This window comes from Plecotus auritus, assembly GCF_963455305.1.
Source record: "Plecotus auritus genome assembly, chromosome: 4".
NCBI lineage: Eukaryota > Metazoa > Chordata > Mammalia > Chiroptera > Vespertilionidae > Plecotus > Plecotus auritus.
Window position 1 is genome coordinate 154,329,768 of NC_137775.1, and position 144,179 is coordinate 154,473,946.

General features: G+C 38.4%; 1 protein-coding gene across 1 annotated transcript; it reads left to right on the top strand.

Annotated features, from left to right (window-relative positions):
• Window positions 1-12,630: 12,630 nt before the first annotated feature.
• GNAI1 (G protein subunit alpha i1) lies at window positions 12,631-94,245 on the top strand. The gene is made up of 8 exons (XM_080665763.1): window positions 12,631-13,078; window positions 66,031-66,073; window positions 66,171-66,312; window positions 77,997-78,154; window positions 81,124-81,252; window positions 85,450-85,579; window positions 86,674-86,827; window positions 92,212-94,245. Exons 1-8 carry the CDS (start codon window positions 12,961-12,963, stop codon window positions 92,400-92,402), a joined length of 1,065 nt encoding a protein of 354 aa, XP_080521889.1. The 5' UTR covers window positions 12,631-12,960; the 3' UTR covers window positions 92,403-94,245.
• The last annotated feature ends 49,934 nt before the right edge of the window (window positions 94,246-144,179 follow it).

Consider the following 144,179-nt stretch of genomic DNA (forward strand, 5'->3'; position numbering starts at 1 on the left):
TTTTAGAGAATAATTAAAGTAATAAGAATAATGGAAAGCAAAAGCAATATTATTGTGTGTAAAGTAATTGGATGGAGAGTCAGTCACAGTAATGGAAAGACGAGTTTTCAATAACAATGGGAGCAGCGATGAACAGAAGTGGCTAAAAATCAGGGACATCACCAAGTCTAAAGACATTTGTTCCAAGTAATCTGATCCAACTTCCACACATAATGTTGTAAAGGAAGAATGTTTCCAGGATAATAAACAAGAGATCTAATGTTACATACTTTCTGTTTATTAAGGGAGAAAGTAAATAACATTAGATTATAAAGATTATATCACCAACTAAATATTTTTTAAAAGTTGTATTTAGGGCGGTTCTAATTTTCTGAGAAAATATATTATATGATGATTTCACTTCTCTGAGAACACTTTATAATTTTATAAATGAAATTCTGCTATTTAAAAAAGAATACAAGGTCGAGGGTATAAGGGCTCCAAGCTCTGGCCTATATCTGTCATTTTGCCTGTCTCTGAGAAGATGCCCTGAGTACACCGTCAGAAGACAAGGAGTCTATATAGTCAGGTAACCAGGCCCAGCCCTCCTGAGAAAATGCGTGTCATCTCTGTTCGGATATTTATCCATCTAGGCCAGCCCCAGGGATTTGCAAAGGAATGTGAGATGAATTTGTTCCTGGAACAGTTCAAGGAGGCCTTTACCCTCTGTGCTACAACCTGTTAGATCTGCTCCAGATGACCAGGATCTATAACAACGTTGTCTCCAGAAAATTCCCAATACACCCAAGATTAGGTGAAATGAACAGAGTAAGACTACCTGGCTTTTCCAAATGTTTTGGGTACATTATATGCTCACTGTTTCAGTATTGTGCGAATTACACATGCCAGTGTTCTCAGGCCTCTGTTAAGTTCCTAGACAAAGAATCAAGTTTATTATGGAGGAAATTACAAATACATAAGAGGAAATATTTTATGGTATTATATAGAAACAAAACATAAATACCATATATAGTATTGCTAGAAAAAAGCCTTTTAAAATTTGAGTCAGTTGTGCTACTTTACAAATAAAATCGTATGACTTTCTTTTTTTTATTTTTATTTATTTTATTTATTTTTTCTTTTTTATTGTTTAAAGTATTACAAATAGTAGTAAATATGTCTCCTTTTTTATTATTTCCCAATTGACCTTCCCCCAGCTTCCCCTACCCCCGGGCACATGCCCTCACCCCTTAGTTAAGAGCAATCCAGTTGAGTCCTTTCCCTTTGCTTGTTCATTTCATCACCATGGGTTTTGCCTTCTTTGTTCCACATTGAAGTTTTATTGCAATTTCAAACAATTTAAGTGGATAATAAGTAGATCTAAGCATTGTTAAATTTCTAACAGTTACACCATTTATACATAGATGTTGGAAATTCAGTTAGAAGCCACTTCTCCCTACTTCATTTCTGTAGAAGCATATAAGCAGCTCTAGAAGCTCTGTGTCTCTTTCTGGCTCTTCCAGTTCCTGGATATTTTACTGAGGTTATGTCAATTAATCTCTCTGAAAGTCAATTTCCTCATATGTGATATGGGAACAATAAATCTTATACCACCTACATCACAGGGTTGTCGTGAGAATCAAATTAACTAAACCATAAATACATTTTGAAAACAAAAATATATTTCTGAAAACCTAGAAAAATTTTAATAGTAAAAATAATAACAAGCCCTCATTATGTAAATATTTCTTTTATTAGCAGTAGAAATCAACTCCAAGTAGCTTAAGGGGTTGGGGGGGTGCAAAAAGTGAAGAAAGGATTGCATTATAAGAATATAAAAATATCTCCTGGTATCTTAAACCAGAAGCCTATCAAGTTCTTAGAAAAGGCTACAACCAGTAATTCTCCTCTATTTTTTCCATTTGTTCTCTGTTTGTCTGAAGCATTTAAAAAAACATCTAGAGATCAATTTCTTCTGCTTCTTAAATGAAAATGTAGCTACCCCATGGATCTAGAGCATATATTGTACAGATCCAGCCACTTAAAGACACTAATCTCTCTTTCATTTCCAACTACTAATCCACAGGGAATCTAGTTATGTTGAATTATGTGCCTCCCCATAGTCTTGTATTGTGATGAATGATCAAGGATAAGATCAACAAAAAGGCTGTTTGGTGAATACTGCTATTCTCAATAGATTGGAAAGAGATACCATTTTTTCCTCCCAAGAAAAGGGATTGTTGAATATAACATCCCTTGAATATCCATTACTCGCCTCAACTTTCCAAAGCACTTTCACACATGAATAACAAAAAATAAAAAAATAAAGTTTTATCTTAACAAGTAGAAACAGAATGTCTCTGAGGGATGGAACTGCTGTAATTGAGGGGGGGAAACACCTTGGCAAGCTGTTTGAAAGAGAAGTGAGATCTTGAGGCTGTGGGGGCCACAAACAAGAGAGTGCTTAAGGGTGCTCTGATTCAAGACATGAAAGGCATTGGATTTTGCTCCTAAGAGAATTGGAGAGGAAAAAGAAATAAAGGAGACTGGAAGGCAGAGACCAAGAAGTGCTGTGCATCGTAACTGCATGGAGCAAAGAACTGGTAAAAATCTCCCTGGTGGTAGGGTACCCCCAAAGCCCTCTTCCCCCTCAGAAAAACAAAAACAAAAACAAAACAAAAACAACAACATAAAACTTTAAGAAGAAAAATAAAATAACAATGTGTGATTTTTAGTTGTTTCTGAGTAATTTGGGTTATAAGTCCACTCTGTGGACATTGCAAGTGAGAGAGAGAGAGAGTAAATTGAGTATGTCTGGACTGATTCAGCACAGAACAAAGGAATTGTGTATGAAAACAGTAGCAGAGGCAGAGCATACTCCACCCAGGATTTCAAGGGCAGGGAGGCAGCTGCTGACGCAGCTATAAATGCATTATTTTCTGTGAGCCGCCCAACAGCTCGTCATGTATTTAAAACAGATATCATTACTGTTTGACAGATGAGGAAAGTGAAGACAATAATCTACCCAAGGTCTTACAGCAAATTAGTCTCAGAGCAGAATGAAAGCCTATATGTCTCCTCCCTCCTGGGCTCACGTTACTGCATCAAATTTACTTTATTTCCTTCAACTGTTAACAATAACAGAACAGTGGTAACATAGCTTGTGGCAAGAATCAAAACATTTCTGTTAATAAAATGCCTTTACTGAAACCATTAAGATTACAATTTATTCATGTATCTATTCATTTGCTATAGACAGGGGTGGGCAAAAGTAAGCTTACAGTTGTTCATGTGGAAAAATAATCCTACCTAATAAAAGAGAAACATGCAAATTGACCATACCTCCACAATGCCCACAAGCCATGCTCACCAGCCAATCAGGATTGAGTATGCAAATTAACCCAACAAATATGGTGGCAGCCACAGAGCTGGAGCCAGCCGGAGGCTTGGGTTGCCCCTGGCAATGGAGGAAGCAAGCTTCCCGCCCACCCTGGCCAGCCCTGGCCTCCACTCAAGGCTACAAAGTTTCAATTACAGAAGATAAATAAATCCCAACAAAAATGGCTGTGGCCACGGAGCAAGCAGGAGTCTTGGCTCCGCTCAAGGCTACAAAGTTTCAATTGTAGAAGATAAATAAATCACAGATACCAGGGCTTCTGCTTGTGTCTCCAGGGGCCGTGACCAGCCTGCAAACCACCACAGGCCCCTCTCCCAGGCCACCCTACGCCCCAAGGGAACCCCCACCCTGATCCAGGACACCTTTCAGTGCAAACCAGCTGGCCCCCACCTGTGCACCAGGCCTCTATCCTATCTAATAAAAGAGTAATATGCAGATTGACCATCACTCCAACACACAAGATGGCTGCCCCCTTGTGGTCAAAGATGGCTGCCCCCATGTGGACACAAGATGGCCACCACAAGATGGCCAGCAGGGGAGGGCAGTTGGGAGGGACCAGGCCTGCAAGGGAGGGTAGTTGTGGGCAATCAAGCCTGCAGGGGAGGGCAGTTAGGGGTGACCAGGCTGGCAGAGGAGGGAAATTGGGGGCAACCGGGACTGCAGGGGAGAGCAGTTGGGGGTGACCAGGCCTGAAGGGGAGGGCAGTTAGGGGAAATCAGGCTGGCAGGGGAGCAGTTAGGCATCAATCAGGCTGTCAGGGGAGTGGTTAGGGGGTGATCAGGCTGGCAGGAAGAAGTGGTTAGGGGCAATCAGGAAGGCAGGCAGGCGAGCAGTTGGGAGCCAGCAGTCCTGGATTGTGAGAGGGATGTCCGACTGCCCGTTCAGGCCTAAATGGGCAGTCGGACATCCCTCGAGGGGTCCCAGATTGCAGAGGGTGCAGGCTGAGGGACACACACCCCCGTGCATGAATTTCGTGCCCTGGGCCTCTAGTAAATAAATAATAATACAAGAATAAACTTTGTGTTTTGCATACTCACAACTATAAACCTACTTTTGCCCACCTTTGTAGTAGTTGAATTTCTACATTGTGACCAATGGTATGATAGGTAACAGCCCTTTGCTAATGAGTAAGAATAGTTTCATCAAAGTAAGTCTTAAAATTGTGAGAGGAAAAGACTAAATTGTAATGGAGGACCATGCAGTTCACAGTGTTCTTGGTTTTTTTTCTTGTACTCTTTGAAATTGCAATGTCACACAAGTCTGGTCTGGTTTCAGCAGTGGAACTGAGTAGTTAATCTAGAACTAACCACATCAACCCTCAGACACTGGTGGGAATGTAATGCTGCAGCCTCTTTTGAAAACAGCCTCTTTTCCTCCAAAAAGTTATACATAGAGTTACCATTGGACCCAGCAATTGTATTCCTAGGTGTATGCCCAACCAAGATAAATAAAAACAGGTATTCATAAAAATACTTGCATATGAATGCTCATATCAGCACTATTCACATAGTCCCAAAGTGCAAACAATCCAAATGTCACCAACTGATTAATGGAAAGACAAAGTTTGACATACACATACAATGGAATAATATTATTCAGCAATTTAAGAAGTACTGATATAGGCTACAACATGGATGAAACTTGAAAACATGAAGTTAAATTAAAGAAGGCAGACACAAAAGGCCATATATTGTATTTTCCCATTTATATGAAATGTCTAGAAAAGGCAAGTCCATAAAGACAGAAAGTAGATTAGTAGTCACCAAAGGCTGGGGTGAGTGGGGAATTGGGAATGACTGCTCAGGGGTATGAGGTTTCTTTTTTGGAGTGATAAAAATGTCTAGGAATTGGTGGTGATGGTTGTACAATCTTGCATTAAAAAGCACTGAAGTGTACACTTTAAAAGGGTGAATTTTATATGTGAATTATATCCCCGTTTAAAACAACCTACCCACATTATACTTATACTTGTGCATAAATTCAGAACAATGAAATCACTATCAAAATGAACACTGACCCCACTGCAATCACAGTTCTTCCATTGCTACATTTTCCCTTTCAGCGTTTTCCTGGGCTATCCAAAATGTCCTTGAGTCAGCCACTTTATGATATGAAGGAGTCTCAATAATCTTACAGAAGCTGGACTGTTCAGCTACTTTTCTCAGAATAAACTTTCTGTTGTTGCTGAAAAAACAATTGTTAATGGCTCTACTTCGTAGTATAGATCAATTGTCCATCTCTGCTTTGAGAAATGTTAGAAGATAAAGGCAAAGCCTTGATAATTATTTTAAATTTTCCTTTCCAGGACCAAGAAATGCTTGGAAAGTGTCCTGCCAATCGAAGCGCTCTTTCTCATCCAGGAGTTCCCACAGACCTGTTTAGAAAGAGACAGGAGTGCTTTGGGAATCAAAGCTCTTCTCTGCCAGTAGCTATGCATCCTCACATCCCAAGTAGAGCCTGATAAAAGGATGAGGATGAACTTGTGGCTGAAGTGTGAGTGTTAAGCAACACCTCTCAGTGAGCACATATTAAAAAATGGTGGGCCAACATGCTCAGGCTTGCTGGCGAAAACAGTGTGCCTGCCTTAGGCAGGCCTTGAGCCCATTTACCCACCCTGGTGCAGCAAATGGTAGAGAGAAACTCTGCAGGGGCCCTGCCTGCAGCTGCCCATCCCACCAAGATTAGAAGTAGGATACGCAAGGAGATCATGGGCTCAGGAGCCTGCCTTGAAGAGGAAATCAATGTACTGGAACGCATTTCGTGTTTAGGTCTCTGGCCTATGAATTATTTAATGTATTTCTCTGTGTATTAGGGGGAGAGTACCAATAAGCTTGGAATAAGGGGGCAGGGACAGGCCAGGCACAAGGAAGGGTGACCAAAAATCCTCTGCCAGTGCATACATTTTGCCCCAGTCACTTTCCTCATAGGACATTAAGGATCTGATCTGCAGCATTTGACTCTCCATTTTGTGTGCTGCTGTGGTTGGGTATGTGGAAATCCAGATCATTTCATGTCTTAAAGCTCCTCAAATGTGACTTTTTTCCCCCCATTTGCTAACCTTGAACTCTTACAAAGAGTTCTTAAGAACTAATATAAAACATATGTTGTCCCTTTTAGCCCCTAATCCATACAAAGCCTAATAAAGTCTTGATAGTCAACACATGCTTGCTAAATTCATTACTATCATTCTTCAGAATACTATTGCCAATAACTGTAATTAACACAGGAAAGCACTCAGTGCTTCTCTGAGTCCCTCTGGCCTGGCTGCCAACCCAGTCCTGGATCAATCAATCCTGCTGTTGCAGATCCTGCTGAGCTGAACAAGAGACACAAATGTCAGTTTCACAGCTTAAACAGAGAGCTACAGTGAAAGAAAACCAGCTGAGCCAGCAGGAAGCACACACTGAGGGGGAGGTGTCAAGATAGCTATTTTTTAATCCAATATAGTAGAAGAAAACAAAACAAAAAAGAAAACACATAGACACTAATAAAGCCAGGTAGCTCTTTCCTTGAGAAACTAGCCTACGCTCGAGGCTTGGCCCAAGGTCTGCTTGATCATTTATTCGAACAGCATTTCTGAAATTTTGGTAGCCTAACAAAAATGGGAGAGGAAAAGAAAGGTATGCTCTCATTCTTTGGCTTATTCTCCAAAAGAAAAGTAGGAAGTTTGAGAACCATGAAAAGATAAGGCAGATAGAAGTCACAAAAATATATTATGAGCACACAATACACCAGGCACTGGGTTATGCATAATGTTATTTAATTATCACCACCCTTCTGCTGATATATCCAATTTTCAGGAATAAACTGAAGCTTGCACATTCCAATTTAGAATAAATTTTGATTACCATAGCATGACCTGCATAGCTCTATGGGATCTAGCTCCTGACTACCTTGCAGCCCTCATCTCTCTCATCTCCTACTGTTACCGGAGAAAATTCGGGGTCCTCTTCCCCACTGGGTACTGCTGGGGGTGGAGTTCTTACGACATCCCGCGAAAAATAATTTTCTGAGCCTCACATGGGAGAACCAGTGATTTTTATTTGTGTGGAATTAAATATCTGTGTTTGTATTGTCTCATTTCCCTTAGTCCAGCCACAGACGTGTAACTGGGGTTTCTGTAAAGCTAGAAGCAAAGCTGGTATCCAGAAATTGCTTTCCATGCAGGAGACAGGTCTAGTACAGCATCAGGGGAGTTGCAGTCCATTAGTCCAAGGACACCTGAGAGCAAATGGTTTATACTTCTCCTCCCTAACCAGAAATTACTTGGGTTAAATCACCCTAGTCAGGGAGATAGAGAACATAGACCCAATGAATGCTCTTTGTGCCAGCTAAACCCAAGGATGAATGAAGTCAGGGGAACAAATAACAAAAACCTGATTAGAGCCAGACAGACCCAAGATAAAAGTGACAGTAATGCAGACCAAAGAATAATCCTAAACTCCCCTATGCACTCATTATGGTTCATTAGCATATTAAAAACATGCTTGGAAAGCTGATAAATATTCTGCTGAAACCCTTCCCTAAGATTCTCACCCATAGGAGAGAAATAAAACCCTCAAGACAAAGACCTGGTGTGGGCGCCCTGTAGAACACACTGGTGCCCCATTCTCAGGCATGAACTTTTTACTTCCTTTCTCCCAAACTCTAAAGGTCCCAGGAGATTTGCAACAGGGGGAGCACACTATTATATTCCTCAATGCCCCCTGGCCTCATCCACAATGACTTCAAGAACTACCTGCTTCAGCAGGAAATTAAGCCTCTCAAAAATGTTCTCCAAATGTTTCTGAGAGTCCATCAACATGGCATCACATTCACAGGCGCTCACAAACCAGTCTGTTGGTGAAGTCACTGTTGGTTGAAGTCATATCCTCCATGTTTTTCTACTTCTTTTCCAGTTCCCTTTTGTCATGGTCACAGTCTATGAAGCTACTTCAAGGAGCCTATTGCCAATGGCTCAATGCCCATCAGGAAGATACAGATGTCCATACCCAAAGTTCTGTCTCTGGATGCGTTCAGTCCATCAGTGCTTTGGTGCTGAGTGGTGGTACGTTCCATGCAGGGACGATGGCCTCTACATTATCTCTGTCCCACTCAAAGAGTGCTGCACACTCAGAGTGCTGCTTGTCTTATAAAGTCTCTTAGTGATAATTCAATGGATTTTGGGTTTTCAATCTTTTTCCAGAATCTCACAAAATGGTTTTGGTTTGGGCTCTTATATCTATAAATATAGAATGGTACAGATGCCACGCGAGGTGCTCTATTCTCCTAATTATTCCTAGCCTCTCCCCAAACCAAACCCTCTCCTTCTTATTTAGAAAGCAAAAACCTCAATGTAGACCATGGAGAGGTATCCATATACCTGCCACATCTGCCTCCAACTTATCCAGCCCAATATACACACTATCCTTCTGATACCATGTGTGTGTGTGTGTGTGTGTGTGTGTGTGTGTGTGTGGTTGTCCCGATTTTATCTTCTTCCTTGGTTCCTCCTGATTGCCACACTAATCTATCAACACACTAAGCCAACAAATCTCAGATACACTCTCCTTCTCACTTGTGCTTGTTTGCTTGTTTGTCTGATGAAGGACAAGTAGGGATACATTTGAAGGCCAGAGGAATTTCTGAATTTTAACCTCAGTTCTGACACTAATCCCATTGACTTCTGAATAATATAGAATCTCAAGATTGAAGGGGATTCTAAAAGTTCATCTATCTCTGGATTTTCCCCCAATATGTGATCATCCAGTCTAGATTTTTATATCTGAGCCAAGAATGAATGCATTTCTGAGATTCCCCATTCTCTTTGGGGGGAGTTGTACATCATTTTTCCTCACAGCAAGGTAAAATTTGTTCCCACTAGGTTTCTTCCAATATTTCTGAATCTGCCACCTTGAATCCAGACAGAAACTGTATATTCCCTCTGATTTATATCTCTTCAGTCACTTGGAAATAGCTATCATGTCACTTTGTATCTTCTCTTATTCCTATATTAAATAACCCCAAATGTTCAGTTATTCCTTATGACACTGGAGTTACTTTAAGACTTAGATACTCTCAGCTGAATGTGTCCCAATTTATCTTTTAACATATGTCCCTAACTCTCTGACTTACTGTTACCGGACAGGGACTGGGGTCCAAGTGATTTTACGAGTATGTTTATTAACGCTGGGGACAGTGAAACAAAAGAAGGACTTTTTTGGGTAGAAGAAGCATCAGGAGAGAGCCTGGGCGATGCTCCCTAGAAACATTATAGGAAAAAAGTGAGCCAAGGTGGGGCGGCTGTTACCTCGCTGGAAAGTCACAGTGAAAGAAGTGAGCTAAGGTGGGGCTGCCGTTGAAAGTCAGAGAAAGAAGAGGCCTTAGAGACAGGATCAGAGGGTAAGCCCAGGAGGAGCTGCTGCTGCCCGCTGCTCCCCTGGTTGTAAGTCTCCTGGGGACTCTTAGAGTTTAGGAGGAAGTAAAAAGTTCACATCTGAGAAGGGATATGAGTATGCTCTAAAAGCAAATCCACAATGATATCTTTTGTCCTGAGGGTTTTCTCTCTCTTCTGGGGGCGAAAATCTTAGGGAAGGTTTTCAGCAGAATATTCATACATTTTAAATATGCTGATGCATCAAAATGAGCATATAGGAGAGTTTGGGATTATTGTGTTACTGTTTTATTTTTATCTTGGGGCTGTCTGGCCCTAATCAGGTTTTTGTTATTTGTTCCCCTAACAAAAGGATGAGTGACTTCACGCATCCTTGGGTTTAGCTGAAACAAATGGTATTAATTGTGTCTCTGTTCTCTATCTCCCAAACCAATGTGATTTAAGCTCTATCTTCTCTGGTTAGGGGTGGGGATATAAACCATTTGCTCTCAAGTGTCCTTGGTTAGGGAAGATAAGGTCCGGCGATTCACTAGCTGTCTGTAAGTTGTTCAAATTGTTTGGCCTTGTTTAATTATCTTGTTTCAGTTTCCCCATGCCACTTGCCTGGGAATTCTCCTAACTTCTTACTATCCTGCCTCATTATGATGCTCAGTATTATTGAGCATTAAAAGGAAATTAAATACTGATACATGTGCACATGAATGAACCTTGAAAACATATGCTAAGTGAAAGAAGCCAGTCACAAAAGACCACATACTATAGAATGTCTAGAATGAGCATGTCTACACAGACACAAAGTAGATTAGTGGTTGCCTAGAACTCAGGGGGTGAGGGGTTGGAAAGATTGAGGGATAATGGCTATGAGGTATGGGTTTTCTTTTGGGGATGATGAAAATGTTCTAGAATTGATTGTCATGATGGTTACACCTCTCTGTAAATATAGTAAAAGCGATTGAATTGTACACTTTAAAGAAATAAATTATATGATATGTGAATTTTATCTCAATATAGTTGTTTAAAAAATATGATGTCCAGAAGGAAATCAAACACTAATGTGAAGTAGATGTTTTTAACCTCTATATTTCAGTTTCACTCTCTACAAAATAGATGAGTGAATAATACCTGCTCCACCTTCTTGACAGGGTTGTTGAGTCACATTTTACAACATCATAATTATGTAAATTATTAATTCAAGTGACTCTTACTACCTCATATCTGGGCTGCTAACATAAACCACTAGCAATTCATTTGTTTTGTTGGGTAAGAGATTTTCTTTTTTAAATCCTACTCAGGAGAACGCAAGGAACATTTAGTACATATTGTATAAAGTTCAACTCTCCCCCTTAATATTTAAAGCTATCTTCCAACATTGGCCTACACTTTCTGTCATTCTTCACAGACAAACTAGGTTTGTTTCAGTTTTAAAACAATTGCCTCCATTATGTACTGTGAATATTAACTCTTGTAGCTGGGTTTTCCTCTCAAATAAACAAAATATACCCCGCTATGGATTGCATGTTTGCGTCTCCAACCAAAATCACATGTCCAAGCCCAAGGTGATTGCATACTATTTAAGGCTTGCTCTTTTCTGTTGTTATAATACAAAATTGCACAGAAAAAGTTGTGGTAGTTTTTGAAATTGCATGTATAGAGCCCAGCAGGTTTGGCTAATGTAGGAGAACAGGAAAGGAACTAGCCAATAAGGAGGAAACTTACAATCTCTGCTAGCCCACAAGCCTGGTCTAAGTGACCCATTCTAACGCTACTCTGCCTGCAGCATCAGCTCAGCCTTATTTACCTTCATGGAAAACTCAAGCACAGTTTTTATAGATTTTAGAAAATGAGACGTGTAAACCGAAGAGCAATTTGCTAATTTTTAATAAATCAAGGAAAATGTTTTTCTTTACTACCAGCCCCATCTTCAACAATCATTTCCTGCGATGACTGCAAGGGGAAGGTGAAGAAAGAGCACATTCATTTGCTGTTGCGTGAAGTATGTCTGCAGCCACAGAGCTTATCTCCCCCAGATCAGTTAGAGCTGGAAGGATGGAGGATAGTGTGGATCAGCTCCATCTCATTTTATGGGCACGGAAGCTAAGGCCTGCAAAAAGGCATGACATGCTCAGTGGCTTATGATTTACTAACATGGTCATAAATATTGGTTCAAAACTGGGCTTGGAAGCTTACATGCGGCCCCAGACGAGGGCGGTTATGGCGTGGAGTAGATTTGTTTGTGTGGGTGTGTTTTATGCCTCTTGTCATTTTAAAATATCCTCTTCGATTCTTTGTCTCACATTTTCTTCGGCTATGAGAAAATCCCTCAAAATGTTCTCTGTGAAAAGAAATGCGAGGATGGAAGAAGGGCAGGATGGATGGATGGATGGATGCAAGGAAGGAAGGAAAAAAGGAAGAAAGTTGACTTCCTATGCCCCCTCCAGACTTTTCTGTTCCCCACAAATCCTATCTTTGCTTTTGACAAGGCTCCATTTCTTTCCCAGCTCCCTCTATTTCCTCCAGTCCTAAAGGCCAGCGGACAGGGGTTTTACATTTCCAAAACCTTGGGGAGGCTCCCGGAACTGGGCATGTTCGAACGCCCAGAACTGGCTCTTTAGGCTTCCAACTTTGGCTGCTCTCCCACCCGCACCCGGCAGGCAGGTCCGCACAGATCCCTGGGTGCGAGTAAACGCGGGGACATGATCCTACTCCCGCCGAAGGAGCAAGGAAGGGGAGATCGCAGGGCAGTACGGGATTCGGGGGGCGCTGCCAAGGGGGGCCCTCGCCGGATGCTCGGCTCCGGGGTCCGCGGCAGCGCGGGGCGCGCGCCCGTCCGAGGGGAGCTGTCCGAGGGCACGTGCGCGGGCGCGCGCCTGGGAGTGGTCCCGCGGCGGGCGGGGCGGGCAGAGGCGGGGCCGCGGCGGCGCGGACGCCAGCTCCGCCGGGCTTCTCGAGGCTGCTGCGCGGCCACGGGTGGGAGGGCGGCAGTCGCTGAATCGGAGCCTCGAAACCTAGGACTTGTGGGCGCTCGGGCACGCGGGAGCGGAGCCCGGCCGTGGGGAAGAGCCGCGCGGGGCTGCTGGCTCCTTGGCCTCCCTCTCCCCGGTCAGGAGGTGGGTGGGGGTGGCGTGGATCGGCGTCCGGGGATACAGTTCACCTGTGCTTCGAGCCAGCGCGTGGGACTTGGAGGGAGCGGCGAGCTCTCGCGCCGGGCACAATGGGCTGTACGCTGAGCGCCGAGGACAAGGCGGCGGTGGAGCGGAGTAAGATGATAGACCGGAACCTCCGCGAGGATGGCGAGAAGGCGGCGCGCGAGGTCAAGCTGCTGCTGCTCGGTGAGGGGCCGGGCGCGGGGGCGGGCGGACGCGGGCGCCCCGGGAGCCGGGGGTCGGTGGCCGCGCCGGGCCCCTCGGCGCCCAGAAACCCGAAGGGGACGTGCCGAGCGGCGGAGGGCGCGCCCTGTGGCGCCCGGGATGGTTCCGAGCTGGTGGGGTGCCTTGCAGAGCCTGGGCGGGTGCCCCTCTCCCGGTCCTCGCCCTCCCTCCTCCTGGCGGGTGAGAACTCGCCGGCGGTGGGGCGGGAGCTTCACTTCCCTCGCGTGCCTCGGTGTGGACCCCGCGGGGGGCGCTGCCAAGGGGGGGGCCCAGGAGCGGATCGGGAGTAGCCCCCTTCTTCCAAGTTAGCTCAGCTTTATAAAGATGAAAGGGAATGAATGGGTGACCAGAACATAAAAGCCCTTACACCCTCCACCCCGAAACCCTTCTTACAAGGTGTCGGTGTCGCGGTTGTGATTTTCCCACGTCAAGAGCGCCACGTTTTGTGAACTGAGTGCACCATTTGTGGGGCCTCCGTGGGATTGAAATGTACCTTTCCTTTTAACTTCCTATGGCGACTCAGTAAGTGTTAAAGGAGCACTGAGTATGTTTACCTGATTGTATTTGCCTAAGGAAATGTAGGCTACGCTGGATGCTTCATTTTTATTAATTTTTTTTGGGGGGAGGGTATGGAAACCACTAAAGTTGGGTAACATTTGCTCCAATAAGATACTCGAGCGAGAAAACGAATGTGAAGGTACCGAAGGGTCTGGCTGGACAACTGGACTCCCTCTCCGCTGCCAGGGTTTCTGATGAATGAGATTTGCCAGGTACAACGCCAAGGCTTTCATTTGTTCTTAGCGTTGTTCTCTTGGTGAAACGCTGTGTGGAGGTCTTTTCCGGTTGTTCCAAGGGAGATCACATAAAAAGAGTAAGCAAGGGGTTTGACTGAGGGATACATTAGGAACATATTCACAGCATAAGATTTGTAGGTATCTGCGTTAGGGTTTCCTTTTGTTTGCCCCCCCACAACCAACAGTTTTTAGGAAGCTGATAGATTTCTCAGAATCATTTGTACTCCCAGAGATTGCTTTTATTTTTATGTTATAATATAAAGAAAGAACTATTGCACAAGCCTGTTTTCAGTAAGCTTCTATTTCATTGGTTTAATGACTGCAGGAAAATGGTGTTGTTTTTTTTCTCTCTCCATTACTTGTAGTCTTAGAGGCAGCAAACTTGGCATGACTAAAAGTAATAATGATCTGAGTCATTTTGCAAGCAAACTGTGAAATAACTTTGCATTTTAAAGACCTGGGTGTCTTTCTTTACACTCGCCCCCAACATAAATCTCAGTTAATACTGTTTACCAAAGTTTTTACATTAATGAGAAATATTGATTTTTGCCAAGGTCAGCGTAGTTTTAGTGAATTGAGCAAGAAGAGAAACACCTTGATATGGAAACATGTAGGTTCTTCTTTTATGAATTAACTGTGCTTGACTCAAAAGTGAAACAAAAGGATTTTAAAAAGTTCTTTCCCTGTATTTCTGCACTCCTGCTCTGATCATATTGTCTCAGTATATTGTAATGTGACTCTTAGTGGGAGCCAGCCATCCACCATGTTTAAAGCAATTGAAAAACGAGTCCCCTGGTGTTGTTTCATGCTTTAATTAGATATCATTAGAGAAAGATGCCTAGGTTAAAGGTCCAGGGAGTTGGTTTTTGCTTGCATCCAGAAGTGATCAGTGATTCTCCACCTTCGCACTATTGGCATTTTGTGCAGGATAATTCTTTGTTTTGCAAGCTGCTTGTGAATTGTAGTTTGCTTAGCAGCATCTTTGGCCTCTGCCCCATTAGATGCCAGCATTAGCGCCCTCAACCTGTGACCCTTGACAGCATCTCCAGATATCTCCAAATGTCCCCCTGGGCAAAAATTAACCTCTGGCAGAGATCTGCTGTTCTAGATTAACAATTAAATATAGTTGAATGTGTAATGTGGAACCAAAAGTTGCATCTCTACAGCCAATTATAGGGAGAATTATGAGTAAGGTGTAGCAGAGTCGCAATTTTCAGAAGAAATTATGGAATTTGTTTTCTTCATACCAGGAATGTTAGAAAGATTTCAGAATGATTTTTAAAAATCTTTAGTAACTGAATTCCTTAGCTGTTTTTTCTAGCTTTGATCATTTGCTTTTCCCATCTCTCTGTAGAAATTCTGTCTTGTTGGCCTAGTGCTCCTCCTTTCTTATCTTACTCCCACTCTACCATTTCCCCCCAGAATTCCAGCTCCCTGCTTCCTGTAAACAGAATGCCGGCTTACTTATTTCATAAATATTAATTCTTGGAATCTTTGGAAATATTTCTCCCCCTAATTTGACTTGAGCAGTGAAGTGTTGACCTTTGGTTCTTGGGATGTTTAAAGCGTGTAAGCAGCTCAGTGAAATCATTCCCTATAAAGCACAGCAACTGAATCAACTAAAAATATAAAATGGTTTCTAGGTAACCTATAACCAGTGTCAATTCCACTTACATTAGGTCTTCTTCCTCTTCAATTAATTTGTTTTTCTCATCAAATAGTTTTTTTTTAATTTAAAGCAGAAAGCCTCCAATGTACATTTAAAAGCAGTGTATTAAAAATAATAAAACAGTGTATTAAATAAATAGTTCATTATATTGCATTTTTTCTTAAGACATGCCTTATGTTTTTAGACATCTGGGTTGAGAGTTTCAGGTATGAGATGCACAATATTAGTAAAAAGATTTTGGTACTGAGTGTCTATTATAATTTTTTTTAATCAGTGGTATTTCACTATCCTTATTAGGATCAATGAATTCGACATTTAAAAAGAGAGGACTGCTGAAACCGGTTTGGCTCAGTGGATAGAGCGTCGGCCTGGGGACTGAAGGGTCCCGGGTTCGATTCCGGTCAAGGGCATGTACCTTGGTTGCGGGCACATCCTCAGTGGGAGGTGTGCAGGAGGCGGCTGATCGATGTTTCTCTCTCATCGATGTTTCTGGCTCTTTATCCCTCTCCCTTCCTCTCTGTGAAATATCAATAAAATATATTTAAAAAAAAAATAAAAAAAAATAAAAAGAGAGGACTAGTCTAACCAATTGACTTAAAGGAAATTAAGTCAGGGTTAGGTGTTTCCAGTCTCTAGGTTTAGTTTTCAGATTTTAGTATGAGAATAGCACTATTAAACAGATAAATTTATTTAAAATAAGGACAGTTTTCCTTCCATTATATGTGGCTCATTGTCTCAGGGAAAACTTTTTTTTATTGTTATGTCTTTGAGGATAACTTATTATGCATCCAAGGGCAGTATCAGTAGGCCAAGACTGTTTCAGTGAAACTGTATTGTACATATGAATACTTATTGAATATTAGTTTATAGTTTTTAAAGCTATCAGGGATTAGGTTATATAAGAGTAAAGTTTACATGAGTTAATTCTTCATAGGTTATTTCACTTTAAAGCTCTGAGTTTTTATTAAAAAACCCAAATAAAAATCCACACCCTTACCTCCTTTTTTGGCTTGGTTTAAATATTATAGGTGGAGTAAAAATGAGGGGAGGGGTTAGATTTCTTATGCTTGGTGAATATTTTTCCATTGCTACCATCAACCAGCTGTTTGAGAAGCTACATCATTAATCCTTTTCGCTCCCTTTAAACTTGCCCTATGGCTTCCTTAGTTGAGAAATTCTGGTATTGCAGAACTTTTGGATTTTTCATTGCTTTAGCTATTTCCTTAGAATTGGCTCAGGATCTGAGATGTCAGAAAGCGTTTCCTTGAATAAATGAGCCTGGTATTTCAACATGGGTTATGTGCTTCTTGCTCATTTACCTGCCTTGTGTTAGCATTACTTTGACAGAAGCCACAGGTGGTATTAAAGTGTGTTTTAAAAGGGTTGATTTTTTTGGTATCTTTTGTTTTTCATTCTCACATTTTTAATTCAAGTTCTCCTCTGCCTCTGGCAGCCTAATTAATTCCAAGTTGGCTTACCTGCTTCTGGTCTTTGCTTCTAGCTCTTCTTCCGACCATAGTTACCATGCAAATTCCTTGCTCAGAAATCTTTGTTGCCTGCAGAATAAAACCTTTCTTTTACACCTGGCTTCCTTCTGTCCTTATACTCTTTTCTTCAGGGCACTCTCCCCCTCCAATCAGAAACAGTTGGCATAAGGTAAAGCATATTGGCACTCCGGTTTCTAGTGTTGGTTAGCCTTAATGCCCTGCCAGTGTCTCTCACTAGTGTGAGCACTTGAGGAGCAGAATCTTAGTAAGTCATCTTGTGTCCCTAACAACCCATTTACTTTGTCACGTGCATAATTATTTCTTAATTGTTTTAAGTTGATATCTTGTGTGGGATTAGGATTTACCTAGATCAGTGGTCGGCAAACTCATTAGTCAACAGAGACAAATATCAACAGTACAACGATTGAAATTTCTTTTGAGAGCCAAATTTTTTAAACTTAAACTTCTTCTAACGCCACTTCTTCAAAATATACTCGCCTAGGCCGTGGTATTTTCTGTATGTGGCTCGCAAGCCACAGTTTGCCGACCACGGACCTAGATTATAAACTTTATACTTTTCCATTTAGTCCATGGGAATAAATAACTACCCAGACAAACAATGTAAACAACAAAGGAGTAGTAATAGTATTTGAAGAACAAAATAATGCATGTTATCTAAAAGCAAATTGTTTGGTTTAAGAATTTTTATCCATATTTATAAGACCTTTAACTGTCATTACATTATTTAATAAATTAAAGAAAACAACAATGGATATTCCTTGGTGGAAGGTTTACTTTGTTGCACTTGGAGTGCTAGTCTTTAAAATCATTTTTTTTTGTTATGATAAATATCATTTTCTGATCTCTACCTTTTGGCCTCTTTTAAACATAATAAAGAGCATGAGTCTTGGAAAATTTATCAATGATGGGAAATATAATGCCTGTGTTAGAGGTTTTAGTGGAAGATATTAGGAAATATAATGCCTGTCTCATAGGATTTAGTGGGAGATATCATTTAAACCTGAAAAAGATTGCTATAAATTTTTTAAAGAAAAATTGAATTTTCAATCACAGTCTTAATTTTCACTTTGTTATACATTTCTCTGCTCTGGAAAATTCAAGATACCACAGATTCACATGGGAGGACCTGAATGAATTTGTTACATTTCTAGGTCACATATTTCTTGGTCACATGTTCTGGAATGCAGTTACCCAATGTGTGACTTCCCAGAGTGTGATGGTGAAGCTCAGACCCCAGATGGCATTTGAGCCTATGAAATAACGTCAATTGTACCTAATTTTGTAGCGGTTAGGCTGCTTTCTGTCATAACTTATTAAATACTAATTAAGAACCTTAACAGAAATAGGGCAAAAGTAATTTAAAAATGAATGTTCATTACCATAAACCGAGTGGCTTAAAACAATGCCACATTTATTAATTTTACATTTCTGGAGGCCAGAAGTCCAAATTAGGTTTCACAGGGTCAAAATTAGGACGTCAGCAGGGTTTCTTTCTTCTGGAGTTCCTAGAGGAGAATCCACTCTTTTGCCTTTTCCGACCTCTGTCTAGAGGCTACCAGGTTTCATTGGCTCATGGCACCTTTCTCCATATCAAAGCCAACAATGGCTGATGGAGCCTTCCTCATTCACTTATAAGGACCCTGAGATAACATTGGGCCCACCCAGATAATCCAGGATAATGGTCTCATCTCAGGATCCTTATGCCTTATCACATCTGCAAAGTTCCCTTTGCCATTAGGGTAACAGGTTCCAGGGATTGGCACCTGGGCATCTTTGAGAGCTGTTATTCTGCCTACCACAGTCTGCCCTTCTGGTTCCAAAGATTCATGTCTATCCTGCATGCAAAATGCATTTACCCTGTCTCAACATCTCCGTAAATCTCAACCCACTACAGCATCATGTCAACGTCCAGTATCTCATCCAGACCTAATGATTGCACTCAGGGCTGCGTGAGATTCTGGGTATAATCACACTGGAACAAAACTCCTTTTCATCTGGGACCCTGTGAAACTAGAAAACGCAATGTCTGCTTCTAGAATGTAATGGTGGGACAGGAAGAGGACACCAGTTGTAGGCCTTCCTGTTCAAAAGAGGAGAAAGTGGAAATTAAAAAAGTCATCAGTCCCACACACTCTCCAAAGTACCTTAGGTTTCAAGGCCTCGGGATAATCCTTGGTGACTCTTCTCAGCTTTCTGGGCCCTGGACTCCGCCCTGGGAGTCATTCTTTCTTTTTAAACTAAGTTAGCACATGTTTGCAGCTGAGTCATTTTATCAGCCTGTTTCTTGCCTGAAGAATTATGGTGATCTGACAGCATTCTTGCGTTTTGTTCTCTCTTAGTTAATCTTTTCCCTTCCCATTCATTATGCTATAACCAGCAAGAAAAAAACAAAACAGGCTGCACCTTCTACAAGTTTCCTGGAAATCTCATTTAAATATCCAAGTCCATAGCTTAGAAGTTCTGCTCCACAAAACTGCAGGACATAATTCACTTAAGATTGCTGCCACTGAACACAAAGACCTTCTTTCCTCTAGTCTCTAATCACATGTTCCTCTTTTCCATCCAAGTTCTCACCAGTAGCACATTTAGAGTTTATGAATCTATCCACAGTCGGTCTGTTCATGACAACTTGGGTGTTTTCTAAGAGCAAATACGTTTTCTCTGCCATGGTCCTCGCTTCCTTCTGAGCCCTCACTGGGAGGGATGTTAATGTCTGTAGCTCTGAGTGTGGCAAGGCCCGCTAGACTTTTTCTATTGTGCTGCTCAGCGGCCTCTTGTCTACTGCCTCATTCCAAAGCCATTTTTACATTTTTCTATTTGTTGCAGAAGCACTGCACTTCCAGATATCCTTACTGACGTCTCATGTGTAACTTCAGGGAATGCATAATGACTGTAATTTTAGACTCTTCAATCCTTTGTAATGTGTGTGACTGTCACAGTAAGAGCAGAACTACCAGTTGCTGGTGCTTCAAATGCTATTTCACTTGAGACATAGTGTGAAAGAAGAAGACTTTTCTTTGTTTGCTTCCTCTTCAATGAAGTTTTTCCTGACCATCCAGTCTAAATCAGTCTTCCCACCTCTTCATAATTACACCATTTTGAAATCCCCCTGTGCATTTACATTTTTATTGTCTGTGATGTCTGTGGGGTTGGCACCATCAGAGCGTGAATCTGTCCAACTTGTTTATCACCTAATGGAGTGGTACGCAGTCCTTTCATAAATGTTGACTAAGTGAATGACTAGTTCAATGATTGAATATTAATTTTGACTTGTAGTTTTTAAAGTGAAAACCCTTGTGCCTTGGGTAATTTTAGTGAATCTTGACCTAGTATATCCACAGTATCTCTTCTATATTTTGCTGGTTAGTGGAATGAAAGCTTACAGCATTATTCCTAACACAGTTCTAAGAAATGAAATTAACTGGGAGGACCAAATTCTTATTGCAGGATCAGAAAAATATTGTGATTCTTGGTATATTAAATGGTAAAGTGAAATGTGATTTTTATATTTGAATATTCGGGACATTTTGTTTTCAACAAGATTGTTGCATTGCTACTTCACATGTTATTTGATTGCTTTCTTTTTTAATTTTAAATATTTTTACTTGATTTTAGAGAGAAGAAGGGAGAGAGAGAAGCATGGATGTGAGAAAGAAACATAGATTGGTTGCCTGTACCTGGATATGTTCCCTGATTGGGATTGAACCTGCCACCTTTTGGTATATGGGACAGCGTTCCAACCAACTGAGTCACACCAGCCACTGCTCCACTGCTTTCTTCAAATGCATACAATGAGGCATTAAATATATTCTCACAGTCATTTCTGTCACATGGGATGATGTGGTGCTCACAAGCTTACAACAGTTTACTCTTTAAGTCTTGCTTGTCCTTAGGTGGTAAGAGTTACCATTGGTGGCATTTGTAAAGGTTGTTCTGTGTCCTTGGTGTCAAGTTATGTCTTAGTTTACCAGATCCTTAAGAGAATTTATAATCTACTTAGGGAAATAAAATCTATATATATAAAAGCCAAGCAACCAAAATGACAGAATGACCGAACGACTGGTCCCTATGGCACGCACTGTGGCAGCCAACCGGCCTGATCATGGCCCTGATCACTCCCCTCCCCCCCAATCGGGGGCAGGGCCAGCCGGTCAACCACCCACAGCCCCTCCCCCTGGCCAGCCTCACCCATGTTCGCCCCCACAATTGGGGACAGGGCCCTTTCCCCAGGCTGGCCCCAACCCTGATCGCACCCCCCCCATTGGGGACAGGGCTGGCCGACCTCCTGCAGTCCCCCCGCCAGTCCAGCCCTGATAGGACTCCCCTCACCCCGATTGGAGGTGGGTTGGCTGGCCAACCTCCTGAGTCCCCCTCCCCTTTGCTGGCCCGGCCCCAATGGCTCCCATCGGGGGTGGGCTGGCCAGACCCTACCCATGTACGAATTTGTGCACCAGGCCTCTAGTATATACATAAAAACAATTCATCAAAATGGCAAATAGGAAAGGAATGGTATTACAACAGAAACTAGGGAGGTGAGCTTTAAGATTGAGGTCTTAGTTGTTGATCTTGTGGAATGAGGGTGTAGGTAGCATGTCTCTCAGAAATTACTATGGTTATAAATCTGTCCGTTTCCTTCATGTATTTCTGAGCTTATTTTTTGATCCTGATTGGCCTTAGGCTCTGTATTGTATGGTCATTTACAGTTTAGGAGTTATACGTGTCATCGCTGAATCTAGCTTTCTTACACTCCCTTTGTATAAAGAATTTTACCCTTCCAAAATTTATTTAGCTCTGTAAGGAGACTCTCCAGCTAGGGAAAGGTGGTTGACCCAGAACTCTGGCAGTAAAATGTTTTCCTTGAGACTTTGAGCAAGTTACCCCAGTTCTTTAAGCCTCAGTTTTCTTTTCTATAAAAGTCAGGCAGTGTGCCTGTCTCATAGTGCTGGGGGGAAAGTAAGCTAATCCATCTAACATACTTAGAAACAAGAAGGGCATGGCACAGGAGTTCTTATAAATACCAGCTGTTTTAAATACTTCAGAGACTCTTTGGGGTCAGTCCTTTCTGCCTCCTTGCAGTTTGATCCATTTATGGTCATAGAGATTCTTTTGTTGGCTCTTCTTAGCAAAGAGTGTGTTACATAGCAAGGCTTCAATAAATATAAAATCAGTCTTAATTCCTAGTTCCTGAGCCCACCAAAACTTCCTCATGGGACTTGGATTTCTGTTAGCAGAATGCCCACTGGGAATAGACCAGGTAAATATCTGTGCTATGTTAAGAATTCTATAGGAAGTGAATTTTAAGTAACTGCACATTTAAAAGTAGTTTTCTATATGTTTTATGACCAACTTTAAAACAAATGCAGTAAATTTCTACAGACTTTTTTTTTCTTGAAAATAAAGCAAAGCGGTTGGTGTAAATTATGAAACATTATTTGAGTTGATAGAAATGAATGTGCCATTTCTCAGGAGGGTTTATGATTACTTTCTACAAATTTTTAAACCTTTTTGAAATTCCCTGTACTGATGACTCAAAGAGATTCCTAATAAAACTCCAGAATTACCGTGAATTTATTTTTACAAGAGAAACAATATCTCTTGAAAAGTGGCAGTAACCTTGATATACACGCAAGGAAAGACTGAATCTGTGATAGTATTTATGACTTTTAATGATTTTTCAAAGGAGTCCCCAAGACTTAGCCTTGAATTACCTAGAATTCCTTCTGTGTACCTTGCCTTTCTAAGGAAACAGTTCAGATTTTACTTATCTAATCTACATAGTTTTTCTTGGTTGGGCACATGCCTTTTATTTGACAGCCTTTCATGGTATTTAAGAGGCATGGGACCTGTAAGTACACTGCACTTAAGATCAATATACTATAATAGGAGTTAGAAGAAAACTGCCTTCTTACTGGTATTTCTAAGATGATCTAATTTCAATAATTACATTTATTTATATTCGATTTAAAATTCATCTACTGAGTTTTCACAAACTGAGCACATCAGTGTCACCAGCAGCCAAGTCAGGAAATGCATGTAAGAGATTTGTTGTGTTTGTAAGAAGTCCTAATGCTGGTCAGTCAAGTTGTCAGAACTGATGAAGTGGTGCTCCCCTAACTCAAGGCACTCTGAACTTGCTCACTCATTCATCTCTCTCGCCTCCGGGACCTTTCCATGTATCCTGATTCTCTCTGCCGTCTTCACCCTTCTTTAAAGACTCCTGTGTCCTGCTTCATAAACATTCTTACCTCATGCCCAGCATTAAAACTAATAAAACCCAGTACACACTCTATAGTTCCATTTACAGGAGGGCCTAGGACAGGCTAGAGAAATCAGAGCCGTGGTGGCCTTCTAGGTGCTCATGGGCTGAGCGAGGGCACAGGGAACCTCCTATGATACAGCCAGTATTATATGTCTTGCTATGGGGGATGCTTACACAGATGTAAACATGTGGAAAATTAGTTAACCTGTGCACTTACGATGTGTGCATTTTACCCTCTGTAGATTATCTTCCAGTTAAAAATGTATAATTCATAGTAAGAAATTCACTTTCCATTGTAGCCACTTACATAAGAATGCAGGTATGCCTGGATATCTTGAACTCTCACTGCAACTAGTCCCAATGATGACTTGCTCTTTCTTTTAATCCCAAAGTTGCTATTTAAATTAAAAAACCTGCTGTGCAATGAAACAAACAAACAAAACGAAACAAAACTAATAAAACCCAAGCAAAACTGCTCATACCCTCCTTAAATATGGTCTCTGCTTAGGATGAGAGGTGACTGAGAGGTGTGTGTGTGTGTGTGTGTGTGTGTGTGTGTGTGTGTGTGTGGAGGGGGGGTGCGTGGAGGGGTGGGTGGGGGCGCTCTCCCCGTACTGTTCTGGGCATCCTCATTGACTTCCATTGTGCCCTTGTTCCTGGTAGCCAGCTTGTTTCTTGTCTGCTGGCACCTACCGCTTAAGTGTGAATATCCTTCTCGGTCCATTGTATCTCATTTTGGTCACAGTCAGAGTCATCTCTTACTATCTCGACTCTCCTTGTCTCTCATGGATGCCGTGCACCCCCCAACCTCTTTCTTTCCTGGGCAGCCCTTTGCTGCAGAACCAGTATGTGTAGCTAAGCTCTTAGCTATCTTGAGTGGTCTGCCTTTTCCTCTCTCCTCAAGCATGTGGAAAATTATATGTTGCATCTATCCTGCAGTGGTGCCCAGGTGCTGGGGAGAGATGGGCTCAGTGTTCCCTCTGCTTCCCCACACTTCTCTACCAGGCTGCTTAGAAGTGCTGCTGCCAAGGTGACTTCCTTCTCCCAGGACCCCAAATAGGCCTCCCTGCTTTTAGCAATCTCTTCATCTTCTCTGATGTACCATTCACCTCTGAAACATTGGCACAAGGAGGAGAAGATAGTGGTGACTCCCTGCCCCCTTACCCTCATCTGCCTTCTGTAGTTTCAGGTGGGTAACTGATTACCCTGTGGCTGCCAGGTTTATGGTCTCTACCTTGGGATACCTGGTGGAAAGTAAGCCACTTGTACTCATCCATTTCTGTCTGGACAGCACTAATTCACCCTGTCTGCCTCTTCTCCCACTTTTCATGTTTATGTGAAAGATAAAAAGCACATTAATTTTCAAAGTATTCCTTGCATTACATTCTCTGTTGTCTACATTCTTGCTCTGAACTTAGGTTTTTGTCACAATTATCCTTATTGTATATTCTTGATGCTTTATGTGTGCTCATCTTACTTTCATAAAGCAGCTCTTAGGAAGCTTTAATATGCATAGGAATAGGTCAGAATCTTATAAAATAGAATCTTATAAAATGCAGGTTTTCATTCAGTAGGTCTGGGGTGGGGCCTGAGGTTCTGCATTTCTCACAAGCTCTCAGGGGATGCCTTTGCTGATGACCCACAGTCCAGTCCATACTTCGAGAAGCTAAGCCCTGGAGTCCTAGAGATCTTCCTGGATCTTTTCCGTGTTTCCCTCTCATGAGCTTTTTTCAAGACTTATCCCATCTTTGCTACATCATGAAGTCTCCCCTAAGCTTATCAATCAACTGTTTAAAACAGTGTCTTGCACAAAGTAAGCACTCATTATGTTTCATGCATTCACATTTAGGTACTGTCACATATATAATGCCTATTATACTTATTATATAGTTAAACTTCTAAAGTTAATCTGGAGCCTTATTTTAGAGTGCATTTTGAGAAAAACTATTTGGTATTATCTTGCATGGAAACATGTGCTTCATGGAGAGTGATCGAAAACTGTCATTAGTGATAATGAATCTTCTGTGTATTTAAGCAAGATTTTTTAAAGCGAATTTCTTCTTTGGATGACATGATTATTCAGGTTAGGTTGAATGTGACCTTATAATAATGACTTTTATGAACATTTTCCTCTGATAATGTTCATGATGAAATTCCTTTGTGAGAAGTAAATAAAAAGTGACTTCAAATTCTGAGAAAGTTTATAGTCATTGGACTCGAAATAATTGATCATGCTATTTCTGTATAATTTCAGTTCTCCTAATCTGTATGCATATACAACAGAATTTCCATTGCCTTTAAAGAGAATTCTCATCTTAGAAAACTGTCCTACACAATAATATTGACTGACAAGTACCCACAAAAGATGAAATATTTTGTGATTAAATATAGCATAAATGTTCTGTAACTTCTGCTTTTATTGTAGCATTATTTGCAGCTTGGGTTTACTTTAAGGTAGTTATAACATCTGGTTCTTATGAAACATGCATAAATTCATTCAACAAATATTTGTAGAATGCCATTCCTATGGTCTGCATTATCTAGGTATCTGGGAATGAAATACCTTTTGGGAAGCTGATGTTAATTAAAGTAGAAAAAATGTTCTTTAAGAATATAAGCATTAGATAAAAACAATATGGTTATTTTGGCTTGTTTAGTTGTAAGTTTAAGTATAAAAAAATGGGTTCTGGGTTTCTCCTCTCTCCCATTTGTCTTAGTATGCCTTTGTAGTATATCATTTTAACTTTGTTTTGGATGATTGCATTTTATACATCAGGTTGAATTTTATTGCTTTTTGCTAAAAGCTATTCAAAAACTTTCAGAGCAAAGAATAAGTAATGAGCTGCACAGTAATTTATACTGTGCTCATGGTGATGTCTAGTAGTTCAGAACTAATACCCTGAAAACTTAACCAAAAAATGTGGTCCATTGTAGTTTTAGCAGTCACATCTGAAATAACTTAAGTTCTAATATAAAAGTAACTAGTATAAAAACAGTGATTCTGTAAAATATGAAACTTTTAACAGACTCTTAATAGTGACCACCTTTGGAGACTCAGTCAGCAAGACTGATGCTTTTATAATTCATAGAATTGTGTAGATTTTGAATTATATATTTATATGTCTGGATGTTTTTGTTCATCAGTGAGCAAATGTTATTTAAATAAAAAACAAAACATGTTAGAAAATTCAAGCATTAGAATGAGTTTGTCAGATAAGCAACTTATATCCTATCTAATAAAGAGGGAATATGCTAATTGACTGTCCCGCCCTCAAAGATGGTAGCGCCCACAGCCACAAGATGGTGGTGTCCAGTCCCCTCAGCCCCACCAGGTGCGGCAAGGCCGGGCCAGCCCCCAGGCAGGTCCGTCCACTCTGTGTGCCTCCAGAGTCCCCCAGTCCCCTAGTCCCCCAGCTGCCCAGGGCCGGCCCGAGGTGCAGGCAAGCCTCGGATGGCGACTGCCCAGCCACCCAGGGCTGCCCGAGGCTTGCGCTGCCGGCAGTGGCAGCAGCAGAGGTGTGATGGGGTGTCACCTCCCGCCCCTGAGGGCTCCTGGACCTTGAGAGGGGGCAGGCCGGGCTGAGGGACTCCCCCTCCAGTGCGTGAATTTTCATGTACCAGGCCTCTAGTTTTTTAATAAAGGTAGGAAATGCCATAAGGAACTTCTACAAAGGATCCAATGGGGGAATAAGTTGAGAGTTGAACTTTAATATTTTTAGAATTATGTAATAGTATAGAATTTATTTGTCATAATGGTGTGTCCAGATTTCTGGAAGTTAAAATTAGCTATTTTGATTTATAATAGGTTTTATCAATAAATATTATGTGGGCAAGTTCACAGCCAAGATCATCATCTTACTTGATAGAACATTTTGAGTAAAAATATAGAAGTGTAACTTACTTGTCATTTTCCCCATACAGTAGTCTGTGATTGAGGAAAGGTTAGTTTTTTAAAATGTGTTTTTATTGATTTCAGAGAGGAAGGGAGAGGGAGAGAGAGAGAGAGAGAGAAGCATCAATGATGAGAGAGAATCATTGATCAGCTGCCTCCTACATGCCCTTCACTGGAGATCGAGCCCACAACCTGGGCATGTGCCCTGACCGGGAATCAAACCATGACCTCCTGGTTCATAGGTTGACGCTCAATCACTGAACCAAGCTGGCCAGGCAAGGAAAAGTTAGTTTTTACTAATGTTATATATCATTTACATTTGTTGCATTTTCAAGGTTTAGTTTACTATAATTAAGTTTCCAAAACTTGATATGTATGTGCCCTAAGTTTGAAGCATTCAATCAGAGCATTTCCGTTATTATAGTCATCTTCCAAATACATTCATTCTAATAATGGATTATGTAATAGAGAGCCAAGATTGTTTCAACATTTAATACAATCTACTGTTACAACTTCACAATAGAAACTTTATAAATAACACATTTTTTTGCAACTTTCTTGGGCATAAAATACCAACTATTTTTTCTTCCATTCTAGGTATCTGTTTCTCTACTTTCACATTTAACTTTTTATATATCATTCTCTTATAAAAAATAAATTGTCATCTGTGCTGTTAGGTACGGTAAATAATGTTAAGTGTGTGAAGAACACTTCTGTTTTCAGGGAGGGCTCTTTCCCTACGAGGAAGAGATACTCCTCAGGCTAGCTCTAGCCAAGGGCAATGTTACAGAGAAAGTTCAGAGGAAACCTGAGGCGGACATTCTCCACGAAGCAGTGGGTCCAGAACCCAGTGTGGTGTCCTTGGCTCCGGGCTGCAGTGATTTCCTTCTAGCTTTCTGGTGTCCTCGCTTCATTAGATTTAAGCTCAGTTCACACCTCTCACTGCCTCAAATACTTAATTAGTTTTCCAGAATTAGATAAATCTGATCTTCCCATCTCAAGCTATGGAGGCCTGGGCCTTTGGCAAATGAAGGGTTGGGCTACCTTTTGATCAAGTACTCCTCTCTGATTCAGTGTCACTGAACTTGCTCCTCGGAAAAGCCGGGGGAAAGGCTGTGAGACTGTTAAAAAAAAAAAAAAAGAAAAAAAAGAAAAAATATATAATGCTACTTCCAAATCCTTTATATATACAGTACCAGAAAATAGTTTTATTGACTTTTAAACAACAAAGAAACAGCTTTTTATGAAACTATTCCATCAGTGATGACATATACATATATGTACTACATTGTCTCATATATTTTGTGTTGTTCAGTCTCGAGTCTGACACAAGATATTACTAATGTCTCAGTGTGACTTGAAAATCCTCAGTTATATGCAGCATTATTTTGTTATAGGAATACAATATAGGCATTGCTCTATTTTGTTCTAGTATTTCATTATTTTCAAATGTTAATTCTCTAGTTATAAAGTATTAGTATAGGTGTACACTTTGCACATTTGGAAAAATAAATCGTTGAGTAAGTTTCTTTTCTCTGCATTTTGAATAGTTAACATGATATTGTCTATGCCTGTAACTGCACCCTTTTTGGCTTAAATGTTTACCTATCATTAAACATTTTCAGTAAATCTCATTTAGTGGCTATATAATAATCCATTCTATAGGTCTATTGCAATTTATTTAATCACACTGATGTTGAAAATTGAGCCCTAGCCGTTTTGGTTCAATAGATAGAGCACAGGCCTGCAGACTGGGTCCCTGGTTCTATTCCAGTCAAGGGCACATGCCTGGGTTGCGGACTCGATCCCCAGTAGGGGGTGTGCAGGAGGCAGCCAATCAATGATTCTTTCTCATCATTGATGTTTCTCTATTGCTCTCCCTCTCTTTCCTCTCTGAAATCAATAAAAATATTTAAAAAAAGAAAAGAAAGAAAGAAAATTGAGATCTTCCAGTTTTATAATCTGAAATAATGCTGCGATGGTCATATTTTATGCATTTATCACTGCCTGTATTCCATTATTTTCTGAAACTACTGAGTTAAAAGGTTTGAGATGTTTTAAGGCTTATGACATGTACAGGTAGATTGCTTTTCCCAAATGTACGTTTTCCACTGGGACAGGTGGTATGAGAGTTTTTGTAATTCTATGTACTAAACTTATGGGTGAAAATGACTTCACATTGTTACTCTAATCTGCAATCTTGGATTTAAGGGGTAATATAAAGACTCTCTTCTAAAAATAGTTAGTCTGGTCCATTATAGAACCTGTCCTGTAATACCTTGCCTACTTGTATTGTATTTTCTGCACTGTGTGTTTCTTGGTCTTATTACTTTTTGACGAAGATCACTTGCTTTACTTCAAGTTAAATAAGAATATTTAGAATTGTTTAAATTGTTAGCCTTATAACTATGCTTTCAGTGATTTTAACAAATGATAGTTTTATATTGACTTACTTTATGTGCCTTTAGGATATACAACCTAAGAACTTTTTCATCAGAAGTTGACACTTTCTTAAACCAGAAACAAAAAAAATGCAAACTATAATAGACAAGATTGATTAATTCATTCATGTTAACATGGCATATGCACCACATACCACCTGTTATCATGGAAGTGCAAATTAAAATGAGTTATAATTTCTCACCTACCAGAATTAGACAGTTGAAATTTTGACTTGGACAACTTTAATACCATACTGGTGGGAGCATCAGTTGGTGGAACCATTTTGGGTAACGTTTTGTCCATTTCTAGTAAAGATACACGTCCCGTGGGCCCCATATTCCCACTCATCAGTGCCAACTCCAGAGAAAGTGTTGCACTCATACCAAGAAAAATGTTTCCTGCAATATTGCTAAATAGAAAAATTTGGAAATACCTAAATCATTAATCATCAGTAGTTAATAAATAAGTGAACAGGAATGAATAAATAAGAGTATATATTAAAAATGAAAAGCTATATACAACTCTACAAGTGAAATAATTATATATAGAAGGTGAATGTATGCTAAATCTCACTAACAATGTTAAATTTTCATTCTGCAGAATGATATGCTCTATGACACAGCCATATAAAATTATGAAATCTTCAAAACTATACCAGATGTTTATAGGTACACACATAGATAGCAAAATAGGAAGAAATGCATGGAGAGGGTGAACATCAAAGTTAAAGTGCTGGTTATTTCTGAGAAGGAAGAGAGAAGTGGATGAGGGGGAGGGCTATCAGGGTGCTTAATTTTTTCGTTCTTAACCAGGGTGCTAGACAAGCAGATGTTTATTCTCTCACTTTCCGGATATTTTTTTATGGCTGTTATTGTAGGCTAATTCATGCCAATTCGGGATCTTCTTTGGCTGTGCTTTCACATCCGGTTACTTCCAAGCCTTGTTTACGCTCATTTCCCTTGCCTTGTCAATCGTCCTCTTTCTCCAGTTTTCACATAGTCAGTCTGTTGTCATGCCCTCCTCCCTAGCCTTCCAACCTACACACTTGGTGCTCTTCATTCTCAATTAATCCTTTGAATGATAGCCTTGATCTTATCAGTAACAGCTCGGAGATCTTGGTCGCTCCCATTATTTACGGAGTACACACTCTTTGTTAGCATGGTATGCAAGAACCTCTGTGGTTTGGCTTTCGCCCTTCCTTCCCCTGGTGTTCACGGCTGATCCTTGTGCCTCTGAGTACTCCGTGCTTTTCCCTCTTGATACCCTTGCTCATGTTGTTTCTCTCTGCAGGAATACCCTGCCCTTCTCACTTATTCCAGTTCTGCCCATGGGAGGATTTTTATCAAAATTGAGTAATATACGGATCCTTAACAAAGTGGAAACATTTTTTATAGATTCCTGCTATTGATTTAAATATATTACAGTATCACTTAAACGTATACAATTATGTAAACAGATAATTAGCTATAGACATCACATTTCTTACTTCTAAGCAACCACAAAGCCCAAAATATTACAGACTATGTAGTTCTCATTAACATTATTCTGTGCTGATTATAATATGAATCAGATATAGACTGCTTCTGCATTTGGCATGCCTATACTACCAAATGCCATAGATGTCTCAATTCTCTCCTCCCTTTTCTCTAATTGAATTATTGCAAAACCCTCATTCCTGTGGTGTTCCCACCTTCATTGGAGTAAGTGTGTCATTGAGGCATCATCTGTGAGATCATGAATCATAAGGCTCAATAATATTTCCACCAAGTAGCCTGATTTTATATGTGGAAAAAATATTTCTGGACTTACTAGTAAATGCAGATATCATTCAATGCCCATTAAATTAGCTACTATCTGCTACGGGCTGTGCCAAGTGTGTGGATCCAACATGCATCATCATGGATCCTGCACTCAAGAAGTTTAGTAACAAAATAACGCAAAAGGAAATGTCTTTTATGGGAAGGACAAATGCTGGGGGTGGAATTTGAATTTACACAGGGAGGCCGTTTCCAATTCAGAGCTGTTAACTGTTCAGCCCTGTGGCCTACACATGAGCACAAGCAAGAATATTAGGTCGGCCGAAACCGGTTTGGCTCAGTGGATAGAGCGTCGGCCTGCGGACTGAAAGGTCCCAGGTTCGATTCCGGTCAAGGGCATGTACCTTGGTTGCGGGCACATCCTCAGTGGGAGGTGTGCAGGAGGCAGCTGATCGATGTTTCTCTCTCATCGATGTTTCTAGCTCTCTATCCCTCTCCCTTCCTCTCTGTGAAATATCAATAAAATATATTTAAAAAAAAAAAAAGAATATTAGGTCGATCTGTTTGAGTTGATTTCTCCACGTTTTTATTTATGATGTTCTTTCTCCTTTCATTACTTCTCCCATTTCTTTTTCATGGGCCCGATTTCCATAAATTTTCTAGAACTAAACGTAAACAATATTAATCTCATGTTACAAACTAGGAAATACTAAGTAATTTGCCCAAGGATATACAACTAGTAAGTGGCCAGGCTGGATTTTTTACATCATCTCCCCTAATTCCAGATTGTTAACCCCTGTGGTATACTGCCTGTCAGTACTTTCTTATGCTTGGATCTAAAATAAGCATCTATCCTTGTGTTATTTCATGTGAAATTAAAGGGTATTTTCCCCTATTAAGGTGACAGGGCCAATAAGTATTAGTTGACTAAATTAATAATTGTCTTATGTTGAAAGAATTAATAGTTATAACTTAAAACACCGATGTTACCTGATATACATAATCAAGTATTTTAACTAGATTTTTTTTTAAACAGACACAAAATTATACATATACATTAAAATAGTGATTTGTTTTTTAAAAAATGAGTAGGAGAAACCAACTTCAGGATATATATAACCTGGGCTTAGTATTACTATATCCATTCTCATCTCAGATATTTGATATCTAGGGCTGCAGTATATCAAATGAAAAAAGAATGCATGATTTAAAGAAAAAACTGATATAATTAAATGCCCTGAATCTTTGAAGAAAGAGTTAATTATACTTGCTAGACTATATTTACCAAAGAAAAAAATGTGGACTGTTATATTTTAGAGAGACTTTAGTCTGCATCGATGACTTTCTCATTAGCCAGGGTAATTAAAATAATAAATTTTTAAGAATATGCCACCATGTAAAAATGTCCCTGTCACTGACAAGCTGGCCTTGCATGATGATAGCCAGCTGGCCTGACACGATAACGAGGGCAGATTAGTCAAGCCTGTCATGTCTAATGTGCTCTTCAAGAAAAATAAGTTTTCATTTTAATGTAGGATTTATTTTTTATATGGGTAGAATGCACGGTTTTACAGCTATGGATTAAAGTTTTGGTTATAAAATGTGTATCTTTTTTTAAAAAATATATCTTTTTATTGATTTTTTACAGAGAGGAAGGGAGAGGGATAGAGAGTTAGAAACATCGATGAGAGAGAAACATCGATCAGCTGCCTCCTGCACACTCCCTACTGGGGATGTGCCCGCAACCAAGGTACATGCCCTTGACCGGAATCGAACCTGGGACGCTTCAGTCCGCAGGCCGACGCTCTATCCACTGTGCCAAACTGGTTAGGGCTAAAATGTATATCTTAAAAATTGGTAAGCTGTAGTATTTAATGTTTGTATTTTTTAATAACATTATACATATATTTGAACACTGATGTCTAGTTACTGAATTGGAATTGAAACCATTTCCATTTCTACAGGATAATTACAAATATTTAGGGGGTTATTTTGCCCTGAAACTGTACGAGAAAAACAGCCAGATGGTTTATAAACAAGTCAGAGGTGCCTGGGTGCCTGCGATAGGGTGCTTGTTCCATCTAAGATGCTGAAATACTGAGACGATCCAAAGAAATGTTTCTGGTCAGGTATTTGGAGGGTTCATATTAGTAAATGCTCTTAACGTTCTGAAATAGGGCCCTAGGTATTTTACTCAGGAGCCATCTAAAAAAGATACATCCTTTGTGCCATGACCAAGAAGGAGAGGGAAAAAAAAAATTAGTGAACTGAAAGTAATACATTTCTTTCTTGTATTTAGAAGATTGTATAGCTTTCTTAATCTTTTGTGACTTCTATTTTGTTTTATCTCCTTTAGTATAATTTCTAGAAATATTTCAGGTAGTCAACTTATGCAAGTCTCTATAGAAATCAGGTTTCTATACTCACTAGACGGATTTTTTTTTGGAAAAAAAGTAGAGGGTCACACCTTTATTTTGTTATCTTTATAGTTATAATGTCTTGTGTTTGGGTTGCTAATGTTTTGTTAAGGGTGTATTTTTAAGCCTCTGTGCAAATATGGTGAATTTTGTATTTGGTACAGTTATGATAAGCTAGGATTGAACCCGGTGCACAGGGACTTTGAAATAAAGCCCGAATCTTCCCCAAACCTTTGGGAGTTTGCCCTAGAAAGAATGGCAGGGATAGGATGACAGAACTCGATGCTGTGAACTCTTGTGTATACATTAATTCCAGAGTGGAATTATGTTTGGCTTTTGTTTTTTATTTGCATAATTAGATAGACAAGCTTTTACCGTAATTTATATTCTTTACTGGAGTAACTTTATTTAGGTTCATGGTTGACATATCACACAGCTCAATTATTAGATCACTTTTATTTTAGGTTTGCTTTCTTTATTTATAGTTCAAGTAAACGATGGTCCTATTTACATTAAGAGAAAACTATAAATATCTCTTGAAAATGATATTTTTCTCCAAGTTGCAAGGACTGAGAAGATTACGATGATTGTAACTAGAGCTTTTGGCCTCAGGAATAGCTTTCTGGGCTGTGCTCCATAATTATATGTGGGGTCTAATTATGACAGACTTGCATTTGCAGTTTACTAGGTTACAGATATAATTTTTAAAATAGAGTTTCATCTTTAATGAGAACTATCACTGCAGCAAAAATTCCTTTTACATGTTATGGAAAAATGAAATAATACATTGGTTATTCTTCCATTTTTGCCTTGAATTCATTTTTAAGAGGATTGTCTATAAAGGTTGTATTTCAACTAAAGTGCAGATAATTTTCAAAATTATTGACTCTCTAAGTAAGATTATGCAACTCTTAAAATTATTGAGCTTTTCTTTATGCAACTCTTAAAATTATTGAGCTTTTCTTGGTAAAAGGAAAAGTTTAATGCTTTTAATTGTCTCCTTACATGAATAAGGACACACCATTTAGAGTTGACATTAATCAAACACATGAATTATTTTGTTTAGTTTTTTGGATATTTTAATCATGATTTTTTAAAAAAGGCAACAAAATTTTATTAGATAGTACTATCCATCTCAGAGCATTTCTAATTCTGTATTTCTATCAAACAATACATGTATAAAACATAGAAATAATTTTTTGGGATATGTGCCTGGTCTGTAAGGCTTTAGTGATTTCAGAATTTGGTTCTAGAGATGTTGCTTTTATTCTTAAATCAATTTCATCGTGCTTAAACAAAAACTCCTATGTGCTTACCTTCTTTAAATATGTTTTATGTAGTCTCGTTTTAAAGACTTTGCTCTTAGTCATTAAGGTGTCAAAGTCAGTGAGTAGGCTGATGTCTTTATTATTAAAGATCAGTGATTATAATTGAGGTTTTGAAATTTTAAGTAGCGATGGCATTCCGTAAGAATGGTAACAGAGCTATGCAGGTAGATGTTTAAGAAAAAAATTCAGTATGTCACTGATCAGGCTATTAGAAAGCTAATGTACATACGAGCAGGCAAGTATGCCTGTCTTCCTGGTGACATTAAAAAGAAAGAGCTGTTGGAGCAGGCATTTGTGGCGGAGGATGCCGTGTTCATTTGCATAATTCTCCCAAACACTTTTCCCCTGTCTTAAGTAAATGTATTGTATTCAGTAAGCATTTACTGTGCGCTTATCATGGAAGAAGGGAAAGAAAAGGAAAGAGAAGGTTCTTATATCCCAGATCTAGTGGTGACAGATGTAAGATATCCTTCTGTAAGGGGAAACAAACCCCCAAAATATATAAGTACACTTATTCTGAAGGAAGGCTTTTGAAGTACTGAAATGAAATCACATTTTTTCTATTTCTAAAATTCTGAGTGAAGTGTTTGCATCCTAAATCAGTATGCTCATATTTAAGACTGTTTCTAGATATTTAATTACATTTTTTCTTTACCAAAGAATGTGAGCTTTACGTGAAGTCACATTGCAAATGGCGAAAGACTATTTTCTCAGTGTGCATCAAGCTACTCTTGCCAGCCTCAGGAAACCCATCTCTTTCAAATTTTCTTCCCAGTCCATCATGGGATTTGCCAGGAAGAACCTCTCAGCCGTCTTTGCTCTTGGCTTCCACGTGGACTCCATCATTATCCTCCACTCTCGCGGTGGCTCACAGGGGTGGTGTCGTCCAGAGCGGTTGAAGTCAGGTGGCCTAGCTTCTGCCACTTCTCACTGAGCACCCAGAGACACTGGGACTGCCAGTGCACATACCTGCATTTGTTGTGTTCTGTCTCATGGCCTCACCAAGCCTCCTGTGCCTTGTGCTCTCACCGTCCACAGAGACTTTTGAGAAACAGTTCTTTTCAGGTTTTATTTGCTTGCTTATTGCAGTGCCCTTGTGCCCTATTTTGGCACAAGTCCAGATGGGCTTGGCTGAGTGACACCATGCTAAGAACCATCACTCTGTGGCTGGTCTGTTGTTTTTGAGCCAGGCTATGTGGATTGACTCCTCCTCACCCCCCTATTTCTTTTGAAATGTTGTCTTCTAATGTCTAGAAAAACCTAAGTTCTAGGTGACCACAGCTCAGGTTCAAGCAGTAACACTCAGTGGGTGGTCCATAGCAGACACTTGAGACATTTCTATTTACTGTCTTCTTTTTCAGCTAACTGCTAACATTTTGAAATATGCTTGGTTTCCTATTTGGAAGGCCAGGAACCTTCAGTTGCAGTTACCGTGGGGTAGATTTTCTCTGGTTCACTTTTCTATGCTAAAAGACTTTGGTCTTCCAGCGGGCAGAATTCAGTTTGAATCTCACTTCAACACTTAAAATGGAGGGATGACCATGGCACATTTCTAAATTTCTGGGGAACCGAATCTCCTCATCTGTGAAATTGGCAGACAACCTCTGTCTCATAGGGATTGTTGTGAGGATTAGATATGTGTCAAGTGCTGGGCACATGCTAGATGCTCCTTATGTGACAGCTAATGTTGACCTCCCTAAGTTGGTTGGATCACTCATTAACCCTGAGTAAATAAATGAGTCCCTTCTATTACTCTGCTTCATGGATCTGTGCTTAGAGGCAGGGTCATTTCCCTGCAGGCCTCTCTGGGAGATGATTGCTTCTCTTTTAAATGATTCCACCAACACCTCACAAGTGACTTTTACAAATAATAGGTAGCCCCTCTTAGATTAGCTGACTGCAGACAATTTTCTTAAAATGCTGTGTGGGGGGTGAGGGGGGACAGAACTGTTTGCACATGATGTGCGCATGTGACAGTCATCAGGGTGTAGATTAAAATACAACAGTGCCCAGAGCCCAACCGCTCTGTAGTTCTCTGGACCTCAATTTGATTATTAAGAAAAATGAGAGGAATGAACTAGCTGATCTTTTAAGAAATTTTCAGGTTAAAAAAGTCTTATTCTATAAGACAATATCTACTGTGCTCAACTTTGTATTTTAGACAGGTGGTTTGCATATAAGTAGGATTTATTCTGGTATCCCCATTATGGAATAAGTATGTGTCCAGGAGAAACTCAGTACAAGTCAGAGTTTGGAAATTGATCAGACAACTCCCAGCTCCTTTTGGTTGTGGCCTTCAAAGATTTTCATTCATATGTAGTACATTGCAGTTTATAAAGTACTGTTGCATTATTACTTTATTTGATTCTCACCACCTAGTTAGGCATTGTCTTATTGGTCAGATACAAGAGTGTTGGGAGACACTAACTAGCTGTATTATGAAGGCACATGTTTTTTACCTAGTTGGAGATTAGTTTATGTTGAGAGGGAAATTAGATCTTAAACCAGCGACAGTATGTTTTGAGAAGCATTTGAGAAGTTAATTGAGTACAGCGTTGGTGATAAAAGAGAAATCTGTTAGAAGACCTTGATTTAGAGAATGAGAATATAAGAATGTCAACTATTTACCACTGGGCATGCTAGTGAAATTTTCCGCTCCTTAATTATGTTTGTGCCAACGAGAATGAATTTCTTTAAAATGTCATATGTTTTTAGAAGTACATTATGGCTCTGCAATATAAACGAATGTGCCAGGTAGTTTGGCTGGCTCCTTAAGGTATTTTATTAAATCCTACAGCAACTCGCTGAGGAAGTTTCTGTATTATTATACTCGTTTTCTACATGAGGAAACAGATATTCTTCTTACAGGACTCAGACCGAGGGTACACACCTGAATGCTCAGGTTTAATGCAGTATAACAGCAGGAAAAGAATGAGGTGATACCTTCCAGAGTTGGTGATGCAAAATCAGCAGAATTCTTTTCAGTTTCATGTCTTCAAAGAGGTGTTCCTCTTGGAGCTAGCACTGGGGAATCTCTCCACCTAGAAAGAAACCCTTCTTGGGTTGAAGGGATACTTGAACAGCTCCCAGAGGTTGTGGGAGGAATGTTTAGGATACCTGTGAGAAGTAATAAGTGGCCCTTATTCAGCTACATCCTAGGGGTTAGTGTGGCTGAGCATGGCTGGTGGTTTTTGAGACACCATGTGGGAGGAGAATGGGGGAGAGCTGGGATGGCATTCAGGGAAGGAAGAATGGATGTGTGTGGGTAATCTTCTTGGTTTCTAATCTGCATCGAGTGATGTAAAACTTCTTGTCTTCCCACAGAATATTAAACTGTAAAAAGATAATTTGTGAAGCTGGATTTATTTTAGCGATCATGACAGAGTACTGACTTAGCTTCAAGGGAGACTCAGAGCTGACTTGCTGGGACCACCCAAGGGAGGCTGACACTTGGTTGTATTTGTCTCTGTGGTCCCTATATTCATTTCCCTCTAGGCTGTATATGTGTCAGTTCTCTTTTAGAGAGCATCTGAAAGGGTTTTAGATATTTAAAGTAAGGAATAGTCCCTATCCTAGCATCTCTCACTCTTATTTAAGCTAAATAAATTTAGTTCTGTAATCATCTTTATCACGTTACCCACAGATACCTTAGTGTCCTAGTATCCCTTCTGTGGGTGGGCCAATACCTATTTGCAAAACCCAGATATATTTTCACAGTAGCCAGTACTTAGAACTTGATTGAGGTCTACATGTCCTCCAGTATTAGGGTCTGCTTAAGGTAGATTTTCCATCACTCAGTTTTGTATTTAGCAAACGCTTCACTGTTGGCACTTTAATTCGGTTTCACTGGAACTCATTGTATAACTACTTAGTGCAAACCAATACATATGGATCTCAAAGATGTGTTTTATGTCCATATTAACATATGTAAAGATAATTTGTTCTTGCCCATTATTACTGAATTTTGAGATATTTAGAGGTAGTTGTTTGCCCACTTCATGATTAAAATATGTATTTTGTAGCACATTATTCACACACTGATAGTAATTCATTAATCAACATTCTTTAAATAGATGCCAGATACATACCCATCTAAATGAACTAGAGACTAGCATTATTCTCATATTGAGCATGGAATATTATTGAACATATTTTTAAAGGCTTGCTGAAATTAAGCTGCTCTAGGTCTCAGGTATAGTCATGCCTTTTTTCTGATAGTCTTTTCAAAACCAGGCTGACCTTCTTTAGTGAACATATGCTACTTCCTCATGCCAGTGATTTCTTTACTGAATGCTCACAATTTACCTTTTAATGAGCTGTATTCAGAATTGTCAGAAATTGATTTTATGCGTATCTAATTTACCCACTTTTCCTTGGCCATCTTTTCTTCTGACCTTCTCCATGATTTCTCAGCTTTCCCTGGATGGCTTTACAGAGATACCAGCCATCGGAGAAGCAAGAATAAAGACAATGCTAGCTGGTTGACCGTTCAGAGCATGAGAATACCACCTACTTCTTCCCTTGGCCTTAGAACAGTAATGGAGGTGCATCAGATAAAAGGATTTATAATGGGTAGAAAATAAAGCCTATGAGGAAAGCTAAAGGGGGCATATTTGTCCCCCCAAAAGAGAAGGCTGAAGACTTTATAAGTGAGGCTGTATTGTAATGGTCAGCTGTTTTGCACATTCCACAAAGACCAAACAAGAGGAAGTAGATTTAAGCTGGACTATTTGAGGGTTTGTATTGAGTATAAATAGGAATTTTATGATTCTAAATATTGTTTGTCTCTGGAATGACTTTTTAAAGGAAGTTGGATTTTTTTTCCTCCCCTCTAAAATCTAAAAATAACAGATTTTCATCTGTCAGCAATGATGTGTGTAGTTTTAGTGCTCCCAAAGCCTAACGGAGGTGCTAGATGACTTTTAGAAGTCCTTTCTTGCTGAGTGCTTCAGCCTTTTCACAAATCTCACCTCACATCCACAGATCTGTTGCATTTAGAGCCACTCTTATTATTTCTTTTCTTCATTTAAAGTGCTGTTAACATCACGAATCTGCTAATGGAAAAGTGACTATGCAATTTAGTGTGCTAGTCTGTATAAAAATAAAACTCTGTCTATATAAAACATAAATTCTTCATATAATATTTCAGTAATTTTAATGGCAGCAGATACTTGATAAATTATTCTTAATGGCAATCATTTTTTAGTTTACTTTGTTTTGACAGAGGTTTTTTTTTTGCTGTTTATTGTGAAATTGAATATGCCATGTATTTATTTTTACTTTCTCTTTCAAATATTTCATTACTAGTTAGTTCTTTTAGATAAATTATTCTATAACTGCAGGTATTTTTCACTATAGTACTTTTTGAAAACTAGAGTACTGTTAAGCAGGTCATATTATCTATCCCAGAAGAACAAATGCTATTTGAGAATTTCATACCTATTTTTTTCTGATTTGGAAATAAAATAAATTATTGGTATAATCAAACTATTAAATTAAATATGTAAAATATCTCCATAACAGTTTCTGCACCGTTTGAACAGTGTCATTCCCTTTGACTGGTGATAAAATATACAAAACATAGAATTCACCATTTTAACCAATTTTAAGTATATAATTCAGTGGCATTAAATACATTCACATTGTTGTTCAACCATCACCACTATCTATCATTGGTAATTTCATATCTTCCCAAACTATAACTCTGTACCATTAAACAATAACTCCTTACTTCCAGCCCCTGCTACTTTCTGTCTCTGTGAACTTTACTATTCTGTATACCCCATATCAGTGGAATGATACAATATTTGTCTTTTGGGTCTGGCTTATTTTGCTTAGCATGCTTCTGGTTCCATTTTGTTCGTCAGTTCGTCTTCAAGATTCATTCATATTATTGCATGTATCAGAATTTCCTTCCTTTTTAAGGCTAAATAATATTCCATTGTATGTATAAACCAGTTTGTTTATCCATTCACCCATTGATATACTTTTCAGTTGTTTCCCTCTTTTGGCTACTGTTAATAATGCTGCTATGAACATGGCTGTATAAATATCTCTTTGACGCTTTGCGTTCAGTTCCTTTAGTCAGCTGTTTGCACATTCCACAAAATGTATTTTTGAAATGATCCCTTTGGGTATATACCCAGAAGTGGAATTGCTGGATCATATGGTAATTCTATTATTTTATTTAATTTTTTAGAATAAAAAATTCTATTTTTAAAAATTTTAAACTGCTATTCTGTTTTCCATAGGGGCTGTACCATTTCACATTCTTGTAACAGTGCACAGGGTATCAATTTTTCCACACCTTTCCCAGCAATTGTTAGTGTGTGTGTGTGTGTGTGTGTGTGTGTGTGTTCGTTCGTTCATAGTAGCCATCTTAAAGGGTGAGAGGTGGTAACTCATGGAAGTTTGATTTGCATTTCACTAATTACTGATGTTCAGCATGTTTTCAGGTGCTTATTGGTCATTTGTATATATTCTTTTGAGAAATGTCTATTCAAGTCCTTTGTCCAATTTTAATTGGGTTATTTGTTGTTGAGTTGTAGGAATTCTACATACAGTCTGGATATTAATGTCTTATCAGGTACATAATTGTAAAATATTTTCTCCATTCTATGGGTTGCCTTTCATTTCCTTTTTCATGTCTTTTAATACACAAATTTTAAATTTTGATGAAGTCCCATTAAGCTTTTTTTGTTGTTGCTTCTGCTTTTTGTGTCATATACAAGAAACCATTGCCAAATCAATGCCACAAAGCTTTTCTTTTTTTAATTAAAAAATTTTTAAATGTTGACAGTATTGCAGGTGTCCCCTATTTCCTCCCCCTTTGCCGACCTCCACCTACCCCTACTCACCCCTCCCTTGGTCTTCACCACGCTATTGTTCGTGTCCATGCGATATGCATATATGTTCTTCACCGATTCCCTTCACCTTCTTTATCTAGTCACCCCTCCCCCTCCCACTCCCTTCCAGCACCCACCAGTCTGTGCCTTGGTTCTATGCTTTTAGTTCCATTTTGTTTGTCAGTTTATTTTGTTCATTAGATTCCACATATTAGTGAGATCATATGGTATTTGTCTTTCTCTGACTGGCATATTTCACTTAGCATAAAAATTTCCAGGTCCATCCAGGATGGTGCAAAGGGTAAGAGCTCCTTGTTTTTTACAGCCATGAAGTATTCCAGACTATAAATGTACCACAGCTTTTTTATACACTCATCTGCTGATGGGCACTTGGGCTGTTTCCAGATCTTGGATATTGTAAATAACTCTGCTATGAACATAGGAGTGCATATATTCTTTCTGATTGGTGTTTCAGGATTCTTAGGATATAGTCCCAGAAGTGATATCACTGGGTCAAAAGACAGTTCCATTTTTAATATTTTGAGGAAACTCCATACTATTTCCACAGTGGTAGCTGCACCAGTCTGCATTCCCACCACCAGTGCACTAGGGTTCCCTTTTCTTCACATCTTCACCAGCACTTGTTTTTTTTTTAATTGATAGTAGCCATTCTGACAGGTATAAAGTGATACCTCACAGTAGTTTTAATTTGTATTCCTCTGATGATTAGTGACCTTGAGCATTTTTTCATATGTCTGTTGGCCATGTGTATGTCCTCTTTGAAGAAGTGTCTATTCAAGTCCTTTGCCAATTTTTAGTAGGATTGTTTGTCTTCCTGAGGTTGAGTTGTATAAGTTCTTTGTATAATTTTGAAATTAACTCTTTATTGGATATATCGTTGGCAAATATCTTCTCCCAAACAGTGGGCTCTGTTTTCATTTTGAGGATAGTTTCTTTTGCTGTGCAGCAGATTTTCAGCTTGCTGTAGTCCCGTTTGTTTATATTTTCCTGAGTTTCCCTTGCTCTTAGAGACGTATAGGCAAAAATATTTCTGCGAGAGATGTCTGAGATTTTACTGCTTATGTTTTCTTGCAGAATTTTTATGATTTCATGACTTACATTTAAATCTTTTATCCATTTTGAGCTTATTCTTATGTATGGTGTAAATTGATGGTCTAGTTTCATTTTCTTTTGCATGTACATCTGTCCAATTTTCCCAACACCATTTATTGAGGGACTATTTTTACTTCATTGTATGCTCTTGCCTCCTTTGTCAAATACTAATGGTCCATAAAAGCATGGGTTGTGTTCTGGCCTCTCTGTTCTGTTCCATTGGTCTATATGCATGTTTTTATGCAATACCAGGCTGTTTTGATTATAATGGCCTTGAAATATAATTTGATATTCGTATTTTGATCCCTTCAACTTTGTTCTTTTTTTCTCAAGATTGTTGAGGCTATTTGGGGTGTTTTTTTTTTGTTTTGTTTTGTTTTTTTTTTGGTTCCATATAAAGTTTTGGAGTATTTGTTCTAGATCTGTGAAATATGCCATTGGTATTTTAATAGGAATTTTGTTGAGTCTATAGATTGCTTTTGGTAATATGGACATTTTAATAATGTTAATTTTTCCCTATCAATGAACACAGTATATGCTACCACTTATTTATATGCTCCTTAATTTCTTTTTTCAATGTCCTATCATTTTCTGAGTACAGGTCTTTTATCTCCTTAGCTAAATTTATTCCTAGGTACCTTATTTTGTTTTTGTTGCAGTAGTAAATGGGATTGTTTTCTTAGTTTCTCTTTCTGATAGTTCATTATTGGTGTATAGAAAATGCCATTGATTTCTGGATATTGATTTCATATCCTGCAGCTTTGTGGAATTCATTTATTAGATCTAGTAAATTTTTTGGTGGAGTCTTATAGGGTTCTCTCTATAAAGTATCATGTCATTTACAAATAATGACAGTTTTATTTCTTTCCAATTTGGATGTCTTTTATTTCTTCTTTTTATCTGATTGCTGTGGCTAGAACTTCTAGTACTAGGTTGACTAAGAGTGCTAAAAGCGGACATCCCTGTCTTGTGCCCGATCTTAAGGGAAACGCCATTGGGTATGATGTTGGCTGTAGGTTTTTCATATATGGCCTTTATTATGTTGAGGTATGATCCTTCTATTCCCACTTTGCTGAGAGTTTTTATCATAAGTGGGTGCTAGATTGAATGCTTTCTTCATCTATTGATATGATCATGTGATTTTTATCTTTTGTTTATGTGATGGATCACATTTATTGATTTACAAATATTTTACCAATCTTGCATCCCCAGAATAAATCCCACTTGATCATTGTGTATCATTTTTTAAAATATTTTGCTGGATCCTGTTTGCTAATATCTTCTTTAGGATTTTAACATCTATGTTCATCAGGGGTAATGGCCTATAACTTATTTTCTTTATTGTGTCTTTATCTGGTTTTGGTATTAGGATAATGCTGGTCTCGTAAAAAGAGCTTGGAACTCTTCCCTTCTCTTGAATTTTTTGGAATAGTTCGAGGAGGATAGGTGTTAGTTCTTCCTTGAATGCTTGGTAAAATTTTCCTGTTAAGCCATTGGTCCATGACTTTTGTTTGTGGGAAGTTTCTTTTTTATTACTGCTTCTATTTCATTCATTTTTCTTGGTCTATTAAGGTGTTTTGCTTCTCCCTGATTCACTTTTGGAAGATTATATGTTTCTAGGAATTTGTCTATTTTTCCCAGGTTGTCTAATTTGTTGGCATACAGTTGTTCTTAGTATTTTCTTATAATCATTTGCATTTCTGTGATATCAGTTGTTACTTCGCCTCTTTCATTTCTGATTTTATTTATATTGGTCCTTTCTCTTTGTTTCTTGGTGAGTGTAGCTGAAGGTTCGTCAATCCAGTTCATCTTTTCGAAGACCAACTCTTGGTTTCATTGATCTATCATATTGGTTTTTTTTTAGACTTGATGTCATTTATTTTCACTCTGGTATTTATTATTTTCTTCCTTCTGCTTACTCTGTACTCTTTCTAATTCTTTTGGTTGTAGGGTTAGATTGTTTACTAGAGATTATTCTTGCTTCTTGAGGTAGGTCTGTAATGCTGTAAACTTACCTCTCAGGACTGCTTCCCCTGTGTCCCATAGATTTTGGGTTGTGTGTTCATTTTCATTTGTTTCTGGGTAACTTTTGATTGCTTCCTTGATTTCCTTGGTAACCCATTTATTGTTTAATAACATGCTTTTTAGCTTCCATGTGTCTGAATATTTTTGAGCTTCTTTTGTCATGTTTAATTTTTAGTTTCATGTCATTGTGATCTGAAAAGATGTGTGATATCATTTTAATTGTCTTGAATTTGTAAAGACTTATTTTGTGTCCTAACATGTGGTCTGTCTTTGAGACTGTTCCATGCACACTTGAGAAGAATGTATATTCTGCTGCTTTGGGATGAAATCTTCTGTAAATATCAGTTAAATCCATCTGGTCTAGTGTTTCATTTAAGGTTGCCATTTCCTTGTTAATTTTTTGTCTGGAAGATCTATGCATTGATGATAGTGGGATATTAAAGTCCCCTACTGTGACTATATTGCTGTCAATCTCTCCCTTAAAGTCCACCACACGTTTTTTAAATGTATTTGGGTGCTCCTATGTTGGGTGCATATGTTTATAAGGGTTATATCCTCTTGTTGGATCAATTCTTCTGTTATTATGTAGTGACCTTCTTTGCTTGTTATGGCCTTTATTTTGAAGTCTGTTTTGTCAGATATAAATAAGTATTGCTATTCCAGCTTGTTTTTAGTTTCCATTTGCATGGAATATTTTCTTTCCATTTTTTCACTTTCAGCCTGTTTGTATATTTTGTTCTGAGATGCATCTCTGGTAGACAGCATATATATGGGTCATATTTTCTTATCCATCTGGCTAGCCTATGACTTTTGATTGGAGCATTTAATCCATTTACATTTAAGATTGTTATTGATAGGGTTCAGCCGGTGTGGCTCAGTGGTTGAGCATCAATCTATGAACCAAGAGGTCATGGGTTCGATTCCCAGTCAGGGCACATGCCCATGTTGCAGGCTTGATCCCCAGTAGGGGGTGTGCAGGAGGCAGCCAATCAATGACTCTCTCACCATTGATGTTTCTATCACTCTCTCCCTCTCACTTCCTCTCTAAAGTCAATAAAAATATATTTAAAAAAAGATTGTTATTGATAGGTACTTGTTTATTGCCCTTTTTCCCTTTATGCTTATGTTCCTCTCTCTCTCCCTATTTCTTCTTCTTAAAGCAATCCCTTTAGCATTTCTTGCAATGCTGGTTTGATGATAATGAACTCCTTTAGTCTTCTTTTGTCTGGGAAGCTCTTTATTTTGCCTTTGCTATGAAATGAAACCCTTGCAGGATAGAGCAGTTTTGGTTGCAGGTTCTTGCTTTTCTGTACTTTGAATACTTCATGCCAATCTCTTCTGGCATCAAGTCTTTCTGTTGAGAAATCAGCTGACAGCCTTATGGGAACTCCCTTTCAGATAACTATTTCTCTCTTGCTGCCTTTAAGATTCTCTCTTTGTCTTTAATCTTGGTCATTGTAATTATGATGTGTATTTGTGTGGGTCTCTTTGTGTCTTTGATTGGGACTCTCTGTGCTTCCTGAACTCATGTAACGTTTTCCTTCATCAGGCTAGGGAGGTTTTCTGTCATTATTTCTTGAAACAGGTTCTTTATCCCTTGCTCACTTTTCTTCTTTTCTATGATGCCAATGTTGTTATGATTCATGTTGTCCCAGAGTCCCCTTAAACAGTCCTCCTGCTATTTATTTATTTATTTATTTATTTATTTATTTTTAAATATTTTTATTGATTTCAGAGAGACATGAAGAGAGAGGGAGAGAGAGAGAGAAACATCACGATGAGAGAGAATCATGAATCGGCTGCCTCCTGCACACCCCCTGCTGGGGATGGAGCCCACAACCCAGGCATGTGCCCTTGACTGGAAACGAACCCAGACCCCTCAGGCCGGGGTCTGACGCTCTATCCACTGAGCCAAACCAGCTAGGGCTCCTCCTGCTTTTTATTATTTTCTTTTTGCTGCTCTGAGTGATTTTTTTTTTCTATCTTGTCTTCCAATTTATTGATTCAGTCCTTTGCTTTGTCAGGCCTATGGGCTCTTCTTTCCAGTGTATTCTGTAGTTCAGATATAGCATTCTTCACTCCGGACTGATTATTTTTCATGATTTCTGTATCCTTCTTCATGCTGCTGCTGTTCTCACTAAGTTCCTTGAGCATCCTTATAACCATTACTTTGAACTCTATCTGATAAATTGCCTTCCTCCATTTCATTTTGCTTTTTTTTATGGAGATCCCTCCTGTTCTTTCATTTGGGGCCTGTTTCTTTGTCTCCCCTTATGGGGGCTTGCTGCAGGTTGAGGTTGGGTACAACCCACAGTCTCCTCTGCTGGAGCAGGGTCAGTCGCCCTGGGCTCAGGAGGATAGATCAAAAATCTCCAGTTGAGGATGTTGCTTGCAGCAGGAGGCTAAGTACTTCTTCCCAGTCCCAGACAATAGCCTCTGAGGGCCTCACACTTTGAATGTCCCGCTCTGAGCTGCTCTAGCATCCTCAACAGAACTGCACCCAGCAGGGTAATCTGGGACTTACAAGAATGATCAAACGGTCTCTTGTTAGGGGAATGGGGGTGCCTGCAGCCTTCAGGAGAGGGGAAGAGACTCTACTCCTCCTACCTGGGGCTGCCTGGTGAAAGTCGCAGGAAGCTCAGTTTAGCCTCCCCACAGTGCAGTCACAGAGCTCAGCACTCGCCTGCTTGTTTCCCCAACAGAGGCCTCCTAGGGGGATTCAGTTAAAAATGCCAGCTGTGCATGGCATCAGTGTCCTGTGCCACCAAGCCAAGCAGGAAGGGGTGGAAAGTCAGCCCTGCACAGGACTCTGATCTCTCCATACAGTGGGTCTCGGCAAAGTGGGGGCCGAAATTCCCAGCTCCACTCAAGCTCTGAACTCTGCATTGGGAGCCAGAAATCCCAGACCTGCTCCACTCCCCATGCTGCCAACCCTGCAGGAAGAGGCAGGCCAGGCGGCTCCACAGGTGGGAGAGGAGGTTCCAGCTGTGCACTCAGTGTAGGTGCAGCCTTTCCTCTTTCCTCAGGCCAAACAGTTTAGTCACTGACTGGGCTCTGCACAGTATCTTTCAAGAAAATAGAGGGTCCCTCAAAGTCACTGCTGGGTGCAGCCCGCAGACTCCTCCTCTGGACCCAAACACAGCAGCACAGCCTCTCCAGCAGTTGGAGACCAAAACAAACTTCACAGGAGTGCCCCTACGCTGGAAAGATGTGGTCTGAGCTTCCCAGACAGACAGAATCCCACTGGTTCCCTCTGCCTGATGCCACCTGGGCTCTTCTTCCTGTCTCTGCTGCTCTCGGTTTGGGATCCCTGTGTGGGGATGAGGACCCACACTCCCAGAGGGAGAGAGATTTGGACTGGGATAGCCCTCGGGCCTCTAAGCGGCCTCACCTGCTCCAGGGGTGTTCTCCCTTTCCTCTACTGCGCTCCACTTACCAGCCTCCCGTGGCTTCTTCAGTGCTCCCCAGATACAGTATTTCCAATCAGCTACACTTCACTTGGTTTTCCTAGTTGATTGCGCTATCGTTTAGCTGTTAATCCGTTCCCTGGCTGGGAGCAAGGACACATAGCCTCCATCTAGGCTGCAGCCTGCTGCCAAGTGCTTCCCCCTGTGTTTTCTTTTTCATAGCTTTATCCCTTATGTTTAGGCCTTTGATGCATTTTGAGTTAATTTTTTTAAGATTTTTTTTATTAAGGTATTATATGTGTACATATCTTACCATTGCCCCCCCCACCCCACTCCCATACATGCCCTCACCCCCCAATGTTTTGCATCCGTTGGTTACTCTTATATGCATGCATATAAGTCCTTCAGTTGATCTCTTATTTCCCCCACCTCTCCCTAACCTTCCCGCTGTAATTTGACAGTCTGTTTGATGCTTTACTGCCTCTGTATCTATCTTTTTGTTCTATATATGGTATAAGGTATGGGTCCAACGTCTTTCTTTTGCATGTGGATATCTAATTTACTAGTTTTTTCTTTTTAAAATATTTATTTTCTAATTTGTCTTTTACAGCATTCTTAAATATGTGTACATTTTATTTTTTATGATATTTTGCAATTATTTTAGCTTTTTCCTCTTTTAAATCTTTCTTATTTTTTAATCATCATATAGCTTATCTCTTTTTGCACTTGCCCACTTGACATTTTATTTACTTGGTTTCCATTGTAAGATTATTTTTATTATAAAATATTTGATTATTATAAAAATAATTTATCAAAAATATGTATAATTAGAAAATGAAAAACACTCATAATCCTACTCGTAACAATTTGGTATATATTTTTCCAGATACTGGTTGATTGTATATGTGTATATTCATACTAGATGCCCAGTGCACAAAATTCATGCACTCGGGGCGGGGAGGGGGGTGTCCCTCAGCCTGGCCTGCACCCTCTCACAGTTCGGGAGGCCTGCACCCTCTCACAGTTCGGGAGCCTTCGGGGGATGTCTGACAGTCGGACATCCTTAGCGCTGCCGCGGAGGCAGGAGAGGCTCCTGCCACTACCGCCGTGCTCGGCAGCCATGAGCCCAGTTTCTGACTGAGCGGCGCTCCCCCTGTGCGATCACACTGACCACCAGGAGGCAGCTCTGCCCCCAGTGCGCGTCATAGCAACCGGTCATTCTGCTGTTCAGTTAATTTGCATATTAGCCTTTTATTATATAGGATGTAATCTGTCCGTACGCTTTTCTAGCCTGCTTTTTTCCACCCACATAATGTATGCTGTACATTTTCTACAGAGTCATCACAGTTTTAATGTTCATTTAAAGTGTATTCATATGGCAATATCATAATTTGTTTTTTGTATTGTTAAATGCATAAATGTTTTAGGACAGATCTCTTTAAAAATCATAGCTTTTGGATTTAAGGTATTGTTCAAGGCTTTTGAAGTGTATCTTCTGTTGCCCTCTGAGAGGCTGTAACAGTTCTACTCTCAGTAACAGCATGCCAGTGTACTCACACTCCCACACCCCTCTGACAATTTACCATACTGGTTTGGCTGAAACTGTTTTATTGCTTTTTAAAAAAATAATTAGTGAGATTTACTATTTTTTTATGTTTATAGGCTTGTGTATTTCCGCTCTTGCCAGTTCTCGTGCTCTATTTTTGTTTCTTTATTGTTGCTGTTCTATCCTTATTTGTTGCTGTTCTATCTTATCTGTAGTTTGTTGGTTTCATCTTACCTATTTTAAATATTTTAAATAATAGTTTTCTCATTATCTTCATAGTTCTTTGCCTGGTTTTTAAAATTTTTATTTTCACGATCTGTCCGAATTTAAAAATAATATTTTTTCTCTTTAAAATAGTCCTGGATTTAAAATAGGGAGCAGGAGTCGTGACCTGAGAGATGACAGTGTTGGGAAGATACCACGTCCTGTACCTGGCACTTGGGATGGCCTTCCCATCCACATGCCACAGCAGTTGCTCTCTGGGCTCTTTTAGGAAGGCTATAATGGCCGAGAAGCTTTCCACTCTTGTAGGTCAGAAGACCTACAGGCTCTCAGTTTCTCCTGAGGGAATATTTCACTGGTTCTAGAATCCCACTAAAGTAGTAGAAATATATTATTGTCTCATAACACCACCTATCTGCGAGTATGAACTCTTTGGACTTCTGTATTAGATAAAGCTGCCCCATTATTTATCATTTTTGGACTCACTCTTCTTTGATGAACAGAGCTGATGAGAACAACATTGAAGGCCTGTCTTTGCATTGGTCTCCATGGGACTTTGACCCTCTGCAGAAACTGCCTATGGGCAGAATGTATGAATTCAATGTAGTTTTTTATTATTGTTTAACACAACTGTATGCATGAGGATAGTACAAATGCATTTAATGATTTTTAGTAGCATAATCCAGAGTTCTGTAATTGCTCCATTTCCTCTCTCCCTTCCTTTTTTCCCTCCCTTCCTTCACACCCCCCCACCATTTATTATTTGTCACAACACCTAACATGAGATCTAACTTTAACAAAATGTTAACTATGGGAAATTGGGATTTGCCCCATTTCTTTTTAACTAATATATTGATGTAAAATGAACCGAATGCCTGCTACAATTGAGGACTGGAGGAATAACATCCTATTGACAGATGATAATGTTTTATAGATGTTGGCATCATATTATTAACAGATTTTTTCCCCTTACTTGAGCCACATTTGCTTCTGTGTAATTGTTATTGATCTTAATTCAACCTTGAGCGTCACACAGTATAACCTGTCTTCCCCTGTGAGGACTCTTCAGCTACTTATTAGACATCCTTTTTTTCTCTTAGTCTTTTCTTTCATTAACATTCCTCCCTCCCTCAGCCTTTCTTCAAACAAAGTATGGTAGTTAACAGTCCTCGATGCCACCTTTCTGGACATGATCCCATTGGTCAGTGTCCTTCCTAGAAGAGTGATTCAAGAGGGATTTCAGATGTTAGTGGACCAATCGAAAGTATAATAGGGCTGTAGTTCTTGGACATTTTTAAAGATACAGTAGTAGCAGGTGTTGCTATTTTAAGTAGCAGATCTTGCATGTATTAATTACTTTCTTACCACCCAATCTGAAGTCTCTCCTGCCACCTATTCCTCCCTCTCACGAGACCAGGAAGCACAGCTCTTACTCCCATTCACTCGTCCTCAATGTGTAGTGTTGTGCTTACCATACAGTGGCTACTTCATACATATTTTTTGTATGAAAGAAAAAAAAATGCTGTGATTGTTCATTTCCTTGACTGTCTCCTCATATTTTTGGCTACTGCTTCCCAGAATCAGAACCCATGCCGCACTTAACTTTGATCTGATTGTCTAACATAATTGTTGACACAAAAATGCTAGAATTCTGGCTGTATGGGTTTGATAGATAATTTTGAAGACATATGTGGCTAGAGAGTGGTTGCAGATATGTAAAAGAGATAAAAGGCATTTGGGTCCAAATCCTAGAATCCTTGGAATGCCATGCTAAAAAGTTTGCAATAAAGAGTTGACACATTTAAGCATTTTGGAAAATAGTTTTGGAAGGAGTATAAAAATTGGGAGATTGAATATGTTTTGAAGATACTCACGTGGAGGGGGAAGTTTCCTCTGTACTGATGGCATCAGAATTTATCTGTCATACATAACTATACTTTTATTCAGCAATCTTTTGATATAGGATTATGGCCTTTTATTTTTTTAGTTTGACTCACCAGTTCATAGTTGCCCTTTTTGCATGTTCAAAATGGGTCCTTTGTTTCCCGTTTCTCTTTTTTTCAAGAGAGAATTTAAAGAAACCTGTAAATGAATTATGAATGAAGGATTCTTCCAAATGTTAAAAATTTCCCTCTCTCTAAACAATGTCTCACACTTATCTAATTCCATAGCCTCATTTAGCAGATTGCTTTATTGAGTTTTTCTAAGGCATCCAACTTAGTTTTGGGAGGGAGGGAGGGAGGGAGGGAGGGAGGGAAGGAAGGAAGGAAGGAAGGAAGGAAGGAAGGAAGGAAATAACAAAACACAGAGCAACTCTTATTTTGTCTCTGTTGACTGGCATAATTTATTTAAAAAAAAACTTTAAACGTAAAGGTGGAATAGACAGCAAGGGAAAGAAAATAGGCTGTGACTTCTGGTTATACCCCAGTGTCCCTTGACATCTATTTTCTGGACACGTAACTGCGCAGCTGGTGACTATATTTGCGAGCTTTACTGGTAGCCAAGTGAGGCCAGGAGGCTAGATTCTGGTCATGGGGATATGAGTGGAAATGATGGTCACACCTTTTGGGGTGTACCCTTGAAGGGCAAGCACATTCCTCCACTTCCCGACTTATCCTTTCCCCACTGACTGCAAGCGTCACGGACAGGTGGGATCACAAATAGATATCTCACCTGAGTTGAAAGCCACGTCATGAAGATGGCAGAGCAACAAGATCAAAGGGGCTTGGAGAAAGGGTCTATTGTTATCACGCTGACCCTGAGCCCTGAACTGCTCACACTTGGACTGCTCTGTGAGAGAGATGGCATTTATTCTCTCTTGTTTAAATCACTTCTGTTGCCTGAACCAGAATCCTATTTACAACTTTAAGGTGCGTGTGTACATGCCAAAAGCAAGGCATCACACAGAATTGATTTAATATGAATTGGTGAAAGTAGACAAAGGAGGTGATAGTGCAGCAGGCCCTCAAATAACGTCATTTGTTATGACATTGATGAGATGCTATAGGAACTTAACTCATATATATATATATATATATATATATATATATATATATATATATATATATTAGCCAGTGGTCAAATTGGTTTTATTATACATCCTTTCATTTAAAGTCACAGAATCAATTGTTGATGTTGAAGTGAGATTTCTTGTATGTGCATTGGGTTACTTACTGAAGGGAAATATTGAAAGTGGTGAGAGAGTAACGTTAGCTGACATCACATGTGAAACACATGGTCATCTAAGTTTGGTTTGATAATTCCTCAGAGCAGGCGATAGAAATAGTAAGTAAAATTTGGGATGCTTTATAGGGAAAGAATAATATCCATGTCTCTTTCAAAATATGCTGAGAAACCATCGCTTGTGTATTAACCGTGAGGATTACAAGAGTTAATTCACACTATTTTTATTTTAATTTATCCTAAAATTAATCTACCTTCTGCTGAGACCCTACCTGCTGAGGTAGTAGGAAAATTACAAAATGTTCTAAATTAAAAAAAAAAAAAATGTTGCTAAAGCCTTAGTCCAGTGTCATCATGTAAAGAGTCCATTTATGTAGTATTCAGAGAAAAATGTTTTATTTGCCATCCTTTCCTACTGCTGTTCTCCCTAATTAGTGCAGTAGACAGGGGGAGAGTAGAAGGGATGGAAGAATGACTTACTTGAACTCATTGTAGCCATGACAAAGTCTAGAGCCTTAGATTTGATGTGCCCTGCCTCCTAAGGTCTGGAGGTGATGGCTCTCACCCGGGTGCTCCTGGCATCACAGTGGATGTCTGTGGTTCTACAACTCCTGACTTGCTTAGAGCCAGCCTGCTTGAGCTGCTTCTAAGTGCAGACTTTGGAATCTCTTACTACCTGGGTCTCTGTAAGCTTATGGCTTTGGTGGTTATCCCACTTGCTATACTGGGCCAAGTAGCAGACCCAGTGTTTGTCAAATCAGTTTCTATACTGAAAACTGGAGGTGCCTTGGTTAGGAAAGCTGAACCCCAGAAGCTCTCCTGCCTAAACATGGCATGATCCTTTTTAGTGCCCATGTTGTTAACGGGCTCCACTTGGGAGAAAGTAAGGAGAAGGAATGAGGCAAGAATGACCATGAAACTTTGGGGAGTAAAAGAAATTTGCTGTGAGTAGAATATGAGATTTATGTGCATGAGTAATGACATGGGAACATGGGTTGAAGCAAACAAGATTAAAGAAGATGATTTTATTTAACTTTAATCATGGGAGAGATCTGACCAAAGGTTTCTAAATAAATTGTATAATTTTGAATAAAACTTACGTAGAATTTAAAAAGTTGGAAATTACAGAAATGTTTGAGGAACAAAATGGCATTATTCAGATGTAAACACTTTTCCCCCCAATATATTTCATATTTGCTTCTTTTGCATATATGTATACTAGAGACCCGGTGCAAGAAATTTGTGCACAGGGACAGGGTCCCTCAGCCCGGCCTGCACCCTCTCCAGTCCGGGACCTCTCAGGGGATGTCCGACTGCCTCTCGCAATCTGGGACCACTGACTCCTAACCACTCGCCTGCCTGCCTGATCACCCCTAACCCCTCTGCCTGCCTGATCACCCTTAGCCCCTCAGCCTGCCTGCCTGATTGTCCCTAACCACCTCTGCCTGCCTGCCTGGTCACCCCTAACCACCTCTGCCTGCCTGATCACCCCTAACCACCTCTGCCTGCCTGCCTGATTGCTCCTAACTGCTCCCCTGCTGGCCTGATCACCCCTAACCTCCTCTGCCTCGCCCCACATCTGGGACCTGGGCTTCCCTCCTTTTGACCGGCCGCAGGCACCCAGGACCCAGGCTGGCTTCTCCTGGCCCCACCGCTGCTGCAGGGGACCATGGGCAGGTGGTTTCGCCCAGACCGCAAGCCACAGACGCCTGGGACCACGGGGTGGGTGGCTTGTCTCTCTCCCGGACCGCAGCCTGGTTGGTCCCCATTCCACACGAGCTCATTTGTGCCTGGCTGGTCCCCATTCCTCTCTCGCGCGAGCTCATTTTTGCCTGGCTGGTCCCCATTCCTCTCTCTCCCCAGTGTTGAGTGTCTGAGCAGTTACAGCGGGTGTGGCGCATGAGGGCGTGATGACCATTTAAATATTAGCTCTTTATTATATAGGATAGTCAGTCTTTAACATCTGCAGGTTTCACATTGATGAATTCAGCCAACTGTGGATCATATATTTGAAAATTTAAAAAAATTCCAGAAAGTTCTAGAGAGCAACACTTGAATTTACCGCGTATGCCCTGAGCACTGTGCTGAATCCATGTGAATGAATTTATGTGCAGGCACATCCTGCTACAGCTGTGTGCAAATATAGGCCATATGGAAATACTACGCCATTTTATATAGGAGACTTAAGCATCCTCGGATTCTGGTGTCTGAGGTGGGGTCCTGGAACCAATCCTCCGTGGATATGGAGCAACAACTGTATTTATATATGCAGTTTAAAAATGCTATATATGTTTGCCTTTTCTCTGTAAATTACCTTTATGTCTTGCTGTTCAGAATATTGGTATTTTTCTTGTCAATTAATGTTATTCATGATGAGTTAAGGAAGTCTACACTTTGACACTCATTAATTACTAATATTTTTCCCTCTTCTGTAGTTTGCCTTTCACTTTATTTATGGTGATTTTAAAAAAACATATGTAGGTTTTGGCGGTTTTTGTTTGTTTTCTTTATATATCTATATATTTATATATTTGTATATGTAAACCTAGATGACATTTAAAAATGTCAGCATAAAGCCAAGCTCCGTGTCAAAGAAACTGAACCTGACCGTGGCCTAAAGAAGACAGCTGCTTATATCTCCCATGTAACACATCTGAGGCAAAATGCCATGGTGCTGGGCGCTCTGCCTCGCGTGGGCATTCTGCCTTCTCAGTGTCCCACCACCCCCGGGCACTGATGGAACAGGACCTTAGGCACGCCTATTTCCCAGTTCATATGAAGGGTCAGGAGATAGATAATCCAAGGCTCTTTTTCTTTTTACACACACATGGCTTGATGAGAAATGCGGTGATGTGGCTGACAGTTAGCAGCAAGGGAGGATAAGAAATACAGTCACTAGTTACCATATTCCCAGGCACTGCTCGTATTATAATAGAAGAAGGAGAGAACCTGTCTTATGGGCAGTCACCGCACTTTTTCTTATTTCTCATGGTCTTCTAACAGTTCATATAAATATTCACTTACATTTTCTTATACTTTCTTCATGGCCCTCTGTTCCTCTCTTCCTCCCTTCCTTCCTTTCTGTCTTCCGGCCAGTGAATAAATAGTTATTGCTCGCTCTTCTGCTGTGTGCCAGGAGTAAACTTTGGGGATATCATGGTGACAAAAATCAAGGGCTCTCTTCTCTCATAGCTTGTAGTCCAGTGGGTGAGAAAGATGTGAAGTCAGTTGTTCTGGGAGTGACCCATAGACCCTGGAGGCCCTGAGACCATGTTCATATTAGAAAGATGTTTGGCTTTTCTATCCTGTTATTCCCTCTAATGGTACCAAAGTAATAATGGGTAAAGTCAGTAGCACCCAATTGTTCTAGTACTCATGGTATTCTTTGCTTCTATGCACTTATGATTAAAAAAAAATGATGAAGTCCTAAAGGTCATTATTTTCATTAAATCTGGATCATTAGGTACACAACTCTTTATTATTCCATGTGGCCAAATGAGAAGCACGTCCTCAGTACCTCTCTGTGTCGAAATATGCTGCTTATCTGAGGCAAAGCTGTGTGATTGCGCTGTGAATTGAGCTGGTTGCCCTTTTCCTGGAATACCATATTTACTTAAAAGAATGCTGATAAATTATGGTTAGTTGAACTTGTGAATTTGGCAGTTAGTCTGTCACATCAAGGAAAACAGCTAGCAGTATTTGTTGCTAATAATAAAATGTGAGCTTTTGCACACAAAAAATTGAATAAATGAAGGAAAGTTTAAAAAACTTGTTCCTACCACTAGGAGCTTGACATCTCCCAAGACTTAAGGCCTTCCCTGATGAAAATACGGGTAATATTAAAAAGCAGGGTGTTTTTTTTTTGGGGGGGAGGGGGTCGTTGTATATTGAAATTCATCAACATTCAATTCTGTATAACTCAGTAAACTAATTTCCATATCATACATGGGTCAAAGATCCATTCCAAATACAGAATAGACCAACGGATTTTACAGTGTCAAAGTATGAAAAGTTCATAGAAATGCATTTTAACCAAACTTTAAACTATTCTTTTTAAATTTTGGTGTAGGATATCCACAGTTATCTGTAAATGCTAATGATATGGTCTTTCTTATCCTAACTACATAATTATATGAAAATGGATTTTCTTTATATACTTCAGCCAAAGTAATATATTGCACCACATTAAATGGGGAAGTAGATATGAGAATCCAGCTGCCTTTTTTTTTTTTTTTTTCAGAGAGGAAGGAAGAGGGAGAGATAGAAACATCAATGATGAGAATCATTGATCAGCTGCCTCCTACACACCCACAGTGGGGATCGAGCCCGCAACCTGGGCATGTGCTCTTGACCAGAATCAAATCCAAGACCCTTCAGTCTGCAGGCTGACGCTCTATCCACTGAGCCAAACCTGCTAGGGCCTAGCTGCCTTTTAATAAGCTATTTGTAGTAATGGAAAACAATGTTAGTTGTCTCACTTTTTTGAGAGAAGAGGAAAATTATTTTATAAAACTAATATATTGTTTTTATAGCTAATCAACAGCTAAGTAACTATGATTATTTGAGTTTTCTTCTACCTCAGTGGTTCTTATTCTCTGGCTTGCATCAGAATACCTGGAGGGATGTTAAAACGCAGATTGCTGGGCCCACTCCCAGTGTTTCTTATTCACTGAATTCTGGGTGGGGCCTGATAATGTACATTTCTTAAGTGTTGCTGATACAGTTGATCCTTAGGTCATACTTTGAGAACCACTGTTCTTTTTCTTTGGATTTATTGGACAAACCTATTTGAGTTGACATTTGTGGGAAGAAATAAAAAGATTGGGTACAGCACTAGTGGTTTTACTTAGTGGTTAGAGTGTCAGCTGGTAGACCGAAGGATTGCGGGTTTGATTCCAGGTCAAGGGCACGTACCTGGGTTGCAGGTTTGGTCCCCGCCCCGCTCGGGCACGTGCAGGGGGGCAACCAATTGATGTGTCTCTCTCATATAGATGTCTCTCTCTCTCTCTCTCTCTCTCTCTCTCTCTCTCTCTCTCTCTCTCTCTCTCTCTCTCTCTCCCCCTCCCTCCCTCCCTCTCCCTCCCTCTCTCCCTCTCCTTTCCTCTCTCTCCTCTCTCTCCTCTCTCTCCTCTATCTTCCCCCCTTTTCCTCCCTCTTCCTCCCTCTCTGTGTCTGCCCTTTCCTCCTACTTCTCCCTCCTTTCCACTTTCTCTAAAAATCAATGGAAAAAATATCCTCGGGTGAGGAGTAACAACAACAAAAAGATTGGGTACAGGTATAGAGACAATGGCTGGAAGTGCCCTTAGTCACCAGAAATTTGGGAATTAATTATAAATTGAGCAGAACAGCATGTTCAGTGTATGAGGCTTTACCCTACTTACAAGCTAACAAGTTAGCCTGTAACAGTTTCATGGTTGCTAGCAGAGGTTAAGAGACTTCTGGTTCAGAGACAAAAGGGATTTTATTACAACACTTGCAGTTGCTAGAGAATCAGCATTTATTATGGTGATTTACCAAGCCCAATTCCCTAAGGACAGGAGAAGGAGACCCAGGTGATGGCTATACAAGCAGTGGGTAATGTTGCAGTAGAGGAACCCTGAACTGAGGGATCCCCAATGTATGTTTTCATAATGTGTAGTAAGCCCGCCTGACCTTTGTCCCAGAGGACACATTATCTTTACTATACTGGACAGTAAACAGACCTGCCCTGTGCTCCAGAGGGAGAGGAGACATTGTCTTCCAGGACTGTTTGTTCTCTATTGAAACATCCTTGAAAAGATGATGGGAACAAAAGGCAGTGCCTCTGCCCACACATGTTCAGAAGTGTGAGAGACCCAGGGAAAATTGTAAGTTGACATAGGAAAAGTTGAAGAAGTTTGCATATATATTAATTACTTATTGGTCATAAATTATAAATAACTGAGCAAAAACGATGAGAATAAACTTGAGTCTTAGACAAAGCAATATATGGTTTCCTAGTGAAGGAGAACATTCTCTGCCTGTGTGGCTCCAAGTTATTTTCATAAACGCTTGTAACTATCACTGGGAGAAAAATTCCTCATGTTTATAGGATCTATGTAAACTATAAAACAAAACAATTTTATAAATTTACAGGGTGGGGCAAAAGTAGATTTACAGTTGTGAGTATGGAAAAGTTTATTCTTGTATTGTTATTCATTAATTATTGTATTATTCATTAATTATTGTATTGTTTTCCATAGAAACAACTGTAAATCTACTTTTGCCCCACCATGTATATATAAATATATAAAAATATGTAAGTTTAAAAGTAAAATTAATATTAATTTAATACGATAGTGATACATTAACTACAATACATTATATTTGCAATATGATTTTTTTGGATTTAGCATACCTCTTTTACAGTGAGCTTTTAATGAGTAATTTTCCACATTTTTTTCTCTATCTAAACTTCTATAACTTTTGTAAAGCCTACAGTGATTATCATTTGACCATCACTTGGCCCAAATGCATCATTAACTTTTGTTTTTCCCTCATTAGCTCAAGATAATTAAAGTAATATACTTGGCACAGAGTTAGTCCAAACTCTTTGGATCCATGTCACAGAAAGCAAACTTGTAACTGGCTCTCATAGCTTGGAAATGAGGGTGAAATTGTCTTCACTTATGAAGAGTGAGATGTATTTCCTGCTTTGCCCAAGCCAATCCTGGTGTATGCCTGTGCCCCCTCCAACGCTCCAAAGGGTTCCATTCTGGGTGGTGAACTGGAATGCTCTCCCTAAGTATGACTTCATCAAAAGGTTCAGGTGTGTCAGGCTGCTCTCATCCTCGGGTTCTCTCGGTCTTGGTGCTGCTTCCCTGTTTGGGCTCCTTTCTTAAATGGTGTATTTCGTGATGTGATCGTGGAAAATGGCTTCTGCAGCCCACATTATACATCATCCTTTTAGTGCTGTGATTTTTCTTGATACCTTTCACACAAAAGGCCAGGGAAGGTACCTGATTGGTGCCTAGATCTCATTTTTTGGGTGAGGTGGGTGGGGGTGGGAAATCACTGTATCCAAAGTGATTATTTTGTAAGTTTTATATATTTTTATACATATATATATATATATATATATATGTATGTATATATATATATGTATATGGAAAATGTTGCTTTATATAACATCTATAAGCATAAAGAATTTTAGTCCCTATGACATACAAACTCTGATTGGCCAGCTAATGACCCCTTCCTTGGTGATTAGGGGTCTAGTGATTGACACCCAAACCAGATAGACTGGTGGATGGATGGGGCCCTAAGCAAGGTACAATATCTAGTACTTTGTGCCTTAGGCACCCATAAACACCAATTCAAATATAGAGCCAGGAATTGTATGGCTCTCTTCAGTTTCAGATCCTGAAATTGTATGGCTCTGTTCAGCCATATGGATTCATTTAAGTGACTCAGAATTTCGTAAATTATTTATCATTATACAAATGAAAACAATGAATTAAAAATTGTAGAAAACTTGTAGACCTCCAATAATATGCTTGTGGCATTCAGGCCTCCATCCTTCCTCACCCTCACCTTGTGAATCTTGACTTGCAGACACACTGATTTCTCAGTTCAGTTAGCTGATGTGCGTGGTTTCTTTGGGCTGCCAGGAAAGAGCCCACAATTCATTGTTTTGTCCTGTCTTTCTAGAGTAGCCTTGAGTGTGCATCCATTTTTGCTCTGTCTGATAGCATGGTACCTATCTCAGGCATAAATGACTCAGGCGGTAGTTGTTTTATGAGAAATTAAGATTGGAGAGAGTGAGGAATTTGGACGATATAGATTCTGATATTTATAGTCATCAGCTTATTGTTACATTCTAGAATGTCAGAAATGTCTTATAAATATGTACATGTAAATTTATAAAAATGTTGTTTTATAGTTTACATAGATCCTATAACCCTGAGGAATTTTGCTCCCAATGATAGTTACATGAATTTATGAAAATAATTTCAGGCAGAGAATGTTCTCCTTCCTTAAGGAACCATACATTGCTTTGTCTAAGACTAAAGTTTATTTGTTCACATGTTTTTTGCTCAGTTATTTATGATTTATGACTAGTAAATAATTAATACAGGATGGGGCAAAAGTAGGTTTACAGTTGTTTATATGGAAAATACAATAATAAATAATACAAGAATAAGCTCTGTTTCACCTACTCACAACTATAAACCTATTTTTGCCCCACCCTGTATATTCATTTAACTGTAAGTTCAGAGCTTCTTATACTTAAATTTAAAACAATATATATTTTTAGATCATACCCCTGTTGGGGAATTAGAAATAGAAACAAAACCTCCCAACCCAATAATTCTTTTCACGAAAGTAGTAGAGAAAGAAAACACTTTTATTATTGAATACACATTGACCCCGAGTGTGGTGTGCATCTCAGGTAGTCACTAAAGATTTCAGAGACAAAAGAATCTCATCCCCTTATATATCCAAGGTGATGCAACCGATTGCATACATGTTTTCAAAATAAACAGTAACTAGTCCTTAAATAAGAGGCTTGACAACACCTTTTACCACACCTTATAGTTTATCCTAACTTTACCTGCTAACTGGGGAGACCATCTGTGTTAGATAATTGGCCTTATCCAGAGGAGAAATAAACTTCTCATTACTTTATGACAGTTTTGCAGCTTGGAGGGGGTACCCACCCAAATTAAGATCCTACCTTCCCACGTAAACCGGAAGGTGGGGCACCATCCCCTCTCTTAATGTTTACATTTCAAAGAAATGGCTCCCAGGTCCTAGTGAAAGACATTCTGAACCGTAAATCTGTTTTTAAGAAAGGCCTATTTAGTTTTCAAAAGTATACGTACATATATGGGCATATATGTATGTGTATATATATTCACACACATACATTTGAAAGAGGAGGAAGTACTTTTAATGTTTCTAAAATAAATGCTCTAAGAAAAAGGAGGGGAGGAAAATATTTTTCTTTAAATAGGGATAATTAAGCCTCTTGTTTTTAATTTATATTTGCCCTTACTCTCACTTTCTTTGCTTCTATCTTAAATATTAGGACCTTGATTTTATTAATCCTATAGTAGCAGGATTAATAGATAAATAGAAGTGACTTCAAATGCATTTATAATTTGGATGTAATTGCAATTTAATTTTAATTGAATGTAAAATTTTTAATTTGTTCTTTCTACATAAAAAAGTAGGATTTCTAAAAAGGAGATTAGCATTCTAATAGCTTCCTCGCCCCCCCCCACCCCCCTTGCAGAGGAGTTCCGTCTGTGTTACTGGGGGATGCTCCTTTGTCCTTCCACCATCGCCGTGGTCCCTGAGCATCAGAGGCTGAGCTCCACTTTGTGCACGTGCTGTGCTCAGTATTTGCTCTCAGAGGTGGTTTTACATGGTTACCTTGACCAGCCTGACCGAGTGACTGCAGGTCACACACTTCGATCTTTCCTGACCAGTACACGTTATGTAGTCCTTGTTTCTTCTTAAAGGAAGGGTGCTCCCAACCTTTTAAACCCACCTCTGGATTTAGATAAAAAGCAATAGCCACCTAGCAGAGTATTGTTAGGAAAATTACCCTTTTCTTTCTTCCCTGCCCCTCCACTACCTTTGAGGGGTTTTTTGTTTTTACATATGCTTTCTGCCAGTTTCTCAAACATGACTGTGTGGACTTGAGAACAACCTTTAACTAACTCTTCCCTCTGTGCTCGGTTGAAAGAATGCCAGTATTTAGAATGTTGGAACCATAACTGTGTAGCATTTGTAATGTTCCTACTAGGGCTCTGCATAGAAGTGAGAATTGAAAACTAGTTACATAAATTGCTAAGCTTTGAAAGCTATTTTTTTTTTTTTTTGGCACTTCTGCCTCTAGGACATGTATTCCACAAAGAGGATTACTTGCGACTAGCAAGAAATTAAGTAGAAATTCAATTAACAAGAAAGCCATCCCCCTACTTTAATGTTAAACGGATATCAGCATTTTTTTTGAGCCACAAGCCTTTGACTAGATGCTGTTGCAAAGTAAGCTAAGTGTCTCATGCCACCAGTTATTTTAAGAGATATGCAGTGAATTAGAATTTAAGATAATGTCTAACACCAGGAAATTTTTGTTTCTCTTCTCATTAAGATTTAATTTTTTTTAATCTGTGTTATATGTAGTTTGACTGGTAATGATTATGTTCTCTACTATTTCTGATGTTTCTTCTTGAGTGGCTCTCAGACCCGACTAACCTATCTCAGATAGTAAGCCCTTCTCTAGCTGTTTGAATTGTTGAGTTGTTTCACTGACAGAATGGACCATGGGTGGCTGGCTGTTCAGTGAAGCTCACTGTGCCTATGGAATCCCTTCTGTGTATGGATACTGGGATCTAAATGGTTCCATTATAGCATGGCTCCTGCTGACTCAGTTTACAGTGCCCTAGGAACCCACAAGGCCTTCTTGAAGATAGCACTGCGGGGAACTGCCTAGGTGTGACACTTGGGTGGGCCTCTCGCATTAAAGAAATGTGTGAGCCATATGCTTACAATTGTGCTTTTTCACAGAACCAAGTACACTGTTGTTAATTAATAAATAATGGGCTGTTTATCTTGGAATTATTTTTATTGGCAGATGTCCAGAAAGATTCAAAGCTGTCTGGCAATGAAGAATGCCCTCATTCTTTATTCAGCTATTGCGTTTCTATTTAATGTACTGATATCTTGGAAAAATAATTTGAATATCAAATCACAAGTAAAATTTAAGCAATATTTCCTCCACAGAATTTCAAATAGTACATTTAACTATGGCCTGTTCTCAGATTCCTCTGATAATTTAGTGTGTGTGTGTGTGTGTGTGTGTGTGTGTGTGTGTGTGTGTGTGTCTGTGTGTCTGTGTGTCTGTGTGTCTGTGTGTGTATGTAGCTGGAGGGGGAAGGGGTAAAGAGAAGGAAACCCAGAAATGTGCCATCTAATTGTATCAGTCATAAATAGCTTAAATAAATTCAACTACATTTCTGGTTGATTGTGTGTCTAACACAAGATAGCTGCTGAGAATTCAAATAGAAATAAGTGCAAAGTCAGAGGCAACAGGGATCACATGGGGAGTGGGTCAGGAAAGGTTGATGGAGATAAGTGTGATGGTTGATAGAGGATCACCAGGGTGGCAAGAGGAAGTAGAGGAAATCATATTTTGTTCAGGGAAACTGTTTGAAGATTTGTGGCATGATCAGCAATAGGTGTTCTTGGAACTATAAGTTGTATTCAGTAATGCTGGGATCATAAAGCACTGGAGGAATGGCTAGGAAAAATGGGAATATAGCCCAGATAATGAAAATCCTGAGCCCTGTCTCAAATGGCAATAAATATGTTCATGATATGTAGCTGTGGCCAAAGACAATGTGGAGCTAAACCAGCAATTTTCAGCCCTTTTCATCTCATGGCACACACAAACTAATTTCTAAAATTCTTCGGCACAACAAAAAATATGTATTTTTGCCAATCTGACAAAAAATGGGTATAATTTTGATTCATTCATACTGGACAGCTATTGTGTTAGCTGTTGTCTTTTTTTTTTTTTCTTTTTTTTTTTTTTGGACAATTTAAGGAGAAAGAGATCCGGGCCTCTGACTAAAAATTCTTGCAGTTCACCAGTGTGCTGGGGCACCCAGTTTAAAATCACAGAGCTAAACAATAGAATTGCAATATCTTATTTATGTTCTATACACAGATGTTCTCAGTATCTGCCAATCAGGATGAGCCTGACAAATAATTGATCTAATTTATGTAAAGAATAGCAGCTACTGTTAAGTGTGAAGGATAAGAGAGCTCTACTTTATAAAGGCCATTTCATTAGTAACATTTTCACGTTATGATGGCATACTGGCAGGGACTCAAATTGTGTGAAGACCCTACATTAGTAGAGAGTGAAGGAGAGGTTTAGAATAGGCTAAGGATCCCTTGTCACTTGGATGACAAGGAAGATAGAAAAACAGGGGGAGACCTTTCAGTCCTGCATAAGCCATTGCCTCCTGGTGCAGCAAATCATGTTGGCGATGATAATGGTGTTGGAACATATGTTGCATGAGACGTGGCTATTTTAATGTATACTATTTTACAATTACTTTTATGTGACTTCTTGGCATCACTGCCATCTACACCCCAAAAGTCAAAGGTTAAATTATGATTATTGGCAGTTAAAACATGTTTTAATGGGAAGCTCAAAATCTCAAATAAAACTTAATTTATAGATAGAAATTTTTAATGCTTTGGAGAATACATGTGGACAACAATAAAAGCATTTTTTCAGTTGAGTTTTATTTATTGAATTTAAGTATTATGAAGTAATAAACAGATGGGACTTATTTTTGGGAACTTATCTATGTGTTTGGAAAATAACAAAGATAGTTTTGATATAAAATAAAATTCCACCGTAAGAGACAGAAGGAGAAAGAAAAACAAAGTGTGTGTCTTGGAAGTTGGATATACATCTGATGAAGTTAGAAATGCCTTATTCTATACAATTTTACCTTTTTTAGGTGCTGGTGAATCTGGGAAAAGTACAATTGTGAAGCAAATGAAGTAAGTAGATTTAAAACATTAAATTAGTATTTTTATGTTAAAATGTACCCTTCCATCAAAGGAAGTAAGTGTTTTCTTTTTCCCTTTGTCTCATTAGAATTATCCATGAGGCTGGCTATTCGGAAGAAGAATGTAAACAGTACAAAGCAGTGGTCTACAGTAACACCATTCAGTCAATTATTGCTATCATTAGAGCCATGGGGAGGTTGAAGATAGACTTTGGTGACTCAGCTCGGGCGGTAAGTTATTAAATTCTTCGGAGCAGGCCTGATGAGTATAAAGAATAATAACTTGCATAATACCATACCACAAAACAGATTTATCAGGTATCTCAGGACCATTTTATAAAAGAAATCAAAGGATAGTGAGTGAAGTCAGAAGCTTTAGAAGTGAATGAAATAAGAATATACAGAGTGTATAATCTTCCCTTTATAGCTAGAATATGCTCCTTATCCATCAGAAGATTTGGACAATTTAATAACTGTTGCAATGTTTTCTATATATCATGTGATATTGGGTTTCTCCCTCTCTCCATAACAAATTTTAGTCATTACTGCTGAGTTTAGTAAACTGCCTACACTGGCATTATTCTAAATTTGTTTTTATAATTTGGAATGCTGAAATGATCTAATTATTTGTATTCATGCCCAGACTAAAAAGCAATCTAATCTCTTATAATGAAAACAGAATAAAAGCTTGCATGTCTTTAGAATAGGAAAATAACTGGCTATGAGGAAACACATATCAGAATGTCAGAGCTAAAGACAAGGACCTTGGGGGACAAGTTTTATTTTTTGAGTATAGTTTTTTTCTTCACTGATATATATTTTTAATAACTGGTGTAACACTTGACCTTCCTAGAAAACATTAACTGAATCTTCAGCTTAATTTTTAATTTTTTTATAAAGTAGATGTATTATTATTGCTATGACTACAGTTTTATAATTCCTTTGTATTTTTATGTATTCAAATGTGTGTATGCCACCTCCCTACTAATAGTATGAAGATTTTTTTGTCTAGAGGCTATTCATACTTAATAGGGAAAAAAATGAATGAAGGCAAACCTTAGAAAATATACATTAGATAAATCTATAAAATCGGTGTGTTTTTTTTTTTTTGTTACCCTAACATTTATTTATAGGTTACTAGGCCATATTAATTTTCTAATCATCTCCTTTTAAACAAAAATCTAAAAGCTTAGTGTAATGAATTAATATTTTCAAGTAGATTTCAAGATTGTTTTTAATAATAATTCATAACTTTCTTCTAAATTGTCATTTCTGAAACAAGACTTTGAACATACCCAGACATTTTTTGCTTTACTTACTGTCCATTGAGTCTGTAACTTTTATCAAATGCTTTTTGAGCTCTTAGTCTTACACAGAAGGGAACCACCTTTAGATAAAAGTCAAGAAGTTACATAAATTGTACTTTACACTAATTCTGATTATGGTAATTTAAAACTTTTATCAAATTCTCATATAGAGTATCCTGCATTCATATCTTACATGTGATTAGAGAGCAGCAAGGTTTTGTGGCCTCCAGGAAGTAATGAAAAGTCAATGCAAGCAGTTGTTATTAAGTCTTTTTATTTCTTATTTTTCTCTCAAAGAATGTTGCCATTTTTTGCCTTTTTAGAAGAAAAAACAATATAACTTGGACTTTGTTTCAGGACTGACTGAGAATAACTGCTCTCACCACTACTTTTGGACTCTAGTTGTACCCTAGTCACGGTTCACCTTCAGCCTGCTCTGTTCATGATAGCTATTGTTAACCACTTCATGCAAATGTGTTCACTCTTCCACTTTGTTTTGATCAGTTCACTCTGTCTTCTGTTGACTTGCTTCTACACAAGCTTACACATAACTGCGTAAGTGTGCTAAGAAATACAGAGATGAATTAAACATGGCCTGGGCATGAGGAAAGGACCTTGGAGCTTGGTAATGAAACATGTGTGAAAATTTTCTAGACAAAAATAGGGAAAGAGCATTTTATAAAATAAGAAACAATATATTCAAAGGGTGAATATATTTCTATTTCTAAAGAATTAATTCCTGAAAGTATTATGGTTGAGTTGAAGGATACCTAGATTTTTAATTTTGATAAGTACCACAGATTTGCTTTTAGAAGAAAAGCAACGTGAATAGTCTTTTCTAGAAATTGTGCATCATTGTCTACCACAGTCTGGCCAATTTAGATACTATCAACCTTTTAATTTTTAGTATCTCATGAGTGAAAAGTATTTCTCTTTTTCTTTTTTAGTTTTTGTTTTCCCGATTTTTAGTGAGGTGAGAAAACTTTTTTTTCTTTCATGCACTCCTCTTAATGTTCTTCATTCAATTCTGTTAAATTACTTGTTCTACTCACATTGTGTCTCTTGAAATATCAAGGATAGTAACCCTTTTTATATTTTGCAAATATTTTTCTCAATATATTTCTTTTTTAAATAGTATTTTTCTTATTACAGAACTCTTAATTTTGTTTTTGCAATTGATTCTGACTTCTATGTTGTGTCTTGTTAGACAGATATTCTTCAACTTAAAATTACTTTAAAACTACTCTTATTTTTCTAGAATGTTCAGTTTTATTTCTTTAGATTTATATCTTCACCCACCTGGAAAGGTGAGATTGTATGATCTAAGTGTATTTTATAATCTGATCATCTCTTGCCTTACAACCATTTATTAAATACTCCATTTCTTAGTGACTTGTAAATGTGACCATTAGCATTAAATTATCTGTGTTTCTGGGCTGCATTCTTTTTCCCCACTGATATATTGTTTTCTTTCCTAGGTCAGTCACTTATTAAGTTTTTTAATTCTATAAGATTATTTCATTATAATAAGATGGAAATAATAATAACATCTACTTCGGAAGGTGGTAAACAGTAATGACATAATGAACATCAAGTGTTTACCACATGCTTTGGTCATAATAGATGCTCAATAGATGTTTGCTGCTGCTATTGTGATTATTTATAATTATTATACCACTATTATTATTCTTGTCAAAATCACATTATTTTAGTCTCTCTTGCTTCATAGGATAGGTATTTGGTAAGTTAAGAGCATGCATCCCATTGTTGTTCTTTTACCAAAATATCAAGGTAATTATGTGTCTCTGAACTTGAGAATCTGCTTCCCCACATCCCTGTTGAGACAAAAGAAACAAAAAGCCTGTTGGTATCTTGTTTAGAATTACATCTTAATATGTAGGTTAATTGGGTGAAAATTGCCTAAAAAGAATGAACATTTTAAGAGATGCAGACTTATTTGCTGTGGTTTGCTTCATATTTGGCAACTAATAGATTTGCAAAGCATATTACACATTAGTTATTTAAAATGAGAGGAAACAAAATTGCTTTTAAGGATGACTTAGAGCAATCAAATTTTGTACCTAATATCCTTTCAAAACTCTCTCAGAATTCGTGTATTCAGTCTCTGGATGATAATGTATTGATAAATTAGATTCTTCTAGTAGTGTGAAGCTAGGGAAGCATTATGTATGGGCATATTAGCATGTCTAAGACACTGCATTGCTTAAACCAGTGGTTGGCAAACTCAGTCAACAGAGCAGCAAACCAAGGCTTGGGAGCTGCATGTGGCTCCTGATCCGCAGTTTGCCGACCACTGGCTTAAACAGTGTGGCTCTAAGTGGCCCATGGACCAGTTTCTCTCCATAAGCACAGGACGAGTACAGAATTAAGAATCAGAATTTAGACAGATTTCTAAGCATTGGTAGAGTAACTAACGTATATATTAACTCTGATAGTTTCAGAAAATGGGTTTATATAGTACTTTGTCATTTAAATTTTATTTTTCTAATAGTGTTAGTTCTGAAATAGTTTGGAAATAAAAACAAATCAAAACACAGACCGGCCTTCATCACAGATAGTTTGACAAGTACTTAAGTCGGAATAACTTGCGCTATAAGGATCTGAAAACCTTGCCTTGAGTTGACTTAAACAAGCCCCCATTCTCCCTAATGCCTCAGCCTGCTCCTGCACAATGGCTACTTCTCTGTTCCTCTAATTTGTAATAATTTCTTTAGTTAGTTTATGTCTGTCTGCCAGGTTTTGCAGATTGCTTTTAAGAAAGGTTATACCAATTTGCCTTCCTAGCAGCAGTTTAGGACAAGACCTTTTCTTAGCACTCTAAGTAGTAAAAATTTATGAGTGTTACACTGAAAAATTACTGGGTAATTTATTAAATTTTCTTTCAATTTCATTTACAGTTTCAATTTTTAGTACAATTTTATAGTTTTATTATCTTTATTGACTATTTCTTAAGGGCTTAAAGCATTTAATTTTTAAAAAATCCTTATTGTTGAAAGTATTACTGATTTGTTTCTCTATGTTAGTGGTCTATTTTATCCCTTATTCATTTTCTTATTGCAGTCTTGGTGTTCCCATTATCTGCTTGTTTGTATGTACATTCGTATTAACCCTTTGCCCACTAATATATAGTATATTCTCTCCCATTTTGCTTGCCTTAATCTATGGTTTTTATTTTTTTAAATCTTTCCTTATTATTTCTTCCATTATGTTTAAATTTAGAAAAATCTTTAAACCAAATATTTACCAAATAGATTTTCATGCTATTTTAAAAGTATTTTAGGGGAGTCAATTTTAACTTTGCTTCTTGTGTTTGGTCTTTAATGCCTCTGAAACTCATTTGGGTATATGTATGGAGTAAGGGTTGACATTACTATTTTCTTCAGATGGCTATCTTAATTATTTATTAATTTTTTTGAACAGTCATATTCTTTCCTACTAATTTACCTTGCTGACCATCAAATAATAAGTTCAGATTTAGGATTCTTTATCCTGTTGAACTACATTAACACCATTGTTATACACATTGCAGGCTTTTCATATCTGATCATTTTAGCCCACTCTCCCCAGTATTTTTCAAAATGTTCCTAGTTATTTCTACTTGTTATTTTTCCAAGGGAGTGTTTGGTTTTGTATTCTGGCTTATGTTTGAAAACTAAGATTATATAGGATTATATTGGTTTTGATTTTGAGAAATATTGATTGATGTATATAGCAAAGGGATATTAACCTTCATTGGAAATGTAATATGTGCCTCCAGCACACTTTTTCTATTTCCCCTAATTCATGGATCGATTATCATATTTCCATATCTCTTTTAGTAAAAGGTTCTATTGTCCATATAAAGAACACTTCAACATTTTTTATTTTATTAACTTGAAAATAAAAATTTATAAGATGCATAAAAGTTGTATTTGAATAACACATTTATTGTAATCTCCCTTTCTGACACAATGAAGCTCATGCTCACTTCACTTGAGTAAGAATTTTTGCCATTGCTGTTTAGTTAAAATTAACTTAGATTATTTTAATTTTAGGCTTTTCACCCCTTTTAAGCAGTGCTCTAGGAAAAAAAGAAAAATGACTTCCTTTCCTGTCATTTTTTTTATTTCCCTTGATTTATTTTATTTAAATAAATCTTTATTGTTCAGATTATTACAGATGTTCCTCTTTTTCTCCCCAATAGCTCCCCTCCACCTGATTCCCCCCCCATGCCCTTACCCCCTGCCACTGTGCTCATCCATAGGTGTAAGATTTTTGTCCAATCTCTTCCCGTACCCCTCACACCCCCTCCTCCCCAAGAATTGTCAGTCCACTCCCTTTCTATGCCCCTGATTCTATTATATTCACCAGTTTATTCTGTTCATCAGATTTTTTTGACTTGATTTTTAGATTCACTTGTTGATAGATAAGTATTTGTTGTTCATAATTTTTATCTTTACCTTTTTCTTCTTCTTAAAGAATACCCTTCAGCATTTCATATATCCTGGTTTGGTGGTGATGAACTCCTTTAGCTTTTTCTTGTCTGTGAAGCTCTTTATCTGACCTTCAATTCTGAATGATAGCTTTGCAGGGTAGAGTAATCTTGGTTGTAGGTTCTTGCTGTTCATCACTTTGAATATTTTTTGCCACTCCCTTCTGGCCTGCATAGTTTCTGTTGAGAAATCAGCTGACAGTCGTATGGGTACTCCATAGTTTCTGTTGAGAAATCAGCTGACAGTCATATGGGTACTCCATAGTTTCTGTTGAGATACCAGCTGACAGTTGTATGGGTAGTCAGAAATTAAGTATACACTGTCTGAAATAAAGAATAATATACAGAAATCCAACAGTAGACTAGAGGACCCCAAGAATCAAAAACAGTTAGTTACCTAGTATGGGTACTCTCTTGTAGGTAACTAACTGTTTTTCTCTTGCTGCTTTCAAGATTCTCTCTTTGTCTTTTGCCCTTGGCATTTTAATTATGATGTGTCTTGGTGTGGTCCTCTTTGGATTCCTTTTGTGTGGGGTTCTCTGCGCTTCCTGGACTTGTAAGTCTATTTCTTTTACCAGGTAGGGAAAGTTTTCGGTCATTATTTCTTGAAATAGGTTTTCAATATCTTGCTCTCTCTCTTCTTCTGGCACCCCCATAATTCTGATATTGGTATGCTTGAAGTTGTCCCAGAGGCTCCTTACACTATCTTCATATTTTTGGATTCTTTTTTCTTTTTGTTTTTCTGGTTGGGTGTTTTTTGCTTTCTCATATTTCAAATCTTTGGTTTGATTCTTGGGGTCCTCTAGTCTACTGTTGGTTTTCTGTATATTATTCTTTATTTCAGACAGTGTATACTTAATTTTTGACTGGTCCTTTTACACTTTTTTGGCATTCTCATTAAGATCCTTGAGGGTCTCACTAAGTTTCTCAGCGATTTCTAGAAGATTCTTGAGTAACCTTATAACTGTGGTTTTGAACTCTATATCCAGTAGTTTGCTTTCCTCCATTTCTTTCATTCGTGACATGTTTCTTTGTCTCTGCATTTTGGCTGCTTACCTGTGTTGATGGAATGGCTTTGTGTGTTAGATGACCTATAGGGCCCAGTGGCTCAGCCTCCCAGTCACCTGAGGTGGACACCCTTGGTGCACCCCTTTGTGGGCTGGGTGCACAGTCTTGTTGTAGTTAAGCCTTGATTGCTGTTGGTACACTGGGAGGAATTGACCTTCAGGCCAATTGGCTGTGAGGATCAGCTGTGTCTATAATGGAAGAACTGCTGTGCTGGAGACACCCTTATGGGGCAGGAGTTGCTTCAGTGGGGCTTTGGTGCTCACTGAGTCTTCCTCTTGACTGTGTCGCTTATGGATGTGAAGAGTTGAAATCTGGTGTCATCTCACACTGACCACTAGGTACACTGGCTCCTGGATCTCCAAATTGCGCAAGTCAGCTCCTGTCTGAGGACACCCAGCAGGAGCTACAGCAAGATCTGCAGATTTCTCCTCTTTGCTTGGGGTTTGGAAGATTTGGAGCTGACCCAGCTGCAGTTCGTTAGGTTAAGCTGTGATAGGGCAGGCCATTCATATGCAAAAGCTCCTGCGCACAGTTTGGGTGGGTTTGTAAATTGGGCGGGGTGGGTCTCAGGGAATCACTAGGTGTGGCAAACAGCGATGGCTGCCAGTCAGCCCTCTCTGCATCCCCGCATTTCCGCGTCCCTGTGTCCCGCGCCCCAGGCGCAGTAAACAATGATTCCTGCGCACACCTCTATGAGAAAGCCACCCTCACTTTCTGACCCCATGCCAGACAGTCCAGCTTCTCCCCGTAGTTAGTCTGGGTCCCCAGAGTCTCGCCGGAAACTGGAGTTCAGAGCAGTCGGGAGCTTGTGTCTCCCTCTTGCTTGAAAAAGACAACTGCGTCCTCAGTTGCCAGCCCTCTCCGCGCGCACCTTCGTACCTCTGCTTTTCCACGGCTCTGTACATCCTACACAGTCTCAGTGCACTTTTCTCTTTCCTTCTAGTTGTAGAACTTCCACTCAGCCAGCTCTCCCGTGGTTCTGGGTGATAGTCGTTTTGTCTTTTAGTTGTAGTTTTGGTGTGGTTGTGAGAGGCAGCACGTACAAGTGTATACCTTATGCTGCCATCTTGGTTTCTCCTTTCCTGTCATTTTTGCTTTGATTACATTTGCATTTTTAGAGAAAAATGTTTTACATTTCTGTATTTCTTATTTAAAGCAATTCTTTCAAGTCTAGGATTGCTACCATGAAATGGTGACCCCATTCAAGTTCTCAGGATTTCCTTAGGGGCACACTAACTCTGATGGAAGCAGTATAGCCGTCTTCACATTGCAGGAGTTGTTATGTGTTACAGAGTTGTGGGGAATTAAATATATGAATAGTTTCCATATGTGCTGTCCAGGATTGTTGGCAAAGTTATTAATGAAATGATTGAGTTCAACTATTAAAACTAAAGATTTCCATGCATAAATATATCAATCATTACATCAGTATATTATAAGACTCTATCATATTTTTTAGTTTGTATTGTAGAAGTACTTTCTGGAATTTTCTACTTAAACTCTTAATCTCATTAATAAATTTGTCTGCTCTATCACAGTAAAGAATCATTTAGCCTGTGTTTAAAAATTGCAACCTCATTCCTCTCCTTTGTTTTAGATAGCTTTGATTATAAAAAGTGTTCTTCTTATGGAATGGAAATCTGGTATCTTCTACCCTAAGAATTCTCCTTTTTCTGCACTGTTTCCAAATACAAAATTGGCTCTTTCTTACCTTTAATGACCCTTACTTAATATGTCAGAGGACAGCCACCATGATCCCTCAAAATCTCTCTTCCCCATCCTGGACAGATTCTTCTGAGTTCTCACAGAGTGGCTGATAGCTTCAAATAAAATGCTCTCGTTCAATAAATGCAGCATGTCAAGTGTTCCCTGACCACCAGGGGGAAATGGGGCCATGTCATGTCTCTTGACACACTAGCATTTTAGTTCTTTTGCTGAGTTATCAAAGCATGCAGTTATATGAACTGGAACTTACAGTTTCTAAACCATCTCATTTTCATTTAGTTCTGAAAACAATAACTTGGCTACATCCAAAGAATTTTCTTGCTACTTACAGTTGCCTGGCAAATAACACTTCTTTTTAACATCACAAATGAGTTCCTGTTAAAAGCTCTACTAACCTGTAGCCCTTCTGACTAAATTCCAGTCTTTACTTCAATAGTCCCTATCCTTTTCCACCCTATGTCACACTGTTTGGGTACACGCTACTCTTGTTTATAAATATTTCTGAGTACCATTAATTTACCCGAATCTTCAGAAACCTCATTCCATGGCAACATAAGATCATTGTCATTATTTTGCTATTTTTAATTTATCCTGTCTTAGGCCATGGCTATTTACTCATTGTTGACTGACTAATATGTTTAATTGGGTGACTAATTATCTGTGGAACTTTAAATAAGTTGTTTAACCTCTCTATGTCTTGAGTTCTTTTTATACAAAACCAAAAAAATATGTAGAATAATTTCTAAAGTACCTTCCTGCTTAAATTTATCACCTCATCTCCAGATAGCTGAATGCCCTGCTAATGACATGGAAATGAATATTCCAGTTATTTTTTCAAGGGAAAGAGACTATTTTACATTTGATGAGGAAGAGACATTTTTGAATGTCACAGAGAGTACAGTTCATAAATATGGCTTCCAAATGTTCTCATGTCTTTTCTTCAGGCTTCTTCCTAGAAAGTGTGAAGAGAATGGGATTTTATAACCCATATTAGAAGATATTGGTCTTTTAAGACATTTTATTGCAATTTAATAAATATGTCATAATGAAAACTCATTTAAAAAGTTCACTAAGTAAAAAGTACTTTTTCTAAAATGGATGGTGAACATTGTTTGATGTTTAATAAAAGTGACCAAATTTAGAAATTTCTCATATATATGTAGGTAATTATTAGGAAAAGTGAATAATTGTTTACTGGAATTAGTGCTAAGAATTAGCACTAATAACTTGAAACCATATTATGTTGGGGTGTATTAAGGATATTGTACATGTGTTACTTGCTTGCATGCATTTCTCTCGTGATTTACTAAAAAGGGAAACATATGCTGACTAATATGTTCCCATGCTGAGAGACTTAATTATTTTTCATGATGGCTCCATCTGAAAATACTTCACAAATTGGCAGCAGAATGAATTTATATTGATAGCTAGTACTCTCTGCTAGTCTGTGTCACCAAACGCTTCTCTTCTGTACACCTTGTCATAATGTGTACCATCACTTTATAAACATCTACTACAGTACTTTGAAAAAAATGCCCATTGAGAAAAGTAGGGATTATCCACCCAGCTAACATCAAGCTACAAGCCTCAGGCTAAGGAGAATCTCTGTGAAGATAGCAGCTTCCCATCTCCCCCATTTTTGATGAACTATGTTAAAACCTAAAGACTAGTGTTGTGTTATCCAACACTGTAACTACAACCCACATGTGGCTATTGAGTGTCTGAAAAGTGTCTAGTCTGAATTGAGATGCGCTGTCTGTATAAAATAAATAGATTTTGAAGACTAGACATATATTTAAAAAAGACTGTGAAATGTCTTGACAGCATGTTGAAGTGATATTTTATATATAGGTTAAATAAAATATATTGACAAGTTAATTTCACCTTTTATCACATTTTGAAATCTATTAGAAAACAGAATTTTATGAGCAGCTCAAGTTAGATTTTTTTTTTTTTTTTTTTGGATTGCACTGGCCTACGGTGCTTGATTCATTATCTGTGGATAAAGAGTAACTGTACCCATTTATAATCTTAGAACCTAAGGAAATTTAGTTAACTTTATATATAGTATTCCTTTATTTAAATTTTTTCCATGTTGTCTTCTATATGCATCATGATTTTTCTATTCCAAAGCTGTCCTTATTTTGTTTCCTGTATCTGCATTAGCAAACACCTGCCCCTACCTCCTGGCCCATTGATTTTAATGTGCAGTGGTCTCCCCTTATCTGTGGGGTTATGTTCCAAGACCCCCAGTGGATACCTGCAATCAGGAATAGTATTGAATCATTTACATGTATTTATATATTTACATTCTATGTTTTTCCTGTATACATACCTGAGATGAAGTTTAACTTATAATTTAGGCACAGTGATTGACACAATAATTAATAATAAAACAGAACAATTATAACAATATACTATAGTAAAAATTATGTGAATGTGGTGTCTCTCTCTACCTCTCAGAAATCTCATGGTACTGCACTCATCCCTCTTGTGATGCTGTGAGATGGTAAAACGCCTACGTGCTGAGATGGAGGGAGGCGAATCGCGTGGGCACTGAGATCTAGCGCTAGGCTACTACTGACCTTCTGGTGGTATTTCAGAAGGAGGATCATCTGCTTCAGGTGATCCTGGATCATGGAGTAATGGCTATGTCAGTGTACGGAGAAGTTTAATATTTTTGGGTCTCAGTTGACCCTGGGTAACTGAAACTGCAGAGAAAAAACTGCAGATAAGGGGGACTACTGTATACACCTTCAAAATCTTCTGAAAGTCTCAGATCATTCTGTGAAATTATTCTTGCTTATTTCCACATTGATTTCTCTCTTCTCTGAACTTAATGTGCTTTTACAAAGAACATCAGAAAGCTAACATTTAATTAAATTCTATTTTAAAATAATCTCTAGCAGTGTTTATGTGTTTCTTAGATTAGACACATTTTGGGGAAGGAGTGGCCAGGCATACATTCTTCTTTTGTTTTCTCAAAATGGATAATCTTCAGTGTACAACAGACTGTCAGTGGAAGGTTGATTACTGTCCCCTCAGGAGCTGTAAGTGTAGTCTTTCTTCCAGCTCCCTCGTGCCTTGATAGCTATCACACAAAAACCCCACAAAACATAGACACATGAGTCAAGATTATGCTCTTTTGGGTGAACCAACTTTTTAAAGTGGTGCTTTAGAGAAATAAAAGTTATGATAACCAATAAAAAACAGAAAGGAAATTCACTGTTGCACTTTTAGTCATCTATGATGCTCCCTTTGTACTTTTTATTTGTAAAGTGTTCTTTTTCCTTTTTTAAAAAATATGGTCTTTGAATGTTCAGGATGATGCACGCCAACTCTTTGTGCTTGCTGGAGCCGCTGAAGAAGGTTTCATGACTACAGAACTTGCCGGAGTTATAAAGAGATTGTGGAAAGACAGTGGTGTGCAAGCCTGTTTCAACAGATCCCGAGAGTACCAGCTGAATGATTCTGCAGCATAGTAAGTAATCATAACTTCCGAAGTAAACTGTCCTGAGTAATTACTTGCAAATTAAGTATACCTCCAAGTCAGTTTTATTGCAGAATTGGCTAACACATTCGTGTAAAACTCAGGATACTCAGAATGACAATGTGTGAAAACTTTCTGTCTTTTGTGTGTGTTGTAGATAGCAATATTGTTATTTCCTTTGTGTTTAAAAGTGTTTCAAAAGACTCATGCTTATGTAACTCAAATTGAAACATGTAGAATGGGACGGTTTCCAGTATATTTCCAAGAAAGTAATTGGAACTTCCCGAAGCTTATTCTCAATGTGGGTGTATCTCTAGTTTGCCTGAGACTAGCCAAAGGGGAGGGTGACTTATTTGGCTTTTTTCCATTATCCTAATAGTGCCTGAGAACAGTGACTTGTCCAGTGTCAGGCAGCTGAATGACATGCACCCCTTTGAAGGGGCGCATGGTGATTCCAAGACAGCTTCTCTCTGAGTAATCGCTCTGCGCTTGAAAATTGTCCTTGTATGTGCCCTGTTGCATTAGACATTGCTTACAGATATCCAAGTCCGTTTTTTGAAGAAAAGTCTGCCCTGATTTTCCAGATGGTGGCCCAGAAAGTTTGTAAAGCAAGTTGTGATAAGAGCTAATCGGGGAGCATTCTGCTTGGTGATCTACAGAGAATAAAAAGTCAAGTATTTGTTTCCATAATTGGCACACATACTCAGCAATGTCAGATATGATATGAGTAACATTAATTGGCCTTAAAACTGTGCTGTGCACTCTTCTTTACTTTCCAAGTTTCTTCCATTTTTTTTTTTTTTTTGACAGAGCTAGGGGCTCTGAGGGACACAGTGAGGTTAGATTGAAGGTGACTGGCCATCTAACCAGAGTCTAGATAAGCGGTCGCCAACATTTCAGACCTCACGGATCACCTGTGGTCCGTGGACCACCGGTTGCCGACCGCTCGTTTGCCACAGTGAAAAGCATGGCTAGGCTTATTGTATAGCATATCATTTATTGCACTTCAGAGTATTTAGTGTGTGTTACATGAATGATTTAGTGTGAATGAATAAATGATACATGTTACTGTGTAACCCTTAGCATTTTTATAACACTATATTTCTTACTCTGTATTTTAAATATTTTACAAGTATGTAAACCATATATATTATTACATATGTAGCTTATATATATGTATATGTATATGTATATACATATATATATATATATATATGACATTTCTTACTGAATATGTAGCCCATCTCTCCAACTGGTATCACTTCTACTAGGAAATAAATATTCCTTGACTCAGTGAGTAGCTTGCCTCCCTGTTTTATGTAGTCATATTATGATATATTTTCTTTCCTAGCACTCACAGATTTACATTTATTTTGAATTCACTTAATTTCTACTTGTATTGAGAGTATTTGATTATTTTCTCTCTCTGCCACTACACTGGCAATGCAGCAAAGTCTGTTTTTTCCCTGCATTCTATCTTCTATGAAATATAAATGTGCATTATTTTTAGACTATTAGAATTATAGTAGTTTTAAGCAAGTAAATGTATTTATGAGTAATCAGAGCACATTTTAAATAAGAGTAGCTTTGTATTTTATAGGCACAGTAAAATTTTGCCACGGCCTGTTTGGTTTGTTTATTGAATCAGATTATTATTTACAATAAGGTATAACATTATGTATGTGAAATTAAAAACAGATAAAGTACTGGGGGATTATTACCAATACAATAAAAGATAACAAGATTCTTTTAAATTAAGTAAATACAATACGGATAACTCAAGCTATTATATCTCTGTGTATTCTTGTATGTCAACACCAGATACATGTACCTAAATGTCTAAAACATTTTTGGTCACTAATTCAGTGTTTGGATTGTTTTCCAGCTTCTTCTGCAACAAGTCAAGTATTTATTGAGTTCTTTTGTTTGCAAGACCCATTCTCAATAGCTAAGGAACAGTTTCAGAGGATAACATCAAAGTTGAAATAGTTGGTGCCTCCTGTACCTGAACTTATTTTCTAAGTTATCCTTCACATTCTGCCCTAATTATTGCTGAGCACTGCAGGGACACTCTCCACGTTCAGCTGACTGAAGGATTAATCCCAGATCCTCAATTTAGGTTGTGCATGGCCTATTAGCAACTTTACTTTCTGAGAAACCAGACCCTGCCTCCATACTGTTGTACTGCTTGTCCTGATATGAATGACATTTCCTTTTTTCTGTCCCATCGTTCAGATTTCTAGCTATATGCCTCACTATCCTTGAATCCTTCTTTAACTACTCAGGTTCACATTAATCTCTGCATACACGGACTTTCTGTAACATCATGGACTATACCATATAATTTGACACAAATTATACAAAATAATTGCATTGTATGACACCACCACATTTTGATATCACAATGTATTTGGCATTATTGACCAAGAGTGTTGATTGAGTGGTTAAAATCAGCAAGAAATAAGATTTGAAAATTGATTTAGAAAGCCAGTAAAATTCAGAGTAAAGTGTCACATGTAGTGTTTTTCTGTGTGTAACTGAAGGCTGGTTGAAAGAGAACAACATCGAATTCTGCTTTTGGCCAAAGGTTTTCTCACTATCTTCTTAAAAACTAACTTCCTAAATCTCAACAAAAGAATAACATCTGGAACTTAAACAGTGCTGCCTCAAAAAAAAAAAAAAAAATGAAGTAAAGAATTTTAAGAAACAAACACACGGTGTGCAGTTATTCTGGGTGATTTTTAAGAAGTTATTACTAGCCTGTTTTCTTTCTCACCAAGAATTACTAAATACTGTCCTTCAGAAACAAAGTATATAACATTTAAAAAAACGGTAGAAGAGTTTTGTGGCTGGAAAAGTATAAACACTTTGATTTCAGTGGGAGTTGTGTAAGACAGAAACTTAAACATCTTTCTTGGCCATATTAACTATTAGCATGTTGTTTTATTGTTTATTTTCAGCTACTTGAATGACTTGGACAGAATAGCACAGCCAAATTACATTCCAACTCAACAAGATGTCCTCAGAACTCGAGTGAAAACTACAGGAATTGTTGAAACCCATTTTACTTTCAAAGATCTTCACTTTAAGTGAGTAGCTTCAAATCATGTTTTATAAATTAAGGGATAAAACCCATTGTTTAGGGAAAAAGGTATAATTATAAAAGTTTTTAAAAACTTAAGAGTTGGAAATTCTAAAAAATTTTCTCAGATAATGGACAAAAGAACGTTTGGGTGAAAGAGGGCAAGAAACTTCCTAGGAATATTTATATGTTTATTTGAGAACACATAGCTGTGCAAATTCCTTTTGCCGATATTTTCCATGGGGATTTAAATAAAAATAGTTTTTGGCGCTTATTTCTGAATAGAAGATACTTTCTAATACTGTATATTTTGAGCAAGTTCTGCCATCCAGTTTTAGGTAGGAAAAGAGAGTTTTATTGATAGTATATATGTTTATTTGTGGAAATATTACAAAAGAAGAGTACCTTTTTAAAAGTTTTCATAAACATTTTTACTCATGCAAACTGATGTGATGAAAAATGTTTATTTAACTTAGAGTGTCCTGATGATTAACTTACTGCGGTCTGAGCAGGGAAGCACTGAATTGCAGTGGCTTTTGGAAATAGAGGGATCTTGAAATTCATTTTGTCCAGTTTTCTCATTTTATAATGAAACAGGCTCAGGGAAGTTCAGGTAAACATTACATTCAGATTTACAGAATTATGTTTTTTCTTTTTCCAGTAACAGTTTTCAAAATATGTCAAAAACTGCTGCACTTTGCCTCAGGTGACTATAATGATCTGAAACAGTAATAAAGGAGAATTTCTGAAAGATCTTATTAAAGGGTTCCAAGTCAAAGATAAACAAACATCAGCTCACCTCCTGAAGAAGCTGACAGTTGGCAGCTGTTGGCAGCACAGTTAATATGTGCAGCTATACCTTTGAGTCCCTCCTTCAGTATTTTAAATACATTTGTTGTTATAATTTGTCACTAATTTATCCCACATTCAGTGGTTCACATAATTGAGTTTTCCAGAAAACTAAAATTTAATTTCAACTTCCCATAGCAGCTTCCCTCCAAAAAAACAAACATTGCCCTGCTTCTTAAACTGAGATACAGATCCTAATTAGTTTATCTGATCATGTAACTCTGTGCTTTAACACATGGTACGGAAACTAGGGCATCTGCCCTGGCCAGTTTGGCTCAGTGGCTAGCGTGTCAGCCCACAGGTTGAATGGTCCCAGGTTTCATTCCAATCAAGGGCACGTACCTGGCTGGGGACAGGGAACTATGGAGTGTGTTTGTGTTGTAATTCATTGTCTGATTTTAACAGCTGTTGTAAAATTTAAATTTTACTTATTTTGTGGTATGATTGGAATTAAATTCAGAATGAAGCAATAAGACATTATTCTTTAAGAATTTATCTTACCACCTCTGTGATGAGGCAGGCATACATGGATTATTTTGCTTTAAAGAATCAACAGGTTTATTTTACTACTAGAGGCCTGGTGCATGAAATTCATGCACTGGGGGTGTGGGGGGAGGTGTCCCTCAGCCCAGCCTGCACCCTCTACAATCTGGGACATCCCTCTCACAGTCTGAAACTGCCGGCTTCTAACCACTTGCCTGCCTGCCTGATTGCCCCTAACCACTCCCCTACCAGCCTGATTGATGCCTAACCGTTCCCTTGCTGGCATGATTGACACCTAACTGCTCCCCTGCCAGCCCAATTGCCCCCAACTGCTCTCCCCTGCAGGCCTGGTTCCCCCCCAACTGCCCTCCCCTGCCAGCCATCTTGTGACAATGTGGGGGTGGCCATCTTGTGATGATGTGGTGGCGGCCATCTTGTGATGATGTGGTGGTGGCCATATTGTGATGATGTGGGCGCCCATCTTGTGGCAATATGGGGGCACCCATCTTGTGATGACATGGGGGTGACCATCTTGTGATGATGTGGGACGCCCATCTTGTAATGACATGGGAGTGGCAATCTTGTGACAATGTGGGGGCAGCCATCTTGTGACGTGAGGGTGTGAGGGTCAATTTGCATATTACCTCTTAATTATATAAGGATATTTTTGCCAAATATAGAATTAAAGCATCCCTTCTATTATAAAATGATCATAATATGACAAATTTCTATTTTTTATAGTAATATGAATGTGTAATAGGTTTTGGAGTGCAGTGTCATATTTATAGGGTTGCTATCCATGTATGGTCCACTAGCTCGCACTGTCAGTCTCAGTCATAATGGTATCAGATGAGTCTGAGGGAGGCCAGCAGGCACATCTCAGGATCTCCAGGGTCCTTCCCTCTCCCCACTCTCCTAAAACACATGGAAGAAAATTCAGATTCCATCCCTATTTGATGCTTGTCAGAGGCCTCATCTTTTCATATAAAGAACATATTATACATTTTTTTAAAACAGAAGTTTAGAATTTGAAGGTAATTCTAATGTATGTGTGAAACAATGACTAATGCTTTCTGCACGATCCTATCGTTTATAGTATCAGTTCTTAGTCATTTTTCTCCTTGGCTTGAGAATTAGACAAGTGGCTTTCAAAGCAGGGTCCTGGGATCAGCAGCAGGCGATTCTGGGCACTCAAGTTTGAGAAGCACTGGCTTAGAGTAAAGGATCTTTGTTTATGACCAGCATATGGGTGACCCTCATTCACTTCTACTTTAAACAAATTGAAGATATTTCTTGTCAGATGTCCTAATTATCATGTTACAGCTTTTTTTTTATTGAACATTCCCACAGCATAATTGGAAGATCTGGATTTTTAACATGGTAAAGCTAGTCTATTATTTGAAAGTGTTTAAAAATATTCTGTAGACACAATTCACTTATTTATTCAACAAATAAGTACTTGTCTGTGTTCAGTGTAGGGGATATAAAGAGATTAAAATAAATAAAATTACATTGTTAGGGGAGGTAATATAAATATTTAATATTCAGGTGATGATAACTACTATAGTGAAAATGTACCATTTTGTATAGTGTTTCCATTACATAAGTGGTTGTTATTATGTATAAGTGGTCAGGAAATATGTGACATTTGATCAGAGAAGTTTTTAAAAATATATTAACTTTTTGGTAAAGTTCTTTTCAGATTGTGTTTCTTGGCAATTTAACAAATGTATAATCATTTTAATTAATTTTATTTTGTTCTTGTTTGATCTTTATTACCAGCTGTCCTTTTTGTATCTTACTCATTTTCATTTATCATAGAATAATTTTTATATAGTATTCTTAAACTCAACAATTTATTAGCTAAACCAATAGAATGCAAGCCCCTTAAATGATGATAAAAGAAACAAGACTGGTTGATGTACTCAGATTTAGTTTATAGGCCAATACTGCTCTGCAGGGAAAATTCTTTTTGCTGCCTGAGATTTAAATAGGGACCATTTTAATTAGTTCACCATCTAGATAAATGGAGGCTTTAGAAATGTACCATTTTGCATAGTGTTTCCATTATATAAGTGGTCATTGCTATGTTGCATAACATACCCTATGTGCATTTCAACTTTTGCTTAATAAACTTTTACAAGGAAAAGAGGAAAGAATCACTGTCTTTATACTATTTAATTATGTTGCTACCCTGTACACTAACCTACAATGGTCTACTGTCATATATTATGTAAAAATGGTGTATTTTTTTTTTCACTCCAAGTTTTTTACTATTCATTAGGGGCACCCATTTATTGCAGGTTGCATCTCACCTTTTCTTTTATCCCCTGATTTTACTTTTTAATTGAGGCAACCTGTTGGCCCCACTCTAAATATGACTTGCTTGCTCAGCTTTTTCTTACCTGGAATGGTTTCTCCTTCACGTCAAAGTTCTGCTTCTTGCCTCCGAGAGAAAACAGCGTTTTGTGGTGGGAGGAGGGGACCGTGTCCCCTGCCTCTAATCTTTCGTGACATTGGCAAATTGAATATACTCTGTTCTCTCTGCATTTCCTCGTTGCTTCATGTGAATTTTTAGTGTTTATACATAGTGCAGCCCATTCATATGGATTTGTTTTAATGTTCTGTTTTAAGTGTTTTTATATGTTAATATGTTATTTTTGAAGGTATTTTGAGTTGTTTTGTTTCTCTTTACTCAAAAATTTTTAAAAAATCAGACTTTTTTCTTCATTTCTGACATTCTTTTCCTCCCATAAAGTCCTTTCCTCCTTTCTTCCATCCCATGTTCTCCCTGCAGTTTTTGTTGATACTGTAGAACTCAGAGCTTTTGGACACTTAATGTGATGTCTAACTCATTGTTTTCCTCTTCCAGAATGTTTGATGTGGGAGGACAGAGGTCTGAGCGGAAGAAATGGATTCACTGCTTTGAAGGAGTGACCGCCATCATTTTCTGTGTGGCTCTGAGTGACTACGACCTGGTTCTAGCTGAAGACGAAGAAATGGCAAGTACACCCCCTGTTAAAGATTGAGCAGGAAATAGGAAAGGCTGAAGATGTTGGCAGGAATTTCTCTAAGAAAAATTATTTGAAAGTTTGGGCTCTTTTCTCTAATTTTTCTGTTTCCATCCTAAATGGGAACTATAATAAGGAAACACAGATGGACCATGAGAAAAAGGAAAAGACAGAGTTTATCTTCCCTTAACCCTCTGTACTTAACTGCATTGCCTCTGTCTGACAGTATTTACACACTGAATGAAAATAAACTTTGTTTCATAATAGTCAAGGCTTATTTTCCTTAACGTATTACTTCTGCCAGTTCTTGCTCAGTAATCTTTGATCCATGTTATATTTTGCACTACCGTGTAATTTTCAGATGTATTTCAGTATACTGTTAGTCTGGGGAAAATATTTTTAAGTATCAACTCAAGCAGAAACTTAATTTTAAACGAAAGAGTGAAGTTTAGTACGAACTGGAAAAAAGAAGATAGAAATGTCAGTTTTCTGTTCTTTAAACTCAGGTGTATGCAGTTACAGTGCAGTAGGTGCAGTGCCCCTCACACATGCAGTTCCCTCTTCCCGGCAGCACTAAGAAATACACCGGTGCCCTTTTAGAAACTGCAAATACTGGGAGGCAGGAAACGGAATGAGGTTTCCTTCCCCTACCATACCTTTATCGTCAGAGTATTAGGCTAATTGTGGTTCAGCTTATTCAGTTTAATTTACTAATCTTTAAAAGACTTTACTTATCTCTTAATGGAAAGTTCAGTTAACTCTGTAATTATGAGATCTTTTCAAATGTTTGCACTTGGCATCCCTAGATAGCAAGGCCCCCCGGCAGGGCGTTCCCAGGCACAGTGACACCTGGTGGGTACCCAGCGAGTATTGTTGAATGCAAAAGTGATTAACGACTGATGTAGATACTCATCTCGCCCCAAATCAAAGGTGCTTGTTCTTAAATGCCAGAAAAATATTTTTGGAGTAGGTTATCTATTTTACAGCTAAGTTCTATCTTGTTACAATATCTGTTATTTTTTTAAAGTAGCATTTCTCAAAATTCTTGCCATTATGACAAACTCATTGTATCCTTTTTACTACAGAATCGAATGCATGAAAGCATGAAGTTGTTCGATTCCATATGTAACAACAAATGGTTTACAGAAACATCCATTATACTTTTTCTAAACAAGAAGGATCTCTTCGAAGAAAAAATCAAAAAGAGCCCTCTCACTATATGCTACCCAGAATATGCAGGTATTTTACTTTCTGTGAATAACTTGTCAAGTCATACATATCCCAGTGAAATTTCCCGTAAAACAAGATTTCAATTGTTGATTTAATCCCTTGGCTTAGTAATTCTTTCCTTTAAAAGAAATTACTTATCATAGTACATTCAAGCACAAGTAGTTATTTGGGATGTGGGTTAGATTATTGAAACTAACATTCATTTTATGGAAAAGCTGTATAATTAGTTTTTTGTGATGACTTCAGTTCTTCATAAATTTACAGTAAGGATTTCTTCATCTAGTTGACATGTCTTGCTTCTTGTCTCATCTCAAAGATAGATGTACAATAGACAAACAATAGCAGTGCCGCATGCTGCCATGAACATGAACAATAAATGTGAGGGGTAAAAATGAAGAAGGAATTTGTGAGTTAACACGCAGGAGTCAGGGAAGGTTTCACATGCAATCCAAAACTTTGGTAATGAGGTGATTAATGGCATTTTACTTTTACGACTAAAGAAAATGATCTGCAGTAAGAAAAGGTGACTGAGAGACAGTCCTGGCTTTTCCATAATTAGCTCTTTGATCTTGAACAAAGCAGTTAATGTAGCTGGGTCTCAGTCCCCGTCTTTACAATCAGAAGTGGGCTAAAGCATTGGTTATGGTTTAGTTTGATTTTTGGAACACCTGGACTCCTGCTATTGAAAGTGGGTGCAAGGAAGGGAAATAAAGCAGAGTGACTTAGCTTTCATCTGAATAATATTTTAATGAAGAGAATTCTGTGCCTTAAAACAGTTTGACTATCACTGGTTTATAGGGTCTCTAAATCTAAAATTTCTGAAGAGTTTGGTTAAGGTAGCTAATATATACAAGTTACCTTCACCCCATTCTTTCTGTTTTAAAATAAGTCTCAAGAATTTGTTTGGTTATAAACAAAAATTTAGTTGGTCTTGTATTGAGGAAATTGTATGATAAGTATTCACTGCCTTTTCACAGGTGATGTTAAAACAACCCTGTGGTATCAGTGCTCTTACTTCCCAGGACTTAAATGAAGAAACAGAGTCCAAATCCAGACCTAAGTCTATAGCATCATTAACCACCAGACTAACATTAATTAAATTCTCATTGGAACCAGGGGTCGGGGGCAGGGGGTGTTTCAATACATATAAGCACACTAATTATTATAGCCCTTTTTTGTATATTGCAAAGTTATACTTCAATTCAAAATAATTTCACACATTTTCTTATTTTAAAACTTTTATTTTCTTTTTGAAAGTTATAGTATCCTAAGTCACCTTATAACAAAACACTTTTAGTGTTTATTAGGAATAAAATTATTTATAGTACTAATTCCAAGATTGAAGTTATCTAGAATCAAGGTGGCTTAGTTTTGCCCTTACTTTCATCTGTCTTTTAGATTATTTTTGTCATTTTCTACTGTGAAGTAGCCATGTTGTACTAATATTACCAGAGTACCCAAATGCATTGATAGAAATCACATACCTACAGGGATTTCAGAGCAACAAGGAATATGCTTGTTAGCTCTTTCTTTGCCAGGTATACAGTATATACAAGAATTTCCCTTAGGTTGTCAAGTTAAAAAGAATCCCTAATCTCAGAATTTTTTTTCATTCCTAGTGTTAATGTAATAATTTAATCTTCACTGCATGCCCTAATTATTGACTCAGGTGCCTCTTGCTTCAGCCTCAACTCTTAATTCCTATGGCTATTGCTTTTTATAGAAGAAACCTATGTAGCCTTCAACTACTCAGTTCATGTCTATCTCCACCTGCTTCTATCTTCCCCTCTGCTTTCTATCTACATGTTGGCAGTTCACCACATTCTAGCTGCCATCCTATAATCTTTTAGCGCTCCATCCTTGCAGGGTCATATTTATTCTCAGGTGAAATTCTGTTGTCAACTGTAATTTCTCTCTAGAGCCTTGGGCTTGCATTTCCAACTACTTGTTGAGCACATTCTTGTTTTTTAGCACCTGAAACTCAAACTAAACTCAGTGTATTTTGTTTTTCTCAAATTTCTATCTCCCTTTGAATTATATCACAAACCTCCCAATTCTTTTTTTTTTTTAAATCCTCACCTGAGGATATTTTTTCCATTGATTTTAAGAGAGAGGAAAAGACAGAGAGAAATGTCGATTTGAGAGGAGCATCGATTGGTTGCCTCCTGCACTCACCCCGACCAGGGCCCAAGCCAGGGAGAAGCCTGCAATTGAGGTACATGCGTTTGACTGGAATTGAACCTGGGACCCTTCAATCTGCAGGCCAACGCTCTATCCACTGAGCCAAACCAGCTAGGGCCCAATTCTCCATTCTTGAACCAGGTTATCATCTATACTTAGCTTTGTTTAGGACACTTCTATCACATGTTAGAAAATACCTAACACATTCTCTCCTACCCCCATACTTGCCATTCTTTTCTCTTTTTTTTTGTTGTTGTTCTTTTTTTATTTTATTTTATTTTATTTCATTTTATTTTATTGTCTGAAGTTTTACATATGTCTCCTTTTTCCCCAATTGACCCCCTCCTGCCATTCCCACCCCAGGCAAGCCCCCAACGCCCCAGTGTCTGTGTCCATTGGTTATGGTAATATGCATGCATACAAGTCCTTTGGTTGCTCTCTAACCCTACCGCCCACCATTGTCTCTGGATCTATTCTTGTTCATCAAATTATGTTGATCATTATATCCCACATATGAGTGAGATCATGTGATATTTATCTTTCTCCAACTGGCTTATTTCGCTTAGCATAATGCTCTCCAGTTCCATCCATGTTATTGCAAATGGTAAAAGTTCCTTCTTTTTTATAGCGGCATAGTATTCCATTGTATAGATATACCACAATTTTTTAATCCACTCATCTGCTGATGGGCACTTAGGCTGTTTCCAAATCTTAGCTATTGTAAATTGTGCTGGTATGAACATAGGGGTGCATATATCCTTTCTGATTGGTGTTTCTGGTTTCTTGAGATATAGTCCTAGAAGTGGGATTACTGGGTCAAATGGGAGTTCCATTTTTAACTTTTTGAGGAAACTCCATACTTTGAAACAAGAGATAGAGGAAGACATAAACAAATGGAAAAACATACCATGTTCATGGATTGGTAGAATCAACATCATCAAAATGTCCATACTACCCAAAACAATCTACAGATTCAATGCAACCCCATTAAAATACCAATGGCATATTTCAAAGATCTAGAACAAACTCTCCAAAAATTCATCTGGAATAAAAAAAGACCCAGAATAGCCATAGCAATTCTGAGAAAGAAGAACAAAGTTGGAGGGATCACATTACCAGATACTAAGCTATATTACCAAGCCACGGTTCTCAAAACTGCCTGGTACTGGCACAAGAACAGACATATAGACCAATGGAACAGAACAGAGAACCCAGAAATTGACCCAAGCCATTATGCTCAATTAATATTTGACAAAGGAGGCAAGAGCATACAATAGAGTCAAAACAGTCTCTTTAATAAATGGTGCTGGGAAATTTGGTCAGATACATGCAAAAAAATGAAACTAGACCACCAACTTACACCATACACAAAAACAAACTCAAAATGGCTAAAGAACTTACATGTAAGATGGGAAACCATAAAAATCCTACAAGACTCTATAGGCAGCAAAATAGCAGACATATATCATAGCAATATCTTTACAGACACAGCTCCTAGAGCAATGGAGACTAAGGAGAAAATAAACAAATGGGACTATATCAAAATAAAAAGCTTCTGCACAGCAAAAGAAACCATCAACAAAACAACAAGAAAGCCCACTGCATGGGAGAACATATTTGCCAATGATATTTCCCATAAGGCTTTAATCTCCAAAATTTACAGAGAACTCATACAACTTAACAAAAGGAAGATAAATGAACCAATCAAAAAATGGTCAAAGGATCTAAATAGACACTTTTCGAAAGAGGACATACAGAAGGCCCAGAGACATATGAAAACATGCTCAAAAAGTCACTAGCCATTCTTTTCTTACTAGTAAGACCTAAAATCAGATTGAGTAATATAACTAGCTACCCAGAATATATACAGGAAATTGAGCTAGGCACTCAGTGAAAGCTGCAGTAACACAGATGGTGTTTGTATATTGCGTTCTCATGCCATGAAGTGAACTTCACATGAGGGAGAGAGCAGGCTGGGTATAAAAGACCTTGAAAGCCAGGCAAATAGTGTTGTGTTATTATTGCAAGAGAGAGTTAATAATTATTTTCCAATGAGCATTTGATTGAAGTATTAACTATGTACATGCAAAATATACACATACACAAATACTCAGCACTTAAGGTGAAGTTCATTGAATTTTTAAAAGTGGAAATACTGATGTTTTATCACTCAGGTCAAGGGGTAGAATATTTCCAGGTTCCCAGAAGACCCATCATGTCCACCCCTCCCTCCTCCACACACACACACACACACACACACACACACAGAGTAACCATTATTATGACTTATCCTCATTGATTAATTTTGATAGGTATCAACCTTCTTTAACTGTTTTCTAAGGTATCAACCTTCTTTAACTGTTTTCTAAACATCAGTTGAATCATACAGTATATAGTCTTTTTGTATCTCGCTTACTTGATCAATAGTATGTTTATGAAACGCATCCCTGTTATTGTGGGTAGCAGTAGTTCTTTCGTTCTCATTTCTCATTACTGTATGGCAACTTGTTTTATGAATATACCAGAATTAGCTGGGTTGTTTCTTAAACTATTAAGAGTCTTTATATGTTTTCTGGTGAACATATGAATATAATTATGTCAAGGGCACATTTAGAAACTGAATTATTGGGTCACAAACTATGCATGTGATTATCTTTAGATACTGCCCAACAATTTCTGGTGTGTTTGAACTCACAAGTCTTTAGTCAGTCAGTTACCTGAAAGGTGGAGTGTGTCATTCCCTTTCTTTAACTGATAGCCATAAACCACATTATAGACCCTTGTATAGTTTTTTAATAAGGAAAGGGAATAAAAATATTGATCAGCATTCAGCCAGCATTTCTTGATCAGCCACTAGGCTGTAACTGACATACATGTCACTATCATGGAACTAAGTGGTTCTGTGTTGGGATTTATAGAGTGTAAGGAATAAGAAAAAGGAGGGATCTGGTATTTGGAGATTGAAGCAGGAACAAAAATCATGTGGAATGCTTTTTGTTTCAGGGTTTTTCAAAAGGGTAACAGAGTCATTAAAAGGTAGTTAATATGGGGTGTTTTTCATTTAGAAGAAATAGTTTCTCTTATTCTATAAGGAAAAAATATAATTATGAAGTCCAACTGCTTTAAATAACTGATTTCAATATTTAAGGCCCATTTTTCTTAGCTGTATACATATTTTAACTTTTCTCATGTTTTTTCCTTTCCCATCTCAGGCTCAAACACATATGAAGAGGCAGCTGCATACATTCAATGTCAGTTTGAAGACCTCAATAAGAGAAAGGACACAAAGGAAATATACACCCACTTCACATGTGCCACAGATACTAAGAATGTGCAGTTTGTTTTTGATGCCGTAACAGATGTCATCATAAAAAATAATCTAAAAGATTGTGGTCTCTTCTAAGTTTTGCCGTGAATGGTTAAAATGCATTCTCAAACCAAATGAGTACTTATATGTGGATCTCTCTAGACTAGAGTCTTGCAGCAACACAGAATGTAGTATACGGCAAACACATCCGGACCTGACCAAAGTTGCTCTGTTTGTTTTTTAAGCTAAGTAAAAATGTGAAAGGTGGTCCTGCATTGGGAACCTAAGGGCAGTGTTAAAGCTGGGCTCTAGTGTATTGATGATTTCTGTGTACGTGTAAATATGCAAATGTATGTATACATGTATTTATAACTTTAGTTTTCCACATTACTTTTAAGTTTTAAGAGTTGCCACTTACAATTATAGTGTGATTGCTTTGGAAGTAACAGAAATATTAAGTACTTTGTACTCAGTGCCAGACTATTGCCTCGTTAACCAGTTTTGAACAGCTTTATTTATATTCATGCCCTGTAAATTTTAAGTATAGCAATTAATATTAGGAAAGATTGCAGCCCTTATCTTGATTATCTTATAATCCTAAAAATGTCATTTGTATAAACATTGCACAGACTATTTTAGTAACATGATTTGTTCTTTAAATTTAATGCTTTATTGAAATGTTCTTAAAGAGGATGAATATAACTTCCTTTGTATTAATTATTTAAACATCATACACATTTTATTTTTTTTTTCTTTTAAGATTGCATGCTGATCTTCTATAGTAGATTTGGTTTGAAGAACTAAAATTGCATATTTTACTATTCTTAGACTTATAAATACTTAATTTTTATTCAGTTGGTTTGTTTTCACTTTGAATTTTAATATTTGGATGATATTCAGGCATTGCCTTAAAGATGATGCCAAATTAATTTTTATACACTTTAAATAACTACCTTTTTATTTATAACTAAGTTTAGGTGGATGATGAGAGCATTTTTGGGTAAAAAATATATCAGCATAATGAATTTGTGACATTCATTTGTGTATTTCCTTTGGGAAATCCCTTGTACCTAGCATATATTGATAGCTCCTTGTTTGGAAGATAACAAGAAAGATCTTTAAATATTCTGCTGCTGGTATAATACAAGCTTTTAATTCATATATGTAACTAGTTTCAAATTTAATTATCACACTTGACTAAAATTACTTTTTCCCCTTAGATTATTCAAATTTCCTCCACTTGCTTAAGTCTATATTATTTTTTAAATTGTACTATTATTTCTGAGAATGAAACAGGCAATTACACTTAGAAAATGAGTAATAGTATTTAATAAAGTCAGTGATTGTATGTCTGTTCAAATAAGTGTTACATATCAGCTAGATGTTGAATGTCAATAGTCATTTTTCTTTTGATTACTCATGATGTATCTTGTGACTTTGCTTCATCAAAGTGAACAGCATTCCCCACCCTACTTGTCTTTTTCACTCATCTTGAAAGAGTTAGCCTTTCAGTAAGCTTGTGGGTAAGTTGTTTCTGTCATTTTGTTGAAGTATATTTGTTGAAATATGTGTGTGTGGGGGTGGGTAACCACAAACTGCATTTATATCTGTTTCATCTTGGGGATTTGTTTTTCTTCTTTGTAATGTAAAGAAATTCAAAATTATCAAAATTCCTTAAATGTGTTAGTTTAGATTCTTTATGTGCCTTTCATGAAAGATATGTTTTCATTAATTTTACTGATGGGAGACCTGTAATATCCATATTGTGAAGCTATGTATGAATTTCAACTATAATGAATAAATTTGAATCATGACAAATAGTTTAAAAAGCCACAAAGAAGCACATATTGGTGATCATAGTTGATGAATTTCTGAACTTTATTCTGTGTAACTGTTATTAATAAATCCTAATAAATTTAAATTTTTAAAATTTTATAAATCTGTTGACTAAACAAATGTTTTTGCATTAGGATTTAAGTATGTTCATTTCTTCTTCATCTTTGCCAGCTTTTTATCATCTCATCTATCCCAGAAGATTGATTTTTCCCTGCCCCAAGTTTTCTCATGAGACATGGTATCACATTTGGAATTGACTGCCTGATACCTCCTTCTGAGAATTTATTGCCTACTCCAACTCAGTATGCACAAAATCAAATTCTCCCTTTAAATCAGTTCTCACCCCCTTACTTTGCCATTGTAGCTACTCAGTACCATCATTCATTTAACCCCCACTGTGGACTTTTTAGCCTTGGGAACTCTTATTAGCTCTCAAATCCATTTCTATTCAGCCATCACTTCTTACAGTTCTTTTCCACTGCCTCACAAGTGGGTTTTTTTGTTTTGTTTTTTCTTTCCATCCACTCGACCACCTACTGAGTTCAGATCTTTGCTTAACTTGCACTTGAAATGGCTTCTTAATGAAAGTCCTCATCTCCCATTTCTCCCTTCTCTAATCCAAGTTATCCTAATATGGAACTGTGGCTGTGTATCTTCTGTGCATTAACGTGCATTGGCTCTAACTTGTCAAAATCAAATCTAACTTAGCCTCCATTCAAGGCTCTTCATCACCTGAGCCTACATCCCACCCCTCTCCCACACTATATCCTAATAGTGCTTTGTGTGTGCATAGCCTGGGCTTTTCTCCAAACATACCACATAGTACTACCTGAGATATGCTTAACACTATGTCCAGAACACGGGGAAGTGTCCATTCATGGCTATTAATGTTATTGTCTGTATTTATTAGCACTTTTGCTTGTGATATCTTTTTTTAGATTCAACTGATATTTGTCTTTCAGTCTGCCCTTTGGGGAACTGCATGGTTCTGGGAAGGTTGCCAATCACAGTTCTCATCTTCCTGGCCATCAGCTCAGGCCTGACCAGTTCTACACCTTTGTCACTGGGCAGATGACTCACACAGAACCAATGTTAGTCCACATTCCCATTCCTAAGGCTTCTAAAGCTATTCTGGCTTCTAAGTTGCCTTAATTTCAGTACAGGTCTAAAAAACTCCTTTTATGCTTGATGTCATTATTTAGGTCCAATCTCTTGCTGAAAAGTCCTGACTAAAATGCATATGGTCAATGAAAATCAACAGTAACTGTGAGATAGATCAAAAAAGGCTCAGAGGGGATAATTAACTGGAGCAGGATCAGATCTGGTTTCAAACCTATGACTTGTGACTTCACATCTGTCAGAGAACTCCAAAGAATGCTACCTTAATCCCAGAAAATGTATAAGTTTAACTATCCCCATTCCCACCTTCTCAGTTTATCTGAACCATCCTGTTTTTTCAGATTACAGTTAACCTGTAAACAATGTGGGTTTGAGCTACATGTGTCTATTAATACGTGGATTTTTTCAATAAATACTGTAAGTGTATTTTCTCTCCTTTATAATTTCCTTAATAACATTTTATTTTCTCTACTTTCTTGTAAGAATATAGTAAAATACATATAACCTACAAAATATGGGTTGACTGTTTATGTTACCAGTAAGACTTCTGGTCATCAGTAGGATTTTAGTAAATTTTTTTTTTTAGGATGAAAATGTATATGTGGACATTTGCACAGAGTGTGGGGGGTCAATACCCCTAACCCCCATATTATGTTATTTAGTGTCAACTGTAAAAATAAGATAGAATGAAGCAGAAGGTATCAAACTCCCTAATATCAAATTATACTGCAAAGCTATAATAATCAAAAGAGTCTGATAGTGGCATAAAATCAGGCATATACATCAATGGAACAGAATAGATAACCCAGAAATAAACCGACATATACCGTATATGGTCAATTAATTTATGACAAAGGAGTCAACAATATAATATAAAATGGGGGAAGGAATTCCTCTTCAGTAAATGTTGGAAAAACTGGACCACTATCTTACATCATACACAAAAATTAATTCAAAGGATTTAAAATTTACTTAGATGAATTAAAAATTTAAACAAGACCTGAAACCATAAAACTAGAACAAAACATAGGTCATAAGCTCCTTGACATCAGTCTTGGTGATGATTTTTTTAGAATGACACCAAAAGGCAACAAAAGCAGAAATAAACAGGACTACATCAAACAAAGATTTCCGCACAGAAAAAAAAAATCTTCAACTAAATGAAAAGGCAACGTACAGAATGGAAAAAAAAATATTTGCAAACCATATATCTGCTAAGGAGTTAATATCTAAGATATGTAAAGAACTCATAAAACTCAATAGCAAGAAAATGCACTGAGATTTTAAAATGGTTAGAGGATCTGAATAGACATTTTTTCAAAGACATACTAAAGGCCAACAGGTTCATGAGAAGGTACTCAACACTCAACATCACTAATAATCAGGGGAATGTAAATGAAAACCACAATGAACTATGACCTCATACTTGTTAAAATGGCTATTATAAAAACGAAAAGAAATAAGTGTTGACAAGGATATGGATAAAGAACCTGAGAATGGGAGGTTTATGTCATTTTCAAGTTAGTTTTGGAAGTTCTCTTGTAGTTTCTTTTTAAAATCCTATCTTCCTAGTTAAAATGCCTTTATATGAAGAGTTTTATATTTCACAACTCCATTGGCCTATTTCCCAGGGATTTTCTCTTAACCCATAACCCCTTGCTTTGGTGTCTGTTGTGATTTCTATTATTTACTTCCATTTTTTAGTTACTTTAAAAGTTATGAAACACATTTCAACAAGTCCAGAAACGCCCAAATATGCACAAGTATGAATGTGCTGCAGTCATGCAGACGAGGGCTGAGGAGGTCTGCCTTGGGACAGTCCTACCATCTGATAAACCTTCTCAAGCACCATAAATAGTTCAAATGTTTCCAGATTTTTTGTTTACTGGCCATCTTCCTGGGTCTCCATACCAACAAAGTGAACTGGACACTGCCATTGCAAAGTAGTTCTTTAAACAAAGAGTGCATTGTAATGATTTTAAAAAATATGATGGGCAAAGCATGCATAGAAGATCAAAGCAGGTTTTCACTACTATTTTAGCAGGTGACAGAGTGCCACTTTTAGTAAAAGAAGGTGCTGTTTCCTCCTGAATTGCATAATGCTTCATCTAAAGGAGGTACTTGAAGAAGGACTCTGGAGAACCTAAGAATCAGGACCAAAGAAATTCCTTTTGCACTGCAGTGTCCATGGAAGGATTCTTAAAATTCTTTTTATTCCTGCACAAACACTCTACATATATATTCTCTGCCTTACTAGGATTTTAAAAATTAATTCTGATCTACTATTTTGCAGTTTATTGTTACTAAATTGACAGATGTTTTTACAGCTTCAGGATAAAGCTGGTCTTGAAACATAAGCCATTGTGAAGATTGGCTATTACCTGGAATTTTCTGTTATGCATTCTTGAATTTTAATTATTTTCTGTGAAAACTTTACAGTAATGAATCCAAAGGCCCTTATGCTTTCAATTAAATTTAGCTTTAAATCCTACTCTAGAAATCATCTCTCTCTCTCTCTCTCTCTCTCTCTCTCTCTCTCTCTCTCTCTCTCTGTCTGAACCTCTGAGAGACCTAGTCTTTCTCACTGATAACCCATTAGCAAGCCTCGAGCCAGCAGAAGACAGTAGCAGAGACCTGACTAATGATCACAAGGTCTCGACTTCTAGCAGGCTAAACATGACATCTTCACCTAAGTTATGTTTAAGCTCCTGAGTTCTAAGATAAATGATCCCCTGGCTACTTTCCCATGAAATGACAGAGGGACCTGGAACCGACATCTGAACTGTCCTTGAGACCTGAAGAAATGCTTTCTTACCCTTACCTCACCTCAGACCAATCAGTTCCCAGCACAACCCCAAAACCCCTACCCCAGTGCCCTGTGATTTTGCCCTGAAGAATCTGTAACCTACTCACCATGGGGGAGTTCAGGCTTTTGAGCATTAGCTTCCCATTCTCCTGAACAGTGCCATTCATAGTAAAATAGCCAATATTTCTCCACTGCCATTCCCTTTGTTTAGTGTTTGACTCCAGTAGTGCCAGGGAAATGAATTGTTTCTGTTCTGTAACAGTAATTTCACCTTTGACCCTTTTCTTACTTTTGAAGATAAAAAATGAGTGAAGTCAAGTTACTTCCACAACACTGGCTTTATTTTTAGTAAATAGTGCTGGGTTCCAGTTCAAAATGGCAATGTAGGAAGATCCTGACCTCACCTCCTTCCATGCACCCCAGGTACAACTGCATGTGGAACAATTTCTTTTGTAAAAACTCCCAAAACTAGCTTAGTGCCTTCTACGCATCAAGTGAATGAGGAAAGAACAGCACCACATAGACATGGGCAGGAGAAACTGAGACACAGTCTTACCATAACACACCCCAAGCCCAGTGATCCACAATCCCGGGAGAACTCAAACCCTGAGCATCTGCTGAGGAACGAAGGATCTGAGTCCCACATCAGACACCCCAACTTTTAAGACTGCCATCTGAGACACATCGATCAGTCCCCTCCTGCATGACAGTCAGATTAGGACTGGGGATCTAGCCTGCAACCCAGGTACGTGCTCTTGAAACATTTTAGAAATATGTCCCTTGAAAAATTCTACTGAAATTTTTCATTCAAAACTATAAACTCACATATAGTTTCAAACATATTACAGATAATGTCCCTTCTAATATCATAAATATGTAGAAAAATGCATATGTAATACACTTATTAAGTGCCTATGTGTGCAGGCCCTCATGGTGTTTTACTAATGCTCTCATTTAGACATCAATAGAAGTTTTATCTTTTCAGAGGAGGCGACAAATTAAAAAACACTAAATATCTGGAATAATGTTTATTACCAACTAGTGGCAGAGATGGGAGTAAAATCGAGGGCTATAAGTCATTTGTTAGTTTTGTCTTCAAAACCCAGTGGCTTACACAAGTTCTGCCCAAGTGCCACATGGTGTAGCTCAGCAGGTCCCAAATGGCATTGCCTAAGCCCAAGTTGATAAGTGTGCTGGTGCATAATGGCATGTCAATGGCTATGAAAAGCCCTGCAGTCAAGAAGCCTGTATGTGTTAATCTACAGCCTTACACACACGAGAACTGCTCTAACAGCAGCCCCTGCCTGCATGTGACTATGGAGCTTTTGAAATGTAGCCAGTCCAAATAGAGATGAACTGCTAGTGTGAAGTGCACACAGGAATTCAAAGACAGACAAACAAAGAAGGTGCACGGTAAACTAGTATTTTGGATATATTGGGTTAAACTAAATATATCTTTCAAATCCCACCTGTGTCACCCTGGCTGGCTGCTCAGTTGGTTGGAGCATTGTCTGGTACAACAAAAGGTTGTGGGTTCAATTCCTAGGCAGGGCACATACCTAGGCTGCTTCTATCCTCGGTTACTTTCCCATGAAACAACAAAGGGTGCGTTTGGAATGCAACTGATTGTGTTTCTCACATCAATGTTCTCTCTCCCTCTCTCTCTCCCCCCCCCCCGCCCCCACCTCTCTCTCTTCCTCTCCCCACCCCCTTTTCCCTCTACTCTCTAAAATCAATAAACATCACCTCGGGTGAGGAGATAAAAAATAATAAAATAAATTAAATTCCACCTGTGTCTTCTTACATTTTGGATACTAGAATATATAAAACACTCAAACGTCTTGCATGATATTTTCGATTTGAAAACCAAATACCTTTTTTTTTTCCTTGCATAACTCTATTTGCATTTAATGGAAAAGTTCCCAGGTCTTAGAGAAGGAGATACCATGGATAAAAAGTTAATATTTGAAAACTACCCAGTTCTAAAATGCTGTACTGTGATTTGATATAATATGGTATTTACTGTGGGGATAAGGAGTTTCATTCACACTTCAAATCTGTCAGCTGTAATGAAAGAGAACCCTAAATGTTTTAAAATTCGTACTCTAAAACTGAGGGGTAAATTAGCTGTATCATTATTTTTAGTTCTAACACAGAGAGTAAGTGTAGGCCCCTGAGGGTACGACAAGATTACCAACCCATCACTTAGTGTTGTTTAGCCAAAGAACAAGATTAGTTGTTGCTGTTTTGTTTGTTTTATGTTGTTACTGTGTTGTATTGTGTTTTTAATATGTTACAATCCCCCAGCCAGATTCCTTTCTTCCTCCATACCTCCCACAGGACTGGCTGAGCACAGTCAGGCATTAAAAAGCTTCCAGACTTTTTCAGGAAGAGCAGCTCCCTGGAACTGTGGAGGAGGACAGAAATTTCACATTCTGTGGGACTGAATTCAGCACAGGGTATCAAATATTCCAAAGCCTTAGATTCATGTTCTGGCTTTTGATAAAGAAAGCAGCAATATAATCGCATCTGTTCTTTAAGGTTCACTAAAATCACATCTGTTTATCTGTATAATTTAAGCTTTCTAGATTCTCAAACTTCCCTCAGGATTTGAGTTCATTAGTTTAATATTATCAATCTGAGAAAGGGATTATATATGTACATATTTTAGCTATACTTCTCGTGAGAGTATACGTATATTTTTTTCCATGAGAAATATGACAATTTTCTACTTGGCACAATATGCACCAAATAAAAGTTAACTATATTGAAATATGTTTATAATTTCATTTACAATTAGTTGAAATTATCCAGACACATTTTAGAAATATGTCTAATGTGTTTTTTTAAGTTTGGAAGACCCTAAATTATTAGTTGCTCTGACAATTATGAAGAAGAAAAGACTAGGTTTTATATCAACTTAATTATCACTTGATTTAATGACTGTGTCCAATAAAGGCACTAAGATTCACATAAACTTATATCCATAATTTTTATATCAAATAATCTAATGTTTGAAGGAATCAATTTTTAAAAAATGAAGTCATCATGCTTATAGTAATACAAGTCGTATCTTCACTCTGGTGATTCTACCTGTGGAAACGCTCATGTCACTAGATCAGTAGAACGCACTTACCTTTACTTAACTACATCATGCTCACACTGGAGCAGTAGTTTTCCATAAAGAAGCAGCAGCAGCAGCAATCTCGCTACCTAATTTCTTAAACTCCAACTTTATCTTTTAGGCCTGTGGTTTTTCTTGGCATAAGTGTGCCGATAATCAAAGTCAATAGTTATTCTGTTTACTAAGCAGAAGACTTTACATACTTGGCTGGCAGCCTGAGCCCAGGGCTACTTCTCAACATGACTTATCTCAAATTTGGCAAAAGAGTTTACCTTATAAGCCATATAAGTGTTCCATATTTTTCCAATTAAATGGTATCCCTCTATTCCTTAAGCCTATGACAAAAATGCCCTTTCCGTGTAGTTATTATAAAAGACAAAGTTATTATAAAAGGCAAGCATCTGACCTCTTAAAGAAAACAGAGCTGCCAGCCCCTCTTACAGACAAAGGTCTAAGTAGAACACAAATTACTATGTTGAGATTATTGTTTGTTTCCCAAAGGCTTTTTCCCCATTAGTATTTAGAATTAGGGGAATCAGTGTGTGAACCTAGGTGTCCTTAACTTTTCAAATGACCAATTACACCTTCTCTATGAAAAGTCCTATTTGGGGAGGCAATAGTGACAATGAAGCAGGACTGACTAAAGCTGGATTCTGGTCCTGCCAACTCCCGTTGTGTGAACCAGAGCAGGTTATTTAGCGTCCATGCTTCAGCGATTTCTCTATAAAATGATAACATCAGTGCTATTTCCCTCTAGGTGTTGCAGGGATTAAATCAGTTATTACACATAATGTGCACGATGTACCCAATACATAGGAAGATGGAAGTTTTAACTATTGTAAACAATCACGAGAGTGATGGTAATGATGCTGATGATGGTAATGATGATGATGAATATATTACAGAGAATAGAGACAGAGGAAAAATTCTCTTACCTCTGGCAGAAGGAGGAAGGGTTTATGGAAGATAGAGAAGTAAGGATTTACTTATAATTCAAAAGAAAAACAAAATGAGTACTGCAGGGGGAATAGTATGTGTAGGGTGGCCACTTGTCCTAGCACAGATGCTGTTTACCCATTTTCCTAGCTTAATTATTAACATCATCCCAGTGCATCTTCAGAACTGACGTATGGTCCCTGTAAATAAGAGCAACCTCATCTAAGGAGCCGGGATGAACTTAAGGCCTCACGAAAGAAGACTTTTAAACTGACCCCGAAAAGAAATGGTAAGAAAGGTAACACCATTTCTCTCTTCCTGGCCAAGTTCCTCCTGAAACGGAACTGGAAGTGGGAAAGCCAAGTTATGCTTTAGTTTTCAGCAGAGCAGAAGATACTAGTAGAAAAATCCAAGTAAGACTATATTGGTTTCCTCTTGCTGCTGAAGCAAATCACCACAAAAGTAGTGACTACAGCAACACAAGTATATTCTCTTATAATTCTGGAGGTCAGAAGTCTAAAATTGGTCTGTAGGACCACATGCCAGCTCGTTAGCCTTCATACCCGAGGCTCTAGGGTAGAATATGTTTGTCTTTTCCAGCTACTCTGCCATCTTAACTATATTTTAATGATTTACTTCTGAATAATCCTTTCTGTTATCATTCTTATATTTATTTGTTAACACTTTTTATTTTATATATATATATATATATATATATATATATTATTTTAGAGAGAGAGAGAGAGAGAGAGAGAGAGAGAGAGAGAGAGAGAGAAGAGAAAAATATGTCAATGTGAGAGAGATACATAGATCAGTTGCCTTCCATACGCCCTGACTGGGGATCACAGGGCAACCTAGGTGTGTGCCTTGACTGGGAATTTGAACCTGCGACCTTCTGCTACACAGGAGGATGCTACAGCCAACTGAGCCACAAGGGCCAAGGCGATTTTATTAACAATTTTATTCTGATAGATCTTCATGGGATTTTTCATCATTTTTACTAATTGCATTAAATCCTGTATTCTCCATGACAAATCTTAATAATTTGGGAAAAACATAGTTTGAGACTAAAAATCACAATTGTCTCTGGTTGTTGGCTGTGAAAATCTAGGGAGGAACTGGTATTTTTGCCTATCTTCTCTCAGAAATCTCCTGAGATTGTTATGTAAATGATTCTTCATTTTTCTAGAATTTTGCTAAGAGGCAAGAGAGAGTCATGATCTACTGACTAGACTTGCTCTTATATAACTACAGAGCCCACTTAAATGATTCTTTAAAGTAATTTAATCATGAAAATATATGTGTGTGAGAATGTAGATGGGTATGCACAAAACATGTCTGGTTTAAAGAATAAAACAAACATGTTTCTCTGTAATATATATCTTTGATATAACGAAACTAGAGGCCCGGTGCACAAATTTGTGTACCGATGGGGTCCTTCGGCCTGGCCTGCGCCCTCTCCCAATCTGGGACCCCTCGGGTTTCGGCCCAATCCCCACAGGCCAGGCCAAGGGACCCCCACTGGTACATGAATCTGTGCACCGGGCCTCTAGTATGCATATAAGATCTTTGGTTAATCTCTTCCCACCTGCCCCCCTTCCCTCTGAGATTCATCAGTCTGTTCCAGGTTTCCATGCCTGTGCATTGAGCATCTGCCCCCTGGTGGTCAGTGCACTACCAGTCAAACAGGCAAACTGTCACTTAGGCTTTTATATATATAGATCTTTGGAGGCTTCCCCCCACCCTCATATGCCTATCTCTGATCACATAGCTCTCCTCCCCTCCAGAGCTAACCAGGATCCTTTGTTAATTTACATAGGAGAATGTGAGCAATACTGGCAAGATTTATTGGAGCAAAAACAAAGGACTGCCCCCACGTGCTGATGTCTCATCCACAAGCAGGTGGCTCAGTTCCATCTTGCTGCAGAAGAAGTCCAGCAACTGAGGCCTCAGACCCACACCTGTGCTTGTCAGGTCCAGGAGGGCCAATATCCAGAGATACAGAACTTCTCTGTATCTCAATTCCCCATCTGTATGTCTACTGAAGGCCCAATGGTGCTTGGGCCTGCATGACTGATATGGAGAGTAAGCATGTAAACAAACAAGCCCCAGGCTTTTGTTAAAATTTGATCTTATCTCCTTGGGTTTGGGAAGGGCTAAGCTTTCTTTCAAACTAACCAATCTTCTAATTCTCCAAGGGCTTGTGCTGAGCCCTCCCCCAAACCAATCCATTTCCTAGATCTTCTGCGGTTTTGTACCCTTATCCTATCTGATTCTTTCCCACATTTTCCCAGGCTAGACTTCTCCCTTTGTGTTGCCATTTTGGCTCCTACTGCTCATGCCTCAAAGTAGAAGGACATCCCCCTGCATCATCTTGACTTCTATTGTGCTTGTGCCCAGCAAAGGAATTTCCCCTTTATTGGTTCCCCCTCCCCCTGGTAGTCTATGGGAAGGAGCCACTTGTTCCCTGTGGAGACTGGGAAGCCAGTCCTTGCTCTCTACTCTGGGGAGGAAAAGATGTTAATCCCCTCAGCAGGGCAATGGGGCTATATCCCCTGGAGTATCTGGAAGCTTCCCGACTTAATTAGGCTTAATATCTAATTCCACTTGTTCCCTTTTTTGTTAATACCTACCTACTGTCACAGCTTCAAACTGTGTTTTTCTATGACTTTCTTTTGTTGTTATTCAATATTATGAAATTTATTCATGTTGACATGTGTAGTTCTTGTTCATTTATTTTCACTGATGAATTTTAATCCATTGTATGACATGATTTATGTAGTCATTCTCCATTGCTGAGCATTTCAATCATTTCCCTTTCTTTTGCCAATGCTGCCATGCATACTCTCATCTTGAGCATATACTTAGGGAGAGTAGAAGTACTGAGTACAAGCATTTCACATCTTGATGTGAAATAGTTTCTCAGGGAAGGTGTAACTATTTGTACTCCTACAGCATTTTATAAACCTTGCAGTTTATTCACATCCTCAAGAACACTTGGTTTTGTTAAACTTTTAGGCAATTTGCAGCAGGGCAGCAAAATTTACTCTATGATCAGCTGCTGGGAGGCAGAGCGTGTGGAATTTTGAGTTTACCCTCCAAGAACATCTCTGTGCTCTTGCTTCCTTGTAAGTCAGCATGAGTTCAGACCCAGCCACTGTGGTATAGTGTCCTATTTCAGGACATAATGTCTGAGAAAATAAATATTTACCTAAAATCTCTATCCTTAAGCTGAAAGTTATTCACCACTCCATTCTAGTCCTGCAGGAGGGACGGGCATCCTCTGACTGTGCGAGATGCCGTGACCAAACCAGTGGAGGACGGGGGTTAATCTGACTTTACAGTCCTCTCTTTCTGCCTGGTGTTTGGAGGCAGAACTAATCTCCTTGTACTCCTTGAGTAAGCCCCTTGGTTCTGGGACAGTTCAGTGTGGCATTGGGGCAGGAGGATAGCAGCATATCTTAAAAAGGAAATTGAGGGCCTTATGCACTGCAAGAAAACTTGAAAACTCAAACAACTAACTGAAAATAAGACCTGTGATTGTATTTATATTAGAAGCAAGTTAAACAGGTGATGCCAAATTCATATTATTTGGTGACATAAAAACCCTCCTACTGCCTATTTCATATTAAACCTAATTTAAACTTCTCTGACAACCTGCACCCTAACCCAGCTTTGTTGTAACTAGCCAATCTTAGTTTTTATAATCTTCTTCAAAATTGTATCCTATCTTGTCAGTCTGGTGTTCTCAAAGCCTTATGAATATGAGAGGGCTTCATTGTCATTATTTCCCTTTCTCTGGAATGACCTCTTTTCACTTCTTTCTCAATATATATAATCTGAGATTACACTTAAAACTGCACTTTAAATCACATTAGCTACAACCTATACCAACCTCGCTAGAAGAAATTCCAGGTTTTATAAGGACTTCCCTTTTCTAGAAATTTCCAACATTTGTTTGTGGTGAATTATAAAATATTTGTCAGACTCCAAGGAAGCAATCCTATCTAATAAAAGAGTAATATGCAAATTGACCATCACTCCAACACACAAGATGGCTGCCCCCATGTGGTCAAAGATGGCTGCCCCCATGTGGACACAAGATGGCCACCACAAGATGGCCAGCAGGGGAGGGCAGTTGGGAGGGACCAGGCCTGCAAGGGAGGGCAGTTGTGGGCAATCAGGCCAGCAGGAGAGGGCAGTTAGGGGTGACCAGGCCGGCAGGGGAGGGAAGTTGGGGGCAACTGGGCCTACAGGGGAGGGCAGTTAGGGGCAAACAGGCTGGTAGGGGAGCAGTTAGGCATCAATCAGGCTGGTAGGGGAGTGGTTAGGGGGTGATCAGGCTGGCAGGCAGAAGCAGTTAGGGGCAATCAGGAAGGCAGGCAGGTGAGCAGTTGGGAGCCAGCAGTCCTGGATTGTGAAAGGGATGTCCGACTGCCCATTTAGGCCTGATCCCAGATTGGAGAGGGTACAGGCTGGGCTGAGGGACACATACCCCACCCCCACCCCCATGCATGAATTTTGTACACTGGGCCTCTAGTACCTTAGATAATGCTCGTACAGGTCAAACTCCATTTCCAAACCCCTTTCTTCCACCAGTTGACCATGTCCCATGTGACATTGCCAGAGATTTATTGCTGTTCTTCCCAGTGTTGCAACTGGACATAAAATGTCACTACTAACTCTGCTGGAAGCACTAACAGCTCTTCAAGTGTGTGGCTCATGTAAACATGCATCACTTCTTCCTAAATCCCTAGTGCCATGTTCCTCAAGATCCTAATGAAAACTTCTGACAGTGGCCTCATCCATTCCTGTCTTCTCCTGTGAAATAAGGATTGTCTACTCATTAGTACAGACTCTCTCTAAAAGAAGTCAAAGACAAATTGAGGCTGGCTTAAGTAATTAAGCAAATAAGGTAACTAAATAAATATTGACTCATAACAACTGTGAAGTCTAAGTATGACAAAGACTTTGAGCAAATTTTGATCCATGGGTCTCTAACAAAGTTGTCTGGCTCAGTTTCTCTGCCTCTGGGCTCTGCTTCCCTCTATGTGACGACTTCATTCTTATGCAAGTTTTTCCAAATGGTAGAAAAGATGACTGCTGTCAACCTCAGGTCAATCTCTCCATAACTTATGAACCAAAGAAAGAGAGCCTAATTGCATAAAGGACTAAGATGGGTCTGCTTGGGTTGCATGTCCACCCATTTTGCCCCTCGCTGGCCCTTCTCCACATAGTCCCCACCCCATCGCAGGCATTCACCACATTATTGTCTGTGTCCATGGCCTATGCATATATGTATATATGTCCTGTGGTTAATGTCCTCCTGTCCCTCCTATCCCTCTTCCCCTCTGAAATCTGTCAGTCTGTTCCATAAATCCATGCCTCTGGACCTATTTTGTTCATCATTTTATTTTGTTCATTAGATTCCATATATAAGTGAGCTCATGTGATACTTGTCTTTCTCTGACTGGCTGATTTCATTTAGCATAATAATTTTCAGGTCGATCTATTGTGTTGAAAAAGAAAGAGCTCCTACTTGTTTTATAGCTGCATAGTATTTCATTGTGTAAATGTACTATATCTTTTTTATCTACTCATCTACTGTTGGACACTTGACCTGTTTCCAGACCTTAGCTATTATAAATAATTCTGCTATTAACATAGGGGTGTATATATTCTTTCTGATTGGTGTTTCAGGATTTTTAGAATATATTCCCAGAAGTGGGATTGATGAGTCAAAAGGAAGTTCCATTTTTAATTTTTTTTAGGCAACTCCATAGTGGCTGTACCAGTCTGCATTCCCACCAGCAGTGCACTAAGGTTCTCTTTTCTCTACATCTCACCAGCACTTGTTTGACAGTAACCATTCTGACAGGTGTGAGGTGATACTCTTTGTAGTTTTAATTTGCATTTCTCTGATGATTAGTGATGTTGAGCATTTTTTATATGTCTATTGGCCATCTCTATGTCCTCTTTGGAGAAATGTCTATCTGCCAATTTTTTAATTGGATTCTTTGTCATCCTGGTGTTGAGTTGTATTTCTTTATACATTTTTGAAATTAAACACTTATCAGATATGTCATTGCAAATAGGTTCTTTCTTATGGAGCAAGCCTGTTAAAACGGTCATTTTCTCCCTCAGTGCCAAAACGTCTGCTTAAAGAGGTTCTGAATTAAGGGCACAATGTGTCTAATGTCACTTTGCTCAGATAACTTAGACCTTGGCACTAAGTGTTGTTACCTCAGCTTCCCCTATTGAGGTAACTTTCTTTTGGAGGAACTCAAGCTTAACAACAGCAAGCTCCCCTCACACACATTCCCTCTGATCAATCAGATGGGCTTTTATGCCTTTAAGTCACAGTGATTAAGATGTTGGTTCCTTTTCTCTTAGGAGGTTCCTAATGCAAATGTGTACATAGAGCAGAGGTGCCCACTAACCCCACCGCTGACACCCAAAGTCTAACTTTGGAAATGAATGGTGCCTCATTAAATGTATTCTGAACCCCAAGTTCTAAGATTACCAAAAGGTCCCATATTATTTTCCCTCAGGGCCCATTCAGGTCCCTCCTGTATGTTATCTTTTCTTTGTTCTATGTCAGCCAACATTGGTACACTCTCTGAACTGTTATTTATTTGTGGTCTACAATTCAGAATATCTATGCAATATCAACAGGAGTATGTAGTTAAGAACGATCAAGATCTTATACTTACATGTTGTATATTATATGCATTTAATGCAGGATTTTAGTAACTAGTTTATGTGTGCCTTGAGATGAAAAAGGTTGAAAATCACTGGCATAGAAGGAGTTTGGGGAGATAAAAAGTGGATAGATGAAGCAGGAGCAATTAGGAGCCTTGCAAGCCATTTTTAAGAGTTTGGATATGATCAGATATGCACTTTAGAAAGATAACGCTGACTACAATGTGGAGAATGGATTAAAAGGGGATAAGACAGAGCAAGGAGATCAGTAGTGGAATCTGTTTAATAACCCAAGGGATGTTTTTAAAAATTGAATGCAGAAGTTTCCCAAATTAGAGCAACTCATATAAGATACTCTGGCAGCGGATCCGTGCTCTCTTTGGCTCTCTGCAGCTTCAGCTAATGGGGTCACCAGGAAAGGAAGAAGGCAGGACCAAAGACAACAGAAGACAGAGCAAGTGGTTGACTTATGGAACAAGTAGTCATAACTTGGTGGGTTACAACTTGACCCATCTACTTTAGTTTGGTTAATTTATGTTCCATAGTCTAAGATGATTCTCAAACTTTACTAGGCATTAGAATCACATGGGGAGCTTGTCAAACTCCGATTGATGGGCTCCACTCCCAGAGTTTCTGATTCAGTAGGTCTGAGTGAAACCTGAGAATTTTCATTTATAACAAGTACCAAGGTGATGCTGCTGCTGGTCCAGAGACAAGACTTAAGGACCAATGTCTAAGGCTATCATTTTGGAAATGAGAATAGAAACATTTTTTTTTTCCTGGAGTAACTAACTTCTCTCATTTTATTATTTTATTAATTTAGCTATATGAAGTCCTTTTAGTTTCACATCTTGTGTACCGAAAAACCACCAAAATGAAAACAATGACTAAGAAGCTACAGTATGCTTTTTTTTTAAATTATAGATGTGAGAAGTAAATACAGACTTGAAGAATATTCTCAAAATACTTTCCATGCTGATTCTTTTGCTTTTTAAAAATGTTATTCTGATTCAAATAAGAAAGGACACCCATGCTTTTAGAACAGGGCATATACAATGTGAGAGTATATACTAACCTGAAGGTTTACTACTGTTCATGATTTAGAAAATGTTGTCCCCCATAACCATCACAGTGGTATGTCCAACCTATGTGTCTGTCTGAAATGAGTCCACAACTATGACAAACCCCAGTACCTGGGCTGACTGGCTGTCTCAGAACTGAGTCAGAATCAAGTACATCTTACTCTGACCATGCTAATTCGTTATTCTTTATGTGGCATTATTGTTCTTTTTGTTCTCTAGGAACCTTGATTAGTTTACACAAGACCCCTTTTCTTTAAGCAAAACATTATCAAGAAAATTTGATTTTATAGTTAAGCCTGATGTGTTTCTCAAATGCACACAAATCTTTTCAAAGTTCTTATTAAAATGAAATATAATTTTTTAACTGTGCATAGTTCAGTCACATCAAAAATAACTTCAGACAGATACTTTGTGTTCTTTATGTTTTTTAATATAAAACAATTTTCATTCTTAAAAAATAGTTGCACAATGTCAAAGGTTTTAATATTACTCTTTCTGCTTATCACATTAACACTTCTTATGCCAATTGGTGAATAAAGTCCTACAGAGATAGCAAACACTCTTTATATTGAATAATTTACATATATATATATATATATATATATATATATATACACACACATACACACCTTGGCATGTTTTCACCAGCATTATTTTTAGCAGTAACAAAACGAAATCTACTCAAAAGCCAAAAACATAATAATCACTGTATACTTTTATTTCTAAAAATATACCAAGAGGGAACATCACTAGGATTATGAATATAAAAGTAGAACCATCAAAATAAAATGAAATGATGCTATTTTGAAATTAAGGAACTGGATGACTTCTCAATTAGGAAAAAAAATCTGGCTTAACAGATGGATCCTGAACTGAGCCCGGAAGGTGAATAGGGTTAGCTTTATTGGACCATGACCATTAGCCACAGCTTTGCCCTTTGCTTGTCTTTTACTAACAATACTTTACCTGACTGGAATGTCCAGAAATGAGGTGACTATTAAATTAGCTTTTGGGAGCTTCTTAAAAACTGACAGGAGGAGCCAAACCAATACTTTTAATTTACTGATCATTCCAGATTAACTCACCAAACAACATGAGAACTTGCAATTAATTTTAGGTAGTTGCTAGATTTTAACTTTACCCCAAATTTCCCTGATACACTCGTTTTCAATAAGATGGTCCCTGCATGAACCAAAATTCCATTACAAAGAAATAATATGTCTCCAACCTTGCAGTCCTCACTTCCATGTCCTTAAGAACTTTTAATTTATCCAAAGCAATTTCAGTATTTTAGGGCAATGAAAATATTTTAATGATACATTATAATTAGAGACAAAAACCCCTTGAAGTCTCTGTGAGCCCATAGAAAGGTTTACTGTTCATTATTTAAATCATATAAAAGGTGTCTTAAAAATTATTATTTGTGTCAGGAACAATTTTTGGAATACCTACTCACCACTCAAGAAACATTTACTAAATACCAATGCAAAGCATGCTTTCCAATATAATAGTTTCACTTTACATGCATAGATTGGAAGGATGACAGCACTAAGATGGCAGCATACATTGTTCCTAACTTCATTCCTCCTTACAAGAAGAGCAAGTGTTAAACAGAAAACCACACACACACAAATAGCATCACTCATGCTAAAAACCCATGATGCAAAACCTAAATTCAATACCTGGTCTAATAGCAGTTTCTACCTCTCCCAGAAACATAATGTTAATCAACCAGACTGGGATTTCCTGTTCAAGCACCAGTCAAGTAAATTTATCACATGGGCCCTCTCTATCCCTCACAGATGGAAGAGGCAATCTGCATGATTATAATCCTTCCCCTCCTCTTCCTCCAAACAAAATGTGTTCTGGCCCCAAAATAATCATTTGGTTTTTTTCTTTTGTTTATAGCTCCCTTGCCCCACCCTTCTTCCTATAAAAATCTTCCATTTTGTACAACCCCTGGAAGTACCCTTCAATTGCTAGGTGAGATGCTTTCTGATTCATGAATCGCTTGCAGTGGTTCTCAACCTTTCTAATGCCGCGACCCTTTAATACAGTTCCTCAGGTTGTGGTGACCCCCAACCATAAAATTATTTTTGTTGCTACTTCATAACTGTAATTTTGCTACTGTTATGAATCGTAATGTAAATACTGTGTTTTCCAATGGTCTTAGGCGACCCTGCTAGCGGTTCTCAACCTGTGGGTTAAGACCATTGGAAAACACAGATATTTACATTACGATTCATAACAGTAGCAAAATTACAGTTATGAAGTAGCAACGAAAATAATTTTATGGTTGGGGGTCACCACAACCTGAGGAACTGTATTAAAGGGTTGCGGCATTAGGAAGGTTGAGAACCACTGGCTAAAGGAAACCAATTAAACCTCCAAATTTACTCAGTTGAAGTTTTTTGTTTGTTTGATTTTAAACACAGCTAACTATTCAAGAACAAGACAGCACAGAGAATCCTAGAACGTGGGGCTATGGCCAAAGCACTCGTTACACCTCAGAGACCAAGACAGATTGCTTTAGAAGGGTAATAGAGGGGGCTACACACTGATTGCTCTGCTCTCACTCAGGCCAGCACAGCACCATGGGAAGACTTCTCCCTCGAGTCTTCAGTTTCTTCAGTGAGAAAATAACCCAGGGGGGACAACCAGCACCTCCTCCCAGCACTGTGGGTTGCTTTGAAGGAGCCCCTACTCTTCTGATTTCATACCAAGGGTATGCTCCACCTCTGGGAATCTGACTGTAACAGAGAAAAGGGAGGGGTGTGCAACAAACACCAGACCTTGGAACATGAAGCCCATACCTGCAATGCCCAAGTAGTCATCCTAACCAGTGCCTTTGCTCATCTGTGAACATAGCTGGGGGAGACTCTGGCCAGGGAATTCAGTGGGTGCAGAGCTGCCTAATTCAAATCTCAAATGAGTTTTGCTGGCCCTAGAGCCAGGTTTGTCCACAACCAAGCAAGGAGATGAATCACTGCCCTACTCACTGTGGAGAGTCTGCAGGCCCTGTCTGAACAGAAAGGCTGGCAACTACTCTTGGAAGCAGTCCAGCCCAGTGGCACTGGAGCCAGAGGTGGACAGGCAGAACCGATTACCCCTAGAACAAAGCCATGAGGGTGTGGAGCATTCCTCTGTTACTCATAGACAGGGGAATTAATTCATAGCCAAGGCTGAGAGTAGTTCCCAGACCCCTATTTTAATCCTTACCTGAGGATATTTTTCCATTGATTTTTTTAGAGAAAGAGAGAGAGAGAAACATTGATGTGAGAAAGACACTTCAATTAGTTGCCTCCTGCATGTGCCCAACACATTGAACCTACAACCCAGGTATGTGACCTTTACCAGGAGTCAAATCTGAGATGCTTCTGTGCACAAAACCACCGAGCCACCAGACCCTCTTGATTGCAGAGCCTGTTTGGGAAATTCAGAGCAGCCTGGAGCAACCTCTCCCCTTCCTGTCCAGACCTGAGTGCTGAGACACAGCTCCACCCACTGTGAAGACTGTCTTCAGGCCCTATCTAACCAGAATGACTGGAGACAATTTCTGGAAGTTGTGCATCCCAGAAACTCTCAAGCTGAGAGGTGGGCTGGTTGAGCCTATAGTTTGCAGAGCAAAGCCATGACCATGCTTGTTCAGGGAATATGGGGTCCAGATTGACTTGAGTTATGACAACAAAGCTGGCTTTAGAGCAGCTTCTCTCACTGTGGCCAGGGTGTAAACATAATCTGTAGGACCATCAATGCTGAACACAGCCTATCTGACAAGGCACCTAACAAGGCACACAGGAAGCTGCATAGCCATTCCACAGCTTAAGTACGGTGGCACCTGAACAGAGCACAGCCCATGACTTCCCTCATTTGCAGAGCAAAACCAATGGGAATTCAGTACACACTCTGGGCTGGTTTGTGTCCCAAATAATAAGCTGTACAGGACACTGGGTTCTGTTCTGCCACACTGGCAGGGTAGAGAAGCTCCATCTACCATTGTAGCACTTAGTGCCAACCATCTAGTAAGCTTGAACGGAGAAACCAGGAAACAGCAGAGTCCTTTCTGCAGCCTCACTTGCGTAGGGAACCAAGCCAGCAGTCCTATCCAGTGGTTCTCAGACAGTGGCACACCTGCTCCCCACCTCCATCCTCAATGCTTTAACAGTCACTTTGCCCCCAAATTGACAATAATAGCAAGTCCCACATAGTTATCAGCAGACATACCCAGAAACCCAAACTGTTTTGACTGGTGAAGACTATCATGGCCAAATGAACTTGTTAAGTCTGGAATCAAGGATCATGAAAAATCAGGTAACTATGACACCAACGAAGGGGACTAATAAAGCTCCCATATGACCCTAAAAAAATAAATATCTACGAACCGTCAGACAAAAAATTCAGAATAATTCTCTTAAGAATGTTTCATGAATGACAGTCACACACCATGTAATGATAGGGATACATCCTGAGAAATGCATCATTGGTGTAAACATCATACGCAAATCTAGGTGGCATAGTTACTACACATCTAGACTATATGGTAAACCAGTTGTATATATGGTCTTTTGTTGATCAAAATGCTGTTATTGGCACAGGACTGTACAATAATGTACAGATAGACAACTAAACAAAATTAAGAAAACAATGCATAAACAAAATGAGAAGTTCAATAAGGAAATAGCAACCGTCAAAACAACAACAACAAACTGCAACAGAAACCTTAGCATTGAAAACACAACTGAAGTAAAGACTTCAACCGAAAGTTACAACAGTAGACTCAACCATGCAGAAGTAAAATATAACTCAGTTGTCTTGTAAGATTGACAAAGAATATGATTATCATTTTGAATATTTTGAGGAAAAAATAATTTTGTAAGAAATAAAATGTGAACAAAATATTTACAGCACTCTTTTCTGTCTCTCCCCCTCCCCTTATTTTGGTACCAACGTGAGTGATAAAATTGAAATATTTGCCTCTGGCCAATGTAATAAATATTAAGCAGGAGGCCCAAGGTTTTGGAAGTTGGCAATGTGTACAGGTTGATAAACGCACAATTTAATCATAGCCCTTTAGAACAGGAAGAGAAATTAGAGATAATCTACTTCCACACCCTCATTTACCTATGAAGACACTGAAGCCCAGAGCTAATAGAGTACTCTTTGTAGGTGTCTCTTTACCATATTTGTCCTTGTAGTGTAGATCGTACTTCTGGTGATACTTTCTGGTAAGTAAGGTATAGTATAAACTAGGGAAAAACTGTTTGGTGGCTCTCAAATTTCTGTGTGCTAGGGGGTTTATTAAACAAGTCCATGCCCAGAGAGCCAATTCAGGAGCTCTGAATGAGGCCCAGGTATATGAAATTTCAGTAGTGATTGTGATGAAAGCATCGTGATTGGCATGCGAGTCATCCTGGGTTAGTACTGAGGAATAGAGGACTGTAGAATGTACAAGTTTTAGAAAGGGATTTTATGCTGAGTGAGCACAGTTTTCCAAATAAGTCGCAGCTTTTTCATTAATAATCTATGAAATTGTTTTTCCCTTGCTTTGCAACTATAAGGAGACCACAGAGCAATACTTGAGTAACTCCCCACACTCAACAAACAACCAGAATCACTTGGGGATACTTGTAAGAATCCAGACTCACAGGCCCTTCCCTGGAGAGTCTTATTTATGGAGAGCTATGAGTTGGGGTCCAGGAATCTGTAGTTTTCACAATCACTCCTGATAATTTTAATAACCGACCCAGTTTAAAAACTGGGCCCTGACTTATGGTATTAAAATAGACGTCAGAGTTTCTCAACTTTGGTACACAGAATCAACGAGGGGAATCAGTAAAACAGTTACCTCCTGAATGGTCTGGAGCAAGTCCAAGAATTTCCATTGTTGCAGTTCCCAGTTTCTGTAACCCAGGCTGGATGATGCTGTGCAAACTGAGGCAGCTGGTTCACAGTAAAATGCTCAGAGGCTGTGCAAAGGCTCCGCAGAAACCCGAACGTCTGCCCACTGTTGCCCGAAGAACCACAAAATGGCTTGACGGCTTTTATTCCCTCCAAACCTGACACAAGGCTTCTGATTAGTGGACTCTAAACTGGAAGCCGCTGGTAGAGATTCTGGCAAATGTGGTCCCAGGTTTCTTGCTGTTACCATGGGTGGGTGCAGTGTGGGGTGCGATGAGGATGGATGGATCGTGAGGCTGGGAAGCTAAAAGAGGCAGAATCATTTTTCCAATTGCCACACAAAAGGTAGCACAAGTGTGCACATACGTTTTAGTAGTAATTTGTCACAAACTTTGAAAGTCAGTTAATCGCTGACCATATTCAAAATCTGGGTGGATTAGTAGGATCTGAAGGTCTAGATAAGAGAGTTAAAAGAGAGACAAGATTTTGAAGGTTGAGGTGAACCGGTTGAGATCACACTGCTCAATGTGACTAATATCATAGATGCAATAAGAGGCTTAGCAAGGCCCGGAAGTAATGTGATCCACGAAGGACATCAGTGCACCCAAATGTAGACTCCACACGGGCATCCGAAAACTATTCTCACATGTGCAAATGACCAATATAAAGACCAGGCTTTGAAAGCAAAAACACAGATCACAAGAAGGGCCACAGCTCTGTGTTGGGAAAATAGAGGCTTGCACAGAATAGAGTATGTTTCAAATGAAAAGACAAGAGAGCAAAGAAGACTGAAATCTGTTCTAAATAAGCAGAGATAAGTCTCATGTTCACCAGGCAAAGGGATGCACTAATATGCAATGATGAAAGTTAAAATAAGAAAAAAAATTCAGACAAGTGTTAAAGTAAAAAAATCATTGAAACCTGTAAAGAATTTTTGTGAGTTTATTTGAGCCAAATTGTCGACATATGCCAGGAAGCAGAACCTCAACGACTTGAGATAATGCTCCGGAGACTGGCCGGTTACATTTGTATTTATACATTGCAATCAAAGGAAAGGGACGAAGGTGGATTACATGAAATCCATTGGTGATAGACTAGAGAGGTAGGAGAAAGCAAAGCGGGGAAACCCCTGGGATTGGATAAAAAGTAAAATGATGGACACATACTTAGGTGGGTGCAGGAACAATTAACATGATAATGAAGGAATTTGTGGTATCTGTCCTGGTGCCCAGCACATTAAGTTGTGCCCCAAGGGCTCCAGAAAAAGGGAAGTTACAAGTTACACAGACATTTCAAAAGGTATCTTACCTAATAATAGAGAAACATGTAAACTGACCATACCTCCGCTATGCCCACAGCCAATCAGAGTGAGTATGCAAATTAACCCAACAAAGATGGCAGTTAATTTGCATACATACCTGGGTCCTGGGAACCCCCTCGGCACCTAGGTCACCCCCAGCCGGCCATCGGACAGAGGCTTTAGGCTTGGGAAGGAGCTGAGCCTGCAATCGGAGGTGCGGGGGTGGGGTGGGGAGAACCCCTTCCCAAGCCTAAAGACTGGGGCGGAGGCTTTAGGCTTGGGAAGGGGCCGAGCCTGGGATCGGAGGGAAGGGGATAAAATCAATGGAAACATATCCTCAGGTGAGGATAAAAAGAAAAATAAAGAAAGAAATGTCATATCCTATGAAAGACACATATTGAAAATGCTTAAAGAAAGTTGTCATTTTTTCATGGTGAAGGGACTGGAGTCCATGTTGATGAAAATACCTTGGTGGCTGTGGTGACTGGCAGTGGCTGCAGTAGTGGGGTGATGGGGCTGGCGCCTTCCCCTGATCAGCCCAGTCACCTCCTGCAAAGGGAGGTCAGACTGCTCCACCAGGGAGTGGGCCTAAGCCATCAGTAGGATGTCCCCTGAGGGCTCCCAGTCTGTGAGAGGGGGCAGGCTGGGCTGAGGGACCCCTCCCCAGTGCATGAAAGACCAGAACAACTGCTCGACCAGTCACTATGAGGCACGCTGACCACCTCTCGGTCCCTTTCCCTGGCCATCAGGCTCTGATTGCCCAATGGTAAACGGGGATCTGGGGTGGGTGGCGGCGGGGGGTGGGGCCAGTGAGTGGGTGGAACAGCTGATCTCTTGGTCCCTCCCCCTGGCCAGCAGGCTATGATCACCTGATGGTGAACAGGGAACTGGGGGTGAGTGGCAGGGGGCTCAGGCAGTGCCAGGCCAAGGCCCCTGCCCCACTGGTCACCCCACAACCAGAGAGCGACCCGTGGTGGGGATGGGGTCGGTGAGCGGGCAGCCAGGGAAGATGGCCCTGATTGCAAGCCAGGCATAGGGACTGCACCTGTGCACAAATTTCATGCACCAGGCCTCTAGTGTTATTATAGATGCAAAAAGACAGATCAGCTCAGTTAAGGTAAAGTTTATAACCGGCCTAGCATGTAACTACCCACCATAACTGCTTTTAGTTAAAGTTTAATTTCAGACCATCCTTTGTGGTTACTTTAGGTCTCTGAGTTTGCAAGACTGCCATGCAGGCCTCCCCTGATCTTGTCAGGTTAGCATGTGGCCCCTTTCGTCCACACAGGTAAATAATGTTACAGGTATAACCACAGGGGAAAGCAGAGTTAAGGCAAGAAGCACTGTGTTAAAAATTAGAGTTCATCGAGTGGAAAAAAGCAAGTTATTAAGACTGTAGTTAGCTCAACTTTCTTCTGCCAGGTCTGCATTTATAGACATTTAAAAATCAGGCATTGAAACAGAATATCCCTGGTGAAAAAGATCCAGTTTTACAAAATGACACTAAATAGGGATGTTCAAGCTGTCACTGACTTGGGTAGCTCAAGAGAATCAGATAATCACATCAGCACAGAACCAGACTTTCAAACACCATGCTATTTTTAATTTTCTTGTGAATCCTTATTGTAAATTATATTTTGGGGAGATTAAAAAGTAATATTATTTGCTTTGAATAAATTAAATGTCTCACATTTATGAAATATCTAAACACTTTAGGTTCCATTGAAACATTTAGAATTGCTTAGAAAAAAGAAGAAATCACAAAGATACTAAACATAATTAAAATTAAAATTAAAATCTTCTTTATGTAAATAGAAAATGTTTCTTGGAAGGAAAAAGTATCTATAATAGATTATTGAATGACTAAAGCAAAATGCAGCATGGTAAGTATGCTTATAATATCATCTTGTAAAATGTAAAAATAAATACAGAGAGATATGCACTAGACTGGTAGAGTGGACACATCTGATAAACATTAGACTGGTAAACTGGGTGTGAGTCAGGGAAAGGAGAAAGGGGACTTAGGTTTTTTACTTTATACACTTTAGTTCCACTCACATCCTATCTAATAAAAGAGTAATATGCAAATTAACCATCAATCTGCTACACCCACCAGCCAGGCCCACCAGCCAATCAGGAGCAAGTATGCAAATTAACCCAACCAAGATGGCTGTGGCCACGGAGTGAGCAGGAGGCTTGGGTTTCTCCGGCAATGGAGGAAGCCACGCTTTCCCCACACCCTGGCCGGCCCAGGCCTCCACTGAAGGCTACAAAGTTTCAATTATAGAAGATAAATAAACCCCAGATACCAGGGCCTCCACTTGGATCGCCGGGGGGCATGGCTGGCCTGCAAACCACCACAAGCCCCTCGCCCAGGCTGCCCCATGCCCCATGGAAACCCCCACCCTGATCCAGGACACTCTTCAGGGCAAACCAGCTGGCTCCCACCCATGCACCAGGCCTCTACCTTATCTAATAAAAGAATAATATGCAAATTGACCATCACTCCAACACACAAGATGGCTGCCCTTATGTGGTCAAAGATCCTGTCCCCATGTGGACACAAGATGGCCACCACAAGATGGCCAGCAGGGGAGGGCAGTTGGGAGGGACCAGTCCTGCAAAGGAGGGCAGTTGGGGGCGATCAAGCCTGCAGGGGAGGGCAGTTAGGGGTGACCAGGCCAGCAGAGGAGGGAAGTTGGGGCCTGCAGGGAAGGGCAGTTGGGGGGGACCCAGGCCTGCAGGGAAAGCAGCTGGGGGGGGACCAGGCCTGCAGGGGAAAGCAGCTCATGGGGGACCAGGCCTACAGGGGAGGGCAGTTGGGAGGGACCAGGCCTGCAAGGGAGGGCAGTTAGGGGTGACCAGGCCTGCAGGGGAGGGCAGTTAGGGGCAATCAGGCTGGCAGGGGAGCAGTTAGGCATCAATCAGGCTGTCAGGGGAGTGGTTAGTGGGTGATCAGGCTGGCAGGCAGAAGTAGTTAGGGGCAATCAGGAAGGCAGGCAGGCGAGCATTGGGAGCCAGCTGTCCTGGATTGTGAGAGGGATGTCCGACTGCCGTTTAGGCCCGATCCTAGGATCGGGCCTAAACGGGCAGTCGGACATCCCTCGAGGGGTCCCAGATTGGAGAGGGTGCAGGCTGGGCTGAGGGACCCCCCCCCCACCCCCCGTGCACAAATTTTGTGCACCGGGCCTCTAGTATTATAATAAGCCTTTTTATTTAATAAACATAAACTACTTAACAAACATTGTATATTAAGTTCTATAATCACTCCTACTAAACTTCACATCCAGTTTTGCAGTCACCAATTTTTCCCCCTTACTTTCTTCCTTAGACTATAAATTCCCTAGACTAATATACTCTCTGTTCTAATCACAGAATCTAGTAATGATTATACAAGATTACACAGAATGCAATGATGATGATATGAGGATGTCAAAATCATTCTGAAGCATTAGGGAGTGTTCAGGGAAGGAAGGAATAAAAACTAGAGCTCCATTTTGAAAAATAAACAGGAGGAATCCAAGCAAGGAAGGGAGAAAAGGGCGCTCTCGGTGCCGAATATGGGTGGGTGAAGACTGGTACACAGTAAACGGTTTTATAACCAGGAGTTGATGAGGCTGCTGCAGACAGGGAGGTGGTGGAAGACAGGCCAGTGACTGGCAGGGAACAGGTGATTTCACATGTAAACCCTTGTTTTCCAAGGCACCCAGAAACCTCCCCAAACCACTGTGAACCTGAGTAGTGGAGGGTTCTTTGGACAGCAAAAATTGGGTTTCCCAGCATCCTGGCTGGCTAGAGATTTAGAAGTATATTTGATTTAACTGAAAGAAAATAAGTAATGTTTTTTGTTTTTTCCATGTATCTCTAGGAGTTAAGTCATACCTACTGATGTTCAGTGAAGTATTTGCTACATTGCCTTGAGTTTTAGATGAAATTTGAACTGAGGTCATGATGATAGTAGTTATTGCTACTTCTTCAAGAAGAAAAGAGATGAGGTTAACTAAGGAGTAGCCTGGGTCAAGGGCAAGCTTTGTGTATAAGATGGGTGAGACTTGCCGGTTTTTGAATGCAGTCAAAGAGGAAACCAGAGGTGGAAGATGAATCACAGATTTTGAGGAGCAAAAGAGCACTCAAATCTAAACAACAGGAGGAAGAGTTATCCTGGAACCAAAGGGAAGACACTTCTTACACTCTAAAAGAAGGAAACAAAGAAGGAAGGATACAAATTAAAGTTATTTTTATATGAGGAAGGAGAAGTTTAAATAACTGGAAGACTGAGGTGGACAGTGCAGAATCAAGGTACGTGTGGAGAAGATAAAAACTTGGAAAATCCTCTGAAAGGGAAAGAGAAATGAGTCAATTGAGGGCATTTAAAATTATATCAGGGTGGAGTTGAGGGTAGAAATAATACATTGGTATAACACATCTTAAAGAAAGAGATTTTATTGGAGAGTGAAAGCATGATCATCTGAAATAAGGATGGAAGGCAAGAAAATCTGGGTTTCAGGAGACAAAATGGAAAAGATGTAATAAAAAAATGAAGTTGTGGGGCAGGGCGGTGGGAAGGAGGAAGAAGGACAGAGTAAGGACAGTTGCAAAAAGAATGTAGCCGCCGAAACCGGTTTGGCTCAGTGGATAGAGTGTCAGCCTGCGGACTGAAGGGTCCCAGGTTCGATTCCTGTCAAGGGCATGTACCTTGGTTGCGGGCACGTCCCCAGTGGAGGGTGTGCAGGAGGCAGCTGATCGATGTTTCTCTCTCATCGATGTTTCTGGCTCTCTATCCCTCTCCCTTCCTCTCTGTAAAAAATCAATAAAATATATTAAAAAAAAGAATGTAGCCTAAGAGAGAGGGACAGAGGAATTTGCATTAAGGACTGTTGTTAAGTAGGACAAGGATGAGAAACAGAAAGGGATGCAATGACCTCAAGCTGCAATTCTGGCTTCACGTGTTTTTCATATTAAAGCTAGATTGTACATTTTGTTTGGGGCCTGGTCAGCAATGTGTAGGCTTGTTTAGGAATATGAACAGATGAATGGGTAAAATTTTTAACTAATGACTCAGTGTATAAACTATTATTTTTTATTACAATGAGTATATTGAATTTTGAGTATGTCAGGTCATTTCTGCCTGTTCCCTCCCTTTCTTTTTTCTGAAAATTTTCTTTTGCCATTTCCCTTTCTCCCTCCCCCAAAACCCTAACATTACCTCTCTTTTCTGTTATACCTCTGTCCCTCGTATTTCCTTCTCTCTCTCTCTTTTTTTTTAATCTACTCTCTTATTTTCTTTCTAACCATGTTTTCATTTGTGAGGAAGGGGGAAAGTTTATGTGACCAGAGCTAAAACAGAAAAATCAAGATGATAGGAAGAGAAGTGAAGTACAATGAGTGTGTCTTTCTCTTCCCTGTTATATAGAAAAATGTGACCCACAAGCTGTGTCTGATGAGAGATAAATTGCATCACTTGACTAAGGTGAACAGTGAGCAGATACAGAGAAATTTCAGGGTCAGTGGAAACACTGAGCCTGAACTCAAAACACTTGGCCTTTCATTCTGTCTTTGCCATTTACTATGTGCGACTGATGACAAATTTCTTTCCAAATTGCAGATTTCTTATTTAAAAAACTAGAGGCCCGGAGCATGAAATTTGTGCACGGGTGGGGCAGGGGGTCCCTCAGACCGACCCGTACCCTCTCTAATCCAGGAACCTTCTGCCATGTGGGTGTCGCCCCTCGCCCCCCCCCCACCTCAGGGGGAGGGGTTGGTGGCATCCCTGGGCAGAGTGCTCTTGGATGGGGCGCAGTGTGTTGGGAGTGTTTGTCAGGCACATGCACCTGGGAGAAAAAGAGGACTCCGGTGCCGGGGGCAGGGAAGCGAGCCTCACGCAAGTGCCCCTGCTGCACGTGCAGCCTCCTGCTGGTCTGTCAATATGCAAACTGGTTGTTACTGTGACACCGTTAGGACCAATTTGCATATTACCACTTTATTATATAGACTAGAGGCCCAGTGCACAAAATTCGTGGGGGGGGGGAGTGTCCCTCAGCTCAGCTTGCACCCTTTCCAATCTGGGACCCTTTGGGGGATGTCCAACTGCCGGTTTAGGCCAGTAGTTGGACATCCCTCTCACAATCCAGGACTGCTGGCTCCCAACTGCTTGCCTGCCTGCCTGCCTGCCTGATTGCCTCTAACCACTTCTGCCTTCCAGCCTGATCACCCCCTAACCACTCCCCTGCCAGCCTGATTGACACCTAACTGCCCACCCCTGCAGGCCTGGTTGCCCCTAACTGCCCTCCCCTGCAGGCCTGGTTCCCCCAACTTCCCATCCTCCCCTGCAGGCCATCTTGTGGTGGCCATCTTGTGACCACATGGGGGTGGCCATCTTGTGTGAGGGCGTGATGGTCAATCTGCATATTACCTCTTTATTATATAGGATGGGAATGTTATTATCTAACTGTGGCAATCAGAAATTAGACCCCATGATTTTTGCTCTCTGGTGTTAGATCCATGAATAGGTTACTTTTGCCCCTGAAAAGGGATTTTGCAGGTGTAATTTTGGTTACTAATAGGTTGAGTTTAAGATTGGGAGGTTATTCTGAATTACCTAGGTTGGTTTAATGTACTCACATGAAGCATTTTTTTTTTGAAAGGCAATCACTACTTTTGATTGTTTATTTTAATATTGTATGTCAACTGTAATCGACCAATTACAGTTGACATACAATATTAGTTTTTAAGTGTACAGCTTAGTGATTAGACATTTATATAATTTAGTGTGATCACCCTGATAACTCTAGTGCCCATCAGACACGGTACATATTCCTGACTATATTCTCTATGCTGCATTTTACTAGTACATCCCTGTGACTGTTTTACAACTGCCAATTTGTACATCTTCATCCTTTCCATTTTCCCTCAGCCCATCCTCATTTTGGTGCCCAGCTGATCCTTCAGTTACTGCCCAGCTCTCTTCATTTCCTGTTCTATTACCCTTTTGTACTAGCCTGCTAAATCTCTTGATCTTGGGGCCAGATTCTCCATGCTTCTGTGAGTGTAAACTTATAAAATAGGTAAAGCGGTCACTGTATGTGTCTTTTCAATAAAGAGAGACATAATGGGACTCCTTTCTTTCCCCATTCCAGATATCCTACATCTATGCTTGGAACTCAAAAGCTCTCCCACTGAACTTGAGTATCCTTGGAATTAATCCAATAGTGGCAGCCTTTTTCTAATTTTAAGAAGCAAATGAAACATAAATCAAATGTTATACTTTTAACTATTTTTCTGAAAACTTTGCTAAGTATGTGTCATAATCTAGTGAGCAATATCTAACTTGGCACAAAATCATTGGCATTGTACTTTCATGGTTAATATTCATCAATAATTCATGGTGCTACACAATGAGCATAATGACTTTTATGTCTCTTACCAGAGTAGATTTGGTAAAAATGACAACATAGAAGCGATATGAGTGGTGGGAATTTTAGATTACGTAACCAAAGATGTAGGGCTATGGTTCTCTGCTGAGGATTCTGAGGAAGGAGCATACATTGCTGCGGAGCCTCATAAATCACAAACTTAAATAGTCACTAACTTTAAATCTAGCCTGGCTCTGACTGTAATACTATTTTATGCTCCTCTTTCCCAGGCAATTAAAATTCCAGCAATTACATGACATTCCAGCTGGCTATTTTTGCTATCTGCGTAAAGGCAGGCAATCATCTCAGAGTCACAGGATTTGGAAGGGAAGTGAGAATAGTACAAACTCCTCTTAATTAAATAAATGCATTTATTTTGTTGAGCTTCATAAGGAGAAAAATGTATACATATGCTATGGAACTATTAAGATGCCAGGGTCGATTTCAAAATATCTGTGGATATTGGTATCTTTATTTAAAAGAAATAGTTTATTCTTGATGCATTTGTGTAAAATACTTGTGAAAAATCTATGGGATCTTCGACACGTTACTTAATTTCTCTGTCACCTCAGCTGAGAAATGGGTCACAATATCAATGTCATAGGGTTTTCTGAGTATTAAATGAGGTTCTCCCCCCTTTCTCTCTCTGTCATGCACACACTACTTAGAATAGTGTTAAACACATAAGACTATATAAACTATTATTATTTCTTTTTTTCCAGCAATTTATTTATTTATTTACCTTATTGTTGACATTATTACAGATGTCCCTCATTTTTCTTTCCTTTGCCCACCTCTACCCTCCTCCTCTCTCTCCTCCCATGATTGTTTGTGACCATGGGTTATGCATATATATTATTTGGTTAATCTCTTCACCTTCATTCATCCAGTTCCCCCCACTCCCTCCCCTCTGACTTCTGTCAGTCTGTTCCATGTATCTATGCCTCTGTTTCTATTTTGTTCATCAGTTTATTTTGTTCATTAGATTCCACATATAAGTGAGATCATATGGTATTTATCTTTCTCTGACTGGCTTATTTCGCTTAGCATAATACTCTCCAGGTCCATTTATGCCGCTGCAAAGGGTAAGAGTTCCTTCTTTTCTTATAACCAAATAGTATGCCTTTGTGTAAAGGTTCTATAGCTTTTTTATTCACTCATCTACTAATGGCCAGCACTTGGGTGTTTCCAGATCTTGGCTATTGTAATTTTGTTATTTCTTAATATTATTTAAATTAAATGTCTTATTCTGTGACGATATTATTTACAAGTACTTTCTGTTTGTGGAGTGCTTTTATAGTTTACAAACTTAATACTGTCTTGTAATAATATAATCAAGTGAGGTAAATGTATAACCATTTAATACATAAAAAATATAAAACTAAAAATTATAAAATTTAAAAACAGTCAGATTTGGAATTAAAAATTGTATTTTCAATATCAAACCAGGATTATTTTTATCACATAGCTATAATGAGAACTATATGAATTCTAGAAAAAATATTTTGACTTTTTCAACTTCTACACAGAAATTATACTCAGAATAGTAACTATATTATTATTTTCAAAAGAGAAAATTTTTAATTTAATTTCAATTGGCTGTGAAAATGTTTCATTTTCAGTAGTCAATATTTTTTATAGAGTAAAAGAAAACATGAATATATGGGTTCTCCGAGATCCTGAAACAGTAAACATTTATTTTTCAGCTTATTACAGGACTCCTTGGCAAGCGCTGGCTAATGCTAAATGTTTACCATTCCCCATGCTCACAGGAAGGATTCCTTTGAGGAGCAGAATTTAATTTGTCTCAGTAGAAAAACTGACCTTTCCAAAAATGTTCTAAAGTTGGTTATAAGAAGCTAGACACTTCCACAAAATAAACCAATAAGCTTTAAATAGTAACAAGAAATTCACAAGAAAGCACAGGCAAATAAGAGCAAACTGATTTGCCAAAGAAATCACATATTGATAAAAAATAATTTGTAAGGTAAATATGAACAAAATATGAAATACACGATGAGACAGAGGACCATCCATATGTGGCTCTTTCCCTTCATAGCCAATGGTGGCTTGAACCTGTTTAGCAGGACTCTGCTTGGCTTGTAAAAAATGAAAATTCCTGGGCTTCTCCCATGCTTTGCTTTTGAGTAAGTGTGGCCTTCTAACATATACCATATCATATTCTAAGGATACTAAGTTTAAGGATAGCTGCTCTAGCCTTGGCTTCCATCTTCTCCTAATAATTTTTGTATCCTAAGGGTAGGTTCTGAATTGTAACAAAAAGAGGCATAAGGCTTCTTAGTGCTTGGAGCAGTGGTTGGGAGAGCAGTGCACACTGGGAACATGGAAGAGACTTCCCCTAAAGGGGAAAAATAGGATTGGGCAGGGTTGGCTTGGAGGGAGTTTTGGACACTGATAGAAAAAAGATTAAATAATGCCTGGGACAGTACTAACCACATTTATTGCTTTCAAGCGTTAGAACCAAGCTCCGGCTATCCTAAGCAAAAAAAAAAAAAAAAAAAAAAAAATTATTGGAAGCTTACAAAATTCACGATAGCCAGAGGATTTGATTTGGAAAATCGACAAAGACAAAGGGAGCTCTAGAAGGCTTGTAGATGTATGAAAAATTTCATGCAGCAATAAGAGGCTGGTACAGATCACCACTTCCAAGAATATATAAACTCTAACTAGGGAATGATATCATCAAGGAGCCACAAAGTCTAACTCACCAATCCCAAAATATGTGCTCTTGACTATGCTGGTATGGAGTGAGAAATGTCAATCCCTTTGGTATCCATGGGGCTGGTCACTACCTTCCATAAAAGATGCAAAAAAAAAAGAAGCTTTTGCCAATAGGGAGATAAGGTGGTAGTAAGAAGTAGGAAGTTGGACGCTAGCAACAACAAAAACAATGTCAAATATCTACTAAGAAGTCCATCAAGGGTGGTATTTGGGTTGACCTATATCCCATTCAGCTGAGTTAGTGAAAATAGATAGTAGAGCATATTTTCCCCAGCTCTTTTTAATTTACCCCTGCTTCCATTTGCATTAGGATTTACATATCTCTGACATCCTTTTCTTATCAGAACTTTCTCCTTCCTTGTGCTCAGAGCTTGCCAAAGACAGCCATTCATTAGTTCCAACTTATGACCTACTTAGGATTATGTGATTTTTCTGAAAATATTTGAACAGATTGAATGCAATCTTGCTCACTTATTTTATTGAATACTATCAATTTTTGGAAGAAGTACATTATAAGAGCAGATAGTATCCAAACATAAATTGTTAAAATTCTCAATTTACTTCCTGGGTTATTGCAATAGCTATAGTTAGCAGCAGTAGTGCAACACATTTTAGGAATAATACAATATTACACTATGAGAGTGTTTGTAAAAATAAGGTAAATATTTTTATGGAATGTGAGACCTAACGTTAACCTTGAAAAACAAAGGGGATTTATGTTAGTTGGAAGAGAGTAAGTCAGAGTTGGGGAAGCTGTGCTGTACTCTCTGCTTAAAGACAGAGTCGCTCCAGTTAGTACCTTTACAATTAGACTTTTTACTTTTTTTGTAAACCTTTTTACTTCCTTGTCTAATAAGCTGGTTCACTCAGGAGTAATTGGAACTTACTCTTGTCTTAAAAGATTTTTCCTTCAGCTTTAGCTGCTTTTATGCAGAACTTTGGAATGTTTGTTGTGGGATACTCTGTAGGCAATACCTTTAATGCTAATTTGTCAAGGGACCAAGGGTCTACTGAGAAGCATGTCAGTGATCATTAGCAGATACTAAAAGCCACTTTATTCCAAAATGCGTAATGTTTTCCCAGAACCTGTCTCTGAAGAGCAAAAGTGGATTTGGCATGCCATAGTCTCCCTTCTCCATTGAGGAAAAAGATCAATATCGACATGAAAATTAAAATCCTCCAGTGGCCTCCCATTTTACTTTCAATAAAATGAAAAATCCATACCTTGGTCCACAAAGTCCTATCAGCCTTGGGCAAACTACGGCCCGCGGGCCGGATCCGGCTGTTCTATCCGGTTGTCTTGCTCTCCCCTCCGCTCCTTTACTTTGAATTTATATTAGTTCACACAAACACTCCATCCATGCTTTTGTTCCGGCCCTCCGGTCCAGTTTAAGAACCCATTGTGGCCCTCGAGTCAAAAAGTTTGCCCATCCCTGTTAGATGATTTGTCCTTGTCTCTTTTCTACATCAACTTATACCATTTTCTCCCTTCCTCACTATACTGCAACCACACTGAACCCTCGGGTTACCCAGATACCAATGTCCTTCCAACCTCAGGATTTATGTTCTTGTTGATCCCACTAACTGGGATGCTCTTGAAATGCTGTGTTTTCAGCAGGGCTTAGCTCACATTGCACACCATCAGAAAACCTGTCCTAATGACTCAATCTGTAGTTGTCTCTTTTCCGTACATTTTACTGTCACATCACCCTGTCTGTGATAGCACTAATACCCTTGAACTTATCTTATTTATGTATTAATTCTTTGTTTTTATCTACTAAATATATGCTCTAAAAGGGCAGGAATGGAGTGTATCTTGATCACCAATGAATCCCTTGTGCCTTGAAGATCACAAAACATGTTGATGAATAAATGCTTTGAATGACTAATGCTGTAATAGGTGAGACATGGTAGAGGCAATTATAGAGGGCTTACTTGTGATGGCAATGTGAAAAAAAACAATCTTATATATCTTATAAGGGTGTATTTGAGCTATAGTTAGGCCATAGCACCAAACACCTTGCAACTAAGTTTGATGGTGACAGTCATCATGAGATCAATTAAATTACTGAACTTCTGAAAGCCAACCTACCTCTGCTTCCTCTTTTCCCCCCCACCACTCCAAGGGCCTGTAGTCACTAAGAAGGAAAAGTTATATTAGTAACAGATTTAAGCAGTGGAGGAGGGTAGGCATTCTGTGAAGATAAAGCAGCATTATCCTGAGACTTTAGACATAAACAGAATGAGGGACAAAGTTAGCCTCTTTGACCATAGTGGATATTGTTTAAGGGAGCTGTAAAAAACAAAATTATTTGGGAGTATTGTTAAGCTATGGTTAGACTAAAGAGTAGATCATAAATCCAGGAATAGGAGTGTAGACTTAATGCTATAAACACTTGGGAACAAATTAAGTTCTTGTACAGGGAAGTGGCAGTGGCCCAAAGATAGAAATATTTCTGAAGAGCAACCTGTCAGTTATATATTAAGCAAATTCCAAATGGGAGGAAAGAGACATTAGAAGGTTACTTAAGATGCACAAATAATGTTCCCATATCTGCCAAGAAGCTAATGCCTTTACTTTGATAAATCTAAATTTTAATAGTTGTTTGAGCTCCTTTGCCAGAAGAAATACATTTTCTCTTAACATAAATGATTGTATTTCATTACTTAGAGGAAACAAAAGTAGTAGGTCTTTACAGTTGTATAGAGACTAAAATAGCTGATGGGGGGCCTGAATTGCTTTCTTTATTTTTTCTTCTCTTCGTTCCTTCTTTTTCTTCCATACATTCCATCTTCCATCCCCACTGTCTCTCTTTTTAATAGGCATTTATTTTACAGAATTTTTAATGTGTGTTCAACAAGATACTAGATACTGTGGGGATACATGAGAAGAAATCTACAGTAGGTTCAGTAATTTGGAGGAGGAAGTGATGAGTGTGGGCAGGAGAAGTTGGAGAAGAATCCATGAATGTGTGACTGACCACATGCCTGCTGTGACTCACAGGCACCTTTCACTTTAGGGGCAGTGATATCTCTCTGTCTCCTCCCACTCTGAATTTAGTAGCCCCAACTCATTTTCCAGGTTGTAGAAAGAGAGAAACTCATGAAATCACTTTAACTTTTGTCCCATCTCACTGTCTTACTCACATCTATTTTCCATACATAAGCCAGAGGTGTCTTTTTGTCTTCTAGATACATTTTAATTTGCAATTACATTAGGTGGTCAATGGCACGTGCATTCTTTAAAAATAAAACCAAGAACTTTACAAATAAAGCTGAAGCCCCATTTGATCATTAACTTTAGTGCCCATTATTTATACCATTTTGAGTTTGCTATCTTAAAGTTTGCTATCTGAAAGGAATTTTATATGTACCAGGTTATGGGAACATTCACATTCATAAAACATATATCATATTGGTTTGCCTAGTGCATATGATTTTACATAAATGAAATCTGACACTGAAAATAAGTTTTCAACTTCATTTTTTTTCACTCAATGTTTTGTTTTTGAGTTCTCTCGATATTGAGATATATAAATATGGTTCACTCATATTAACTGCTTTTTAACATTATATTTTGTGCCTATGCTGAATTTTGTCATTCCATTCTATATATGGATATTAATAGTTTGTAAATTTTACTACTATGAAAATATTTTAGTAAGCATTTATTCATAAAAATATGTTCTATGGAGTATTTTCCAAGTGCAAGGCATTGTTCTTGATGCTTAGAAAATATTAGTGAAACAGAAAAAAATCTCTGCCTTAATGTAGTTTGCATTATAGCAAGATTGTCAGTAAATAATAAACAACAGAAAAGTAGAAGAGAATCAGAGTGATAAAACAAAAAAAGACAGCATAATAAAAACAGGTGAAAAGTGCTAAAGTGGGAGTTCCCAGTTTTGTATTGAATAGAGGAGTCAAGGTAGGACTCATTGAGAATATAAGATTTGAAATGAATATTGTAGGCAATGAGGAATTAGCCAATATAAATGTATAAGATATAAAGTCCAGGAAAAAAATCCAGAAAATATGAAAGGATTTGTAATAAAAAGTAATAATTTCCTCTTAGTACCAATTTTGCCCTCTGTTAGACATGAGCAGAGCAAGGACAATGGGCCAAGTACAGAAACTCACCAGGGCAACAAGCTCTGAATACCTAGCAAGGGGCAAAACTGGGAAAACAAGAACCTCACCTCCAGGATAACATATCCTCCCCTTCCATATGCGGTTTGGATCCCTGATCTTTTCATCCCTAGAGATAACATCTAGTCTTTAGTTGTATTTCAGCTCCAGGCCCAGTAAAGCAGCAAAAACAAACAAATGGCACCATGCCTCAGGACCAGCTACATTGACTTATGACCCCTTGCCCTGGCACTCACCAATAAGTGGAGACCATGACCCTGAAAGAGCACATCTGGAAAGCTGCTGAATATTCTATTGAGACAATCCCGGAGACATTCCCTAAGATTTCCACCTGCAAGAAAGAGATAAATATGCTCAGGACAAAGGACCCAGTGCTCGCTCTCCCTCCAAGGAACACATCTGTGTCATTCCCTCACAGGCACGGAGCCATGGACAGCAACAGTTCTTCAGGGCTAACCCCCTCAACCTGTCTCCAAGGTGTCCTTTTCTCTGACTTCCCAGTATGCCCCTCTATGCCCTTCTCTGATTGCTTCTTCTATGCCCTTCCTAGTTTCACTGTCCTAAGTATATTTTGTTGCCATCATGGACCCAAAACTCTTTGGCTCAGTGCTGTGTAGCCCTTCCTTTGGATATTCCAGTCTCCCATCCCCTTTTCCTTAAATAAATGTAATTTTTCATTATTCACCATCTGAGATGGCTATTTAGCCTGCCTGTGCACTACCGATGTTAACCTTTCACCCTCCAGAGGCAACATGATTATAGAAAAAGTAAACTCATATCCAGAAATAATTTCAATTCTGGCAAGATAAAATTGCTGCCTCATCCAGGGTAAGATCCAATTTAAGCAACCTGTCATAAAGTGCATTGTTGGGTTCCATTAGGGGCATGGCTATGTGCAAGGCTTGGCATTGGTTTTTGCTGCTGGCAGATTGGGAATTTCACACTTGGAGTGGATAGAGCAGAAATTTTGGTGGAAATTTTGTACTTTCGTTACCCCTTGACCTGGGATATTTTGCATGAGATGTTAATTTCCTCATGTGTCAGAAAGACTGAAGGGATTCATCCTACAGCTCCAGGTCAGAAAAGAAGACATATAGAGTGGCGAGGAAGCAAAGTGTTGTCCGTTAACATCTGCATGCAGCTGGCTGCTGTAGCAATGGCCAGAGCAAGACGTTGGACTGAGAGGACATGAATCAGGGCATGCAAATCACCTGATCCCAGGACCCTGTTCAAGGAACTAGTCTTTGGGGATGATATTTTGCTTTCAGCAAAATCAAAGAGAGCATGAATGTAGAAGAATATATCAAATATTAAGGCTAGGCATTAGTCTCTATCTAGGCAGAAGTAAGAAGAGAAAGCTTCTACCTTTGAATGGAAAATATTTTATACTCATGAGTGAACACCTAATGTACAAGTATTTGAAAGTCTTTGATATAGATTACTGATTGTTTTTAAAACATTATCAAAGTACATTGTGTAAGAGTATCCATTTCACTGTATCTTTGATAACATTGGGAATGAACATATCTAGTCTCACAATTTAACAGTTGGTCAATAGTTCCGTGTTTTAAATTTGTAATACCTCAGTTACTAGCATGGTTATATTTTGAAAATGTATGTACATTTATTCACCCATTCAAAAATTGGACTTTCTTTAAGAACTTGCTATATCTAAGACCTCTTTGTATATTAAGTAAACTAACCTATTGCCCATCATATACGTTGCAAATAATTTTCCACTTTTTCATTCGCCTTATACTCTTAACCATGTTTTTAAATATTCAACTCTTCCCTCTTTCTTCCTGCTTTTTTGTTGAAAACTGACATTTGAGTAATCTTTTTCAAGTACACCTTTTTGTTTTTTGCTAGGCTTGTTATTGAAAGCTAAAAAAAGTCTGCAGTCACAGTTAGTTGTCACTTGTCTCTACTTATCTGTTATAATCTTCATTTGTATAGCATCCTTTTTTATTTTTACAGTTAATGATAGATATGCAAAGAGCTAAAAATTTGCCCTAAGGAGCAAATGAATGATGCAATTACATTCTTTTTATTATCCCTTATCTCTTTTTAGTGGCTCAAAACCATTTTATTTATCTCTCATCTCAAGTAATATGGAATGTCTCAATATCATAGGTTTTCATTTTTCAAACTGTGGTTTGCAGACAACAGCATCAGTATTGCATAAAGGCCTGAGGAATTTCAGGCCCCATACCAGACATACTAAATTAGGATCTACCTTTTAGTTCCTTTTAGGATCCAGATAAAGGCCCCCTAGTAATGCATCTATCCATTATTATTTGAGAAGCATCATTTTAGATCCTGTAGTCTATTTTCAGGAAGATTTAAGACTAACCAATTAATTTATCAGTTTCCTGTATTATGAGATTTATAAAATTTAAAATTGTAGCATGTCATAACAGAAATCTATGTTATTTGCTAATTTTCTCCAGTCTCATCCCAAAATTTTAGTTTTAAGTAGTTGATCACATGAATTGACATCTAAGCTCAGGATCATTTTCAATTTTTAAAAACTTATTTTTATTGATCTCAGAGAGGAAGGGACAGGGAGAGAGAGAGATAGAAACATCAATGATGCAAGAGAATCATTGATCGGCTGCCTCCTGCACACCCCCTACTGGGGATCAAGCCCGTAACCCAGGCATGTGCCCTTGACTGGAATCGAACCTGGGACCCTTCAGTCCGCAGGCCGACGCTCTATCCACTGAGCCAAACCGGCCAGGGCCACTTTCATTTTTGATAACCACTATTAAACTTTGAGATTTTCAGCTCCATATAGACCAGTCAGTAATACGAACATTAGAGAGAGGAAAGAAAATATTTAACTTAGGTATACATATTCTAAGGAGCTATACATCATTTTATTATAATTATATTCATTAATTCATTAACACATGTATTTACTATTTAGTATTGTATTAATGTACAAGGCTCTGTGCTAGGTGCGGTTGGGGGAAAAAAAAAAAAACTAACCAGGAGAAATAGGATAATAGTACTGTTATAAATGGCAATCCCTTTCCAAATGCTTGCAATGTGCTAGACATTTTCCGGGCCACTTCTTCCCTGCAATTCTCAAAGACACTGAGGTTGTTAATATTAACCCAGTTGTATAGAATTAGCATCAAGGCAAGGAAAACTAAGCAAACTGCTCCAAGTTCCCACAGCTAGTGAGTAGTGGGGCTGAAGTTCCAAGCATGCTCGCCGGAATCCCTTGCTCTCAAGCATAGTTGAGTACCTGCTTTGATTCTCTCAGTAGATGGCAGGCAGTTTGACAAATTGATGAAATCATTTGTTTGCATTCCAGGTTTCTTCCTCTTTGAAGTTTTAGATATGGAACTTGAACATTTTATAGATGCTTCAGACCCAGCTTACTTCTAGTATTTTCAAAAAAGGTGAGGAAATACACCATGAAGGCGTAAAGCTGTGTACTTTCTCCTTGAAAAAGGTGAGAGGCACATTATAATCGAATAGGGTGAGCGGTGTTGGACAGAAGTTGCCGGCTTCCGACTTCTTTCGTTTTAAAGCAAAACTGTGGATAACAACTTGCCCCTCTACCTTGTAAGGGGCATAGTCTATGTACGGTACTGACAGCAAGGGTTGTTATTTCAAAGAAGAATAAAATGATTTACTGAACGGGGAGGAAACATTTCTCTCTGCGTATGTTGTGTGTGTGTGTGTGTGTGTGTGCATGCAAATACAGTATGAAATGTATAAAGTATTTTATTAATATTATTTTCAAAATGTGTAGTACAATAAATATAACTCTGGAGAACAGTTAAAAATGCAAATGTCACCTGATCCCAGCCTTGAGGTAGTCCTTTGGTTTCCTATGATTCTGTGAAATTCTAGCTCTTTATTCTGAGCAAGATATATGACGAGTACGGAATTTTTGCAATACAAATGACTTACTAATTATATGTAAGTATTCCTAAAGGCATGAGACATTTCCTTTCAAGTTTTAGTAGTGGGAAGAATGTGAAAGCATACTGGCAATTGACTTCGTGCCGGAAACGCTTCAATTGACTCATTCTCCTTAATTGCTTAATCTGAACGATTTCTCCACAGCAGTTTCAAAAATATGGTGTTGAGTCTTTTTCTTAAGGATGAAAACAAATTTTAATGGCCTATTCTAGTTGCACAAATTAGGAGAAAGGGGATGTAAGTTGTATTGTGCAATAACATTCAATGATAAATCTTTGAAACAACAATTCTCAATGGGAGCAAGAATTGTTTTTGGGGGGAGAAAAATAATCTAACTTTTTGTGTATAAATCACAGATATGCATATAGTACATCAACAAACACAGTACATTTCATGGGAAGTAGTTATAGAAAAATATCCAAAAAGGTAATAATAACAACAAAGGCTGGGAAACATTGCTTTAGAGCATACCTCCTGTACCTCAGCCAGCAGTCCCGCACAAATTGCTGCCACTAGGTGAAGAGCGTATATCATGTCCCTTTCCCAGCAGTATCCCTCCTGAAAGCCAGTGATAAAATGCAGCGCCTGCTGCTAGGCTCTAGGAAGAATCTGGATAAAAAATTATTGGCAATAAGGAACCAACCCTCTTCTCTTTCCTACATTCTGTTTACTTTCCGCTTCCTATTAAGGTAGTTGTGTGTGTTCCATGATGAGAGGCCAAGGTGCGTGTTCTGAGTCAGAGAAAAGATACAAAGATACATACTGAGACCGTTCATACATGATCCCCATGAGTGAGCTTTCTATTTGTTCTATTATTTTCAAACACCGCAAATATAAGAGCTTAAAAGAGAAAGAAGCTGTTGACTTACTTCTTGAGTGGCAGGTTGTGGAACCTGAGGATTTTATCTGGGGCCTGCCCTGAACAAACGCATGAGGTGTGTGTTTCCTCCTCTTCCTCCTCTGGCCTTATACTCTGCTGCGATCCCCCTGTCCATCCTTCACCACAGTCCCCCCTATAAGTTTTAAAGGGCCTGATATTCCTTTATTATAACCTGTGTGAATTTTATTCAGTATTTACTTTTTCTAAGTGGTATGTGCATTGTAATATTCGCCTCTAAGAGATTATGAAATGAAGAGTGCTTTTTTTCCTGTTAAAAACATTTCAGACATTATGATTCAGTGAACTGTTTTCATGGGAGCGCCTATTACTTGAAATAATTCTATGTGGATTAGTCTCTATTCTCCACTTTGCTTTAGTGTATCAAGCTGGCTTTTAAGAATCATTTCTCTATTTAGCTTATAGTCTAGAATTTACAAATTATTAAAGGATAAAACATAATACATTTTTCTTTTTTTTCATCTTCCTCAAGTTGCTCTCTTATCTTTCCTTTATTCCCCTGGAACCTTTTTTTCTACAAGTTTTTCCATAAGTTCCTCTAATATACTCTTTTGAAAAAGGATCTTGTAATTCATATTTTATTCCACTCAATGGAAAGTTAAGGGCCTAAACTCTGGGTAACTCGATCCTTATATTTCCAATGTTGATAAACAAAAAGTTGGATTAACCCTTGTTCCTCATTAACATGCAGATTAAGAAATGTATTGAGCAAGAAAGCCCTTCTTATGGGTGAGAACTGAGGCATTGAAGCCCATTTTTCTTTCTAAATCTTCATTTATTCACTTGCCTTGTTGCTCTTTCCTTTTATTTGTCATTTTGCATTGTCCAGATTACTGATCGATCCAATGTCACTAATACTCCCAATTTTGTTCTTTTCATATAACTTTTAGAGTAAAAAAAAATTCTGCTTTCAAATTCAATAAAATAATGCTTGGAAAGAGGACAAATGTAGAAAACTTAAAATTGTTAAGATGGCAATACTCCCTAAATTGATCTACAAATTCAACTCAATTCTTGTAAGAACCACAGCTGGATTCTTTGTTAAAACTGACAATCTGATTCTAAAATTCATATGGAATGGCAAAGAATCTAAAGTAGCCAAAACAATCTTGAAAAAGCAAAACAAACTTGGAAGATTCACACTGAGTTCAAAATTTATTGCAAAGCAATAGTAATATAGTGTAGAACTGGTATAAGGTAGATATACAGATCAATGGAATAGAACTGAGAGTTCAGAAACAAACCTAGGACTTTATGGTCAACTTATTCTCAACAAGAATGCCAAGATCATTCAGTGAGAGAATGAATGGTCTTTTCAACATATATGCTGAGACAACATATAGTGCTTAGCCACATGCAAAAGAATGAAATTAACACCTTATCTCATATTATAAAAAATTAATTAAAAATTAATCAAAGTAAAAGAAAAAGCATAATATTCTTAGAAAAAAAGTAGGGATAAGTCTTTATGTCTTTGGGTTTGTCATGGATTCTTATATATGACACCAAAGACACAAACAACACACACACACACAAAAAAACACAAAAAATCAACTTCACTAAAATTTTAAAAAATAATTGCTTCAAAGGGCACTATCAAGAAAGTAAAGAGACAACCCACAGAATGGGAGAAAATTTTTGCAAATCATCTATCTGATAAGGGACTTTTATCTAAAACATATAAAGAACTCTTACAACTAAATAATAACATTAAAAAATTTACACAAATTAAAAATGGGCAAAGGATCTGAATAGACATGTCTCCAAAGAAGATATAGAATTGGCCAATAAACACCCACAAAAATTTTGACATCATTAGTTATCAGAGAAATTGAATTCAAAATTACAAAGAGATACTAGTTCACAACCATTAGGATAGCTATAATAAAAAAGACAGTAAGTGTCAATGAGGATGTAGAGAAGTTAGAACCCTCAAAAACTGCTTGTGGGTATCTGAAATGGTACACCACTTTGGAAAAACCGTCTGGCAGTTCTTCAAATAATTATACATAGAGTTAACTACGTGATCTAACAATTTCACTTCTAGTGATATACCCAAGAGAAATGAAAACACATGTCCACACTAGATGACTATTTGCAGCAGCATTACTCATAACAGGTAAAAGTTAGAAACAACCAAAAGTCCATTAATGTGTGAAATAGATGAAGTTTGGTATATCCGCACAATGGAATGCTGTTTGACCACAAAAGAAAAGGAAGTACTGACACATAATACAACATACATAAGTTTTAAAAAACATTGGACCAACTTTTAAAAGCCTGATCACTTTTTGTGTGGTTCCATTTATGTGAAATGTCCACAATAGGCAAAGCTATTGACACAGAAAGTATATTAGTGGTTGCTTACAGCTAGGAGTGGATGAGGAAGGAGAAAAATAGATTTTTTTTTTGTGGTGATTTAAATATTATAAAATTAACTGTGAAAGTAGTGTCACATATCTGTGAAAGTACTGAAAACCACTGAATTGCACACTTTGAATGTTTTAATTATACTATATGTGAATTACATCTGTTTTTTAAAAAAAGTTAACAAGTGGTAGTTTCTTAAAGGTTAGATGCAATGTGAAATCTAAAACCATTTCAATAAACATTTCTTGCTTTGTGATATGAAATCCATTGGCCTATCTCTAAATGGATCATTTACCTACGTTTAATTTTGATCTTGCAGATATCCAAAAAAGACCAAATGTCCCAGATTAGAGTTGGAGAATTGCTGTGTAGATTATTGAATTTGAACTTCAGAGAGGTGCAGTTTGTTTAAAAACAAAAAATAGCCTACCTCAAATCTTGTGACCTTTTGGAATAAATTCCCTCTGGCTAGGTTCAAAGTGATATTACAAACATGTTTTAGATAGGGTACATAAACATTTACATTTACATTAGTCTACTAATAACAAATGCACGCGAGACTCCGGCCCATTAAAGAGAGTGGTGGGGCTAAAAAGAAAGATTTTTTGCTTTATAGAAAAGGCACACATGAGATGAAGCATTTAATAACACGAGGAAGCTGTCTGAGTATAAGTAGTGTTGGAAATTGAATTCTGATGGGTACTATTAAAGAAAGGAAAGCTGGTACAGTGTGATTCTACAGGCAGAGCCTGGGAAGCTTCAAGTTTATGTTCTCTAGGCTCAGAGAAAATTGTTCCCTCAAGAAATGAAGAACTGATTCTGGGCCCAAGTGAGTAGTCTTGTCATAAATGAATGTTCTTTCTTACCCCCATAGTAAAAATACATAGTTCTTACTTGTTGCTAAAGCTTAACTTAAGGGTACATTTTTAATAGCGAATTATTTGTTTTCGTGTATGTATAGTCATGAGAACAACCAAAGTGGTATATGAATACATTTTTCTGGAACAGACAGGGCAAAGGGTGGGTGGTATAAGGAAGATGTGAAAGTCTGGGGAGTCATTGTAAGCCAAGGCATGATCACTCAAGAGGCCAACTTCCCCAACTACTTTGCCAGAAGCCTCATGTCCCAGGGGCCACGAAACTGCTCCCACACTCTTCTGTTTCAAAGCTGACCTTACTAATGTTTGTCCTATTTGTTCACTCTCTCAAGGCATTCTACATTACTCAAAACTAGGCCTTCAAAGTATACTCAAACTCATCTCTAGTTTATGTGCCTGTTTGATCCTGGTACAAATAACTTGAAGGTTAATTTAGATATCCATCTTGTCACTTAGATTTGTTTCTGAATGAGTCATTCTTTCAACAAATATTTATGAACTATTTATAGAGTGTTACCATAAACAGCAAACTTGCTCTTCTTCCCTTAATAAAACATACTTGTAAAACTTCTAGGGTAAGACGATAAATGTGTGGATGTACATACAACAAATAGGTATGCATAACATTTTTTAACTTCAAAGGTATTTGCTAGATAAGAAAGGGTGCTTTTATTGAAAAGGTGCATCACACTGCCCTCTTTCTAGAACACATTGATTTCTACAAAATAAGGTTTAGTATGAGATCAGTGGGTTTTGGACCCCATTGTAAAAAGTCTTAATTATTAGATATTTATTATGTAGAGCTCTCATTTACAAAGATGAAGACCAGGGCTTGGGTCTGGTCTTCATCTTTATTAAACACACTACCTTTTAAAATTGAATAATACTCATTTTAGTTATTTCAAACAAATAACATGATTTTATAAAAAGAAATATGATTTTGTAAGGTTGAAAGTATTTTTTAACTTCTATTCTCTTATTTGAACTATATATTCTGGCTTCCACGATTCAACAGCTAAATTAAGCAACTCTAAGTTTGCTTCCATCTTTTATACTTAGTACTTCTAAAGTAAAAATGAAGACATTAAATATAAACAAAACAAAACAAAACAAAACAAAAAAAATAGGTTAAATGTGTTTCTCTGAAATGAACTATTACCCTTTCTGAAGAGTGAATTTATTGGGAGGTAGGACTGAATGTGCTATTGTAGACATGTATTACTATTTTTTAAAATGATCCAGGAATGAAATTTCAGTTTTATTATGGATATTATTTTTAAAGGGTGCATTTGGCTTGTTTACTTATCTATATGATCATATGATAATACCAGAATGACAAGGGAATGGTTCTGATATCTAGATTTTAATTAAAGATACAGATATTTTAGGAGTTACATTATTTTATTTTTTTTTTTTTGGTTCACATAGATAAAGCTAAAAAGAGAGGACTGCATAACAGATTCTTGGTCAGTGAAATGTCAGACAGAACTCTACACGCGAAAAACCTTATATTAAAGGAGTGAATAGCACTGTAAAATTGTATATGTTCCTTTTATTTGTTTCTTTAATATATGCCTATTATTTTGCGTAAGTCTGGAAAATGGAATGTAAACTAGAGCCATAAAATCAGACAATACTAGATCTCTTTGTCTACATTTGACTCAGATATTTGGTGGGATTGTAAATTCCCTTATACAGACCTGTTAATATGTAGACCTTATTAGGGGGTGCACAGCCTGGTGCCAATTTGAATTTCTTTTCTAATAAAAACTTTTTCTGACCTTTATATTTTTATCTTCAGAAGAAAAGGATTGTAAAATGATCCGAATTAATATATTGCCCATTGGTAACTATGTTTATTGATGTCTCTTAAATATTGTTTTGTCCTTTAGTGAAGAAACAAACTACTATCTCAAGTTCTTTTTTCCTGTTTTCCCATTAGACGATTAGATTAGCCTTCACTCAAGCATGCTGATCAGTTTCAAGTTGAAGAGCTGTAGTCTAGACTAGTTAGTGGTTTAGGCATTGAAATTGTGGAACCAGAGCTGATGCAACTCTTGTCTCTGAAGATGCATGCCAGAAAATATTTCCAAGGTTGTTACATAAATAGTAAATCTTTTCCCTGCGTAGTCTTTAATAGGAGCTTAAAATGGATCTTTAGAGGGCTGTGTGGATTGAGCAACTGGAAACTTTAACCAAGTCATTAATAGCTAATGATGTGAACTGGAGGCAACTATCCATGGTTGGTTTTAGGAATAAGAGAGAAAAACCAGATCAAAGCAAGGGGGTGGGGCAGCTTTTACTGAAGCAACTAAATTACTTTTTTTTAAAGTTATTTTTATTGTTGACAGTATTATAGATGTCTCCATTTTCCCACCTTTGCCCACTTTCACCCATCCCCCACTTTCCCTTCCCTCTGGCCATCACCGCTCTGTTGTCTGTGTCTATGAGTTATACATATATGTTCTTTGGCTAATCCCTTTACCTTCTTTCATCCCGTCTCTCCTTCCTCCTCCCCTCTGACAGCTGTCAGTCTGTTCCATGTATCCATGCATCTGCTTCTATTTTGTTTGTCAGTTTATTTTGTTCATTAGATTCCACACATCAGTGAGATCATATGGTATTTATCTTTCTCTGACTGGTTTATTTCACTCAGCATAATAATCTCCAGGTCCATCCATGCTCTTGCAAAAGGCAACTTTTTAGTTCTAGCCTCATACATTTGTTACTCCAATTTAAAGGATTGATCAAGTGTTAAGAAACATGCAGAGGAAGTAGAACTCACATACACTGCCATTTTGCAAATCAGTTTCTCAGTTTCTTAAAAATATTAAACATACACTTACTATATGAACCATTGCTAGGTATTTAACTCAAGAGAAATGCAAGCTTATGTTTTATATAAACACTTGTATAAGAATGTTCATAGTAGCTTTATTTTATAATAGAGTCAACCTGCAAACTATCCAAATATGTATCAACAGGTGAATGTATAAGCAAATCATAATAAATCCATGCTATTGGATACTACTCACCAATAAAAGAAATGGACTGTTGATACCTGCAACCAATTGGATTAATATCAGAAGAATTATTCCAAATATAAAACATACAATAGTGTGTTCTATATGATTCTGTTTATATAAAATTCTGGAAAATGCCAATGAATCTATAAAAAAAGAGATTATTGGTTGCCTGGGGATAGGGATACACAGGGAGGAGCAGAGGTGAAGGATTACAAAGGGATACTAAGACTTCTGGGAATAATTAATGTGATTGTGTTGGTGGTTTTATGGATGAATATATAGGTCATAGTTCATCAAATTGTATACTTATAAGAGCCCAAGTTATTGTATGTTATTATATCTTAATAAAGTAAAAAAAATGTATCCTTCTTAATCCTACAAAAATGTATTCTTATGAATAAACACAATAAACACTGCACTCAATCAAAGACCTGGAAGAGGTCAGAGGCTCTTTGTCCAAACACCCTGATTTGTATGAAGACTACTTTAGAGGTGTCTCCTCCTCCTGCTCCTCTTTTTACTTCCTCCTGCCTTTCTCTTCCTCGTGTGTCTCATTATCTTTCGGTTCCTTCTCTTCTTTTTTCCTCCCCTGCCTCCTTCTTCTCATCTTAATCTAAAACATTGCATATTTAAACTCTCATATAGCCCTTAGTGATATTTCCTTTCTTTTCCTTTTTTTAATTCAGCATAATAAACATTGCTTACGGACATGCTTGTGTTCCTTGGACTTCTGTAGTCATATGAACTGTGTTGCATCTGGTGCCATGGCACATCAGATCTGAATCAAAGTACTAAAAATGCTTGCTGTTGGACTTCAGCTTAAACGTCACATGTTCAGGGAGATCTTTTTTCATCTCTAGTTATCTGCTCCCACTATCTAGTTATCTGAACCCTGTACAGCTAATATAATACTCTTTATCCTTTATTGTAATTATTTGTTAAATATCAGTCTTCCCTTTTGATTGCTAACATCTTTGAGAACAGAAACCATGTTACTCTATCCTCTGCCTGCTGTGAAATAGACACTAATATCTTATTGAATGAACTGAAAGAGCATCTATTAGATTAGAACAGTCTCAGCTAGATCATCTAAGGTAAATTATAAGCAGAATCACAGAGAAAAGTCTTCCTAGTCCAATATTCACCTACTATAGGCAACTCGGGTAATAAAGAAATAGTTAAGTCACTTTTTATTAAAGTTTTATGACAGGGTACTAAATTTTGCCCTGAGGGATATCAAGAGTGAACATTTTACTGTTTTTAGGTAATTTATAGTATAGGTGAAGGGCTAAAATTTGCATATGAAAGCATGGGAAAAGTACTAATAGATGCAGTAAATAGACCCATCAGAGCACTTAGGGACCAATTAGGCTCAGAGTGGTCAGAAATAATTAGAAGACCACAGGAGGAAGTGAAATGTGAAATACACTGAAAAAATGAATAAGAGGAATGTTGAATTTTGTTTACTAGTTTCAGAGACTCAAATAATAGAGATTTAAACACAAGAGTTTATGGTCTCAGCTGAAAGAAGTTTAGAAGTTGTGACACATGTGTTTGGAATTGTGGATCAAATTAATGTTTTATGAAATTACCATTATGATTTCTGTTCTTTTTCTGCTCTGTGCACATCATTTCAATCCTTAAATTTACCTCATGGTG

What these genes read in the sequence shown, in the direction of transcription:
- GNAI1 (XM_080665763.1), top strand. Translation starts at nt 12,961, where the DNA reads ATGGGCTGTACGCTGAGCGCCGAGGACAAGGCGGCGGTGGAGCGGAGT. An exon ending in TTGGTGACTCAGCTCGGGCG is followed by an intron (nt 66,313 to 77,996) that starts GTAAGTTATTAA and finishes TTGAATGTTCAG; the next exon opens with GATGATGCACGCCAACTCTT. An exon ending in TTCAAAGATCTTCACTTTAA is followed by an intron (nt 81,253 to 85,449) that starts GTGAGTAGCTTC and finishes TTCCTCTTCCAG; the next exon opens with AATGTTTGATGTGGGAGGAC.